Genomic DNA, 144,179 nt, shown 5'->3' with positions numbered 1-144,179 from the left:
ATTGTTTATGAATGAGGACGACTTCCGCTCTCACTGCGCGTGGAAACGAACGCGGCCCGGGATCACGAGGGCGGTCGCGGCGGGGGGGGGGGGCACGGGAGGGAGGGGGGAGTCCGGGCTGAGAGACAGAGCACCCTCGGCTACAAGACATGGGGCCCCTTCGCTACTCCACACGGGACCCCCTTGGCTACTCCACTTGGGGGGAGGGGTCGATGTGGGGGTGTGGGGAGGGGGGGTGTCCTTTGACGAGTCTCGGTCCCTGAGGGCCTTCTCTCGAGCCCCCTAGCAGACCGTTCGGTCTCTCGCGAGGGTCCTTCCCTGTCACCCCCCCCCCCTCTCCATCCTGTCACCCCCCCCCCCCCCCTTCTCCATCCTGGCGCTCACCTTCGCTCGGCTTGCTCATGAGACTCGGAGCTTCGCTCGGGCCTTCCTAACGGGGCAGCCCTCAAGTGATCACGTGACGTGAAAACTCACAACAATGCTCATGATAATTTATTAAACGTCTTTTGTCAACCCACCGCTGGATGAAGGCTTCCCCACGACGTTTCGGTCATGCGAGTTGCTTGACCGTCCTTGAGCACGCTGGTCGCTGCGCGTTGGTCAAGGTGGAATGGGGCGGTTGAGGCAATGCTGCTTCAGACGTCACTCGCCGCTGATGTTATCCATGACCTGGAATCGAGCTTAGGTAACCTGGGTTCATGGCGCAATGCGCTAACCGCTAAGCCACCGCTCCCACCCCTTAAGTAACGTGTGAGTTCGTGAAAGTATGTGTGTGTGCTTGTGTATATGTACCGCGCTGGCCTTCATAGGGGCTCGCTAACAGCACTTGCCCCAACAGTATGTTAAGGCTATAGGGGCATCTTTATCTGTGTGTGTGTGCGTGTGCCTGGGTGTACGTTGTCTGTCTGCATGTTTGTGTGGATGGGTGAATGTATATACGAAGCAGTTAGCACGCTGCACCACAAACCCTGCCACCCGAGTTCGATTCCTGCTCACGGCCAACACCAGTGACGATTACACTATGTAACACAATTTTTGATCCTTGGTAGTAAGTGTTATTTCATAATTACTTGTGCCAAAAAAGTATAGAAATTGGCTATTATTTCGCACAAACTTTTGTGACCAGGACAGTGATATTTGGAAATGTACCTATTTTCAATGAGAAAACGGGCAAATCTGTGTCTTTTCGTTCCCATAAAGTCAGAAAAAACAACATATTAATCAAAGTTAACATGTTTTTATACTAAAATAATACGAAAATTACTACAACAGATTTAGAAGTGAGTAGTTTTTCGAGATTTACGATTATACTGTAAATCACTTTCACGAATCAGCCCCCAAATGTAGTCTCACATCATGTTCTCGTTATACTGTCCTTGGTAGTGGCATTCAAAGTCTAGTATATCCTGGTGGAAGCGCACGCCTTGCTCCTCCGAGTACGCTCCCATGTTCGCCTTGAATTTATCAAGATGAGCACAAGGATGGGATACATCCTACAGCCCATTGTGCCGTAGTTCTTCACCAGTCTCAACCAGCTCCACATAGTTTTCGACATTGTGATTGTCCAGGAAGCCACGAACCACGGCGACAAAGCTGTTCCAAGCCGCTTTCTCCTTACTAGTGAGCTTCTTGGGGAATTCATTGCACACCAGGATCTCTTTATCTGTGGTACGACGAAGACACCGGCTTTGACCTTTACCTCAGACAGCTTAGGGAAGAAGTCCTGAAGGTACTTGAAGGCTGCCGACTCCTTATCTACAGCTCTGACAAATTGTTTCATAAGGCCCAATTTGATGTGCAGTGGTGGCATCAGCACCTTCCGGGGGTCCACCAGTGGCTCCCACTTGACGTTGTTCCTCCCCACAGAGAACTCGGTCCGCTGCGGCCAGTCCCGTCTGTGGTAGTGCGCCTTGGTGTCTAAATCTTTTGTAGTAATTTTTTTATTACTTTAGTATAAATACATGTTAATTTTGATTCATATGTTTTTTCTGACTTTATGTGAACGAACAGACACAAATTTATTGAAAATAGGTACATTTCTAAATATCACTGTCCTGGTCACAAAAGCAAAGTTTGTGGGTAATAATAGCATATTTCTGTACTTTTGAGACATAAGCAATGAGAAAATAACACTTACTACCAAGGAACAAAAAACATGTGTTACACAGTGTTATCTGAAGCGGTCCTGGGCCTCCCCGACGTCGACTTAGCCTCAAAAAGTATCTGTTGCGATGTGTAAGAATCGCCACTGGGGAGACAAAGTCGGACGGGCGTGGTGTTGCTGGCCACCCACCCCCTCGTGTGCCACAGTGCCGAACTTCATAGGTGCTTGCTCACTGCACTTGCCCCAAGAGTCTGTCAAAGGCTATACAGGAGGGGGGGGATCTTTGTCTTTGTCTTCCATCCGAATGCATTTAAAATTCACAACTGTCACTGAAGCAGGAATTCCCTACGTTCCGTTGCGGGGACAATATCAAAGGCTGATGATGATCTCTTAGAACTCGGAAGAATGAGACGTCTGGATGACAGCGACCCAAGTTATCAACTTCAAAGCCCTTTGCGACCCCTAGCGGCTGAACGTTCACTCGGTCGCGGGCTAAACATCGCATCTTCGTCATCGGCCCCTTCCAACGGCCACCACGCGTCACGCACGCAAACAAATTACATTCGGAGCCATTTCGCAGTCGTTTATTTTACATTCATTTAAGCAAAGATGTGGCCATTTACGCAGACCCTAATCTGGTTTGCGGGACCGTTCTGGGACAAGACTGTGGTCAGACATCCTTCGAATAACCGGGTTAGTGTGTAATTAGAAACATCACGGATGTGCCCATTTCCTCCAGCGATTGTGTAATTACAGATAATCGACCAGAGCAACACAAAGACAAGGATACTCCGTATTGCCTTTAACAGACTGTTGGGGCAAGTGATGTTAGCTAGCACCTATGAAGGCTGGCACGACACATGAGGTGGCTGGCCAGCATCACGCCCGGCCGCCTTTGTCTCCCACGTGGCGATGTTCAAACCACCGCACCAGGTGCTCATTTGAGGCTGAGTCGAGCCTAGGGGAGACCCAGACCGATTTGAGATAATCGTCACTGATGTTGGCCGTGAGCCAGAAGATAACTCGGGTCGCCGGGTTCGTAGCGCAGCGCGCTAACCGCTACACAACCGCTCCACACTAGGGCGCGCGCACACTCACAGAACACGCGCGCACACTCACAGGACACGCGCACACACTCACAGAACACGCGCGCACACTCACAGAACACGCGCGCACACTCGCAGAACACGCGCGCACACTCACAGAACACGCGCGCACACTCACAGAACACGCGCGCACACTCACAGAACACGCGCGCACACTCACAGAACACGCGCGCACACTCACAGAACACGCGCACACACTCACAGGACACGCGCGCACACTCACAGAACACGCGCCCACACTCACAGGACACGCGCAAACACTCACAGAACACGCGCGCACACTCACAGAACACGCGCACACACTCACAGAACACGCACACATACTCACAGAACACGCGCGCACACTCACAGAACACGCGCACACACTCACAGAACACGCACACACACTCACAGAACACGCGCGCACACTCACAGAACACGCGCACACACTCACAGCACACGCGCACACACTCACAGAACACGCACACACTCGCAGCACACGCGCGCACACTCACAGAACACGCGCACACACTCACAGCACACGCGCACACACTCACAGAACACGCGCGCACACTCACAGAACACGCGCACACACTCACAGGACACGCACACACACTCACAGAACACGCGCGCACACTCACAGAACACGCGCGCACACTCGCAGAACACGCGCGCACACTCGCAGAACGCAAACGCCTGCGGCCACGTGGTTATCGGCACTGTCCCTAGCCCGGGGGAAGTGACACAGCTCCACACAGGTGGATTTAAGAATCCATGTTGCCATATCCGGACCACGCCGCAGCCCAAGTCCACCACAACTCCTGGCGCTCCCATCAAAAGCAGTCCCCCGTGCCAGTACGAACCAGGCTCGCTCGACCCCCTGCCCTGCTTATCTTCCTGAGGTCGGCCGCGTTCGTGTGGATCGACGTGGACCGGCCGTCCGATTCGCGTGTTCGGCGGACGCGGCTGTTTCGCCCCCTTCACTTCTCGACGGGAATCCGACTCCCCGCCACGGCGCGCGGGTCTCCCACGCGGCCCCACGTGGCACGGAGCTCGTCCCACGCGCCCGGAGCAGGCGGCGCGCCCTTGGGATAACTCTCTCCGCATGCCATGGCAATAACAACAACAACAACAACCCCACGAAAGTATTTGTTTCACACAAATCCGTCGGTCCCTCAAGCTGCTCGGGAGTGAATCATTTTAGCAGCGTTTGCAGTTCAGTTACAAGCATGCAGTGGTCTCATCCGCAGAGTTGGGGGGGGGGGGGTGGGGGGGTTGTATCAATCAATGTTGGTGGACTGCCGGGTGTTTCCTAGGCAAGAACATTTAAGATGTGGGTCTTAGTGCGACGCGAAGTTAAGTAAAACGTAACACAAACCAATCACGAGCGTCGTCGCGGAGGAAACGATGGACACGTTCAGCGACATTTACCAAGCGGGGAGGGAGAGGGGGCGGGGGGTAGAGAGAGGCGGCGGAGGGGAGGGAGGGTGATGAGGAGGGCATCGAACTCCCTCGGCTCGGCTCTCTATGTAACGCTCCGCGTTTGATTTCGTCTTGGTTGTGGTTCCGCTTTCGCGTAAATGCGAATTGAGCTGGCACACGAAAGCGCTGCTCTGCCGAGTTGGTGGCGGGGACGGCTGATGGGGGGCTGGGGGGGTGTAGGAATGGTGAGAGTTGGAGTATCGGATGGGTGGGGGTGATAGGGGAGGTGGTGATGCTGCTTGGGTTGGGGTGAGTGGTTTGGCGCGGCTGGTGAGGGTGTTGGTGGCGTACATGTGTTTAGAGTTAAGGGTGGTGAGGATGGTGGTGAGTGTGTGCAGGTATTGGCGGGGTAGACACGTGGTGAGGATGATGGTGAGAGTGTGGATATTGCTGGGATGTGGCGTGGAGGAGACGTTGAGGGAGTTGTATGGATGACGGGGGGAGGGGATGGGGGTGGTGTCTACACTTCCCCGTGATGTTGCGACTCGACGTGGCAACTCTCTCCCTCCTCGCTCCCTCCACGCTGTCTCCCCCACGCTGTCTCCCTCCAGGCTTTCCCCCTCCCGCACTCTCTCCCCCACGCTCTCTCCTCTACGCTCTTCCATCCACTATCGCTCTCTCCCTACACGCGCTCTCTGCTTCCTTCACGCGAAGCCCCGCGCCAGCCCCCCCTCCCCCCCATGCCTCTCATGCCCCCCCCCCCTGGGGGCCGCATGGCACCGTGTTTAACGCAATGCGGCAGGACCCCCCCCTCCCCCCCCCTCTCCCCCTCCCTCATCCCCCCCCTCCTTTCGCCCCGGGGGTTCACGACTGGGCGCGCGTGGAGAGAGCCCGCAAACTGCGCGGCTAAACGACATCATCCACATTGTTGTTGTTCTCGTTAACATCGTCACGATCGTCGTCGTCATCATCATCGTTATCAAAATAATCGTCAACATCATCACGATCATTATCAACGTCCTTATCATAGCCATAACTGTCATCGGTATCTTTTTAGTTCATATCATCATCGTCATCACTGCCGTGTTGGACATAATCGTTGCCGTCATCATCACCATCGCCACCACCTGTAGTGGGTGATTCCGGACACGTGCTGTGGACGAGTGGAACACTCGGCAAGAGACGACGGTCCGGGCTCACACCCCGCACAGATGACGATCACTGCCGCACTCCTTCCCCCGCGTGCGGTGGCGGCGAGCTGCAATGAGCGCACAGCGACATCCACCCACACCTCCACCCACACCTCCACCCACTCCTCCTCCCACACATCCACCCACACCTCCACCCACACCTCCACCCACTCCTCCACCCATGCATCAACCCACACCTCCACCAACACCTCCACCCACACCTTCACCCACGCATCCACCAACACCTCCACCCTCACCTCCACCCACACCTCAACCCACACCTCCACCCACTCCTCTACCCACTCCTCCACCCACACATCCACCCACTCCTCTACCCACTCCTCCACCAACACCTCCACCCACTCCTCCACCAACACCTCCACCCACACATCCACCCACACCTCCACCCACACCTCCACCCACTCCTCCACCAACACCTCCACCCACACCTCCACCCACACCTCCACCCACACATCCACCTACAACTCCACCCACACCTCCACCCACACCTCCACCCACACCTCCACCCACTCCTCCACCAACACCTCCACCCACTCATCCACCAACACCTCCACCCACACCTCCACCCACACATCCACCAACACCTCCACCCACACTTCCACCCACACATCCACCCACACCTCCACCCACACCTCCACCCACTCCTCCACCAACACCTCCACCCACTCCTCCACCAATACCTCCACCCACACATCCACCCACACCTCCACCCACACCTCCACCCACTCCTCCACCAACACCTCCACCCACACCTCCACCCACACCTCCACCCACACATCCACCTACAACTCCACCCACACCTCCACCCACACCTCCACCCACACCTCCACCCACACCTCCACCCACACCTCCACCAATACCTCCACCTACACATCCACCCACACCTCCACCCACACCTCCACCAATACCTCCACCTACACATCCACCCACACCTCCACCCACACCTCCACCAATACCTCCACCCACTCCTCCACCCATGCATCAACCCACACCTCCACCAACACCTCCACCCACACCTTCACCCACGCATCCACCAACACCTCCACCCTCACCTCCACCCACACCTCAACCCACACCTCCACCCACTCCTCTACCCACTCCTCCACCCACACATCCACCCACTCCTCTACCCACTCCTCCACCAACACCTCCACCCACTCCTCCACCAACACCTCCACCCACACATCCACCCACACCTCCACCCACACCTCCACCCACTCCTCCACCAACACCTCCACCCACACCTCCACCCACACCTCCACCCACACATCCACCTACAACTCCACCCACACCTCCACCCACACCTCCACCCACACCTCCACCCACTCCTCCACCAACACCTCCACCCACTCATCCACCAACACCTCCACCCACACCTCCACCCACACATCCACCAACACCTCCACCCACACTTCCACCCACACATCCACCCACACCTCCACCCACACCTCCACCCACTCCTCCACCAACACCTCCACCCACTCCTCCACCAATACCTCCACCCACACATCCACCCACACCTCCACCCACACCTCCACCCACTCCTCCACCAACACCTCCACCCACACCTCCACCCACACCTCCACCCACACATCCACCTACAACTCCACCCACACCTCCACCCACACCTCCACCCACACCTCCACCCACACCTCCACCCACACCTCCACCAATACCTCCACCTACACATCCACCCACACCTCCACCCACACCTCCACCAATACCTCCACCTACACATCCACCCACACCTCCACCCACACCTCCACCAATACCTCCACCTACATATCCACCCACACATCCACCCACACATCCACCCACACATCCACCCACACATCCACCCACACATCCACCCACACCTCCACCCACACCTCCACCCACACATCCACCCACACATCCACCCACACATCCACCCACACCTCCACCCACACCTCCACCCACACATCCACCCACACCTCCACCCACACCTCCACCCACACATCCACCCACACCTCCACCCACACCTCCACCCACACCTCCACCCACACATCCACCCACACATCCACCCACACCTCCACCCACACCTCCACCCACACATCCACCCACACATCCACCCACACATCCACCCACACATCCACCCACACCTCCACCCACACCTCCACCCACACATCCACCCACACCTCCACCCACACCTCCACCCACACATCCACCCACACCTCCACCCACACCTCCACCCACACCTCCACCAATACCTCCACCCACACATCCACCCACACCTCCACCCACACCTCCAACCACACCTCCACCCACACATCCACCCACACATCCACCCACACATCCACCCACACATCCACTCACACCTCCACCCACACATCCACCCACACCTCCACCCACACATCCACCCACACATCCACCCACACATCCACCCACACCTCCACCCACACATCCACCCACACCTCCACCCACACCTCCACCCACACACCACCCACACCTCCACCCACACCTCCACCCACACCTCCACCAATACCTCCACCCACACATCCACCCACACCTCCACCCACACCTCCACCCACACCTCCACCCATACATCCACCCACACATCCACCCACACATCCACCCACACCTCCACCCACACCTCCACCCACACCTCCACCCACACCTCCACCCACACATCCACCCACACCTCCACCCACACCTCCACCAATACCTCCACCCACACATCCACCCACACCTCCACCCACACCTCCACCCACACCTCCACCCACACATCCACCCACACATCCACCCACACATCCACCCACACATCCACCCACACATCCACCCACACCTCCACCAATACCTCCACCTACACATCCACCCACACATCCACCCACACATCCACCCACACCTCCACCCACACCTCCACCAATACCTCCACATACACATCCACCCACACATCCACCCACACATCCACCCACACATCCACCCACACATCCACCTACAAGTCCACCCACACCTCCACCCACACCTCCACCCACACCTCCACCCACACATCCACCCACACATTAACCTACACATCCACCCACACCTCCACCCACACCTCCACCCACACATCCACCCACACCTCCACCCACACATCCACCCACACATCCACCCACACATCCACCCACACATCCACCCACACCTCCACCCACACATCCACCCACACATCCACCCACACCTCCACCCACACATCCACCCACACCTCCACCCACACATCCACCCACACATCCACCCACACCTCCACCCACACATCCACCCACACCTCCACCCACACATCCACCCACACATCCACCCACACCTCCACCCACACCTCCACCCACACCTCCACCCACACCTCCACCCACACATCCACCCACACCTCCACCCACACCTCCACCAATACCTCCACCCACACATCCACCCACACCTCCACCCACACCTCCACCCACACCTCCACCCACACATCCACCCACACATCCACCCACACATCCACCCACACATCCACCCACACATCCACCCACACCTCCACCAATACCTCCACCTACACATCCACCCACACATCCACCCACACATCCACCCACACCTCCACCCACACCTCCACCAATACCTCCACATACACATCCACCCACACATCCACCCACACATCCACCCACACATCCACCCACACATCCACCTACAACTCCACCCACACCTCCACCCACACCTCCACCCACACCTCCACCCACACATCCACCCACACATTAACCTACACATCCACCCACACCTCCACCCACACCTCCACCCACACATCCACCCACACCTCCACCCACACATCCACCCACACATCCACCCACACATCCACCCACACATCCACCCACACCTCCACCCACACATCCACCCACACATCCACCCACACCTCCACCCACACATCCACCCACACCTCCACCCACACATCCACCCACACATCCACCCACACCTCCACCCACACATCCACCCACACATCCACCCACACATCCACCCACACCACATCCACCCACACATCCACCCACACCTCCACCCACACATCCACCCACACATCCACCCACACATCCACCCACACATCCACCCACACATCCACACATCCACCCACACATCCACCCACACCTCCACCCACACATCCACCCACACATCCACCCACACCTCCACCCACACATCTACCCACACCTCCACCCACACCTCCACCCACACATCTACCCACACCTCCACCCACACCTCCACCCACACCTCCACCAATACCTCCACCCACACATCCACCCACACCTCCACCCACACCTCCACCCACACCTCCACCCACACATCCACCCACACATCCACCCACACATCCACCCACACATCCACCCACACCTCCACCCACACCTCCACCCACACCTCCACCCACACCTCCACCCACACCTCCACCCACACATCCACCCACACCTCCACCAATACCTCCACCTACACATCCACCCACACATCCACCCACACCTCCACCCACACCTCCACCAATACCTCCACCCACACATCCACCCACACATCCACCCACACATCCACCCACACATCCACCTACAACTCCACCCACACCTCCACCCACACCTCCACCCACACCTCCACCCACACATCCACCCACACATCCACCCACACATCCACCCACACCTCCACCACACCTCCACCCACACCTCCACCCACACATCCACCCACATATCCACCCACACATCCACCCACACATCCACCCACACATCCACCCACACATCCACCCACACATCCACGCTGCATTACCCCTCTTCCTCTTCAGCCGGATTCTCCTCCTCCGCAACCTCCTCTTCCTCCGCTGCCTACTCAACCTCCGTTGCCTACTCAACCTCCGCTGTCTCCTCTCTAACCCTCTTTCTCATCCCTCTCTTAAACTCCTTCCTCGTCATCCTTTTAAATCTCTTCATCCTGCTGCTTCTCTCTCCTGGATCTGCTCTTTATCATCATTCTCCACTTCTTCATTCTCGTGCTTCTCCTGAACCTACTCCTCGTGCCCCCCCCCCCCCCCGCTGTGCTAAGAGGCTCCTTTATTGGATTGGGTTAGCGCAGCGCTTCACATGAACGTGCTAATGGGGGGGGGGGGTGTGTAATGCAATTTGACGCATTGCTCGCACCGCCCACCATACATCACTGGCGATTTAAACAGGGCAAGGAGAAGCAGAGAGGATGTAGCAGGCAGTAGTGAGGTGTGGAGACGTCAAGCCCCCTGCTGACATGGCGTTTGTTTGTGTGCAAATGGGGCATTAGTGGGGGCCGTAGACTTCATGAATCCCCCGTGAACACTCAAGAAAGTCACGGTCTCGGAGCCTTAAACAAATGCTGCCGGGGGAGATCGGCTGATGCAGCTAAATGCAAGTTTTCTGCCTATTCACCTGTCTGTGTGCAAGTCGGTGTGTGCTCGCTAATAGCACTTGCCCAACCAATCTCGTAAGGCTCTTCCGGGGGGCATCGTAGTCTTGGCTGTGTGCGCGCGTGCGTGTCTGTTCATCTGCATGGATTCACGTGTCTTGTATGTTCCGGTCCGCGTGTGTTCACGTGCACGTGTTCATGTGAATTTACGTGGCAACCTGCGGCTACGGAGCCGCGTGCGGCTCTTCAAGGACTCTTTCGTGACGCTATAGGGAGCACCCTCTCGTATTCACGTGCGCCTCTCGAATTCGGCGAAAATGGCTCTTCTTATTATTTTTGTTGCCGACCATTTGTGTACACTGATCAGATGGATTTGACACGTGCTTACGGAAGTCTCGTGTTTACGAAGTCTCGTGTTCACGCAAATCTCGTGCTCACGCAAGTCTCGTGTTTACGCAAGTCTCGTGTTTACGCAAGTCTCGTGCTTACGCAAGTCTCGTGTTCACGCAAGTCTCGTGCTCACGCAAGTCTCGTGTTCACGCACGTCTCGTGTTTACGCAAGTCTCGTGTTCACGCAAGTCTCGTGTTCACGCAAGTCTCGTGTTTACGCAAGTCTCGTGTTCACGCAAATCTCGTGTTCACGCAAGTCTCGTGTTCACGCAAGTTTCGTGTTCATGCAAGTCTCGTGCTTACGCAAATCTAGTGTTTACGCAAGTTTCGTGTTTACGCAAATCTCGTGTTTACGCAAGTTTCGTGTTTACGCAAGTTTCGTGTTTACGCAAGTCTTGTAGTCAGTCGGGGCATTCCAACGGTAACATTTGAGAAATTGGAGCCGTAAACATAAACGGCCTTCAAGTCACAGGACCGGCTCGGCCCAGCGTTCTCCAAGTCTCACTCTGGACTCTCACGAACGCACGAGTTCCTGGCGTCGGTGAACAGAGTCATTTGCTCCCACCCCCCCTCCGTGGAGTGTGACGCCAAAGTCACTGTCACGAGTAGCTATTGTGGATTCCCATTGTTGAGAGTTCTGATTGATTGTTAGTCGTGTATTATACACCTTCCCTGCCATTGTTGTATGCAGCCCCAGTCAGCCCTCTCTTCCCACGTGACTTTCTCGCCGCGTTGGCCGCTTCACCATGGGAGGAAGAAAATGAAACCGATCTGCTTCGGTCGATGGGCCTCAACCCCAGAGGCACCGACTGCCCAGTCCTGCAACACCCTCACACGTGCATTCCACCCGTGTGCAACACGTGTACCCGCGCCCACGTGTTCCTTGTTCCCCGACAAAATCTATCCATGTGTTCGGTCCAAACTACCCCCCCCCCCCCGTCCCGTAAACAAGATTCAGTCAATTAGTGGCCCAGGACTCAAGGGGGGAGGAGGCAGAATAACAACAGCGGCAACAGCGCTGCTGATAATTATCAAGCGGCGGTTACCCCCCCCCCCCCCCGACTCTTTAGAAGAGCATCGCGACGTCTCGCCACGTCGGCGCTGCCACGCGTTTGTTTGTTGTGGAAATCGCCGCGGCTGGGGCGAAGGAGGCGACGGAGGCTGTGGCCTGGAGTCGCCGCGCGCGCGGCTCTCAGTGAGGAGGGCGCTGAAGGATGCGCGGTTTCATTCTGCAGACTCGCACCCCACACGTCACACTCACACAGACGTCTCACACACGTCACACATGTCACACTCACACACGTCACACACACGTGACACTCACACACGTCACACTCACACACGTCACACTCACACACCGTCACACTCACACGTCACACTCACACACGTGACACACACACACGTGACACGCACACACGTCACACTCACACACCGTCACACTCACACATCACACGCACACACGTCACACTCACACACGTCACACTCACACACGTGACACTTACACACGTGACACTAACACACGTCACACTTACACCGTCACTCATCACTCACACTCACAATGTCACTCACACACATCACACTCACACCATCACTCACACTCACACGTCACTCGTACATCACACAACACTCATCACGGGGCACATCACCTTGTCCACCACCTCATTCTTCATGCTGGGGTGTAGACTCTGGTGGGGGTCCAGTGTTTGTCACGTGTTGGGGTCTTCACTGTGCTGGGGTCAGGATACCCTGGAGTCTGGTGTTGGTGTCCGGTGTTGGGGTATAGGGTTGGGGTCTCGTGTTAAGGGTCTGGTGCTGGGGTTTGAACTGTGATAGGATCATCTGATTGAGTTTTAGTGTTTGGGGTCTAAATGTTGATACCCGAGTTTCGTGGTATTACGTCAAGGTTCTTCGTTATGATCACCTGGTGTCGAACTTGTATCATCGTGATATCTCGGCGGGTTCGGGTTCGGGTCTAATGTCGGCGTTGCGTCTTTGTGTCTGGCCGTCGTGCCACGGTCAGCTGCTGGGGCCTGGCTCTGGCTCCCCGCGCTCTCGGCGTGGCGAGCGGCCGATACGCGCGGCCAGAGTTCTTGCTGTCGACGCCACAGATTGGCCATCATCAAGTCGGTGTCCGCGCCACCTCCTGTTACCAGCTCCGGATCTGGAGACTAAATCCCTTGCATCGAAGCTGTGTGCCTCCTGATGCCACCCCGTGGCGCATCTACCCCCCCCCCCCCTCCCGGCTAGGGTTTAGCGGCACTGCTCCGTGGTGGGGAGACACGGGGATAAAGAACCACGTCGAAATAAGCCCCCTTTTAGATTTTCAGAAATCCCCCAAACGCATCTCAAATTTGCGCGTCAATTAGGAGCATTCGAAAGAAAAGGCGCGTTATTGAGCGGCGGGATTTTGAGTCATCTCAATTGAAATTACTCCCGCGTGGAGATCTGCACGCTGCGCTACTCGCCCCGATCACTATTCAAACCACGGACGTTACACAAATAATATTGGGCCCAACAAAAAAAAGCCAATCTCTTCCTGATTTGGTTGCGTCCGGCGCGGCTCGGGGTGTGAATGGAATTTTGCACCATTTCGTGGCACAGCAGTGCAACGGCGGCGATCGGCGTTCGCGTCTCGCCGCGATGCCGTTCCGCGAGAGTGCGCGCGGATAGCCCCGGTGCACGCCGCTGCCGCTTCTCGCCACGTGCCCCTCACAGCAGCGGTGGTGTCCTTGGTTGCAAGGCCCGCGGGCCACTGACGGCCCCTGGTGGCCTTGAGTGCAACCCCTGACGTGCGCCTGCCCCCCCCCCCCCACCGACAATCCACAAATCACAAATAGTGAAACCACCCCCATCATCATCGTGCTGCTGTCAATACCCAACAATGGTTTCAAATGTGTGGCAGCACTCACGCCGATGATGTCTTATCGGCGAAAGTGCCCCCATCCCCTCCCCTCTAAACATTTGTGACGAACGCTGCCTTACAGCGAGGGCCACGGTGGTAGTGGGGGAGGGGGCGGTGGGCCTCACTAGCTGAGGCTGTGGTGGAGCCAGGGCAGGCGCTCCAACTTTCACTCTGCTTAGTTTTATTTTGCCAGGTAAGGCCCATTGAGCTGTACGGCTCTTTTAGCAGAAGCGACCTCGCCACAATTGATAGCTCAACGAAGTGGCGTATCATGTGGAAATGCATAGCAGCCTATGGTGCCCCCCCCCCCACACAACAATCCTACTGCCCCCCCCCCCCCTTCACCATCCGAGAGAAGCTGGAGCCAGGCTTGGCCGTGGGTGAATGTGGATTTGACTAAAGCGGTGGAGGTGGATTTGACTAAAGCGTTGAGCGGAGTAGAAATCCGCTCGTGAGTGCGAGCGCTGGGTGGATCGTTACATCACAGGATCGCGAGAGACGATGGCGTACTGGGGAGACCTTAGCCCAGCAGTGGATTGACCAAGGCCGATGATGACGAGAGGAGATACTCCTAACGAGACTAGTCCTCACACACGGTCCCATCCCAGTATTGGATCCCCGCTCACACAAACACACACGCGCGCGCGCGCGTGCAATTACACACGAGTCCGGATACTGCTGTTGTGACCCCCCTTCTCCAGAATCCTTGTAAAACTTAATTACCAGAGCGAAGTACATTAATTTATATAAAATAGAAATTCATCTTGTGATTCCCTTTGTTGCTGCATTAATTGTGTTGGCTATCAAATCGTCCCGAAACAAAGTTTGTTTTATAAAATCATCAGCGGCCAAATCCAATCTCGGAAAAAGTCACCTTGGCTGCCCCAGGCCCCTGAGCCTCTCCGTGTTATTCTGCCTTGTACACGAACGTGTGTGTGTGTACTCGAACGTGTGTGTGTGTGTACACGAGCGTGTGTGTGTGTGTACTCGCTCTCGTGTGTGTGTGTGTGTACACGCTCTCGTGTGTGTGTGTACTCGAACGTGTGTGTACACGCTCTCGTGTGTGTGTGTACTCGAACGTGTGTACTCGCTCTCGTGTGTGTGTGTACACGAGCGTGTGTGTACACGCTCTCGTGTGTGTGTGTACACGAGCGTGTGTGTACACGCTCTCGTGTGTGTGTGTACACGCTCGTGTGTACTCGCTCTCGTGTGTGTGTGTACACGAGCGTGTGTGTGTGTACACGAGCGTGTGTGTGTATACACACACACGAGCGTGTGTGTGTATACACACACACGAGCGTGTGTGTGTACACACACACGCTCGTGTGTGTACACACACACGAGCGTGTGTGTGTACACACACACGCTCGTGTGTGTACACACACACGAGCGTGCGCATCTCCGCCCTTTGTGTGTACCTGTATAAGACGCCCGAGAATGCACGTGGCGATATTTCTCCTCGTATTGTGTTCAGGGTTTCACTTCAGTGGTTCCTCATTCCGCGTGGACGTTTTTATTCGAATAATAATTCAATGGCGCTGTCATGGTTTATTTTTATTTTTTTACGACTCTGTGTTCCTTGGTTCACGCTCGACTTGGAATCCGGTCCCACAAGGGATGGAGCTTTTGGCTTCCACCCCGCCCCCACTCCTCACCCCCCCCCCCCCACTTTCCCACCCCCACCGGGACTGCATCCTCAGTGGCCCGCAATGATGAGACGCGTTTTTTCTCGCACACTCAGGGATCGCCCATTTACCCTCGTATGCCGGAGGACCTGTCAGCGAGAACCTTTAATGGGAACTCAAAAGTCAAAGTGATTTCCTGGCTCAACTGAGCATTGAGGCATCGGTGCTCATTTCCCGTTTGCAGCCCTGCACAGTCAGTGGCGGAAATTCCATTTTTCGAATGGCAGGGGTGAGCATCCATCGGACAACCACCGTTGACTTATCCACAACGTGGAACTCGTTTTATCGACCCCGGAAGGATGATGGGCTGAGTCAACCCCAATCCAGTGTTTGGACTCGTAACCTTTTCGATTGCGATTATTGCACCAATAAATAAACACATTTAACTATTTGTTTACCTTGGAAAGCCTCGTTATGTTTCAAGACGTGTTTGGCCAATTCCTATAAAGTAAAGTTTGGCTTCTAAGATCAGAGAGTCACATGATTTGGGGCCAGACTCAAATTAAATAATGTATTATTATTAGTTTCACTTTTATCGTCTCCTTTTGCATTATTTCTTAATTTCATATCATATTAGTGCGAGCTTTGTTTGCTCCGTTAGTTCACACACAACGTCAGCGTGCTATTAGCATATCATTCGCATGTCTCGTGAATCGTCAATCGTCACGCGGCACGATTGACTGCGTGCATCGAGAGCGTGGGAATCGATCGTCGCGTGACTAACGACCGACGCCTACACACCACGCCGTGTATTAATTTAAGGCTGAGTTGACCTACGCGCGGCTGGGTGATGTAAGAAAGGTGGGGGGGGGGGGATCCGAGGGCAGTTTTCCACCAACACAAGCCCGAGCACACACACAGAGACAAATGTCTCCCGTGTAGCCTTCACCTACTGTTGGGGAAAGTCCTGTTGTAGTAAGTGCTGCTTGATATTAAGAAGCCACGGGAGCGATTTTAGGAAGCTGCTGGAGCTATCCACTTTTAAGTTCTAGATTGAAAACTAATTTCTCTTTAGAATTGCTCTGTGTGTGTGTTAGTTTGTTGTCCTCCGATTCGCACGGTTGGCTACGCACGGTGCGAATGAAGTTCAACGCACCTTAGCAAACGTCTATGAAGGTCGGCACGGTGCCCTTGTGTGGTGGGTGGGGGGGCATCACCACATCAGGCCGCCGTTGTGTGCCTCGTGTCTCTGTTAAGACACCGCACCAGGTACTCATTTATATTGAGGTCCAGAATCGGTTCAGATTATGACCACCGATGCTGCCCTGGCCGGGGATCGAACTCGACAGGTCACCGAGTTCGCAGAGCAGTATGATGATGATCATCATCATCATCGTCATCATAATCACCGCTCTCGCGTATGATTGACAGAAACGCGTTCAGGCGCTAAATGCCAAAGTCGAGGTGGGCTGGACGCGACGAGCGGGGCTTCAGGAGAGAGAGAGCTCGCACGGCGAACACAGCAGGCACACATACAAACATCACCCGTATAGCCTTAGCAGACTGCAGGAGCAAGCGCTGTTAGCTGAGATGCCACTCGTCAACAGTGCTGCGTGGCCTGGGAATCCAACTCCTGTGAACGGGATCGTAGCGCAGTGCGCCAACCCCCCAACACAGACACGCACAACAAAGATGCCCGGTTTAGTCTGAGCGGACTGTTGGGGCAAGCACGGCAGACGAGGGTGTGAGTGGCCGGCACCACGCCCGGCCAGCCGCCTTTGTCTCCCCAGTGGCGATGTTTCACACATCGCACCGGGTGCTCGTTTTGAGGCTGAGTCGACAACAGACGGCACGCGCATCGGCACGTGAGTGCCTCCGAGCATTGCACTCTTAAACAAAACACAGGGGGGGGAAGGGTTTAGTTGCCTCCCCGTCCTCCCCCAACTCCCGCCTACTAATTGTGCGGACGAACTTCCGAGAAAAAATAAAGGCGCGCAAGCGGCGCTTGCGTGGGAACAAATTGGAAACTCGGGGAGCGGGGTAGAGTCGGGATAGAGACGCCCGGGCGCCGCGTCTGGAATGCGTCCGGCTCGATTAGGGCCGAGCGCCTCGGGGCCGATGGCGCGGTGCCTCGGTCAGCGCCGGCGGCACTCCGCGATCGAAAGCATCGATTCGTTTTTCTTGGTAAGAAAATTGCTCCGTGCTGGAAGGCGACGGGACGACAATCCGCCGCTCGCGTGCGCACCCCCCCTCCACACACCTCCCGCACCCCACACCCCCCTCCACACACCTCCCGCACCCCACAACCCCCCCCCACGCCATCCCTCACACCTATCCCTGAGCCCCCCCCCCATCCCGCCCCCCCCCCATCCCGCCCCCCCCCCCTACGAACATTCTCCCCACCCCTCCAATCTCTTGCCAAAATTCACATCTAAGCTCGGAAATTCTTGCGGGGCATCAGAAAGTGTGAGGTTCCATTATCACGCGAAATGCCGGAATTGAGGGGCAGGGACAGGGCTCTGGGTGTCTGGATTGGTGTCCTGACATCACTTTAGGGCCCCCCATTCCATGTATCACACCAATCTCACCCTGTCCCGTCTCTCATTTTGTTTCCTTGTTTCATTGAATCACTGTCGGCCTGTCCCCTTGTGCGTGTCTCTCTGCTTCTCCCATCTATCGCCAAGTCTGCTCTCCCTGTATCCATCGGTCCTTATCTCTGTCTCCCTGCTTCCGTCTCTCTAACGTCTCTGTCACTCCGTCTCGCTGTCTCCTGGCGTCTGTCGTTTTACCACCCGTCCATCTGTCCCGCTGTCCTGCTAACCCACCAACCCGCACCCCGTCTCCCCCATCTCTCTGTGCCTCGTTCTGCCTGTCTCACGCATACCGCTCCATGTCCCCCCCCCCACCCCCCGCGCCACCCCCGCAGGAGCGACGAAGGACATGGGGAAGATGATGGGCGGCAACGAGGAGAAGGACCCGGACGCCGAGAAGAAGCAGGAGGAGCAACAGGAGGCCCTGCGGCAACAGGAGGAGGAGCGCAAGTCCAAGTACGCCAAGATGGAGGCCGAGCGAGAGAACATGCGGCAGGGGATTCGAGACAAGGTAGCGACCGCAGCATCGCCGCCCCTACCACCGCCTCTGTCCACCGCGCTCGATAAAAAAAAATATATGTTTTTTTATTTTACCAGGTAAGGGACCACTGAGATATGTGGATCTTTTTTCACAAGCGACCAGGTCACGAATGATAGCTCAACAAAGTGGCTCATGTGGAAATGTACAACAGCCAAATAAGCACGTTGATTCTAAATGTGGAGGGGAATACAGGAGGATCAGGAGAACAAGTCCATGCCACCACGGGAAGAACACGCAAACTCCAAATATACAGCAGGCGTCAGCGTCGGGATCGGGATCGAACCCACGACCTCCTGTACACCAGGCGGGGCAGTAAACATCTCACCACCGCAGTGCACGCTTCTACACTTCACACACTCGCGGCACGCTCGCGGACGCGCACATCACACGCCGGGCGCGCTGTCTGCACCCCGCCGGCATTGCCGTCGGAACTCTCTCCGAGAGACAATCGTGCGAAGTCTCCCGAGTGTGGGAGGACGTCTGCAGGAGGAGGGTGTGATGGGAGGGGAAAGGACATACGCAGATTCCGCGGGCAGGCGGAGAGAGGGGAAGAGAGAGGGAGGGAGTCTTTGATTGTGCAGGGTAGTGGGAGGGCAGGATGGGGGCGGTGTGGGAGCCGAGTTGGAAAGAATTCAGAATTCACCGAACGTGGGCACAGTGGGCATGACGACGATGATGAAATATGCGCGGCTGAGAGCGCTGGGTGGGGTGTGAGGAAGCGACGGGGTGCAGCCAGCCCGACGGGACCGCGCGAGCTCTGCGGGGGATACCTCCAAACACCCCCCACACCCCCCCAACACCCCCCCCCCAACACCCCCCCCCCGAACACCCTCCCCCCAACACCCCCCCACCCAACCCCCACCACGACGTGAGTCACCGCGCGTGGGCAGACCTGACCCCCCACCCCCGCACTACTCTGAAATGTTCCATAATGAATTAGTTGACGTTGTTTGCCTGGGGTTTTATTGTAAGTTGACTACACGGAAACGGATGCGGCTGCGCCTTTTGCGAGAGATCGAACGTCGTCGTGGCGTCCGGAATGACGCTTGGCGGCGTTTGCTCTCGGGGCACCCCTCGAGATCGGTCGAGAGTCTCGACGTAGTGGCAGCCAAGGGAATGGGTCAAGGGAATGGGTTAAGTAGTAGGGCGAGGGGCTAATCCACAGAGGAGATGAAGTGATGAAATCAGCTCTTGTGCAGGTGCTTGTTATGCCGCAGGATCCTGAAAGAGCGTGCCAGTCGCCTTCATCCAGCAGTGGATTGACCTTGGCTCTGATCATGATGATTATGATAGTCATACTTAACTCTTTGGTTCTTTCGGTAAAGTCACGTATGTATAAAATAAAATTAATTTAATCACGACGTTTCGGGCGCAACACAAGCGTCCGTCATCAGGTGGGAGAACCACAGCAGGAAACAATTGCTGAAGTGGGCGCTTCAAATCTAGATAGTCATACTTACATTTTATATTGCGTCATTTATGCTAATAGCATCGCATGGATGGTGGTGGGAATCAGGTTTGGGAATCAGGTTTTAGGTAGGCGTCAGTATGGGTTACTTTCCTGTAGACAGAGTGGCTCATTGAGCCATCTGGTCTCTTTGTGATCAAGACATCCAAGAAGGGTAGCAAGCCATCCTTTTCCACCTCCATGGTGAATTTTATTGCTGGGTGTATGGAATTGATGTGGTTGAGGAATTGTTCCAGAGCCGGTCGGCCATGTGGCCAGATGACGAACGTGACATCCACGTATCTCTTCCACAAGGACGGGCATAGAGTGGATGCCTGGATGGCGTCCGTCTCAAAATTTTCCATGAAAATGTTGGCCACAACCGGAGATAAGGGAGAACCCATTGGGGTGCCTTCAATTAGTTTGTAGAATGTTCCATTCCAAGTGAAGTATGCGTTGGTGAGGCAGTGTCTCACCAGGGCCGGTACATTAGCATTCAATCCTTGTTGAACCAACTCTTCAATTATTGCAATGGTATTGGGCACAGAAACTTTGGTGAACAAAGAAACTACATCGAAACTAACGAGCAAATCACCTGGGGACAGTGATATGTCTTTAATTGGCGATACCAGGGGAGCTGAGTTAAGAACAGAAGAGGTGGTCTCATCAGTGAATGGCTGCGAGGTCTCAGACAGATATTGGGCCACTTTGTAGGTGGGTGAGCCAGTGGTGGAGACGATGGGGGACAAAGGGGGGCACCTTCTTTATGGATTTTCGGTAAGCCATACAATCTGGGTGGTCTAGCAGCAGAAGGTTTTAAGGAAAACCGTTTGGTCTGTTCACTTAATGAAGCTGAATCAGTGATGAAGGGGTTCGGGGGTCGACAGTTTTCGGAAAACTTTTAGATCAACTATTTACCCCCCACTTTCTATAACTTTTTGGACTTCTGCAAGCCTCTTGTAATTTTGTTGACGGACAAATGGACAGACAAATGGCACTGCGGGCTTTCACAATAGCTCAGTATATGTATATGTTATGTTTTTAAGAGAAGGTATTAAAATATATTTTCCCCCCGGGCAACGCCAGGTGCTTCCCGCTAATATTAATAATAAATAAATAAATTGCACCAAAACTAAAAAAGGACAAACAACGAAAACGCGATCATAACAGAGAAATTAGTCCACGAGGTCTAACTTCACATCGCAGACCCACAGTCTCAACTACCCAACCAAGCCAAGGCAACCTTCGCAGGAGGGGCGCTGGTAGAGTGGCACAAACAAGTTACGACCTCATTTACAATTTAGATTTGAAGTTTTCGTGACTGCAGGCACGGAGAGATTGCCCACTTCAGCAATTGTTTTTTGCTGTGGTTGTCCCACCTGATGACGGACGCTCGTGTTGCGTCCGAAACGTCGTGATTTAATGTATTTTCTACCTACGTGACTTTACCGAAAGAACCAAAGAGTATGGACCTCATTTACACCAATCGGTCCAAAGTCCAAAAAGTGAGTACGGCTCCGTTCTGCCTCTCGCTCGGCGCCAGACACCTGCCGTGGTGCCGAGTTTGAGATGCGAGGCGGAGGTTGGTCAGTCAGCCTCGACTCTCCCACAAACGATTCCGTTCCCAATCCTCCACCGTCCCTGGCCAGCGGTCGACGCTTTTCAAATCACCAAAGATCAATCTTGAAAGTGTCGCGAAGGTGAGTTTTAAAAGCCCATAGTAGCGACTACGTTGAAAGCCAATGTCGAGGTCCATCTAAAAGGTTTTTGTTGTGAAGGTTCATATTGAATACTGAGTGATGGTCTGTATTGAAGGCGTCGTGACATTCAAGTAGCAACATCGCCCCCTACCGGCAGACTATACCCATCTGTGATACACAGCGCCTACATCATGATATCCACGTGATAACAATGGCGTGGTTATCATACACACACACTCAATTATGTTAGCGTATTCATATTACTATTTCATCTGGATTATAAGATGCTCCGGAAAGTAAGACACTCCCCAAGCCTTGTGTCCGATGTCAATAAAGTTATGCACATCTCAACACACGCACGCCCACACGCAGCTACCGGATTATCAGACGCACCCCCAACTTGTATAGGTGGGGGGGGGGGGATGTTAAAGTTCCGTCTTTTAAATCAGAGAATGCGGTGATAGTTGGTGCAGCAGCAGTCGACGGAACGCTGCTGGGCCCCAGTCCAATCTCAGCCTCGCCTCCCCCTGGGAATCCCCTCCTCCCCCTCGTGGCGCCTGAGCCAATCACAAGCGTCCCCCGCGAGCAGCGCGTGCTATGCAAGGCGCCTTAATCACGTGACAGCGCCGAGCAATTACCATACATGTGGGGTGAGCGCCCCCTGGGGCGTACCCGAGCCGACCAATGAGCGCGAGCGGCGGCGTGGTTCAATCTTCGCATTGACGCGTGAGCGGCTTCGCTAATTCCGAACGGCGGTGGAGCAACTGGCCCGGTGAGGTCACCAGACTCCGAACGCGTCTCTCACTCGGGGCTCCACGGCCGAATCACCTTGCCGCAGGCCACCACAGCCACTGGCAGTCGACCCCGCATCTCCCTGACGTCTCCCCACGTCTCGTCTGGCCCTCCCTGAGATGTCCTCCCGTCTCCAGGAATCCCGCCGCGTCTCAGAGAATCTCGTCACGTGTCTATGCGTCTCACTCTCATCTCCCCGCATCTTTCCGCGTTTTTCACATATCCTCACATCCTCTCGCATCTCCTGGTATCTCCTCACATCTCCTCTCACTTATTCCCATCGGCTCGCTTCTCCTCACTGCTCCTGAAAACGTCTCACACCTCATCGCAATGCCCGACCTCTCTTCCCACCTCATAACATCTCGTCGCATCGCCCCACATCTTCTTAGACCCCCTCCGCCACCCACCGCTTCTTACTTTTTGCCAGCAATGTTCATCTCCATGCAGACAGAGTTACGGCTGCGTGGGACGGAGGCGAGTGGGATGATTGGAAAGTGGCCAAAGTCGCCGTTCTAATCGTTTGAACGCAGCAGGGAGCGATGGCCGGGGGAGGTGATTTAGGTGCAGAAAGAAAAATACCTACAGACTGCTGTTAGCGAGCAGCACTTATGAAGGCTGGCAAGGCACACGAGGGAGGGGGTGGGTGGCCAACACCACGCCCGTCCGCCTTTGTCTCCCCAGTGGCAATGTTTCCACATCGCACCAGGTACTCATTTGAGACTGAGTCGACCTAGAGGAGGCCCAGGACCGGTTCAGATAATCGTCACTAGTGTTGGCCTTGAGCGGGAATCGAACTCGGGTTGTCGAGTTTGTAGCGCAGCGTAGCGCTAACCGCTACACCACCTCTCCCCACCCCTTACACAACAAAGACAAAGATCCCCCGTATAGCCTTTAACAGACTGTTGGGGCCAATGCTATTAGCGAGCACCTATGAAGACAGCAACGGCACACGAGGGGGTGGGTGGCCAACACCACGCCCGGCCGCCTTTGTCTCCCCAGTGGCGATGTTTACTACACACCGCACCAGGTGCTCATTTGAGGCTGAGTCCACCTAAGGGAGGCACCGGTGTTGACCGTGAGCAGCAGCGCTAACCATTACCCTACCTCTCCCCCCCTCCCCCCTTGCACGCGGTTGCGCAGTATGGCATCAAGAAGAAGGAGGAGCGGGAGGCGGAGGCGAACGCGGCCATGGAGATGCCGTGCGAGGGCAGCCTGACGCGACCCAAGAAGGCGGTGCCGGCCGGCTGCGGCGAGGAGGAGGAAGAGGAGGAGAACATCCTCGACTCGGTGATCAAGTTCCTGCCCGGGCCGCTGCAAGACATGTTCAAGAAATAGAGGAGCCGGGACAGGGGAGAGGCGCTCAGCTCGCTCAGCGCGCACTCGACGCACAGATAATCAGATCAGATGAATCAGCCAACCCAGGTCAGGCCTGCAGTTCGTTCATTGTTGTTGTTAATTACGACGACGATAATAATTGCCGTAGCAATGGTGATGATTGATGGTGGTGATGATATTTTTTTTCAAACTGGTCTTTTCAAAATGCATTTAAAAATAATGTCATGTAAACATTCTAATTATTGAGAAGCCCCGAGTGAGACGGAAACAAACAACCGCAAAAACATTTTTTGAAAAAAAAATATTCACGATATTTGAATGATGTAAGACGGGCTTGTCTTTTCAGTTGCAAAGAAAAAAAAACACGTTTACGAGAACGTGTTTTTTTTTTCGGTCCTAAATTCACGAAGGAGAGTTTTATTATGCAGACGCGGCGTGGATGTTGTTACTGGGTGTTAGGGCAAGCCGCACGGCGCCCTCTCGGGGGTTGCAACAAAAGGGGAAAGTTGCCGAGACGTTGGTCCTCGCCCTGGGCTTAATTTCTCGCTTCACGACTCTCCGGCGAGGCTGCTTGGGGCTGGCTTGGCTCTGCGATTACCTGCACAATGCATTCCCACGCGAGTACAAGGTGGAGCCTTATCCATGAAATAATGCTATATTATTGTATCTACATTCCTACAATCCTACGAACAGTTTTTAGGACACAATTTGGCGTGAGATGGATGATGCGGTTGGGTGCCAAAAGATTAATTCCCCAGAACGGCCGTTTTTCCGGAATGTTCTGGCGAAGCTTAAGCGGCAGCCGGTCTCTTTCGCTAAATATCGGATTCACGACTTCACGGAACTCTGGGCACCGAAATCGTCGTCGTTAATGACGGCGAATAATGATAAATCGGCGCTTTATTTTGAGGGGGTGTTGGCAGGAGGGGGGGCGGCGCGGATTTCCCAGTGAGACTTTTAAAAGTTGCGTCGAGATGAGAATCCAGCCCAGAGCGGTGTCTCTCCACGTGGGCCCCGGTGGCTCCCTCCATCGTCACATCACCGCGGGGCCACCGGCGGGGACCGGGAAGACTCCGGGACCCTTTGTTGGGCGAAACCAATAACGGTTGTCAAATTTGCTGGGCGAAACCAATGACGGTGACCAAATTTGCTGGGCGAAACCAATGACGGTGGCCAAATTTTTTTGGGCGAAACCAATGACGGTGGCCAAATTTGTTGGGCGAAACCAATAACGGTTGTCAAATTTGCTGGGCGAAACCAATGAAGGTGGCCAAATTTGTTGAGCGAAACCAATAACGGTTGTCAAATTTGCTGGGCGAAACCAATGACGGTGGCCAAATTTGTTGAGCGAAACCAATGACGGTGTCCAAATTTGCTGGGCGAAACCAATGACGGTGGCCAAATTTGTTGAGCGAAACCAATGACGGTGGCCAAATTTGTTGAGCGAAACTAATGACGGTGACCAAATTTGCTGGGCGAAACCAATGACGGTGGCCAAATTTTTTGGGCGAAACCAATGACGGTGGCCAAATTTTTTGGGCGAAACCAATAACGGTTGTCAAATTTGCTGGGCGAAACCAATGACGGTGGCCAAATTTGTTGAGCGAAACCAATGACGGTGGCCAAATTTGTTGAGCGAAACCAATAACGGTTGTCAAATTTGCTGGGCGAAACCAATGACGGTGGCCAAATTTGTTGAGCGAAACCAATGACGGTGGCCACATTTGCTGGGCGAAACCAATAACGGTTGTCAAATTTGCTGGGCGAAACCAATGACGGTGGCCAAATTTGCTGAGCGAAACCAATGACGGTGGCCAAATTTGTTGGGCGAAACCAATGACGGTTGTCAAATTTGCTGAGCGAAACCAATGACGGTGGCCAAATTTGTTGGGCGAAACCAATGACGGTTGTCAAATTTGTTGGGCGAAACCAATGACGGTGGCCAAATTTGTTGGGCGAAACCAATGACGGTGGCCAAATTTGTTGGGCGAAACCAATGACGGTGGCCAAATTTGTTGGGCGAAACCAATGACGGTTGTCAAATTTGTTGAGCGAAACCAATGACGGTGGCCAAATTTGCTGGGCGAAACCAATAACGGTTGTCAAATTTGCTGGGCGAAACCAATGACGGTGGACAAATTTGCTGAGCGAAACCAATGACGGTTGTCAAATTTGTTGGGCGAAACCAATGACGGTGGCCAAATTTGTTGGGCGAAACCAATGACGGTGGCCAAATTTGTTGGGCGAAACCAATGACGGTGGCCAAATTTGTTGGGCGAAACCAATGACGGTTGTCAAATTTGTTGGGCGAAACCAATGACGGTGGCCAAATTTGTTGGGCGAAACCAATGACGGTGGCCAAATTTGTTGGGCGAAACCAATGACGGTGGCCAAATTTGTTGGGCGAAACCAATGACGGTTGTCAAATTTGTTGAGCGAAACCAATGACGTTGGCCAAATTTGTTGGGCGAAACCAATGACGGTTGTCAAATTTGCTGAGCGAAACCAATGACGGTGGCCAAATTTGTTGGGCGAAACCAATGACGGTTGTCAAATTTGTTGGGCGAAACCAATGACGGTGGCCAAATTTGTTGGGCGAAACCAATGACGGTGGCCAAATTTGTTGGGCGAAACCAATGACGGTGGCCACATTTGTTGGGCGAAACCAATGACGGTTGTCAAATTTGCTGGGCGAAACCAATGACGGTGGCCAAATTTGTTGGGCGAAATCAATGACGGTGGCCAAATTTGTTGGGCGAAACCAATGACGGTGGCCAAATTTGCTGGGCGAAACCAATGACGGTGGCCAAATTTAATGGGCGAAACCAATGACGGTGGCCAAATTTTCTAGGCGAAACCAATGACGGTGCCCAAATTTTCTAGGCGAAACCAATGACGGTGGCCTAATATGCTGGGCGAAACCAATGACGGTGGCCAAATTGACCAGGGATACAATTTTTGTTCTCGCCACGGGGGGCCAAAGCACACCGCCACTCTGCAACAAACGCAGCATCCGCACGCTTCTTTAATAAAAATAATAAACGATGATGCCGATGATTGGGTTTGAGTCGCCCAACCCACTCGGAGCCACGCCTGAGTTGTGGCCGCAACAAAAAAAAAGTCATAAGAGTGTTGAATTGTAGTAATAATAGTGTTGGTGATTTTATGCCGAGTGTAAAAAAGTTTCTTCTTGGAGAGAGTTTGACTCAGAGAGGGCTTTTTTTAATCCCATTCGTCACAAGAAGCAGCCTCCATTAAACAGCTGCGGTAACATTTCAAAATCTGGCTGGGATTCAGGCACGTACAGCTGCTCAACTCTTGCAAAAAATATATAAATATAATTATTTCAGTGTCGTGGAATTATAGAAAATGAGCGATCGCGGAGCGCGATTGGTTATGAATAATTATCTCATTGCTCATGACCAGTGGCTGAAATTGGATTTCAACGGGAAAATCCTGGTTCCAGCCGCCAGCCATGAAGGCTGGGGATCCGTGTGAATGAATTGGCGACGTGAATGAATTAATTGAATGAGTGAGCTGTGGCCGTGAGGTTACTTAGCGAGGCCCTCTCGTGCGCTCGGGTTATGGCATGGGTTCTGCGGAGGTGTCACTGGCATCTCACCGTCAGCTCCACTCACCACCTTAGCCACTCACCACCTTAGCCACTCACCACCGTAGCCACTCACCACCTTGCTCGCTCGCTCACTCACCCACTCACCCACACGCCCGCACACTTACTCGCTCACTCACTCGCCAACGCACTCCTGCACACACTCGCTCACCCCCTAGCTCGCTCGATTGATTTCCACCTAACTCCTTTGCCAGCTCACTCTACCGCTCAGGCACCAACTGAAATGCACGCTTACCCAACAGCTCACTCACTCGCACCCCGCTCGGCCACTCCCATCGCCTGCTGGGATGATGACACTGGTGAGGGTGAGCCGCAGACGGTGGTCACTACTCGGGAACCCCACGTCGTGTGCGAGCTTGGGACTCACGCGAGCTGCCCGCGGGAAATTGTGGACAAATAACAAAATACATACATGCGCAGACATATACATAAATACATATGCATGCATGCATAAACACACACATACATGCATTGATACGCATATATGTATACCGTTTGCATTCATACGGCATCTGAATGCAACCGCTTCTTGACAAACACATAAATACATACACAGCCCACAAATGCACACATTGCATACATATATACTTGCACTCTCACACGCATAACGCATAAACACACACGCACTTGTATATATCAACAGACACGCATACATATGCTATATTGAAGTCTATAACGCGTGCGTACGTAAAAAACACAACGGCCGCCATTCGACGTGACGTCTACACAGCGCTTGTGCCAGGCTAGGTACACACACGTCAACACGCACACTGGGGCGCTGTGCACCTTTCCAAAGAGACCTCACTCAATATGCAGCAGCGCGTCACGTGTGCGAGGTGACCCGGCCCCTCCCCCTGCCCAGGTAGCCCCCCCCCCCATCTACACCCCCCCGCCACCTCCTTTCTGACCTCCCTTGGGTGCTGGTGATGCGAGTGACTGATCAGGCTAGGAGTGGGAGGAGGAGGAGGGATGGGGAGTTTGGGGAAGGTGGGGAGAGGAGTTGGGGGTGAGGTGGGGGCTTGTGATGGAAGCCCCGTTCCTCTCACCTGGGCGCAGGTGTAGTCGTCACGTGCTGCTCTCCGCGCGCTTTAGAACTCACGTGACATGCGGACGTGTCCCGCATGTTGTTGCTGCCGTTGCGTCGTGCGTAGGTGTGTGTGTGTTGTCTACTCGTATTACTTTATGTGATTAATTGTTCACAGCTGTGTTGGTCGCGCGCGCGTAGAGACGCCACAGGAACCCACCCGGACACCCCCCCCCCCCACTTTATCCCCTCCCCCTGTTTCCCTCTCCATCTCCCCCAGGTTCACGGTTCAATCCCTGGTATTGGCGCTTTGCAAACGTACAACAACTCACCAACCACGAACACGACTCACCACCTTGATCATTTAACGCCGCCTTATAACATGCATAGATTGTACTAACGTTTCGGGCAATGGCCTTTCGGAGTGTAAAGAGACACAGTGATTGGCCCACGTGATAAGTTAGGCAGCACTGTTTGGTGTGGCCAGCCAACGTTGCACCAACCATCCGTTGTAACAAGGTCACATAACAAGGTCACATATACCACATGTGACCTTTGATTAAGTAACACAAAAAGCTACGACTGATATTGTTCACCATGAGAATTATGCGAGGTTTAAGAAATTACGTTGTTTTTAATCTTCACACCGTTCATAGGATGATGGACAGGTAGCGGCTGTGAATGTGACTTTCAATCAATGAAGCGATCATTATTTTACGTGCCAATAAGAAAGGAGGCATCAGTGCACATTACAGCAGAAGGGGAACGGTACAGAGGGGGGAGGGGGGCACGAAGCAATAGGAATGGAAAAAGAAACCCGTCACGACCTCAGCGGCACAACACCAACTGGGCTAAATAAATTGCTAACTTGAAAGCTGTTCACGCGTCGGCAGGGCGACTACCTCCCAATGTTGTCCAGTGGCCCCACAGAGCAACGCGGGATCACTGAGCAGTCTCTCCGCCCTCTCTGCATCTCTGCCCTGAATAAGAGGGCACTGCCTGAAACGTCAGCCTCATGATTATAAATAGCTCTGCGTTTGAGGGTGTGCGCGTACGTGACCAAGGTTGGCGGGGTTGTTCGAGATGCGCGGATTTGCACAGCGCTGCCAACGCAGCCTCTCAATGTTTAATGCCATGGCTCGTAGGTTTCAACAACAACCACCACCACCGGCTGCATCCCACTCAACCGCGCCCCGCGTGATCCCCCCCCCTCCTCCCCCGTCATGTCTCGTCTCCCGTGGTTGGATTCTCAATTTGATCCCTCGCGACTCACGTGGGCTGGGATTTAAATGCTGTTATGATTTTAGCATTACTCTCAGCGTTATTGAGTCATGTATCATGTGCCACTAATGCTGTCTCTGTACGTGTGTGCACGTGCGTGTGTGATCGTGCGGAGCGGTGGTGGAGCGGTTAGCGCGCTGCGCTCTCAACCCGGCCACCCGAGTTCGATTCCCGCTCACGGCCAACACCAGTGACGATTATCTGAACCGGTCCTGCGCCTGCCCTAGCTGTGTAAAAACATCTCCACTGGGGAGACAAAGTCGGTCGGGCGTGGTGCTGGCCACCCATAGTTGCTCGGTAACAGTACTTGCCCTACCAGTCTGTTGAGGCTATACAGGTGATATTTGTCTTTGTGTCTACAGATCATGATGGAAGGCGGTGATTTACGCGTGTGACTAATGGGAGTTTATCAGGGGCATTTATCGTCATTACTTTCACATGAATGCTCGAGCTGACTCCACGCGTTTCTTGCGAGCAGCAGTGTCCGCGTCGAACGCGATTCTCGGACACCACCTCCGGCAGTAACCCCACGCGGTCCGCGACTGCGTATCACGCGGCCCTCGTTCGGCACAGCAGGCAAAGTTTCAAATTGTATAAAACGAACGCTGTGAGACCGGAAAATATTCAGGGTACCTCTCGCGAGTCAATCACAGATTGTCTAACATCTGATATCAGGCAGGTGGCGCATACTCATTAATAGAGATAACATCAGCAGCAATAAACTCAACATACCGTAGAATTAACTGGATCTGTTGCGAGAATCGAGCTTTAGCGCTTGTGCAGACCGGTCCCCCGTCTGCACGTGTCGTGGCTCTTGCCGCGTGAGAGCTCCGGTTGGGGTGGAGCTCCAACTCCGTCTCCTGCTGCTTCTGGAGCGGCTACGGCTGTGGACAAAGTGCGCATTGTAATGTTCTCTTTCTCTCTCTCCCCCCGTGGTCGCGTGGATTTTTGTCCGGGTCCTCCGGTTTTTCCCCTCCACATTTGTAATCAGCACGCATTGAGGGGTTTTGGCTGCTGCTCTACATTTCCACGCAATAAGCCACTTCATTGGGCTATCATTTTTGGCTATATAGCTCAGTGGGCCTTACCTGGTAAAATAAAATAAAAGTTTCGTTTATCTAATTTTTTATATTTTCGTCCGGGGATTGTAAAAATGTTGTGACAGTCTGAGCACGCAACTTTATCAGTTTGACATGGTCGAGTGACGATTATCATGGCAATTGTGATGATGTTAACTATTTTATCAACATCGTGATTATGATGATACCCATCACGATGTTGATCGTCAGCAACATCGATGATGATCACGCTTGATCATGACGATCAATTGATGATGATGACGGTCACAATTGATCATAATCGTGATCGTACAGACGTGCCCGTCACGTGTTTGTTTCCTTAAACTCGCGACCCAACGTCTAAATGCCCCTCTTGCCCATTGAAGTCTCACGATAGGTCGCAACACCTTTCGTCGCACCGATTCGATTCACACGGCCCAACACGAGTTGATGCATCCGATAACCCCGCTCACATTTCACGTGGCTATCGCGAAATTCACCGCCTTTGCCCGCAGAGAGAAAATAGAACCGTTGACAGTGAAGGCCACCTTGAGGGGGGGGGGTACCGAGACATGGGGGAGGCATCTCTGGGCCGGGTTCTGCTGTCTGTAGTTGGTGACGTTGCGTGGTGCTTGTGGACACAGCAACGCATCCACGCTTGCTCGTTTTTCGCCACACGGGAGTAAAGCGAGCAGCTTTAGTGTGGGATCGGTGTGTTTTTTTGTAATTAACCCTATCACCCCCCCCACTCCCTATAGGTGTGTGTTTGTTGTTGCCGTCATAATTGAATAATTGTCACGGAGTAAATGTTGGGTGGCACGCAGACAAAGCCCCCTCCCAACTCCCCGCCAGCCCCGTGCTGCCCGCTGTGGAGCGGCTCGGAGACTGCGCGGCGCTTCTCGAGGCGCCAGCGGCGGCGATCTCATTCTGAACGCGGCCGATTCACGACCAGAAGTTGATGCCTGGGTCCTAATTCAAAAAATAGTGTTTGAGTTATACAAATACACACACGTACATACGTACATACACGCACACAAGGACAGACACACAACAACAACAATAGCCACCGTTCGCCACAAAGTGGTGGTGACGTGACTACGGCGCTTGTGCCAGGCTAGGTGCACAGAGGCAAAGCGACACTAAAACACGGCTAGCTTTGGTAACGCGTCCCAGAGCCAAGCCCGAGGCCACGGAGTGCAGATAGCGCGTTGTGCTGTTGTCGTATCAACAGCTATCATGAGTGCTATAGGTTTTGTATGAGAGCTATAATGTACGAAAACATTTTAAAAGAATATATTATTACATTAAAGTAGAAGCAATAACAAAAGCAAAGCATTGTGCGTGGAGTCGTCGCCGGCAGTGTTCGCTGCAATTGATTCTCTGTTGCGTCGCTTATGAGTCCTGAGTTCAATTCCACCTCCACTCCCCTCGCTCCATCCACCGTCACCGTCACGCATCTGTCTCGTGACCTTCATAACCACCAACCACAACCATCACCACCACAGCAACTACCGCCACCACCATCACGGTAACTACTATTACAACCACCAAACTACCGCCCCTACCACAACCACAGTCACCATCATAACGACCACCATAGTCATCACCGCAGCCACCCACCATCACGGCCACTACCTCCATAATAACCACTGCCATCACCACCATCACCTCGTCGTACCACGAGTCAGATGGCGAGCACTCTCGCCTCGTGGTCGGCTGGCTCCATGTTCGCGGTTAATCGGTGACTCGGGACCCCCGGGGATGACCCCGTTACCCCGCGCGGGGTCCCGGGGTCATCCCAGGGGGTCAAACCTGGCTCCGTGTGGAGCCCGCGCCCTGCTTTGGTCGATGTTCCGTGTGCGTCGCGTTCGCGTGTGCATGTGCGCGTCCGTGCGTCGCGTGCGTCCGTGATTGCGTTTGTACTCTGGCGCTGCGTTGCGCTGCGAACGCGTGCGCTCGTGTGTGCATGCATGTGTGTGTGTGTGCGTTCGTAACTCTCGGCCCTGCATCTTTGCGTGCGTGTTTCGTACGTCCGTTCTTGCGTGTTTATCGTAATCATGGTTACATCATGTCGCGTTAAACAAAAAAAAACACATCACGTGGTCGCCCACGCCCTTCGTCCAATCAATCGTTCCACCCTCGTGTCGCCCGACTCTCGTGTCGCGTCGTTGACTATTTACGCGTTTCAAAACGACGGCCGTAGCGCATCGCTGTTGTCCCGCGTGTCGCATCACCGCTTGCGTGGCCCCCCCCCACCCCCCAGAGGCAAGCACACGGGTCCCCTGCCTCCGAATGTGCCGCGTGCCACGTCCGCCGGTTGGTTCAGTGCAGGTCTGAGTCCAAATTCACGACCCACTCTCGCAATTCACAATTCATCTCAACTCACACCGCGCGTGTGTGCACGTCCACAAAGTGTATCGTAGTGTCCACGTGGAATGCGTAAATTATCACCGAGCTTGGCTTCTCTTGTCGAACCCTCCCTCCACTCCCTTTATATAAAAACAAGCCTCCAAAGCCATATATATAAATAATATAAATGATCTCTCTTTGTGTCATCAGACAGCAATTACTAAAACCAACACGTTACTTGATGTGCCGAGAATGGTGGTGAATATATAGATGTTATAATAATATATTATTATTACTACGAATAATAAAATGATGTTGATGATGTTGATGATGATGTTCATGATGATATTCTAGTGCAAGAAAAGGGGGATTGCCGCTGCTTCTGTCGGAGGTAACCCCTGATCTGACAGCGGGGTAACTTCAGGGAAAGCGAACACAGTTCATGCGTTAGCCCGCACCGCTGCGTCTCAATGTGTCCTCGAACCCGTCCTCACTCTCTCTCTCTCTCTCCACGTGCTTGTTTGTTCGAACGCCCCCATCCTTACATTTGTCCGTTAATGGCATCAGTTTAAGTGGCCACGTAACAATAATAAATAATGTTGATTGCTGATGATAATGATTAATTTTAGGAGAGAGAAAAAAAATCGGAAAATGACAATAATAATCGTTACACGTTAATCGAATGCTGTGTTGTGTGTACTGTCCGTGGATTGCAAACCTACCCGTGTCTCCGTGTCCCTCTGAAAGCGTCCAGCAGTCTTCCACTGGGGGAAGGGGCGGTAACAGCCACGTGTAACACACCTGGCTGTTACCTGTAGCCCACCTGAGTTGTAATTCCCCTAGTGGTTATCTGTACATCACCTTGAGCTGTTACCCGTAACTCCCCTGAGTATTGACCCACCTGGGCTGTTGCGGTTTATTCACCTTGAGCGGTTACCTGCAATCAATCAACTTTGATTGGTTACATGTAACCCACCTTGAGTGATTACCGATAACACTCACGCTCAGCTGTTACCTGCAACTCACCTGAGGTTGTAACTCTCACCTGGGGCTGTTTCCTGTAACGGCACCTGGGCAGTGCAGCTGCGCAGGCGATGACACCTCTATTCACCGAGGCGGTGAGTGAAGAGGCTCTCCAGAGTTAATCTACCAAGTCAGTCGTGTCCTGTGTTTGCATGTCAATGTCATTGTACGAAAAAATTGCACCTTGTAACATGAAATAAAATGTCAGAATGTCGAAAACGCGCCCGCGTCCCCATCTCTCTGCCTCCGTCTCTCTCGCTTCCGAGTGTTGACTGCTGGAAGTGTTTCTGGGGGGCGGGGGTGGGGGGGGGGCTCGTGCCTCCCCTGCCCCCCATTGTGAGGAGCGGTGGTGCAGCGGTTAGCACGCTGCGCCACGAACCCGGCGACCCAAGATCGATTCCCGCTCACGGCCACCACCACCAGTGACGATTATCTGAGCCGGTCCTGGGCCCTCTCCTATGTCGACTCAGCCTCAAATGAGTACCGGGTGGGGTGTGTGAAAAACATCGTCATTGGGGAAACAAAGGCGGCCGGGCGTGGCGCTGGCCACCCACTCCCTCGTGTGCCGTGCCGGCCTTCATAGGTTCTACTCGCTAACAGCACTTGCCCCAACACTCTGTTAAGGCTACACGGGGGATCTTTGTCTAAGTGCCTCCTATCACTCCATGCCCCCCCCCCCCGCTCCATCGAGAGGGAGTCCCCTCGCTTGCAATAGCTGGGGAGGCAGCAGTCGATTTCAAGTTGAAAGGGCTCATCTCAGTCACTGCCGTCGATGTGAATGGCACCACCACACCGACGCCGTCGCTTCCTTCCTTCTGCCAGATGCCGAGCAGCAGTGGCGGAGTCGACGGGGGCACCTCGTGACCTCGCACGCTCTTCTTGCCCTTGGTCTTAGCCCACACTTGCAGGCTTACACTGAGGCTGCGGGTGATGGGTGATGGGTGCCCCCCCCCACCTTCCCCCTCAATGGCCCCTGTTTACCGAGCCCTGGCATCGACGGCAACGGCAACCTTGCATGAGATGACGTCACGAGTCTTGAACATCCACTTACTGTGAAATTGACCTGGGAACTTAACCAGACAAACGAATCGAAACGGGTCTCTTGCCTGATTCCAGCTCCCGCAGGTGAGTGACCCAGGGACACGACCTTAGTTGGTCGAATAACAGCCCAAATCGCGTCCTTGTATTCCGGTAAACAGCACTCACGATGGGCTAGAGGAGGGCCCTGCTACATTTGGAATGTTTGGCCAATCCAGAATGAGCGTTCCGCTTCGCGCAGGAGGAGACCTGATTTCCGAGATGCAACTCACAGACGCGGCGGAGAAGCTGGGAGGGCTGCCATGCGCTGAGCCGGCGCCAGCAATTGCCGAAGCTCTGCAGTCCGCCATATATATTCCCGGCGTTTTTTTTAAAATCCAAATTAATGAGTTGTTTATGAAACGTGGGGTGTAACCAGTGGCGTAGCTAGGATATTTTGCGCCCGGGGACGAACTATAAAATTGGCGTCCCCCCCCCCCCCCCGTTTAATCACATACCAAAATGTAATTACATGACATGTAGGCTGTGTGTGGCGGGATATATAAACTTTTAGGTTGAGGTGTAGATTTGTGCAGTAGTTTCAGGCTGCCGCGCCCGCCGCAATAAGTTATAATGTAACGTTGTAAGCCTCATTTTGGCGCCCCTTTACCTTGGCTCCCGAAGACATGTGTGGTGGTCAAGGTTGACACCAAGGTTGACACAGGTCACACAGGTCACACAAGCTAGGGCAGAGGTACGTACCGGTCTGGACCGGTCCGGACCGGCGGGGACGAGAGGTGGTTGGAACCGCTCTGAGGGGAGGGGGCTGGCGAGAGCCAGGGCCCCGAGACAGCCCGCCCCTCAGAGAGAGGGGATATATAAGACGGCTCCCGGAGAGCGGAGGGGGTCCATCTCACGAGAAGCTGAAGGAGGTGCGGCCGGAGATCCTGGACCCCCAAGCCTCGAGGATGCCGCCCCGCTGGGACTGAGTGGGCTGAGTAGCTGTAGGCTAGGGAAGGAGAGTAAGTGAGTAGCTGTAGGCTAGGGAAGGAGAGTAAGTGAGTAGCTGTAGGCTAGGGAAGGAGAGTAGCTGAGTAGCTGTAGGCTAGGGAAGGAGAGTAAGTGAGTAGCTGTAGGCTAGGGAAGGAGAGTAAGTGAGTAGCTGTAGGCTAGGGAAGGAGAGTAGCTGAGTAGCTGTAGGCTAGGGAAGGAGAGTAAGTGAGTAGCTGTAGGCTAGGGAAGGAGAGTAAGTGAGTAGCTGTAGGCTAGGGAAGGAGAGTAAGTGAGTAGCTGTAGGCTAGGGAAGGAGAGTAAGTGAGTAGCTGTAGGCTAGGGAAGGAGAGTAAGTGAGAAGCTGTAGGCTAGGGAAGGAGAGTAAGTGAGTAGCTGTAGGCTAGGGAAGGAGAGTAGCTGAGTAGCTGTAGGCTAGGGAAGGAGAGTAATGAGAATAGAGCCGGAGGCTGTACCTCCCTAGGTTGTGTGTTTGGGCTGTTCCAGTGAGTCCGGAGGACTAATGTTATTGGAATAAAAGCGTGTGGCCTCTACGAAGTCTCTGTCTCATTCAAGAATACTACATATGTACCCCCCTGCCCCGTCCCCCCCTAGCTACGCCTCTGGGTGTAACCGAAGCCGCCTGCGGGAGAACCCCCACACGAGCGTGCGAGCGGGCAGCTCTCTGTACCCCAACAGAGGCAGGAACAGACGGTCTTCTTGGTTCTTTCGGTAAAGTCACGTAGAAGGGAAATAATAAAATAATAATTAAAAAAACCATAATAAAATAATATAATAAAATAATTATTTAGTATTATGTTATTATAATTCTTTATTACTTTATTATTATTTCCCTTCTACGTGACTTTACCGAAAGAACCAAGAAGATGAATAATAAAATAATGAAAATAAATGTATATTTTATTATGTTTTATTTTTTATCATTTTATTATTTCCCTTCTACGTGACTTTACCGAAAGAACCAAGAAGATGAATCCCTGCTGCAGTCACGAAAGAAGCTTTACATCGAAAAGGAACAGACGATGTTAAATCTGCGCTCTGCAGACGAGGGTACGGGCACCTCGTCAACAAGCACCAATCAATGCACTTCGATCCTTGGTCGTTTCCCCCAGGGCTCCGCACGGAGTAAGAGGGCGAAGGGGGGGCAGGTCCACGCACAACCCACCACCTTCTCCACCAGGTGTCCGGCAGGCCTGGAGAGCGTTGCCTCATCGCGAGCTGTGGGGAGGGCTTTTTTGTTTCTTCTTCCAGGCGCTCCGATTTCCTCCCGCTTGTATAATAAACACGACTTGTTATTCATCGGTGATAAGCAACTTTAAAATATAAGGTGGGTGGGGTACAACATACATGTCTTGAAAAAAGAGACTTACAAATCAGCGCGACTCTCCCGGATATATAAGTAAATTATTATTATATAATTATTGTCGGCGGCTGTAAAGAAAGGTCTCGGGAGAGGAAATAAAAAGTTTTCGTTAATTCCATGCAGATTCATAACCCCCCCCCCACACCACCCAGGAAGCCCCATTAAAATGTAATGCGCGATGGCAGCGACCGCGTGCCTGGGTGCCGTATCAGTTGCAATTTCCGCATCGATATCGGGACCCTTTATGGGGGGGCGGGGCTACCTGGGGCTTGCGTTGGGTGCGTTAGGCGGGGTGGTGGTAAACATGCCCGCGAGGTGAGCTTAGGGGCCCGAGCCCACGGAGGTCAACACGGGGGGGGGGGGGGGGCATCAGCGGCGACGAGCAGCAGCAGCAGCTGTGGCTGTGACACTTCGCCCTCCGTTATCGCTCCAGAAATTATGATTGTTCAAACACGACCGACCTCGATAAAGAATGCATTCGTCCTTTATAAGGAAATATATTAAATTATGTTGGCTTTATAAATAAATAACTCTATGCACCGTATATGTGTGTGTAATTTATTTCACTCAGCCCGGTCTATATAATTCGCTCGCCCATTCAAGCACTGCAACACCCATCAACCCATCCAACCAAGCAACCACCTACGCACACTTTCACTCACTCACCCACACAACCATCCACCCACCCACGCACCCACTCACGCACCCACTCACGCACCCACTCATCCCCAACCTCTCCATCCCGCAAATCAACTCCCAAAACATCCACACGACCACACATCCGCCCACCAACCCATTCACCAATCCTCCCACCTACACTCCCATCCGCCCACCCACCCATTTAACCAACCACACTCCCACTCAATCACCAAACCATCTATCTATCCACCCAACTACCCACCTATCTTCCCAACCAAACACCAACGCAACCACCCAACAACCAAACCCAACCAACCAAGCCACCTACCTATACATTCACTCATCCACCCAACCCACCGATCCATCCAACCATCTTCCATCCACCCTCTTTTCACCCGACCCAACCACCTCCCCCCCCCCCCAAGTCCCATCACTGCCTCAAACCGCGCACAATTTATCGAGCAATTATTTTTCCACTCGGCTTGGCCTCCCCCCTCTACGCCCCCCGCTCCCCCAACCCTCCCTGCTCCCCGTACCGACCCGGGCCGATTCGACCACGCCGGAGGGGGGTGGGGGGGGGCCAAGGCTCCGCGCCTCGCGTCAAATTGCATTCCGTCTCCACGCCGCGATGTTAGCGCGCTGGGGTCACCGATAAGGAAACTGCGTATTTCATTTATCTCTATTACCGCTCGTAGCATTTGCTGCTGGTGGTGGTGGGGGGGTGGGGGGTATTTAACGAGGGGGGGGGACGCGTGGTTGCTTGTGCTGACATCAGCACTTGTCAGCATGCGGCGTTGTGCTCGCGAAATTAAATCACATTTTTGGTTTGTTTTGGTCTTCCACGCATTGCGCCATGATTAATTCACTGCTGGATGAATGCCTTTGACCCCGAGTCGTCGCCACCAACCCTCGCAACTAGCCACACAATTCGCCTGCACCCGGGCCGATCTTGTCACTTCATCTCTGCGGCGGACGTGCAATTCTTGGTCGCTTGCCCTCCTTCTTCGGCTGCCACTCACATCCGTTCAGTAGTGGAATCAGGGCCTCGTCAAGGGGCAAACACAGTTCCAGTCGGAAGTCTTGCGGTGAACAGTGCCCTAACCCTCCGAGTCACAGAACGTTGTCTGGAAGATGACTCCAGAGAACTACTGCCGACGTCCCTTCCATTGCCTCGTATCCACACTAGGGGGCGGGGTACCTTCTCGCACGCCATGCCACACACCAGTGATTGTCGCGTGACAATAAAAAAACAAACAACGGTTTGATTGCCCGTGGCAGAAATTAGACGAATTAAGTGACACGCCGCATTAAACGCGACGCTATTGTCTGTGCAGCTGTGGTGCCACAGCCGCGGAGCAACTTCGCCAGCGCCGCGACTCTCTCCTGGCCCCACGCTGAGCACACACACCGAGCACCCACATGCAGCGCACACACACACACCGAGCACCCACATGCAGCACACACACACACACACACCGAGCACCCACATGCAGCGCACACACACACACACCGAGCACACACATGCAGCACACACACACCGATCACACACATGCAGCACACACACACACACACCGAGCACCCACACACACCAAGCACACACACACACCGAGCACCCACATGCAGCGCACACACGTCGTGTCCTGCGGGAGATGGCCTGGCGCAACGGGTTTTCATCTCAAGGGTCCCGAGTAGGGAAGTCCCACGGTTTCCCGGTGCCAGGAGATTGGGCGACCATCGCAGGACAGATCGCATCGCGGTGCCCTTGAGTCGGCGTACCATCGTATGGGCGCAAAAAGAAAAGGTTCACTGGGCCAGCCGCAATGAGTTATTCACGACATCGGGAGGGACTGAGGGTGGAATATTAAGCAAGAAGAGCAGACCATGAGTTCAGGAGATTTGCAGCGCCACTGCCCACCCCATCTCGACCCTCATACCGAACACTCGCAGGGCGTGTGATCGCCAGCCGGGCGCCCTTCCAGACAATGAGCAACGAGGGACAATGAGTGGCCGGCGTCGCCACGGTGGCACTCCACGGAGGACACGGAAACAGGGGGCGGTAACCACAGGCAGGCGTACGACTGGCCGCGCGGTACAATGCCACCTCTAGCCTTTGAATATAAGGGAATAAAATAAGTAATATTTTAAACAAACTTTTTTTTAAACACGCTTTTATGAAATGTGCTAGTAATGGCAGAACTCCACGACTCCAGGAGGTGGGCCCGAAGCTTGCCATGACGTCAGGGACCGTGGTCAATTATAGCCAACGTCAGTTGACCGTAGACAATTAGACCCAAGCCAAAACATAACATGTAAAAAAATATTTTTACAAATATTTTTATGATACAATATTGTCATCAGTATTATACAAGTGTACTAAAAGACTCTCTCTCAGATGTCGATCTCCGTTGTCCTTTATTGGGTTCGTAGAATCTCGTTACCATGGCGTCCTCGCTCAGGCCCGCGTCCCTCTCGACGATCTCTCCACAGCCACTCGGCTGCTCCGATATGCAGTCTCCCTGCTGCTCCACCTTGCAGCCACACCGCTGCTCTGCTCTCTAGCTTCACTGCTGCCCCGTTACAGCTAGCCTCCCACAGCCGCTAGCTCTCTGCGTCTGACACCGATGGCTGACGGTGTCGACGTCTCCCACCGCGTGGCGACCGCGCCACTCTCTCCGTCCTGCCCAGCGTGGCCTCCTCCTGTTTCACTCCATCTCCACTCCCCTTTCCCCTTCCGGTTCTCCCCCTAAATCCTCTCTCCCACGTGACCCTAACTCCACCCACTCCCCACGTGACCCAGACTCCGCCCCCCCTCAATCCTTGCTCGCATTACACGACCCCCCCACCTAATGAAAACCCAGCCGTCCCCGGCTGCAATAAATATAATAAAATAATGCGAGCAACATTGTAACCAACTGGCATCACTGGACAACGGAGAAGATAACAAGAACATCAAGAGCGAGAACAATCAATGAAAGGAAAGGGATTTGGAACGCGTGCGGGTCGCCGGCCCATCACGAACGAGCGGCGGTCCCCCCACAGACCGAGAACGCGACGGGGTTTTAAGATCGACGGGAGTAGAACCGCCCGCCGCTGTTGGAGGCCCATCAACGCCAAAGTCCCGTTCCCCAGAGAGACCCAAGTCCGGGGTCTCTGGCAACCGTGTCTGTGGTGGGGTTGGAGGGGCAGCGGGGTCAAGTGGCCCCGTCGCCGTGGTAGGCCCACCCAGAGCAGGATTCGCCACATCCGCCTGCGTCACGGCTGGTTCGTCTGTAGAAGGCACGATAGGCACGCTTGCAGAGTCAACAGGCAAGGGCAGAGGTGCGTCGGGTGCAACAGACACCGGCAAGGCAACATCAGGGGATGACGCATCCGTCCGCGGGGCCACGTAGGGCTTCAACCTAGACGTATGAACGTACCAGCGCCGCAATCCGAACCGAACCCGTGCGGATTGCGGGTTAGGGACTTCAATAAGCTTAACCGGCCCCTGCCATGGTTTGTGAAGCTTAGGGCAGTGCAGCCATGCCATGTCCCCAACTCGCCAGGGGCATGTACCGGTCGAGCGCCGGGCGCAACGCTCGTTTCGCGCCTGAGTCTTGCAAGTAGCCAATCGGGCCCCCTCCCGTGCCTCGGCGACGTGTCGAACATTGTCCTGAATGTATTCGGGGAGAGGTTTAACAGGACCCTTCGCCCCCGTATCCAGCTGTACTTCCACCGGCGGCACATTCTCGCGGCCGTACATTAGAAAAAATGGAGAATACCCTGTGGACGCATGAGGCGTCATCCGATACGCGGAGAGTACCCCAGGTATATGCAAGTCCCAATCAGCTTGTTTCTCGTCAACCGTGTGACATAGCATGGCCGACAGCGTCCTATTAAGCCGTTCCACCATGCCATCCGTCTGCGGGTGGTAAGGAGACGTACGAACCTTCTTGGTTCCCAGAGCAGCGCACACTTCCGCCAACAATTTGGAAGAAAAATTTCGCCCCTGATCCGTGAGTAGCCTCTCCGGCGCCCCTTTGTCCAGCACATATCCAAATAGGAAGGCGTTCGTGATAGACGCCGCCGACTGGTCGGGTAAGGGCCAAGCCATCGGCCAACAGGAAAGATATTCCACCCCGACCAGCAAATATTTATTACCCATAGCGGATGGCGGGAAAGGTCCCAAAATATCCAGCGCCACCAACTCGTTGATTCTAGACACTTGTATAGACTGCACCGGCGGCATGTAAGGGTTTTTAGGCGGCTTCCGCCGGGCACACTCGGGACACGCCCGAATGTGTCCGACGACATCCGTCGTCATGCCGTGCCAGAAGTAGTCTCGCTGCAATGTTAACAAAGTCTTCTGCACCCCGAGATGTAATAAAGTGTCGCCGTGCAGAGTCCGAATCAATTCGTACCGTAACGACGATGGTTCTACCAGACGCCAGCGGTCATGCAATCCCTCCCTCCACATGAGCAAACCATCCCAGAGAGTGGCCCCCGGCGTCCCACCGGACAGCAATTTCCCCGCTCCCTTCGCAGCCCGACTCCGTAAAGCCCCCAACGAGTCGTCAAGCAATTGTTCGCGAATCCATACCGAGCGCGGCAGGTTCAGAACCCCATCGGCCGGTCCTGGGCACACCGGAGCCCCAGGCACCTCGACAGCTGACATGACAGGCCGAGGGAGTAGCTGAACCGGCGTACACCTATTCGTACCCGACGCGCAAGCGCAAGGGGACCCCTGCGGTAATCTGGAGAGTGCGTCCGCATTCGCGTGACGCGACCCCTTCCGATATTGTATGTCGAAGAAAAATTCCTGCAGGGTCTCCAACCATCGTGCCAGTTGGCCAGATGGTTGGTCAACCCTCAGGGCATATTGCAGAGCCGCATGGTCCGTGCGCACAATAAACGACCGGCCGTAAAGATACGGCCGATATTGGCGGAGAAAATAGACAATAGCCAATAGTTCGCGGCGAGTAACGCAGTAGCGGGTTTCTGCCGGGGACAGTACACGGCTACCGTAGGCTACCACGCGTTCCACGCCGCCCTTGGACTGTGACAGAACGGCCCCGATCCCAGTGTCACTAGCGTCCTTATCCAGAATAAAAGGTCGATAAAAATCCGGATAGTCCAATGTCGGCACCGTCGCCAACCGATCACGTAGGCCCTCAAACGCCGCTTCCTCCGGCGGATCCCAACTGAACCTCCGACCCTTACCCGTAAGGAGGTGCAAGGGCCTAGCGATCATAGCAAAGTTCGGAACGAACCTGCGATAATATGAGGCGAACCCCAGAAAGCGACGTACGTCCCCAACCGAGGCTGGGGTTGGCCAGTTGCGGACGCACGCCGTCTTCTCCGGGTCCGTGGCCACCCCGTCCGCACTGACTATGTGTCCCAAGTAACGCACGGATTGTTGCAGTAGGTGACACTTTTTCGGTTTGAATTTTAAATTGGCGGAGCGCATCCTAGCAAAAACCGTCTCCAATCTCTGTAAATGTTCATCAAATGTGCGGCTAAAGACGATGACATCGTCTAAATAAATCAAACATGTCTCCCACTGCAGACCCGTTAACACCAGCTCCATCAACCACTGAAAAGTGGCGGGGGCCGCATTCAAGCCCATCGGAAGGCAATTAAACTGAAACAGTCCCTGCGGCGTACGGAAAGCCGTCTTTTCCCTCGAGGACTCGTCGAGGGGAAGCTGCCAGAATCCCGAAGAGAGATCCAACGTTGAAAAAAACTTCGCCCCAGACAAGGCATCGAGGGAATCATCTATACGCGGCAGGGGGTACGCGTCTGCGACGGACACCTTGTTCCATTTTCGAAAATCGACGCAAAATCGCAGTTTCCCATCCTTCTTCTTCACAAGGACTACCGGCGCGCCCCATGGACTGTTAGACGGGGATATTATGTCAGCGGCCAGCATGCCCTCCACTGCACCGCGAACCTGATTCCGCTCCGTCGGGCTCAACCAATGAGAGTTCAACCGAATCGGAGCAGCATCCCCCGTATCAATGTGGTGGGAAAGCAGGGAGGTGCGTCCCAAGTCAAAATCATCCAAGCTAAACACGTCGGAATAACTTAGCAACAGCGCGCGAAGCGCGGACCGTTGTTCTCCGGTGTTGTATATGTTGGGTTATGAAATTTTGCTAAAAATAATAAAAATTAATAATTTTCCGAAAATGCGCAAATCGCATTAATTATGTTAATGTGTGTATCAATATGCATAAATTATGATAATGTGTGTAATTATATGCATAAATTATGATAATCACGGAGATAATCGTAGTAATTTATGCGGAAGCTTGCGACTATGTTAATGTGTGCAGTTATGATAATTAGGCTTAGTTTCGTTTATCCAGAGTTGTATCAATCAGGGTAACACGATTATCATTGATTAGACGTTTACTGATTATCTTAGTGTGTTTATGTTATTTTAGGTCTCCATTTTCATATCTCGCAGGTAACAGCTCTTATGAATAAGACAGTTTTGCATGGACTTGGAAAGAAGCACTCGAACAGTTGGTGTTAAGCAATTTTAATTCTAAACAAGCACATGACACTCTAGTATGCGAAAGCGAGTATACGTCAATAAATTCATGGGCAAAATTATGCAATTAACGAAATTGAATGACTAAAACATTTCTTATTCATGTAACTCGACGGCAGCAACTGCTTTGCACGATCAGTTGGTAGTGAACGCACCACCTTGAAATGGCAACCCTTTTTGAAACGCAAAGATAAATTTTTTTTTAAGTCTTATTCGTGTGCGTGCTGTGTGTGCGTTGTCCCCTCGTAATATTAATTAAATTTCTTAGAGCCGGGAGTTGTGTCGTTAGCTTGCGTGGTGTGGGAGGATACAACCCGCCGCCAGCGAAGTTCCTCTCTGGGTTGGGCGTGGCCGCTGCGAGCCCCTGCTGCTCCCTCGCTCGGACGTCTCTGCTTGTGCGCTCTCTCTCTTTCCACTGCTGGATGACGAGTTGGCACGACGCTCGGTGACGCCCGGGTCGTGCTGCTGCTGTGGCCCTCTCCTTGATCGTTGCCAACTTCACACGGACACTCGCCCTTGCTTCAGGCTGTGTTGGCTTGTGGCTCTGGACGACGCGGCTGTGCTCACTGGGTGTTGGTGTGCATCAAACACACGGCGCATGCGATGGCGCTGTCCTCCTCCTCACAGCCGCTCAATCAGGCTTTCTCCACTGCTTCGCGCTCTCTGCTTTGCTCGCTTGGCGATCTCCGCCTTTCCTGCGGGTTGATCGCTGGTCGTCACTCTGATGAGGAGCGATGTTTCGTTCGTGGCAGGGTGGACGTTGGCGTCTTTGTTGGCTTCACTCGCAGCTTGGCGACTCAGGGTAGCGATTCTTCTCAGGTGGTGCAGACCTCGGCTTGTTGCTGCACGTCGCTACCCCGCGAACCTCGTCATTCTGGATGACGAAAAACTTATTCGTTGGCGGTGACGAGAGGAGGTGGAGCTGACGCCCCGTGACGATCTGTGGTGGGGCTGAAGCCCCGGAGACGAGATGGTGGGGGCTGAAGCCCCGGAGACGAGATGGGGCCCAGAGCCCCTGACGATCTGCTTTGAATGGATTTTTCCTCGGCTTATATCGGGAAATTCCACTCAATTTCCCGAGTTGTTCAAAGGCTGTCATAAAACCTTCCTGTGGGGGTGAAGTTGTGCGTCCGTGTGTGTCGTGTCCGTCCGTGTGTGTTTGTCCGTGTGTGTTAGTCCGTATGTTTATTAGCTTTGAAGACACAGCTGTGTAATTATTCTTGAAGGAGTGGTGGGGGCCTCGTGACGGCGCCACCTAAGTTATCCATCAACCGGACCGACAATTGCGTTCGCATCGAGTTATATAAAAAAAATATTCTAATCCATGTTTTTGTTTCTGAATAATATTTGTCGTGAAAACCTACGCCTTAAGCGAGCTTAATGATTCCCTCCCTTGCTCGGGAATCATATCTTTTGTCTCGCACAGCTCAAGTTGTTTTGGTTTGGAAGTTGAAATGCGACTTATTTGCTGCTTGGTTCCATTGTGAGTTGATTGCAAGCGACCCAAGTTAATGCGTAACCGTGTTCGCGGTATTTCATCGTGACCCGATCTCCCATGGAAATGTTATTTGCTCGCGTGTGCAAATCCTGCTGTCCGTGCTGCAGTGGGAGCGCCCTGTTCGTGTGTTTATTTATTTATTTCGAAGGCGTGTGTTAATTTCCTTTGAGCCATTGCCCCAACCTTTATTGGTGTCATTTCCTGGCTTTTGGTGTGTGAGTGTGGAGATCCTCTCGGGAAGACAAAGATGGCCGTGAGTTGCTCGCTTCTCATGGGGTGTTGCGTTTGGTTGATTATGAGAGGCTTCTCCGCCCTTAATTCTCCTAGGAGATCCACTTTAATTCCGTACTTATTATTTGACTTCTTGTGATTATTTAATTTGGTATCCCGGCTAGGAATTTTGTTTTGGAGTGACCCTGATGCCATAATTATTCTTTGATGCTTCGGCCCGGCCGCGTAGAAATTATTTAAAGTAAATAATGTCTGTATTTAATTAACAATTGATGAATCGCGACTCTGGTGCAGACTGTAGTCTGGTTTCCAATTGGAGTGAGGATAGATACTGTTTGCTTAATCTTCATGGCTAAGTTGGTAACTTGTTTATCTAACATGGTTCAAAACCCGTCTGTGTTTTTTTGTCGTCAATGTTGTTTCCTTTGTTATGAATATAATTATATATTTCGTGGCCTGGTTTTGTATTTATCAAAGGGTTTTTTTTTGCAATGCTTTTTAACGAAAGGATGTCCTCCTGACCCTCCGCCTGCCATTCCCCCCTCCCTTGTTCCTCTTGTGTGAAATTAGGGGAGTTTTTATGACCCTCTTTCATGCCCTCTAGCCCTTTGAGGTGAGGTATGCGCCCATCTGTGGAAGTGTGGGGGCGTGTTCGTTCCACGTTGCCCCGTGTCTAAAAAATATATAATTATATATGTTGGCAGAATAATTCTTAAAAAAATTAATAATATTTAAAAAAATAAAAAGGGGGTATATAAACAACAATCCGCCCTTTTGAAAATTATCAGGGGTCGATTTGGCCACTGGCGAATTTTCAAACAAAGTAATGCCCCCTTTTTTTTTGTCATGAATCCCATCAGCCGCCCTTACTCTCGGCGGTTATTTCTTATGACGCGCGTGCACGTATTACGATCTTAACCTGGTTACATTTGAAATAAGCAAAGAAAATAACAACACGTTAACATCGATATCACACGTTACATCGGTTCTCATACATCATAACTCCGACGAAAATTCATTTTTGTTTTAGTTGAATCCTGGGAAACGCTAGGTAGCGGTTTCGGACGCATTTCTTACGACGTGCGCGCACGTATTACGATCTTAACATGGTTACATTTGAATTGAGCAAAGAAAATTAAACAAACGTTAAACATCGATATTGCGTTACATCGGTTCTCATCCATCATAACTACGGCGAATATTCATTTTTGTTTTTGTTAAATCCTGGGAAACGCTAGGTAGCGGTTTCGAACGCATTTATGTGTTACCTTTCTCATGTTATCTGGTTTACCACTTATCACTTTGATAATTCGATCACGGTTTTCAGGTTCGTTAACCGTTAACCGGATTTACATTGAACCCTATGGGAAAATGTGCCTTGGTTCACGACCAATTCGGTTCACGACCAGAGTCAGTTCACGAATTAAGCTCGTGAACCGAGGTATCACTGTATACCAAGTTTGCAGTCGATACCACATTGGGAAGTGGGTTAAAATTGAGTTACAAGATTTGAGGATACGACAACAACACAGACAGAGTAAGTTCAAAGAAAGTGTGTAAATAGAATAGCCCGGGGCGATTTTCGCTCTCTTGTCTTCACCGCCTGGGCCGCCAAGATCCACTCCCTGCCTCCTCGAGCCGCTCGCAGCATCCGTGTGACGCCAGCGAGTGCAGCTTCGAGCTACGTGACAGGACGTTTGAGTGACTGGACACTTAGTCAGCGTCAGGCAAGGCTCTTCTCGCGAAATATGCCCTCCAGGTAGTGTGCATTTGCGCCACGAATAAAAGCTAGCACAGAACATCGGTGTGGTGTCTGCGATTTACGTGTGGAGCGACTGCGTGGGGAAACGCGTTGCGAGAAAAGTGAACGCGGAGCCGAAGCGCGTGTGAGCGCGTTAAGAGGAAATTGCTCGCAGGTGAGAATGCGGTGGTACCGCTGTGCGCCGTGAGTGGCGGTGTGCGCGGGAGAGTGAACGCGAAGCCACAGCGCCTGCTCGGAGATAATCGCCCGCAGGCGCGCGTGCGGTCGCGGCTCTGCGTTTGCGTTGGCTGTGGTGTAGACGGGTGATGGTGGGTTCACTCCGTGCAGCGGTGAGCCAGGAGCGGAAGGGGCGGATGTCATGCCCCACCTGCCCAGCGAGTTCAAGTTCAAGTTCAAGTTAATCTATTAGGTATAGCCCTGTGAGCCATTGGGCTCTTGAATCGGGTGCAACCGCAACAAACAAAAAACAAAAACATGAACAAAAAACATCTTAAAGTAAATATGTGACTAAGTGCAAACAGAAAATCCAAGAAAAGACAGCAAAATATTGCAGAAAAAAACACCGTACACCAACGCTGTGTGCAAAAATCCCAGTGGGATGCAAGTCAAACAACAAGAACAACCATAAGACAACTTAGATTAATGCCATCAGTCTAACTCTGTACTACAACAAACAAACATGGCTAAACCAATACACTTTTTGAAATCACCAAAATAAAGCCATGAAAGCAATGAAAAAGCAATCATGATTCGTCCGGGGGCGGTGGGGTGGACATGGGCACCCACGCAGATATTGGTGACCGGCGTAGAGACCATCAACTTACTTTGCTTGAGAAACATAAAAATTAATAAAAGTAAAATAAAATAAAAATCACGACGTTTCGGAGGCAACACAAGCTTCCGTCTTCAGGTGGAACCGTCACAGCCACGACAGCTGTATCAAGTAAATGAGAGATTGCAGGAGCTACCACTCCGTTTATATAATGGTTGGAAAGGAGGGGGGGGACTGGGCAAGTACAGCACACTTTTAATTAATATGGTAAGGTGAGGCTTAAGAGGGTGAGCCTTTGTTATGGAGAGGTACGGTTTGTGACTCAACTGGTGAAAAAAACTGAACATGGTAAACCTGTAATAGTTGTCTGTCAAATAAGATTGGCCAAATAAGTGTAGTTAAATCTTTTTTGCATGGTTAATCACATCTTTCCAATGATTACTCAGTTTGTAACCATCATCACGGTTGAAATTATGTCTGTGTTTGTATATTTGTATGGCTTCGTGTACAAACCTTTGATGGTAGCCAGGATGTTTGCAGAGAACCTTGGTCTCGGAAAAGACAATTTCATGAGAGCCCACCGAGTTGTAGCAATGATCGGCAACGGCTGAAGAATCAGTTCTGCCGTGTCTTCGATCTGACTTGTGCTCGCGGACACGATCAGAAACATGACGTTTCGTTTCTCCAATGTAGCAATCACCACAAATGCAACTCAATGTGTAGACTCCAGGATACTGTAAGTCAGGAACGACATCCTTCACAGATGGAATCAGATCATGGATTTTATGCACTGTACTGAATCGGACTTGGATCTTATGTTTGTTTAGAATTTTGGAGATCTTTTTGGTCACGCCTGCTATGTATGGTAACGTGATAGTTTTGGTCGGAGTTTCATGTGGCTGTTTCTGTGTGGTGGGAGAAACAGCTTGGCGGATAGTGCAGTCAGAGTATGCGTTCATCCTGAGGGCCCGATGTACATGTCTTAATTCACCGGCCAGGTTGTGTTGGTCAGAAATGCCATGGGCTCTGTGGTATAGCGTTTTGATGAGAGAATTCTTTTGAGATAGGTGGTGGTGGGAATCCGGTTTCAAGTAGGAATCTGTGTGGGTGGCTTTCCTGTAGACAGAATGTCCCAAGGATCCGTCAGGCCTCCTCTCAAACAGAATATCCAAGAATGGTAGTTTACCGTCTTTCTCCACTTCCATGGTGAATCTGATGGATGGGTGTCTAGAATTGATGTGGTCCAAGAAGTGGTTCAATGCTGGGAGGCCATGTGGCCAGATGACGAAAGTGTCATCCACATACCTCTTCCACAGGGAAGGACGCAGGGTGGATGTCTGGATGGCGTCTGATTCAAACTTTTCCATGAACATGTTGGCTATAACTGGTGACAAGGGGGAGCCCATAGGGGTACCCTCATTCTGTTTGTAGAAGGTGCCATTCCAGGTAAAATAGGTGTTGGTGAGGCAATGCCTAACCAGCGCAGGTACATCAGAATTCAATCCATGTTGGACTAAGTCCTCAATTATTGTTAGGGTAAACAAAGATACTACATCAAAGCTGACGAGGATGTCATCAGGAGATAGTACCATGTCCTTAACCATAGAGACTAATTGGGTTGAGTTGAGTACTGCCGAAGAGGTCTTGCCTGTGAAGGGGAGCAGAGTATCTGATAGAAAACGGGCTAGTTTGTACGTAGGAGAGTTTATCGTCGACACAATGGGTCGTAGCGGGTGCCTTCTTTATGGATTTTGGGAAGACCATAGAGTCTGGGAGGTCTGGCCGCCGATGGTTTTAGAGAGGGACGTTTGCTTGGTTCGATTAGGGAAGTCGAACTCGTGATGATACTGTTGGTTTTTGTCGTTAGGCTTTTAGTGGGATCGTTTTTAATTTTGGAGTAACTCCCATCATTAAGAAGGTCCAGGATTTTGTTGTTGTATGAATCTTTATCCATGATGACCGTGGCATTGCCCTTGTCTGCCGAGAGGATGACTATATCATCTCTCTTTTTTAGGTGCGCGAGTTCAGAGCGTTCGTTTTTGCTGATGTTACTGGTGGGTTTCTTAGCCTTCTTAAGAATAGTAGCTATTTCAGCTCTTGCTACATCCGCGTGGATGTGTCCTATGCCTCTGAGGGCTACATCAATCTGAGAAATCATATCCTCTACTGGTATATATTTAGGGGTGACGGCGAAATTTAGTCCTTTGGCCTGTACCGTTTTTAGATTGTCAGAAATTGGGATGTTACTCTGATTAATCACGGTCTTGTTAACATCCAGCTTTGCGATGTGTGGCTCTGGTTTCTTCTTAGATAGGAGGTTGAATTTAGAAATCAGGTTAGCTTTGCATTTGGCTGACATTGAGTCAGCAGAAGCAGAAGTCATGTTATCAACGTGGTTCCAATCGGAAGGTGACATTTTTTGTGTTAACATTAAATGTGTTTGTAAGAGAGTCTTGTCTAAATTATCGAGTTCAGATCGGAGTAACCTTATTCTCTCCGAGATTAGTGATAGGCTAGCTTTTAATAAGATCTGTTTAGAGTTCGGTGAGGACACAGCAGCGGATGTGAGTGTGAAAGCGATGGGTATTACCTTGTTATCTCGGCATCTCTTGAGGAAGGCCAGCGTCTTGAGAAGCTGTGACTTCTTGTCTCGTTGTCTGTTAAAAACTCTAACAGATAGGTGGAATTCCTCCCCGTAGAGGGCATTAATTCTAGATTTGAAGCTTTCGTGACTGCAAGGATTCATACTCTTAGGTTGTTTCGGTAAAGTCACGTAGGCAAAACATTAAAATTAATAAAAGTAAAATAAAATAAAAATCACGACGTTTCGGAGGCAACACAAGCTTCCGTCTTCAGGTGGAACCGTCACAGCCACGACAGCTGTATCAAGTAAATGAGAGATTGCAGGAGCTACCACTCCGTTTATATAATGGTTGGAGAGGGGGGGGGGAACTGGGCAAGTACAGCACACTTTTAATTCATATGGTAAGGTGAAGACGGAAGCTTGTGTTGCCTCCGAAACGTCGTGATTTTTATTAAATTTTACTTTTAATAATTTTAATGTTTTACCTACGTGACTTTACCGAAAAACCTAAGTGTATGAATCCTTGCAGTCACGAAAAGCTTCAAATCTAGAATTAATGCCCTCTACGGGGAGGAATTCCACCTATCTGTTAGAGTTTTGAACAGATGTAGGGGTGTCAGGGGAAGGATTCCAACCAATAGGTGGGTTAGTGGGAGGGGTGATTGAGGAGATATAAGGAGAGAACGGGCGGGAAGAGGGGGCCTTTGGCGGGAACGATATTGGGACGGCTGGGGACAGGTGTGAATGGAAGAAAAGGAATAAAGGACGAGACCCCTGCAATCGTGTGTCGGCTCCCCTTTACACAGACAACGAGACAAGAAGTCACAGCTTCTCGAGATGCTGGCCTTCCTCAAGAGATGCCGAGATAACAAGGTAATACCCATCGCTTTCACACTCACATCCGCTGCTGTGTCCTCACCGAACTCTAAACAGATCTTATTTAAAGCTAGCCTATCACTAATCTCGGAGAGAATAAGGTTACTCCGCCCTGAACTCGATAATTTAGACAAGACTCTCTTACAAACACATTTAATGTTAACACAAAAAATGTCACCTTCCGATTGGAACCACGTTGATAACATGACTTCTGCTTCTGCTGACTCAATGTCAGCCAAATGCAAAGCTAACCTGATTTCTAAATTCAACCTTCTATCTAAGAAGAAACCAGAGCCACACATCGCAAAGCTGGATGTTAACAAGACCGTGATTAATCAGAGTAACATCCCAATTTCTGACAATCTAAAAACGGTACTGGCCAAAGGACTAAATTTCGCCGTCACCCCTAAATATATACCAGTAGAGGATATGATTTCTCAGATTGATGTAGCCCTCAGAGGGATAGGACACATCCATGCGGATGTAGCAAGAGCTGAAATAGCTACTATTCTTAGGAAGGCTAAGAAACCCACCAGTAACATCAGCAAAAACGAACGCTCTGAACTCGCGGACCTAAAAAAGAGAGATGATATAGTCATCCTCTCGGCAGACAAGGGCAATGCCACGGTCATCATGGATAAAGATTCATACAACAACAAAATCCTGGACCTTCTTAATGATGGGAGTTACTCCAAAATTAAAAACGATCCCACTAAAAGCCTAACGACAAAAACCAACAGTATCATCACGAGTTAGACTTCCCTAATCGAACCAAGCAAACGTCCCTCTCTAAAACCATCGGCGGCCAGACCTCCCAGACTCTATGGTCTTCCCAAAATCCATAAAGAAGGCACCCCGCTACGACCCATCGTGTCGACGATAAACTCTCCTACGTACAAACTAGCCCGTTTTCTATCAGATACTCTGCTCCCCTTCACAGGCAAGACCTCTTCGGCAGTACTCAACTCAACCCAATTAGTCTCTATGGTTAAGGACATGGTACTATCTCCTGATGACATCCTCGTCAGCTTTGATGTAGTATCTTTGTTTACCAAAGTCCCAGTACCGGACACCCTAACAATAATTGAGGACTTAGTCCAACATGGATTGAATTCTGATGTACCTGCGCTGGTTAGGCATTGCCTCACCAACACCTATTTTACCTGGAATGGCACCTTCTACAAACAGAATGAGGGTACCCCTATGGGCTCCCCCTACCAGTTATAGCCAACATGTTCATGGAAAAGTTTGAATCAGACGCCATCCAGACATCCACCCTGCGTCCTTCCCTGTGGAAGAGGTATGTGGATGACACTTTCGTCATCTGGTCACATGGCCTCCCAGCATTGAACCACTTCTTGGACCACATCAATTCTAGACACCCATCCATCTGATTCACCATGAAAGTGGAGAAAGACGGTAAACTACCATTCTTGGATATTCTGTTTGAGAGGAGGCCTGACGGATCCTTGGGACATTCTGTCTACAGGAAAGCCACCCACACAGATTCCTACTTGAAACCGGATTCCCACCACCACCCATCTCAAAAGAATTCTCTCATCAAAACGCTATACCACAGAGCCCATGGCATTTCTGACCAACACCACTTGGCCGGTGAATTAAGACATGTACATCGGGCCCTCAGGATGAACGGATACTCTGACCGCACTATCCGCCAAGCTGTTTCTCCCACCACACAGAAACAGCCACATGAAACTCCGACCAAAACTATCACGTTACCATACATAGCAGGCGTGACCAAAAGATCTCCAAAATTCTAAACAAATATAAGATCCAAGTCCGATTCAGTACAGTGCATAAAATCCGTGATCTGATTCCATCTGTGAAGGATGTCGTTCCTGACTTACAGTATCCTGGAGTCTACACATTGAGTTGCATTTGTGGTGATTGCTACATTGGAGAAACGAAACGTCATGTTTCTGATCGTGTCCGCGAGCACAAGTCAGATCTAAAACACGGCAGAACTGATTCTTCAGCCGTTGCCGATCATTGCTACAACTCGGTGGGCTCTCATGAAATTGTCTTTTCCGAGACCAAGGTTCTCTGCAAACCTCCTGGCTACCATCAAAGGTTTGTACACGAAGCCATACAAATATACAAACACAGACATAATTTCAACCGTGATGATGGTTACAAACTGAGTAATCATTGGAAAGATGTGATTAACCATGCAAAAAAGATTTAACTACACTTATTTGGCCAATCTTATTTGACAGACAACTATTACAGGTTTACCATGTTCAGTTTTTTTCACCAGTTGAGTCACAAACCGTACCTCTCCATAACAAAGGCTCACCCTCTTAAGCCTCACCTTACCATATGAATTAAAAGTGTGCTGTACTTGCCCAGTCCCCCCCCCTCTCCAACCATTATATAAACGGAGTGGTAGCTCCTGCAATCTCTCATTTACTTGATACAGCTGTCGTGGCTGTGACGGTTCCACCTGAAGACGGAAGCTTGTGTTGCCTCCGAAACGTCGTGATTTTAATTTTATTTTACTTTTATTAATTTTAATGTTTTACCTACGTCACTTTACCGAAAAAACCTAAGAGTATGAATCCTTGCAGTCACGAAAGCTTCAAATCTAGAATTTGCTTGAGAACCCGGACGAATCATGGGTGGCTGGCACCTGGAGCTGAACCCAGTCTCTCAGGGGTGCTGGATCAGTGTCTCTGACACAGAATTAGCCGCCTGCCCCCACCTCGCTTCTACAACATGTCGAAAAAGCGAGGACTGAGAGAGGCCCGGAATGTCCCAAAATGTTCCTTGGTACAAAACTTAGCCACAGAGGTGAGGAGGTTGAATGTCTAACACACACACACACACGAGTGTGTGTGTGTGTGAGTTAGACACGTGTGTGTGTGTTAGACACGTGTGTCTGTGTGAGACACGTGTATGTGTGATTGAGTAACGGGTACAGAGCTTCCACGCCCCCCAGTAACGGCCTTAATTAAGATGAAACCACGAGGCGTAGAGAGGGGGGCCCTGCAATTAGTGAGCAGCAATCAACTGGCTCGTTGCCTGTCACTGAAACTGCTCGCTCGACATTCACAAATGTTATTATTTAAATGAGCCTCGGTTATTTGAATGGTGGCCACCATCCAATCACATTCGGGTGGGCGGGGCAAGGTGAAGCGCGACATCTCTTGGGTGTCCTTTGCAAATGTGCACGTGTCCGCGAGGTCCGTCTTTCATCACGCGTGGCGTCCGTACGGGCGGAGGAATTGCTTCGAGGCGACGCTTCACCGAGACTCCGCGACCCGTGGCTTGACCTTTCAGCACAGTCCTCACGGCGATTGCATCTTCGAGGAGCGGATTAATGAGCCCAGCGAGACGGCGGTGGGCGGGAGTCGGCACCTGTGGCGACTTCGCCCTGACTTCTCATGGCCACGACGTTTTGGGACGAGGAGCCTCGGAATTGAGCTCACGTGGTGCACACCGCGGATGGATGACACCACCAGGGGCTTCTCTCATTCACCGGTGTCTGCTGGTTTTGAGTGCCACGGTCAGACGTTGGTATCTTTGATCCAAGGATAACATAGCAGAATACCACCCCCTCCCCACGACCCCCCCCATTCTCCACTACCCTCCCCTTACACAAACACAACAGCCGCCCATACGTTACCGCAGTTTGTGCCAGGCTAGGTGCAGTTTGAAGCCGTCACGTGAAGTGCGAAGGGCTCGCTGGCAGGTCATGGGACAGACCCAGGTGTTATAAAAAAAAAGCTCCTCACACCATAGGCTAGTTAAAGGCAGGACGGATCGTACTCAGGCCAGCCTGAATGTGTCAAACCAGCGCATGTTCCTTTAAAGGACTCCACTTTTCACAGCATAACCGTGGCCGAGAAGACCCAGAGATTCGTATGGAGCGACAGGCCAGGCAGCTTCCACACAGCATTACGCAGCAGATGAAAGATAACGCTTCTCAACTGATTCGAATGGAGACCTCTGCTGCCAAACCGGAACTGGTCTTGAGCACACTGCCCAGGTATGGAACTCCTTTACTCTCTCCATAACCGCCCCGAGATACGCACACAATACCAAACCCTCATTGCTGTCAGACGGGGAACATTCGGAGGACGTGGAGCATTCAATGAAAACAACCAATAAGACATAAACAGAGGCAATATTGTTTATATTGTTCATGTGAACATGACAAACTGGATAAACAGGCCTACTTTTCTGGCAAAAAAAATTCAATTTTTTTGTCATTTTCTTCCCCGTTGGCCCCTCTAAAATGTTGGGCCCTAGACAAATGTCCCATTCTCCACACGTTCTCCTCGTGCTAAATCCAGCTCTGCTGGATGCCATGGAGGCCCGCGGCTCATAGACAATGAGTTTCGGCTTCATGCTGGGACGATCTGGGGTGGAATTTGTCTTTATCGGGGAGATGGAAAATGTCTCCAGACCTCTTCTGTTGTCTCCCAAAGCCCCCCCCTTCTCCTGCCACATACTCCTCCTAACCCCTTGCACCACACCAACGTTCATGAGAAAGGAAATCCAACCGCGCGATGCTACTGCACACGATTCTGTCGTCGACTGCAACACAGTTAATTGTGAACGTGTCCACGATGGGAGGAAATCTCGCCGGTGAAAAAAATAATTCCACGCAATGTTTTTGCGGAGGTAAAATAGCCACCCACGCGACTGCAGTGTCCGATACTGTTTGTTTAACAAAACGTTGAACTAAGTGTGCTGTGAGTAATCGATATGTGCCTTATTTGAGATTTGTGTTTTTAATTTTACATCGGACCGATCTGAACATTTGTGACTTTGCAGGATTGTGAAATGGCAGCTCCTTGGGGAGGCCTTCATCCGGAGGTGGATTGACTGATTATGATTTGAACATTAGTCTCACAAAATAAAAAAAATAATTTTAACATTTACTTTGCGAATCGTCAAACTGAACGTGGTAATAATTCTCAACAAGCACTACTGCGGTTCGTCCCGCCCACTCAATCGGCATGGTTGGTTGTTCACCATTTGCGACGAATGCAGACGCGTGCCAAACGTGAGGTTGTGAAAACAAAAATATTCCATTCGAAAAATTCGCTCACGCAAAACCCTTTGAAAACAAGTCCCTTATTTTTGTTGTTTATGAAATGTCACTAATTAAACAGGAAATGTATTTGGCCAAAAAAGTCGTACAGGTGTAGTTGAGTAATGCCGCGTGGGGCTTTGCAAGCGGTGTGCACGCACGTGCGAGTGATGGTCAGTGAGGTCGCATCGGGGCGACCAGGTGCGGCGAGAGGGAGCAAAGGAAAGGAGGCGGCTAATTAAGATGCATAACAGAAGATATACGGAGAGGCTAGGAGAGTGAGAGAGAGCAGGCTAGCAGTAGAGAGGCTAGGAGAGTGAGAGAGAACAGGCTAGCAGTGGAGAGGCTGATAGAGAGAGAACAGGCTAGCAGTGGAGAGGCGAGGGGAGAGAGAGAGAGCAGGCTAGCAGCAGAGAGGCTAGGAGAGTGAGAGCAGGCTAGCAGTGGAGAGGCTAGGAGAGTGAGAGAGAGAGCAGGCTAGCAGTGGAGAGGCTAGGAGAGTGAGAGAGAGAGCAGGCTAGCAGTGGAGAGGCTAGGAGAGTGAGAGAGAGAGAACAGGCTAGCAGTGGAGAGGCTAGGAGAAAGAGAGAACAGGCTAGCAGTGGAGAGGCTAGGAGAGTGAGAGAGAACAGGCTAGCAGTGGAGAGGCTAGGAGAGAGAAAGAGAGAACATGCTAGCAGTGGAGAGGCTAGGAGAGAGAAAGAGAGAACATGCTAGCAGTGGAGAGGCTAGGAGAGAGAAAGAGAGAACATGCTAGCAGTGGAGAGGCTAGGAGTGAGTGAGAGAGAACATGCTAGCAGTGGAGAGGCTAGGAGAGTGAGAGAGAGAGCAGGCTAGCAGTGGAAAGGCTAGGAGAGTGAGAGAGAGCAGGCTAGCAGTGGAGAGGCTAGGAGAGTGAGAGAGAGAGCAGGCTAGCAGTGGAGGGGCTAGGAGAGTGAGAGAGAGAGCAGGCTAGCAGTGGAGAGGCTAGGAGAGTGAGAGAGAGAGCAGGCTAGCAGTGGAGAGGCTAGGAGAGTGAGAGAGAGAACATGCTAGCAGTAGAGAGACTAGGAGAGTGAGAGAGAGAACAGGCTAGCAGTGGAGAGGCTAGGAGAGTGAGAGCAGGCTAGCAGTGGAGAGGCTAGGAGAGTGAGAGAGAGAGAGAGCAGGCTAGCAGTGGAGAGGCTAGGAGAGTGAGAGCAGGCTAGCAGTGGAGAGGCTAGGAGAGTGAGAGGGGGAGCGAAGCAGGCGAGCAGCGCAAGCGGGAAGATCACGACGGAGTTACGGGATGTCGAACGCGAGGAGTTATGTTCAATACAAAGTGACGCAGGAGAAAAAGAAGTTGTCCGCGTGAAATAAAAAAACACTGCACCTATAAGAATAGGTTTTACCCTTTCTGGCACTAAAACAGCTGTTAAGATGTTAAAACACCAAACAGAAACCTTTTGCTGGGATTCATGTCTGCATCGATGAAATGACGTGTATCCCGATCTGGTAGAAGAACATCATTTGAATTATGATGCACAACACCAGCGCTTGTGTAATTCGTGGAGCTACGCGAGATCGAGAGTAGCTCGATTAAAATTATCCAGCCTCCCCTTACCAAGAGTCTCTTGGGGTCAGGTGAACCGTACCCAGATAGCCAAGGTCACAGTGCCTCTCTCCCGCATTGCTCTCCCCGTCAACTCCCGTCGCTCCACATGTCCTCCTCCCAGCCTCTCCCTCCCTCACACCGCCAATGCGGGCTTGTGAACGCGAGCCATTACCCGCAGCCGCACCCCTGCAGAATTTTAACTGGGAGTCGAGGCTTGCCAACAAAGATAGGAGGCCCTGCAGCCCCACTCATGCTCGGTGGAAGAGCCACGAGCATTCTGGTCGCTCGCAGGCGGTGCCATTACACCCTCCAAGTCACTTATCACTGCCGCACTGGGGACATTAAAACAAAAATCCCACCCAGCCGAATTAATTCCGTGAACTCTATCCAACCCCCACGGCAGCACGGCAATTGACACGCCACTCACCCACCCCACTCGGCTACCAACCGGCTCGGTTCTCATTTACTCGCACACTCACTAACTCGCACTTTCACTCAAATAATCATCCACCCATCAACCAACCCACCCACTCACCTACGCACTCAAATAATTGCACACCCACCCACTCGCTCGCTCACCCACCTTCGCTTCCCGGCCTCGTCTTTGCGTGCTTGGCGGCGTTTAGGCGGGCGTAGAGAAAGAGACAAAACGCTGCGTCAACTCATAGTTTTATTTTCAAATATACAATAAGATAAGTGAACCGATTCAAGAACAGAAAGGAAAACAGAACAAACAGAAAAACCCATTCGCACACGTCACCCCTTCCGCCTGCAGCCCCGTTTGATCGTTTCACCCACGACTCGCCCACACCGGGGGCACGGCGAGGCGCCCTGTGCCCTGCGCGTACGAGACTCACGTCCAGGGAGGATGGGGGAGGGTGAGGGAGATGCCGTAATCCATGTGTATGGGGGGGGGGGGCAGAGCCTACATTTGTAATGTAAATCCGACCCAATAAAATTAATCCGCGTGCTGCGCCGCCTGCGAGCGAACGTCAAGCACGCGAGGGAGGGTGGTCCCGGGCGTTATTGCTTCGATGGGCGCGCTCCACGCAGTCGGTACAGGCTCCACGCAGTCGGTACAGGCTCAACTCTCGTCTCCCCCACTCGCTGCCTGCGCCCCCTCCTCCCCCAACAGCCAATCGTGAGCCTTCTGCCAGACGAGGCCGCAACGCATCCCCCCCACCCCTCCCCATTCACTCACGAACGTGAAAGCATCCCGAGGTCACGACCCCAGCACCCGCACACTTCATCAATTGGCTCCACAAAATCCCCGCTGGACTCGACCATCAAAAAAAACACAAGGCCCAGGTTCCATTCGTCATTCGACCCAGCTTCCTATTCAGCGTCGATGACGACATGAACCTGCCTTACTGTCGTGACACGAGGCTGGACTCGGCTGGTGTTGTTGGCAATGAGGAGAAGGACCTTCTATCCAGAACGAAAAGAGATTTGAACTTGCAACTCACAGCCGCTGCAGAGTATTCACTCACTCTCCAAGACAGACTCAGAGGTGCGAGGAGGAACCACAGACGAGGAAGAATAGCAAGCAGCAAGGTGGTAAGCCAGAACCAACAAATTAAGTATTTTTTATAGGTTAATAAGTGAGCGTTGGAGCTCGGTTAGGGAGACAGTGCTGGTCGCAGGGAAGTTCAGATATCTCACGGCAATCATTACTTTCTGTTGATGGAGAGAAAGAGTAATAAGGATGTTCTCGAGCAGGTCGAGGAGGAGGGAAAAAAGCCGGACAAGAAAAAAAGATGTGGATGGGCCAATTCTTCTAATCGAGAGCTCCGTGAAGGAAGCTCTTGAAGGACGCAGTGAAAGAGGCCAAGAAAAAGGTGCTGCTCGATGCCTCGAAGGAAACAAATAACTAAGCCCAATATTGAACAGGATGGAAGGTGTTTGAGCCAAATAAATGAGCAGAGGACGGATGATGCTTTACTGTGAATGCACTCGTGCGCTCACCATCCGATTTGCCAAGTCGGTCCTACCGCTTAACCCCAACAAGCCAGCCCAGTTCAGTCATTGTGTGTTGCCGAGCAAAGCCAAAATTAGTTGGGTGCTCGAGTGAATCAGGAGCCACTTTTGCCCAGATCCGCCGGGGAGGATGCGTTTGCTGTGCTCTGACCACAGCGAGAAGCATTCACGCTCGTGTACACAGCCCTAATGGGCCAGCACGCGCTCCTGTCACGGCTGATGCAGTGTCCCAGATCATTGCGTCGTCAGCGCCGCCAATTGTTTTTTAGCCGCGCTGCTCTGCCAGATTCTAAGGTTGCCTATGCAACAAGCTGTGAACCGCCGTGCTTGGGGATGAATTTTATCCCGGAGAGTATTTCGGCACTCCAAAACCAGGATACCTCCTCTCGCTGTGGCCACCAGTCACGTGCCAACTACTCTCCACGCTGCCGGTGAGCCGGAAAATATTCAGAGAAGGAAGTAAACCCCGAGTGCAATGCGTGGGCAGCGCCACTAACATTGTCACAAAAATTGTTACCCCCCACGAACTCGGAGTGTCTCGATGAACAGGGCACATGCTCGCGTGCGACGTTCAGCTGACGTTGAGGTGCAAGCCACGGGCACGCACGCCTCACCTCCCCACAAAAAACGAGGTGCGTGAGTTTTCAGCTCGTTACATTTTTTTTCCCGATATTTGTTTATTCCCAGACCCCCCCCCCCCCCCCCCGTACCGGTATAATCTGCGCGCACACACGAATCGTTAACGGTTGAGCCGTGAGCCAAGCGCACCGCCCCCGCCGCTGGTGACCACGCGCGGCCGAGTGGCCGCGGGGGTTTTAGCGCGGGGAGTCCGTCGCTACGGGCGGGCGGGCGGGCGAGGGGCTCGGGCTGCTGGGCGTCGGGGCTGACCCCTGAGGTAATGCGGTTTGTGAGCGTGCACTCCGGGTGCGTTGCTGCTGCTGCTCCGAGCATCAACACAATTAATGCACTTCATGTCACCACTCGCGCCATCTCACACAGCTGTACAATAGTACATATGACACTCTCCCTCTCTATTTACGCTTTTGTAAAGTTTGTTTTACCTCTCTCGAACGTAACCTAATTGTGATTTCGGTTTTTAGTCCCCCCCCCCCGCCCCTTAGCGTCTCGCTTCTCTAGAACGGTTTGTGCACATTTCGCCAGCGGCACGTCTAAAGCGAGTCTACTCAGAACGAAGGACAAGCCACCAACGCGACCACCGCCTCGACCCCCCAACAGGCAAAAACACCGAACACCGCGAGACTAACCCAGAGCGTCACAAGCATAACTTACGAATATAAATAAATGGCTTGCACAAACAGCACCCGGGCGACACTCACACGACACAGGCACACACGCACACACGCACACACGCACACACGCGCGGTCTTCCACACGCGTGGTCTCCCACGTAGCGTCGCACGCAAGCACACACGCGTGGTCTCCCACGTAGCGTCGCACGCACGTACACACGCGTGATCTCCCACGTAGCGTCGCACGCACGTACACACGCGTGGTCTCCCACGTAGCATCGCACGCACGCACACACGCGTGGTCTCCCACGTAGCGTCGCACGCACGCACACACGCGTGGTCTCCCACGTAGCGTCGCACGCACGCACACACGCGTGGTCTCCCACGTAGCGTCGCACGCACGTACACACGCGTGGTCTCCCACGTAGCGTCGCACGCACGCACACACGCGTGGTCTCCCACGTAGCGTCGCACGCACGTACACACGCGTGGTCTCCCACGTAGTGTCGCACGCACGTACACACGCGTGGTCTCCCACGTAGCATCGCACGCACGCACACATGCGTGGTCTCCCACGTAGCGTCGCACGCACGCACGCACACACGCGTGGTCTCCCACGTAGCGTCGCACGCACGCACACACGCGTGGTCTCCCACGTAGCGTCGCACACACGCACGTGGCCGAGACCCCACTGCAGGATAAGGACGCCAACGCTGCGTAAGGAATTGCCGGCTGGTATAAAAGTTGAGCTCGCAACGGAGCGAGAGAGACTGCAGAGATGGCTTTGGCCATGTAAATTGTTCACGCATCATCTCCCCTCCGCCCGACATGAAACCAAAGAATACAAAAACTTGAGAAAATGATTTCAAAAATGAAACCAGAAATATATTCGTAAAACAGTGTAAAATAGTTATTTATTTTTGTTATTACATAATTCTCATTCCGTTTTTAATTGTAGTCAATGATGCTCCAAGACATTTATACATATTCTTTGCAATTATTTTTTCAGATCGATATCAGAGCAAATAAAAGCACGAGTGTTTTATTTTTATTGATCAGACTTTGTTCCCTGAACACACACAGTTTGCAAGTAGAAAAAGTTGAAGTCGTGAAAAATAACGTGACATCTTCTTGTGTTGCTGTTGGCGGCTGCCAAGAGGAGACCAAGGAGCAAATATCGCGGGAGAAGAAAGAGAGGATTCTGGGAATTTTGGGTCAAGAGGAAGTAGGAGCAGCCTGGTTTCTCATATACGTCACGATGGGTACTCAATTACCCAGCGGCCTTAACGAGGGTTTTCGTTGACAGAGACAGAGTGAGAGAACTCATGCGGTATTTTTTCGTATAAAGGAGCCACCAGAAATGAGATTAACCATCGTTAATGATGCGCTCCCCCTCCAAAATAAAAGCCCAGAGTTACAAAACGGAGGGAGCCTGAATGCAGCACCAAGATGTGTTTTTATTTTATCGCATATACCTCACCGTTATATACCACCACCTTATAAGATCTTTCACAAGTATCTCCTATTTATATTATATTTTTGACTTTAACATAAAAATCATAAGTTTGGGAAATCATTCAATAGTGCAATCTCACTAATATGTATATTACAAAAAAAACTTCTGATTGAGGTATCAGCTACAGACAATTTCAAAATTAAATAACGTACAAATTTACAACACCTGGCATGCACCACCTGCAATCTGACGCGAAGGGGACCTTGATGCTTGCTGCTCCGGGCTCAAGACGCAAGGTGGCGGGGGGGGGGGTGCTGCCGATCGACGTTCAACTCTTGCATACACGCGCCCCGCGGTACAGCGAACCAACACCGAGTGGCGGCGATGCCCTCGCCAAAAGAGGCTCCACACACAGCCCCCCGCACGCGACGCTCTGAAATCAGGCAGCCAACAGCCCCGGCATGTTTAGTCGATGCACAAATAGGATCCCAACAAGGGGTACGAAAGGCATCTCGTGGTTTGCGGTAGCCCAGTGCGAATTCTATTAGGTGGAATGATCGCATCGGCGGGGGAGGCCTGCACCCGGCACCACGGGTGGTGGGGCAGGATGTTTCTCGCTCGTTCGCTCTCTCTCGCTCGGAAATGCGGACGAATAAGCTGCCGCGGCAAACGTCCATGACCAGAACCTCGTAAACCATGCCATGGCGAAAGCACGAAAGTAAAAAAAAAGTAAAAATTATGGGTATGAATTCATGATGTGCTTTTTGCTTTGTTTTGTTGTTCCTTTTTTTTATTTAGGTTTACATTTTTTTGTTTCAATCAAGAGAAATCCGGCTCAAATCGTTAGCTCGCCGGGTTCGATAAAAAGACGTTGGGTGCTGCCCCAAAGATCACGTGTGCGATTGAGGGCGATGAGCAGGGTCCACTCAAGGTCAGGGGTCACTGGAGCCTGGGCAGCCGCCCCGCGCTTGGCTCACGGATCGGTGAGCCGGCGCCCTCTTCGGCAAGACCCCCATGGGGTCAGGGAGATGTAGGGGTTATTTATTTATTTATGAACAGCACAAAAGCGTTTAGGTCGCTCAGATGACACAAGCTGACGGATCAACGAAGCTTCAAATTCACGCCGGACTGCCCGAGATGCACGGTCCAGGTGTGCATCTACGAAAGAAGAGCTGTGAGTACATGTTTTTTGGGCTGCGTCTTCCTTTAAAGTTGGCAGCGGTTACACTGAGGGAGAAGTTGGGGGCACACAATACCTGGACACAAGGCTACGGATGAAGTAGCGACAGGGGAGCCACCGCCTCGTCACACAAGCCCTGGCTAGCACCGAGAGCCCTGACTACCGCGTGCAGCGCGACACCCCCCCGCTCGCTCTCTTCCATGCTGGTTACCCTTCTCCCACGCTCATTCGTCAGCCACGAGCACCAGTGAGCGCAGAGAAAAATCCAATTCTATCGACAGGATCTCGGCCCATCGACGCCGCTTCGTCTCGTCACAAGCCCCGGAGATCAGTGGGCGAAACCGCTGGCTTGCGATCGCCCGTCCTTTTAAATCCGTACCGGCACCAGCGCGATCAAGCCGTGGCGCTGTTCACGCAATTACGGGCAATTATGAGCAAATGATAAAAGCCTGCTGCCCTCTGGGTGCCGTGGAATTGCTGCGGCGGTCAGCTGAATACAATTGACATTATCATTAATCCGTCCACAGTCAATACGCGGGTAAATGGTCACGAATTCCAGTCATCGCATGTTCCATCAAATAAATAGATCGCAAGCGATGGCTGCCTGAAATGTTCATTCCTAGCGTGGCTCTCAAGTTGGTATGAAGCACTTTGTATATAAACTAAAATAAAAAGGTTTCCAAACCTGAATACTCCCATGATACAAATGGCATTTTTGCAGAAAGCCAAAGGTCAGAATATACATATTTATATACTATGTGGGTCTGTACAAAAATCAAACGTTTTCCCCCAATACATTTCCCCCTCTAATTTCACAATGCACCATTAACACCGAGAGAAGACGACACGGCGCAATACTGCGGGGAGCCAGGAGTGGGGCCGAGTTGAACGATAGTGCAAACATCACAGCTGGTTTATATCGGCCCCGAGAGACGGCTCTCCCAGTTATTCGGCTCACGCGAAGCCCTCGCGATTAATCGTGAAGAGGGGGCGATCCCGAGTAAGATGGAGAGACGTCTGGGACTGTTTGGAAACGAGCAGAGTTAGTGCGAACACGAAGTGTCTCTTCCGTTAATGCGAGCGTAAAATAGTGTTATAAACACACAGCCCTGACGGGACCCGTCGAGATGTTTGTATCTCAAGTACGAGCAGACAGTTAATGGGCTGCAGGCATGGGGGAATTGTGACACACTAGGGGGGGGGGGGGGAGAGAAGGCGCTTGAGAACAGATCGAGAAGAGGGAAAGCGGTAATATACACTTTAAGCTGTCGTCAACCTCCACCCTCTGCCATTCCCACTCGTCCACCTAATTATCATCTCCAACCACCGAGGCAGCAACAGCAGTCAGTGCCAATAGAAAAGCTCCTCCATTCCAAGGACAGAGAGCGATGAGACTGGACGGTGAACGTGGCGCATAATTCTGAGATCTGATTTGCGCTGAAATATTTCAGTGAGCAGGACCAACTATCACGCAGTGCTCCCTGCGGGCGCGGGCGGACTCCCCACTAACACAGGTTCTGCGTGACGCCCAAGGGGTTTGCCCACCGTGACCACAGGTGCCGCTCACTTTAAAGGGAACGGACAACGGGCGGAGAGGAGCGCCTTGCCTCGTTCCAACGACGATGCGGTGACCCCCCTTCGCCCGGTGCCGAGCGGCTCCAGTTTCACATTCTCCCGAGACGAGGTGGCTCATTGTGCGTGGCTGCCCAAATAAAATACAGCGGCGAGCAAATTTCACGGTGGGCGAGAGCCATCAGCCAGACTTGGGATGAGAAATCTTTTGCGCGGTGCCTCCCGCAGTACTGCGTTGTGCATTGCGGGCGGCGTAGGCGTTGCCCGAGACGCCCGCGAACGCTAGCCGACAAACTGGTGGCGATGACGCAACAGGGAGAGATGTGCTCTTTGACCGCTAATGCACTCGCGAGTCACCGTGCATCGCGACCGTGCTATCAGCGCGGACGGGGACGAGAGAGCGGTGGGCGGTGACAGTTTCCCTGTCGCATAATGCAATCCCCGCGACAGCCGGACATCTCAACTCCCGCTTCCGCCGTCGAATGTCCCGAGGTCCCGAGATGCAGTCGTGGTGAGACTCTTTACAGTTTCTGAATCGCGGTGTGTACCGTATCTCGCCAGTGAGCAGCGTCTCGGTCTGGATCAGGTGTGTTGCACAGGAACCAATTCAACGGTGATTAAGGACGTTTTCGGCAAGCACGCAACGATGCGTCAAACCGTCAACTGAAATAAGTTATTATGCTCGCGAAACACGCGGCGAATTGTGCATGCAAGAATAATCACTTAATTAAAATTCGTACATACGCTGTATGTCAGATACGGTGTGCATCGCAATATAAAAGAAAAGAGATCGATTCTTGTTTTGAATCACGTTGCCGCACCAGTACTAATTCATCACGTGCCGGGTGGAGGGGGGGGGGAAATCATTACTTGCCTGATTAATTTCCAGGACTGAATTTCCGTACGGCCATCGGTGATCTGGCCTATTTTGAAGATGTGATGGCCGACTGCCGGGCGCGCGGGGCTCAGAGCAAGCAGCTCAGGCCTCGCCGGCCGCGTGTACTCTGATAATCATCAGTAGCGCCGGCCACGACTACCGCCACCACTACTGGGCTACCCCGGGCCACATCAGGGCCGTGCGTTCCACGAGCTTCATCGCCATTGCTTGGGAAGAAGCACGGGTAAGGAGACTCAATCGCGAACTCCGTCCGGCGGGAGTTGCTGCTGCCAGCGCTGTCCCCCTGCACCCGCCCCCCCCACCTTTGTAGCCGTGGCTCAAGGACATTCGTCCCCGCAACTGGGGAAGACGCGCGCCGCTTCGCAAAAACACTGCTTCGTAGTTAGATCCCCCCCTCGCCCCCTCCCCGACCTTTAAATAGAAAAATGTGAACATGAAATATTAGGTAGGGGGGGGGGGGGCTATTTTTGTTATGTAAGTTTTTTTAGAAAATTATTTTCATAGAACCGAACAGTTTTAGGTGTGACAAGAAATTGCCAGTCGCTGTGAGTAATTATCCCTACAGCGTTCTACCCCCCCCCAACGCCTGTCGACGATCGCAGCGTGCCGCCTCATTTGCAAAATAAAAGAACGAGAGATAATAAACATTTCCCCAAAACATTTGTGCTCTTTTTGAGTCGGGGGACACACGGTTCTGCAGCTGAAAGCACCCCGCGCGTGACGAGTCACCGCTGCGCACCCGCCCAGGTTCCGTTGTAGTTGTAGTAGTAGTAAGTAGTGTTGGGGGTTCTGACATCCACATTCAAACAAACCCCGGACTCTCGCGCGTTTTTTTGCGTTTTGTGAATATCACAAGATAACAAACGGCACAGCAACAGCAGCAGCAGCGTATAAACGTACGCACCAAGGGTATCCACCCCCATCCTCCCCCCAGTCACGTACTTGAAAACGCAAACGAATGATCGCGAGGATCAAAATAAAATAAAACGGGACGCCGCGATGGATGCCATGAGAGCGGCCGTGGACGTGTCGGAAAGACGGACGAGAGAGGGGAGGCGAACACAGCGAGCGTCATTTGGTATCTGTGAGCACCGTGGAAGGAGGGCAATGCTGGATTGTTGTTCACGTTCACGCGCAGGCACGCGTGCAAAGAAATATATAACCGGAACGAAAGTACGCGCGCACACACACACGCTCCCCCTCATGCCCAATCATACAAACGCAAACACACGCATACCTATTCACACAGTCACTCCGTACATTGTACATACAAACAAACGACCGGCCAGACGCGAGCTTGCTGCTGCGACGACGACGAGGCATGTCCCTTGCCCTCACAGCAGCTCCATCTTCGGCCGGTAGTGTAACAAGAGAGGAGATTTCTGCGCACGGCCACAACAATGACAAGAACAATTAGCACCGTGAACAAAACCACGCAGACCGAGAGGTGGCCGGGGGGAGGGGTGGGGGGGCTCGCGAGGCTAGAATCGTTGTCAGAGATGCCAGGACCTTGGATTTAAATCCGGGTCTCAATCGCTTGCTGTCCTTGTACAAGTGCTGCTGAGTTCACTGTGCCTCCCTTACCGGCACAGATAAAGTCCGGGTCATCAAGTGCGGTGAGTCTATGGTCTCAGCCCTGGTCACCAATGGCTGCTGCCAAATAAACCAAACATCCTCTCAAATTTGGTTGTTCACTTAATTTGGCAAAACGTAAGCACCGAGCATTACAAATGCTGTCATTGTTTCCACACAACGAATGCCCTTTGCAGGACATACAACGCATATCCCCACTAGTGTGGATAGAGAGAGGCCTATTGAAGGAAATGCAGAAGTAGCTCTATGAAGTCGACTTCCGGGTCTGTGCTCAGACACCGTGTGGTGCGGCGCCCTGGAGCCCGTGAGAGTTGTGGATGTAATGTGTATCCCCTTTTGTGACGTGACTGAAGCCACAGTCGGAATGTATTCGGCAAAAAAACCCCTAGAACATGCAGAATTAAGGAAGAGAGATTAACCCAAACCCGACAATCGAGAAGTTATCTTGCTGCCGGGTCCCTAAGCTCGGTCTCAGGTTGTCCGACACCAAAATCAAACTTCGTTAATAAAAAACATAAAGTACTTTCAATCACAGCCATCAGCAATGCTGTGAGCTCACAGCAAGATATCATCCTATTATTAAACAATTATAATTAAGCCAGCAACTCCAGCTGAGTCAATAAAATGACAAAGACAAAGATGCCCCACATAGCTTTTCACAGACTGTCAGGGGAAGTGCTATTAGCGAGCACATGAAGGCCGACATGACACGTGATGGGGTGGCGTGGCCAGAATCACGCCCGGCCGCCTTTGTCTCCCAAATGCTGATATTTTACACACCACACCAGATACTCAAATAAGGCTGAGTCAACCTAGGGGAGGCCCAGGACTGGTTGAGAAAGTCATCACCTATGCTAACCGTGAATCGAACCCGGGTCACCAGGTTCGTAGCGCAGTGCGCTATCCACTGCAGCGCCGCTTCCCCGAGATAAAACTCCACGCGCACACGAGCGCACGCGTGCGCATTTGTCAGCACAAATATTTTATCAGGCGAGTCCCTCATCCCTGAAGCCCTCCGCAAGTCTGCCGTGGTGGAGAGGGACCTCCCTGGTGCCCGCCGACCTCTGGGCTGTGATCGCTTCACACGCTTCGGTCACGCGCTGCTGAAGTTCACTCAAGAATCGTGAGGCTTTCTTCTTGATGTCTTTCCCGAAACCCCCAACGATGCAACCACATCATTCAAACCACTGTCCGTAATGAGGTTTGTTGAATGGATGAGAGATAACGGGCGAGTGGATGCTGAAGCGATGCAACTGGGGGATTTACAGTCTTTTCTCATTGACAAAGATTCAAACTCGTGTCCAACAGCCCAGGTCACAGAGGTCTAGCGAAGAGCTACCAGATTTAAAAAATCTGCTTGACCGTAAGCCCGCGCACACACACTACAATGTCAAAGACCCCCTTGTAGCCTTTTATACATTGTTGCGGCAAGTGCTGTTCACGACAATTGAACGCGGGTTGCCGAGTTCATAGCGCAGCGTGCTAATCACTCTACTCATGCTCTCCACACACGCCCACATGCACACACAAACACATTTAACATTCTGCACGTAAGCCATTAGGAGATGGAACATTCTGAAGCATGTGCTGCATGTCTTTTGAGGCACATGGACGTTTCCCTTCTTTCTCTTGTTTCGTGAGCTGGTTTTTATACCTCAACGTTTAAGTTTTAATCATGGAACCTCGTTTAGAACCTAGACTCCTGCTCTGCACCTCGTTTAGAACCTAGACTCCTGGTTCTACACCTCGTTTAAAACCTAGACTCCTGGTTCTACACCTCGTTTAGAACCTAGACTCCTGGTTCTACACCTCGTTTAGAACCTAGCCTCCTGGCTCTGCACCTCGTTTAGAACCTAGACTCCTGGTTCTACACCTCGTTTAGAACCTAGACTCCTGGTTCTACACCTCGTTTAGAACCTAGACTCCTGGCTCTGCACCTCATTTAGAACCTAGACTCCTGGTTCTACACCTCGTTTAGAACCTAAACTCCTGCTCTGCACCTCGTTTAGAACCTAGACTCCTGGCTCTGCACCTCGTTTAGAACCTAGACTCCTGGCTCTGCACCTCATTTAGAACCTAGACTCCTGGTTCTGCACCTCGTTTAGAACCTAGACTCCTGGCTCTGCACCTCATTTAGAACCTAGACTCCTGGATCTGCACCTCGTTTAGAACCTAGACTCCTGGTTCTGCACCTCGTTCAGAACCTAGACTCCTGCTCTGCACCTCGTTTAGAACCTAGACTCCTGCTCTGCACCTCGTTCAGAACCTAGACTCCTGGTTCTGCACCTCGTTCAGAACCTAGACTCCTGCTCTGCACCTCGTTTAGAACCTAGACTCCTGGTTCTGCACCTCGTTTAGAACCTAGACTCCTGCTCTGCACCTCGTTCAGAACCTAGACTCCTGCTCTGCACCTCGTTCAGAACCTAGACTCCTGCTCTGCACCTCATTTAGAACCTAGACTCCTGGCTCTGCACCTCGTTCAGAACCTAGACTCCTGGCTCTGCACCTCATTTAGAACCTAGACTCCTGGCTCTGCACCTCGTTCAGAACCTAGACTCCTGGCTCTGCACCTCATTTAGAACCTAGACTCCTGGTTCTGCACCTCGTTCAGAACCTAGACTCCTGGTTCTGCACCTCGTTCAGAACCTAGACTCCTGGCTCTGCACCTCGTTCAGAACCTAGACTCCTGGCTCTGCACCTCATTTAGAACCTAGACTCCTGGCTCTGCACCTCGTTCAGAACCTAGACTCCTGGCTCTGCACCTCATTTAGAACCTAGACTCCTGGTTCTGCACCTCGTTCAGAACCTAGACTCCTGGTTCTGCACCTCGTTCAGAACCTAGACTCCTGGCTCTGCACCTCATTTAGAACCTAGACTCCTGGCTCTGCACCTCATTTAGAACCTAGACTCCTGGCTCTGCACCTCGTTCAGAACCTAGACTCCTGGTTCTGCAGCTCCTTTAGAACTTAGACTCCTGGCTCTGCACCTCGTTTAGAACCTAGACTCCTGGCTCTACACCTCGTTTAGAACCTAGACTCCTGGTTCTGCACCTCGTTTAGAACCTAGACTCCTGGCTCTGCACCTCATTTAGAACCTAGACTCCTGCTCAGCACCTCATTTAGAACCTAAACTCCTGGCTCTGCACCTCGTTTAGAACCTTGACTCCTGGCTCTACACCTCGTTTAGAACCTAGACTCCTGGCTCTACACCTCATTTAGAACCTTGACTCCTGGTTCTGCACCTCGTTTAGAACCTAGACTCCTGCTCTGCACCTCGTTTAGAACCTAGACTCCTGGCTCTGCACCTCGTTTAGAACCTAGACTCCTGGCTCTACACCTCGTTTAGAACCTTGACTCCTGGTTCTGCACCTCGTTTAGAACCTAGACTCCTGCTCTGCACCTCGTTTAGAACCTAGACTCCTGGCTCTGCACCTCGTTTAGAACCTAGACTCCTGGCTCTACACCTCGTTTAGAACCTTGACTCCTGGTTCTGCACCTCGTTTAGAACCTAGACTCCTGGCACTACACCTCGTTTAGAACCTAGACTCCTGCTCTGCACCTCGTTTAGAACCTAGACTCCTGGCTCTACACCTCATTTAGAACCTAGTCTCCTGGTTCTGCACCTCGTTTAGAACCTAGACTCCTGGTTCTGCACCTCATTTAGAACCTAGTCTCCTGGCTCTACACCTCGTTTAGAACCTAGACTCCTGGTTCTGCACCTCGTTTAGAACCTAGACTCCTGGTTCTGCACCTCGTTTAGAACCTAGACTCCTGGCTCTGCACCTCATTTAGAACCTAGACTCCTGGTTCTGCACCTCGTTTAGAACCTAGACTCCTGGCTCTACACCTCATTTAGAACCTAGTCTCCTGGCTCTACACCTCGTTTAGAACCTAGACTCCTGGTTCTGCACCTCGTTTAGAACCTAGACTCCTGGCTCTACACCTCATTTAGAACCTAGACTCCTGGCTCTTCACCTCATTTAGAACCTAGCCTCCTGGCTCTACACCTCATTTAGAACCTAGACTCCTGGCTCTACACCTCGTTTAGAACCTAGACTCCTGCTCTGCACCTCGTTTAGAACCTAGTCTCCTGGCTCTACACCTCGTTTAGAACCTAGACTCCTGGCTCTGAACCTCGTTTAGAACCTAGACTCCTGGCTCTGCAGCTCGTTTAGAACCTAGACTCCAGCCTCTGCACCTCGTTTAGAACCTAGACTCCTGGCTCTGCACCTCATTTAGAACCTTGACTCGCAGCTGCTGCGTTCGTGAATGTGCCGCGCCACTGATTTTGCAGCCCATAGTTTGCACCTTCAGCTTTCCGTGCCATTGATTCTGTGAGGCATCCCAAGGATTCACCCCCAGAACTGTTCAATGAATCGTCACAATTGCAGATCGTTAGGTCGTGATTAAAAAAAACAAATTCCTCATTACAAAATAAATTCCTGTATTCAATAAATGTTTTACTATCTAATTTGCATTGGTTCTCCTTTCATCAATCTCGTCTGGACAGTGTTGTGCGTGGCATTAACCTCAATGTAAAATCAGCGTCTCATTTTCATATAATTTAGCATACCGAAAAAATCTATGCTCTCGCGAACGATTTAATTCACACATCGCGACCGTTGGAACCCATTGGAATCAATGGAACGTTGACACAGCCAACTTCGCTCCTCGGTGCTCTGCAGCCTCTCTGGCAGCAGTTGCCGAGAGTCGTCGGCGGCGGCATGGCCGCCTCACGCGAGCTCACCACAGGGCATGGCGAGAGCCGAGCACCCGGCGCCTTCGACTGGGGGGAACAATAACGCAGGCGGTGGCGCCCCCAGCTGGACAGACTTATGACCACGCCGCCACCACCACCGCCGCCACCATGACCACCAGTCCTCTCTCCGGTCCAGCGGACTCAGGTAAGTGCAGTCGGGCACGTCACAGGATAACACTGGAGCTGAGCTATCCCATTATTTGAGTAATTTATTGCCCGACATGTGGAGCAAAATGTCGGACATTGGTGCCAAATAACACGCGGCACAACCAGAAAACACATCGGAGAAGTGCACAGCAGCGAAAACCTACGCAGCGGTGGTATCACAACTTTCAGATTGCCAGTTTAGTACCCCAATCAGGGTGTCCAACCCAGCCGTGAAAGTTCATTGCCGTTGTCATCATCATTATCATCATCATTATCATCGTCTCTGCCGTGCCAGTTACCTTAAACCTCCAGCGTGTCACGACGACGAATTTAAGTGTGTGGTCCTTGCCCAGGATTTCCTCGTTACACAGGATGTCGAGCTGTGGGGACAGTGGCAAAAGAGGGAGTGGGGGGGGGAGGTGGGGGGAGGGCCAGACACATGCTCTTCTCCTCAAGCCAAAACCGTCGCTCTTCAATTACGACCACATTCAATCGGAACGTGGCTCACGGGCACGCGCAGAGCGGCACGGAGCGGCACAGTGCCAGCGCCATTTCTATCACCGCTCAGCGCGGTGCCTCCTTCTCCACTCCCACGACGAGCTTGTAAGCCATGTGTTTACCCAGCGATATAAACACCTCTGGCCACATCACCCAGAATGCGCCAGGTCGTCGTTTGGCTGGCAGGGCTACGTGTCGGGCAGTAGAGGGCATTGAAGCAGAACCAGAGATTCTTTATATTGGAGGAATCCGATGAGCTATGAAGCTCTTTTTCAAAGATGTCCAGTTGGGGCGCGTCAGTGAGTTACAACAAATAATACAAAAAACCCTAGCAGTGCAAAAGCAAAATCCATTATTGTCCGTATTTATATGCTTCTGAGTCTGTGCTCCCCACCATTACCAACCTGCACTAACCATGTGCTTTTGGAGTTGGTGAGCCAGTCTGGGCCAGGATTGAGCAAGGACACAGCACTCCGGAAGCCAGAGCATATATATTGACTTTTCACGGGAACAATAATTATATATTTAACAATGCACAATGTAAAATAAATAAATAACAATTACACAATAAGGATACAAATTAAAATGTTATTTTTTACTGAAAATCAGTTAAATGATTCTCATAATGCCTGGGACACTAGCGTGAAGTATGGTCACAAACAGCCCTCACGGCCCACAATTGGAGTGGGCAGACCATCATCCAGGAGTGCATTGTACGTGCCATTAACACAAAAAAATGTCACGTTAAATCATACAGAACCACGCGAGCAGGTGCTGTTCGAGATATGGAATTTACTGGGGCGGGTGGTGTGGTCACATCCGACCGCCTTCGTCTTCCCAGCGCTGGCGTTTATACAATGCACCACATATTGACTTGTGTCTGAGTTGGCCTACCGGACATCGAAGTTCAGGTGTCATGTGCTACTGATGCTGCCAGTGGTTGTGAATTAAACCCAGGTAACGAGGATTGTAGCAAAGTGTTAGAACCACTGGGGTATAGGTACACACAGCTATACAGATACACGGACAAAGATCCACCTACAGACATACAGACTCAGTGCACCTATTTAAGCCGGCACGGCAGCCACCTTTTTGCCTCCCCAGTGCCGATATTTACTCACTTAAGGCTGAGTCGACCTCGTAGAGGCCCATGAATGGTTCCAAACATTTGCCACTGTTATTGGTCGTGAGCAGGAATCGAACTCGGGTCGCCGGGTTCATAGTGCAGTGCGCTACCTACTGCACTACCGCTCAAGTATGAAAATCACTAATTGATTCGAGTCAGTCTGGATAATTGTAATGGATGATCGCACAGCACGTTCTAGATTTTTCATGCGTGCACGGATAGGTTTGATTGTTGCTCGTTAATTATAATCGACCAATTGGCCGGAATTGATTGGCATTGCTCTCAATCAATAATTGATTTACCTTCAAGTTGGTCAGATATATATACTATATATACAGGCAAAGGTGGATAAAACAAATTCTGTCTGGGCTTATTGATTAATGTCCTAATAAAGCAATCAATACATTATCGTAGCACGTTAAGGATGGCTGTAAGGCAATTTATAAAAGGAATTCGCAACGAGAGAAACAAGTATATCTTGTCGAGTGGCCACACTGCACGGCCTGCGTCTAGGCCTGTTGAACGTGACTTTAAATCTTCGTTAGGGAGTAACAAAAAAAAGCATTTAAAGTTACGGTCAGAAAATTCCAGGATTGTACTCTGGTGACATAGCTGTACCATCGCTACGTTACACTTCACGACGTCAACACGTCGATGCCACTAAAGCGCTACGGCTGAGCACTTGAGAGAGGGACTTTGAAGTCATTTTTCTCAATGACAATGCTCAAGCACATGTCAAGACAGCCACAAAAACCACAATACAATGGTGGATTGATATACGGCGTCTAAATGCGATGGCATCTCAACATGCCTTACAGAATCAGTGCATATGCTTATTTTATAGAGAGGTAGTCATAGGCAGGGAGAAAAGGAAAGCTTTTGAGCCTGGACTTGAAAAGGTGCAGGGAGACAAAAGCACTGCATGGGTGGCAGAAGGGAAATCTAGGCTGAAGACTATCCGGGGTCGGTAAACCCCAATTCTTTCATCTCGCCACAGTCGTGAGATGTTAACTACCTCACCTGGTATAAAGGAGGTTGTGGGTTCAATCCCAACCCTGACACCTGTATATATAGAGTTTGCATGTTCTCCCCGTAGTCACGTGGATTTTTCTCCAGGTCCTCTGGTTTAGATCGTTTCGCTGCTATACATTTCCAGATAATAAGCCACTTCATTGAGCTATCATTTGTGGCCAGGTTGCTTCTGAAAAAAGTTATATAGCTCAATGGGCCTTACTTGGTAAAAATAAAAATTGTGAAAGTTGAAGTTTTTTTTATAGACTACTGAGGCAGCTGAGGAGAATGAGCGACCTCCCACCAAAGGTTAACTTGGAACTTCGAGAAAAAGCTTTGGTTGCTGGAGCCTTGGAGTTTGTGGAGGAGAGCAGAGTGAGATGAAAGGGGAGCGGTAGGGAGAGTTCAGGAACTGGGGGTAGATAGATGACAAGGGATAAGTGAGTCGGGTCAAGTCCACGGATAATCTTGATGACAGCGAGTGCGATCTGGAAATTTCCCTGGAATTGGGTTGAGAGTCTGTGGAGGGATGAGGCTATTGGTGTGATGTGGTTTCATGGCTACAAGAGAAGAGTCGGTTAATTTTATGGACTGCATCTTCCTGAACTCGCGCTGTGTGACATGCTCCATGTGAGAGTGACGTGCAGACAAAATAAGACTCCAACCAAAAAACTCCGACCACAACTTTGTTCCTGTCATGCCGAGAACGCAACACCTCTTAAGCCACGATGGGATTAGTAAGCAAGCCTTTAAGCTCCGTTGTTCTGTAATTCGTCCCCCTCTCCTGCTTAATTGCTCGGATTTCCCCTGCATGCCTCGGCCCAATTACCGAAACGACCGCCATTGTGTCCGCAACAGGGCAGGTGGCGGTGCCGTAATGAGACCACGAGGCGTGGAGGGAACCGCGGCGCCACGGCCATGTTGGGTTCAGTGACACTCCAGTCAATAACAATCACCACCGGCGTGCCGTTTGCGGGCAATAACGCATCTGCTGGGGAAATGTTGTTCTACACGTTAGCGCCTAAACGCGCCGTCGTGACGTGTTGCCAATGCGGACACCACGCTGCTGGATTTCACTCGAGCATTCCCTCCCAGTAATGGGGGCGAGCATTGGGCACTTAACAGTTTTCCGTTCCCCACCCCGTCTGGGATCACGAAGTGATGCCGCGCAACCCTTACTCACCTCGTTGAAGGAGGGGAGGTTGAGTTTCTTGGCGAGAAACTTCTTGAGATGCAGAACTGTGGCCTGTGACGAACAGCGAATCCATTTGCGCTTGAGGGTTTTCAGCTTGCCGCTGTGACACTCCAGGCACACGCTCACCTGCCGACGGGAGGCGGAATTCGTGGGTCATGTGACCACACAGACCGTGGGGGCACTTATTTGTACACGACATTTGTGACGATGTCAACTAAATTGCTTTTCATCTTGGATGACGATGACTGTGCGTGGATGAATCTCATCAGGCATGAGTGACGATGACCACGATTGCCCAACACAGACCAAAGCGCGACTATGAGGAGAGGGAATTAACGAGACTGAATGAAGACGTATGCTGAAATAATTTAGAAGCGTTATTAGAGACCGCAGTGCACCGAGCGAGACCAAAAATGGTAATTGGCTATACGTGTGTATAATTGGCTAAAATATTTACTGAGTTCACCGATTGGTTTACCTGTTTCATATTGTGGGGATAGAATAGCATGCCTCTCACACCGACTCAATGTGTGATTGTTTTGGTCTACTCGACTAAGAGATTGACTCCATGAAACCCACACACTGAGCCTCGACAAATGCTGGACACATTGTCGTTGACTCAACTAACATTGCGACTAAAGTAAAAACAATGACAAAATGAACACTGACCTGGAAGCTTCTCTCCCTCCTCACTCGCTGCTTAACGCCATGACACACTCGGGCAATTTTAAGGCCAATTACCAAAACAAAATGGACGTAAATAAAGCATCTAAATGTGACAGCATCTTATGTACATAATCAGCTACCAATAATAAATGAAAATAAATAGTTCTCCAAATCACTGGGCTGCTCCTCGTTGTGTTTGCCGCCTGCCACCCTGGTCAGATGTGGCGGTGAGGTCTGAGCCCAATCACTTTTGCCACCCTGGTGCATTGCAGGGGAACAAGCTACCAGATACAAATGCAGCCGTCATGCATCCTGATGTTCTGAGGCTTTTGTGAGAGATGGAGAAACTGAGACAGCGCGGAGAGAACGGCGTGTGGTGGAGGTGCCGGGAAAGCGAGCATCACACCTGCTCGTCCGTGCGGTGGTAGTCTCCGTCATCCTCTTCTCCGTTCTCCTCTGCCTTGGGTTTCCTCTCCGGCGTCTCCTCCCCATTCACCTCGCCTGCTCGCAGCCCGCGGTCAGACACACAACGCCACCGCCGCCAGCGAGACACAAGCACGGGTCCAGTGAGCTCAGTTAAGCAGCAGGGGCGGTGACGTGGTTCAGCTGCAGCTCGTTCATCACTTAAACCTTTTTTGTTATTTTACCAGGTAAGGCCCACTGAGCTGTATAGCTCTTTTTCAGAAGCAACCTGGCTATTACAAATAATAGTTCAACGAAGTGGCTTATCATCACATGCAAATTTATAGTAGCCAAAATACTTTAAGAGCATGTTTATTCTAAATGAAGAAAGGAAAAACCGGAGGACCCGGAGAAAAATCCTCGCGACCTCATGGAGAGAGAGACATGAAAACTTCAAATATACAGGTGCCGTCAGGATAGGGATCGAACCCACGACCTCCTGTAGTTCACACCTCGCCTGGTGCAACATCTCAGCGGCGGCCCTGATTACTACAGCGTGTATATAAACCATGACATACTACGTGCCGTGTGCTTCACAGTGCAAGACGCCATCGTATGCCGGCCGCGTGGTGCAGATTTGTAAAATTAGAACATTTAATCTGAAAAATTACTCAACTTGAATTAACAGAGCAGCTATCATCACCACCTTCTGTGACAACCTAGTAGAATCCTATTGAAAAAAATAATAATAATGAGACTCACTGGGGATTTCCTTCATTCAGAAGGCAAAAAGAACAGGAGCATATTAAATGAAGACATTACCAGCAAATAAAAACTGTCAGATCATAGATGCACCCCTTGGCCATGTGTTCCTTGCTGCCCAACACAGGTCTTACGCTAGATTAATTATTTAAACAAAACAAATCTTTAAAATTGCGGACAGATGCAGGATTATAGTCACTCTCTTGTCAGACAGCCTGAGACAGACAAACGTCTACGAAAATGGTGCTGTTTTATTTTTGAGTTGAGCTTTATATGTAGTAATTTGCAGCACTTTCTTTTGGTAGCGGGGATTTTTTTCTTACCATACTGCACCACGGTGGTCAGTGTGGGTTGGCGTGGGGGGGGGGGCCCAGGACCAGTTTGGACATCACTCGCCGACGACATGAGCCGTGGCTGGGGATCAAACTCGGGTCACCGGGTTCACGATGCATCGCGCCAACCGCTACGATGCACACGTCGTGGGCATGTCCTTTAGCCAGCAGTAGATTTTAGCAAACGGGCTGAACATTATTTACATTCAGTTCGCACTGCCACCCGTACAATGTTGCGTTTGTGTCCGCGGCGCAGATGGCCGACGTGCAGTGTAAACGGCAGCACGCGCCCCCACCCCCGCGCAGGGACCATCGGTCTATTGCGAAGCCTCACAAACCTTCAACCTTAATGCAACCCATTTCATCGGTGCCAGGGCCACGCTGCACCACTGCAGCTTCGAGCACGCTTCAAAACTAAATTGGGAAAATGACCCTCCGGGAGCCGGCGCTGTCCGTGTTGTGCAACCTTGAGTGTTTTTTTTTTTAGAAAGTGTTGGTGCCGAAGTGGCCATCTGGATTGGGGAAGGGGGGGAAGAGGAGTGAGGGGGGAGGGGGTAATACCGTGTCCGAGCACCACTGAAAACGCTGGGTTCGGATCCGGGTTTCATGCGCCTGCGATTAAAACTGGATTTCTCAGGTGTGGCAAGTTGATTACCTCAGCCTTAACAGCCACAAAATAAAAGCTCCTCTCATGTTTTTTCCCCAACGATTATGGATATGTGCGCCACTGGTTTTATGTATAATTTATTTCGCAACGTACGTATCCAACTGCACCAATCGGTTCCTGCATGCCCCAGGTGCTGATTCTACCTGGGTGACTCTGCCCATTGGCTGCTGAGCACAGTCCAATTGGACTGTCTCCTTTGACCACAGCAGCAGGTGTAATACCTCCTTTGACAGCCCATGCCTTAAGATCGTCTCTGTAAAATCCCTCTGGCAGGTCATTTCCTTGCAAAAAAACTGGAATTCTCCCGATGCAGGGGCTGTCAAAATGCATGGGTGAGCAGACCCCAGAAGGAAAAATAAACCATGCAAAAACTCTGCTTGGCCAGAAGTGATGCAGGAGCCCCAGGAACCACGTGTGTCGTTGTGTGTTGCAGAGATTTCTGGTGTTGTGTAAGGGATGGACAAGCGCTCAGAAGTCGAGGAGAGTGTCGACAGGCGCCGAGAAATGAGATGCATTCGGCAAGCATTCCCAACAGAAATGTCTTTGTCTCAATGCTGACAGCACAATTGGAATGGGATAAGAAAACGATTCCTCACTGGTTACAAAAAAAAAAACAAATAAGCCAGCTTCCCTTTGCACAGATAGGGTGAGAAAATTATCTTCCTCCGATCAGGCAAAGTTAAACCTGAAAAAGAACAGTTGAATGTGCTTACTTAGTTGATGTCTGCTTAGCCCCAGAGGTGGCTTCATCCTTTAAAAAATCCACTCATTTAGTCTATCAACATAAATCTGCCGTGGGAACCGCTCAGTACGCCGCGCGCAATAACGCCGCTGCCGCTGCTACCACCACCTTCACCGTGACAATGATGAGAGCGAGAGATGGCGCGCCCTCAGAATTTGTTGGTGTGGACAGATATACTAATAATTTAACTACAATGCCTCCCATCCGTGCCAATTAGCAATATAGTTAACCAGCATCAACATAATATAACACGAGCCCAACCAGCACGCCACGGCGCCGACGTCGCGCCGCAAATCGTCTAAAGCCTCTGCCAGATCGCGCAATGGCACGTCGGTTTGCATGCGCACCGCGCAAGTGCAGCGCGGGCATCTCCCGCGCTGCACCGCCGCTGGGATTTACCCGTCGCACCGACAATATATATGAAAAAAGGTAACTTGGGTGTCCAGAAGCCTCCACAAAACAAGGGCAGTAATTCGTGTCAAACAACAGCTATATATGCAGAGACGTCAGAAATGCCTTGGGCCAAGAGTGTGCGCAAATGCTGCTGGTGCTGTCAACACGGTGGTAGCACTGGGGGAAATTTTTGGGTATGTCAATGGACATCACTGATGGGGCTTTTAGATAGGGCAGACTTCATGCACCATGTGCAACACGTGTACATACACAGGGATTCCACGTGTTTTGAGGCTCCCAAAGATGCATCTCTCACCCTCTGAACATCTGTGTCTGTCTGTGCGCATCTCTACGATGATTTGGTGCAGAAGGAACTGGAGCTACGTCGACTTGCAGACACCTGGCACTAGTGGTTTCTGTCCAAATTGATGGGGGCTCGTGAAGAACACTACTGGGCAGTGGGAAGCACATTTCCTCCAGCACCAAAGTAAGGCAAAGGAGTGACGTCCACATAGCTTAGTGGTGCATGTGCGAGTCAACTCAGTCAATTAACCCATAACACCCTGGTCTGTCCCGTGACCTACGATCGAGTCTTTAGAAACTCCACGTGGCCTCTAAGCACAGCTATCCTGGTAACAACACCTGTGGTGACATCACCACAACTTACTTGCCGTTATCTCTCGTTGCTTGTATGTCTGCATGAACCTCTCTCCATCTGTCTTTCTTTACATCTGTGTCTCGCTCGAGGTCTCTCTGCATAGCTCGTCATTGCCTATCTCTGGCTCCAGCGCCCGTCTGCACATGACCTGATTTAGCGCTGAGAGAGCCCTGTGCTTGAGCACAGAATTTTATACACATATTGCAAAAACAGACAGCACCATCTATGTAATATATACTCTCTGTCATTTGCTGCAGTGTCAGCAACACTTCACAAATTGAAAATCAATACTAATAATGCCCTTTATTTATCTTGAAAGCCTTAACGGGTCTCAAGACATTTTTCAGGACGGTCCAGCTGGGGTGTTTGTCCAATTCCTATTTAATTAATTGACTCTTAGTTAATCCTTGACGGTGAATCATTGAGGGGGCTCTGCTTAGACACGTGGCCATGCACCAATGCAGGATTTGCTGACGGGTCGGTCCGCCACCGTCAACAAAGTGGACCCAGGGTCAATTATAATAACAATTACAGCAGCATTGTTAGCTGAAATTGCAATTACACCACAATTGTAATTCATTATGGGATGACACGCTGACAATCGTTATTGACCAGGGGTCTTGCAGCAGCAAGCTGCCACCGTCAGCGACTGCCGCCGCCACCAGGCACAGTGGCCGCGACGCGCACACCTGTGGCCCAGGGCTTTGCAGGCAACGGTTGGTGGATCATGTAGGGATTTGTGAAACTCCCAAACCTGCTGGGATGCCAGGTGGCCAGGAGAAAGGCAGTCCAGAATTCTGGTTTTTAAATCTATTTATGATATTTATGAAGTGTAAACCTTTGAGTGGAATCCCCATGTATGCGTGTGTTTTCTCCGGATACTCCCAGTTTCCTACCAACATGCAAAACACTGGTTCAATATATAACATATGTTGGACAAACAACTCAAAGGCGTGACCCTCTTTAATAAGTAAAGAGATTCAATTAGGCTATTCCAGTTTTAAAAAATGGCATTACTATTATTATTCAATGGGGCACTGCCTTTGCAAGGCAAGGGCGATTCTGTGCCTGCAGACCTGTGTAGCCGCACTGGATGGAGGCACCCATTCCAATTGATACTCTGCAAGAGGCAAGACAAAATGTGCTCCCGTCACCAACTCGCACCGATCAGCGCAGTGAAGTATGGTGAAACTCAAACCCTCAAACGGCAGACAATTGGCATGGGGAGGCCTTCGTCCAGCAGTGGATACACCGTGACTGAATGATGATGACAATTACGAATAAATTGAGCAGCGACGTGTGGCTTAGTGCGAAGCCACGTGGGGACCCCCGAGGGAATGCTGGGGAGTGTGGGGAGGAAGGTGCTATAAGGGTTTTGGAGAAAGTGGTCTTTGAGCCATTGGCTCAAAAATTTGCCTATTGGTACCAGCCAGGGTGGCATGTGCAAACAATGATCTTATTGAAGTGTTTGATCTGTACATCACAAATATGTATGATAGCAATATCATAGTAGTAGCTTTTTATGGCAACAATGTCATTAAATAGGTACCATAGTATATTCGAGACAATAGTTTTAAATACAAAACGACGCAATGTGAAAAATTATAAGAAATAGGAAGTATGTATGTTGAAATTCTTTTGCACCCTATGTAACCAACCACACTAATCGGAGGTGTGGAGAATTCATAAGGAAGTGCATTTATAAGACAGACGTTATACACACCAAGCTTTCTGCCCATGGTAGATAGTGCCCACATTGGAAACTAACAACATTTGTTATCCCAGGTGGTACCGACCAACCCCACTCGCGGCTCGTAAGCTCAAGGGGGAAACGCGGGTGGGGGAAACGCAATTCTCACCTTTAGCGTCACCTGGCATCTCCAAGCCGCGCGTCCAGTAGAATTCCCGCTGTCGCTTCATCTCCGCTGCACAGAAGGGGATGTGAAGGGAGTTATGGAACAGCAGGCGACAGTGATGGCTGCGTGCTGGGACGCCAGCGTAGGAGGGGCTCAGAGTCAGCGTAGCTGTGCTCAAGGGGTTAAAGGTTAACGAAAAATGTGGCGTGTTTGACGGTCCTGGCACGGTGGAAAGTGATCCGACTCCTTTAGCGACGTCCATTAAAACTAAATTCGTACCCGTCAGGAGTGAGATGTGCAGTGCTTCCAAAGAACACGTGAACAGCATCGTCATCACTACCACTGAACTTCACTGGTTGATTCCTCTACCCATGGTGAGGACTTGGTTGAACAGACTGTCCGATTCATCTCACCGATTCATCTCACCACCACCCTACTACAAGTCAAAAGACATCCTCTTTATGCTTCTAAACTCGCACTGTTCCACTTTGGGATGCCCTTCCATTGTAAATCTCCCATATCTTCAAAGTAACTTTTCTCAATTCAAGAAACGTCTGCCAACTATGTATCTCTTCAAAACTTTTATAAGTGCCGTCTTGTTGAGGGCCGCTTGACGTCTGTGCCTTTGCCAACCGTGTCAATTTGGCATAAGTGGGCATTCCTCATTTCCGTTTGCAGTTCTGAGACAGAGATGTAAAATTCCACATTATCACAGAGAGACCCAGCTAATCTATTGCGCCGCCTCTATTGAGGTGCCATGTATTGAGTTAAATGTGTGTGGGAAAAACATAATGAGGGTCGTGACCTTGCAAGATGGCGCAGGCAGCTAAACTTGTTAGTAGCGATGACAACTTTTTCAATTAAATCGCAGCGTGTAACCATTCAGCTGGGCAAACATTGTGGTTTTTAGGACTGTCATATAATTTAATGCAGCGCTCCGCATCCATTGTACATATCTGATGCATGTTCTGGAACTAACATCATAACCTGGGATACCATCATCGTTAACATTGTTACCAGCGTGGTGGGGCCGCACGCAACGCGTTGTTCACGCGGCGAGTTCGGCGAGAGACTCACCTTCCTGCAGACCCGGCACGAGTTTGTAGACAATGTCCTGCATGGTGCGATCATGCCTGCCAAAACATAAACACGCGTGCACACATAAGGACGCGCGTATGTGTGACTTTTCATCACATTCCATTCAAACGCACACGTACTGCCCCTTTATGTAAATCCACAGCTCAAGGAGGACCTCTCTGTGGCGCGCAGATCGTGAGAGTTATTTGACCGCGATTCATAATTGAGTTTTGGGTTAGGTCACCGAATGATCTCGTCAAATCTGTATCAAGAAGAATCCTCCACCACCCGCCACAGTCAAACAATACAAATTTGTCACTCGTGCAAGCGTTTAAACCACCACCAATTATTATTGTCTCAGCTCACCGGTGAGTTGAGGAATAATTCTCACAACCCAAGTTTCGCAAATAGACACGTGACGGTTGGTTTGAGACTATGTAAAATACCACCGGGAAAAGGTCCACAAAGTCAAGAGTAATGATCTATAATACAGTTTTTTTTGGGTTAGATCGCATAAATATATAAATGTGTCACTAAACCCGCCACCACCCGACACAGCCAATTAGTAAGGGTTGTCACGTAAACAGAACATGCCAATTCGTCACTAGTACAGCACACCGGTGTGTTGGAGAGCCAAGCCACAACATTTACAGAGTACGACGTTTCGCCAGTAATTACAACTAGCTTCATTAGGCGACAGCCAGATTTGTGGAGAAGTCCACCTGTTTCGTTCCTTATATAGAGGCATAGATGTGATCTAGGAAGTAGTAACGATCTGGGAAGTCAGAAATATCCAGGCTCAACCCTGCCTCGACTTCCTGAGATCTGACGGAATTGGGCACATTCGATAAATAAGTGAACAGAAATGCAAATTATTGCTGGTACTTTGCAGGAACCGTGAGAGATGGCAACATCTTAGGAAGGCCTTCATTCAGCAGCGGATTGATCATGGCTGATGATTATGATACTGATTGTTGGTAATGTTTTAAAACTCAAGTTAAAGATGCAATATGCTTAATTCCTCTTGATAGCAAAATTATGACCGCCATGGCTTAGATATGCAGTGGTTGGTTTACAATATTGAAATAAAAAGTGCCTTGGCCACGAAAGATATTTAATTAAATGTTCCAAGAATGAATCTGTGCTCTGAGTGCTACTTTACAATTGTGGCAGCTATGGAATTTAACACCGAAATATGAATTCTCAGCTTTAAAAAACTAAACTATTATTTTAAACAACACGAAGCCATTATAGAATATTAAATATTAAATCAATATAATTAATTATAGGCCATCCATATACAAATATAGACATACACATGTTATATCACGACAATAAAAAGACAAAAATACCCCATATAGCTGAACAGATTGTTGGGGTAAGTGCTGTTAGCGAGTAGTACCTATGAAGGCTGGCACGGCACACGAGGGGGTGAGTGGCCAGCATCATGCCCGGCCACCTTTGTCTCCCCAGTGGCGATGTTTAAACACCGCACCCGGTACTCATTTGCGGCAGAGTCGACCTAGGGGAGGCCCATGACTAGTTCAGATAATAGTCACTGGTGTTAGCCGTGAGCGGGAATCGAACTTGAGTTGCGGGGTTCATAGGGCAGCGCCCTAACCACTACGTGACCGCTCCCCACTATATACACTATAGGCAATATACACACACACACACGTGCGCAGTATTTTTAGGCCCTGTGCAGCATGTTACAGTGAGGTGTAGTATTGTGCAGGACTCAGTATGCCACCACACATCCCCGTGAATTAGGCACAGCGAGGGTTTATGAGCGGCACGAGTGTGCGTTTTATTAACATTTCACCACCACTAATCATATTCCGGGGATAAATGACCCATAGCCTAATTGTTTATGGACACCGGCAATTTTTTTGTGAAACATTATTTTCAGTTGAAAAAAGTTTTTCACACTACCTATGAACATAGTTAATTGCTGGAAACAGCGATTATTAGATAACACATTGATGCAGATTTTCCAGAGTAACATGTTTTCCCTGAGACTTTTATCATCTCTGCTGACGATGACCGAGTGCTCTAATATAAAAATGTTCGCTGGATTGATGCGTCTGCCTTGTGTTTGGGGCGATTTCCCATGATGCACATGTCCTGCATCCATACCGCAGCGCCTTGAGATGCAGCTTGCGGTATCGACGCCAAACAAATCCAAATTTCAATTGTGGTCTGTGCTCATTGTGCAATTGTTAATCGTTAAAAAAATTAACCCGTAAAAACAAAGTTTTTCACTATAAATCCTTTATATGCGTGGCATCGGTTTTATTTTATTATTCATTTCTGTTTTTCTTGAGTAAGAGTTTCATTTTTATCACATTGGTATTTTAAATTAAATATGAATTTTTTTTTTTCCTAAAAAGTGGAAAATTTAGGAAAAAAATTTTCACGAAAATAAATTGTCACGCACAACGAGTCTGTGTGCAAAATGTCAGCTCGATTGGATCACGGGAAGTGGGTTAAAAAACGACCGAAAGATTTGCACGGTCGTAAGCGTGCAAGCAAGCAAGCAAGTCAACTTAATATAAAGGATTTAAAAACAGCATGGGCTCTGCGCGTCGCGGTCTTTAGGCAGGACGATTCGTTAAGTTCGTGCCACTCTCATCCTAACTGTGAACGTCAGTTTGAAGATCAAGAGGTCACCACAAATAACAAGGTCACAATTAATGCAGTTATTCACCCCCCCCCACACACCCCCAACCCGGTAATTTGATTAATTAGTTGAGATTCAGAATCTATTATTTTCTCAACATTGCGATGAATAGTAGCACCTACGGCAGCTGTAGTGTAGTCATGTTAAACAATTACATACAACACAAACGATTCGCAAGACCGAATGCGTGTATCATGAGCTTATGAATAGATGTTAATTGATTAATTGATGCATCATATCAACTCCAATCGCCAATGACTCCCTCTAAAATTTAACCCACCACCACCACCGCCCGGATTAGGTTTTTCCCCTGGCCTTTTGATTCTAGGTAGCACTCCACTTTTCAACTTCTAAGTTGTTATTGTTTAAACCAGGTGAGAACTCGAAAGACCAAGAATAAAGTCGAATTTGCAACAATAACCTGGGTCACAAAAATTACAAAGGCAAAACAAATTTAATTCAGACCAAAAAACGACTCGGAAAAAAAACAACTTAATGCATTGAAAACATTGCAAATGTAATTCCCTGCAGAGCAAATCGGCTTGGGCAGATTACCTCCAGACTGAACACTACACATAAAAACAAACTATGCACCAGAAACTTGAACATGAAACAGATGTCGGGTGAAATTAGTAAGAATATGTAACCAAACGAGAATATGGGTCAAATGCAAATTAGGTTATCGTAAAGAATCAACAGCTCAGCATCACAGTGTTAATCCGATGGCAGAGGAAGCAAGGGCACTGGTGGAATGGTGGAACTCCACGTGTTTGAGGTATTAACAGATACACATTCCCAGTGTCTTCACTGAGTCAATGGGCTGCTGTGTGAGTCTATGACCTCTGTGTATGCCTATGGGTCTCTGTGTGAGTCTATGGGTCTCTGTGTGAGTCCATGGGTCTTTTTGTGAGTCTATGGGTCTCTGTGTGAGTATATGGGTCTGTGTGAGTCTTTGAGTGTCTGTATGAGTATGGGTCTATGTGTGAGTCTATGGGCCTGTGTGTAAGTCTATGGGTCTCTGTGTGAGTCTATTGGTCTCTGTGTGAGTCTAGTTAAAACAGTGAAATTCCACGAATGGGACATTCACAGAGACCGACTGAACTACATGGGTTTTGTGTTCTCCATACAATGCGTTTTAGTGCCACAGAACGTCTAAGGTTGAGGATTTTGCAATGACAAGAGCACCAGGTCAGCCGGGCTATCTACATGAAACGTCTCTAACAAAATTCCCACGTTGAGGCGTATTGTGTATGTTCTTTCACACCATACATAGTCAACCGTTATAATTAGAGGGGCGGAAGAAGCACAACAAACTAAACACCAAACGCAGTTCTAAAGAAGTGAGTTTTCAATCTAGATTTAAAAGTGCATAGCTCCAGTGGCTTTCTAATATCAGAAGGAAGAGTGTTTCAGATGGCCGCAGAAGCGCACCTGAAAGCGTGCGATGCAGTGACCGTCTTTGTTCGATGGTTAGCCAAAAGCCACTGCGAGGATGAGTGGAGTTTGCTTGATGGTGTATGGTCCTTGATGAGATTACCAAGGTATTGTGTACGACACAGGGTTCCGCGGGATCAGCTTTCACGATGTGGTGATTACCGCAAAGACCGTTCCCCTAACTTTGTAAATGTAAACTTTGTAATTGTATTTAAGCAAATCATTTAGTGCTGCTGCTGCTGTGTTGGCAGTGGTGCACATCAGAATGAACAAAAACACAGAACTCAAAACATTCGTCAATAACACAGTGGTCTTAAAATAGTTGTTTATATATATGTCACGTTTCAGGAAATGGCCCTTGTGGTGCTATGAAGAAGGGCTATTGCCTGAAACGTCGGTGATTATACGTATTATTTTTTCTTTGAAGAAAGTGTGGTAAAAGCTCACTGAAAATGTGTTCAACTGAAGTTGACTCAACATATTCTTATCCCAAGTCTTCTAATAATGGCGAATTCAAAAATGCGTAATACTTATAATGCACATCCTGTAAGTTACAATAACAATATGAGATGAACTACGAAAATTATGACATCGAGCACCCATACACACCGCGGCTCAAGAGATGCCAGTCAATCAGCGAGCACCAACAAGTCGGGCAGTAGCATCGTGCCCATTGGCACAAACCTCCGGGCAGCGTCAATGAACTGGGGTAATTCGGGAAAGTTAATTAATCTCTGTCGCGGTAGGGACCCTCGCTATATTCATCCCCCCTTTACTACCATCAACATAGCGGCAAACGACTCAATGGTGATAATAACTGGGGAGTGAATCATAATAATGATATATTGTCTATAAAAGCCTCACTGAGTCTTGACACGCTTCTGTAAAGCCCAACATTGAGATACTTGGTCAATTCCATTCAAGAGTGTTAGGTTTAATGTCAGAGGAAACGGGACCGGCAGGAGAAAACCCACTCACTAATTAGGATAATGCTCAAAGGGCCTCACAAATGGATACAAAAAATTACTATCTCCTGTCGTTTCCTGGCCACCTCGCATCTTCAGTGGGTTTGGGAATTTATAATATCTGTAGGCGTTCCACCAAGCATTGGATTAAAAGCGTGCGCTAGCAGGCGTATGGCGAGTTAGCACTTAAAAATATCCACAACAACCATGTGCGCTACTACCACCTAACAGCCAAAACTTATAACACCTGGCAGATTGATTCCCATCCCAAGTACTAGCCAGGCTGAGTCAGAGTTTTCTTTACTTGACCAGGAGATTAAATAAACCCAATGGGTCACGTAAAAAAACGTTTCCTCTCTAGCAAGGTCTCAGCTCTGCATGGTTAGTACATATGTACACAGCACATGCCATTTCGCATGGCCTGCAGCACGTTGCCACCTTCTCCCTGCCGCCTCACTCAATCTCAATGATTGGCCTGCCCCTCTCTATAATTCCTCCAGCCATGATGGAACCAGGAGCAGGACCCTGCCCGGTCCTGCCCCATACCAAATGCACAGGTCTGTGCCATCACACCTGCTTCAAGATGATTCCGCATGGCCCCAGAGGTGCGCAACATTTATCTGTGCAACATCCATCCCCAGTAGCCGGCTAGACACGAGATTCACTAAGAATTACCGTCAGCACCAGCTGCGGCTGCCCAAGTGAGTTGCTGCCTTGCATTCTGTCCGCTCACCGCCAAAACTCGGGTGGCAATGGAGTTTGGGCGATCACTTATTCATAGGAATATATCCTGAGTGTAAAAAAATACGTAAAAAAATAAATGTGAACGTAGTGGTATCTAACGGGATGTGTGACATCAAACCCAGTTGACACCGGCGCCGTGTTGATGCAAACCGCTGTATGATGACGCAGCGACGCTGGCACGCAACTCATTCAAACCACAGCCACTCGTCGGCCGGGTCGACCACTCCACGCGATGTGGGCGATCGACAGCTACGCGTGTAACGGCGCGTCGATTCGTCGATTGAGATGGATACTCACGCTCATGATTCGTGCATCAGTTATGTGCAAGTATAAATTGTTTCTGAATCGTATGACCACGGTAGCAACCCCTAAACATTCTCGGCTGAAATTTTGCAGCTATGCATAATTCAGCAGCAACAAGAAACAATCCCAATCACAATAAGGGTGGTCCTTAGTTAAATGATTCATATACACTGCTATACACGATGGAATAAGTGCAAATAACATGAATGAACCGAGGCCAGCTCTTGGAACAAAAAAAAACATTTAACATATTTATTAATTATTTAAATTCTTAAATGGGGGTGACAAACCCTGGTCACAAAATTATACCTAATAACCATTGTATTATTAAAAATAAAACTAATTATTTAGTGATGCTGCATTTTGCTCACAAATCACGCTCGATGATGTGGACCATGCCTACCCTGCTAGTGTCAATGGATCACGACACCTGGAGGATTAGCGACTTCTACCATTGGCAGTGGTGCCACAGCAGAGCTCAGAGCATGAGTGTCAAGCAGAGCAGGGGAGAACGTGTAACTCACCCGATGTACTGCGTCGGATGGCTCTGGTGGATGACAATCTTGCACGTGGGACAGGTGTTGTGGTCCTCCAGGTATCTCACCAGACAGCTCTTGCAGACTGTGGCACCGTCATGCGGGGCCGGCCACAGCACGCACAACCACACCGCACCACACACAGCCACACAGCGCACAAGCACACCGCACGCAGCCATAGTACGCATGACCACACCGCACCACACACAGCACGCATAACCGCACCACACACAGCCACAGCACACACAACCACACCGCACAGCGCACAACCACACCACACACAGCCACGGCACGCACAACCACAGTGCATCACAGCCAGAGCACGCACAACCACACCGCACCACACAGCCACGGCACACACAGCCACAGTGCAGACAGCCAGAGCACGCACAACCATACCGCACCACACACAGCCACGGCACGCACAACCACAGTGCATCACAGCACATACCGCATAGCACCACACACAGCCAAACCGCACCACACACAGCCAGACCACACCAAGCACATGTATTAATACCTATTCATTACTCACAGCAAAGCCATCATCACTTTAGAGAAAAGCACTCATCGCTTATTGCACGAGTAAACAGCTGGCATATTAGGGACATGAAAAACTAAATTTTAGGCAGAGACCAACGAAGAGTCTTACTTTAGCAGTGAAGCTCGTTTATCCTCTAATGCAGCCACTTGGGCTGATACTGGACAAATGTGTGAGTGTAGTGGGACTGCTAAAGATGATACCAGGAACAGATCACATGGTGGTTAAAGATGCCACATTTCTACAGACGGCAGAAAGTGTGACGAGTCTGTTCTGGTATCTGAAAACCACGTTCTTGCAAGGTGGAACTGTCAAGCATGCAGGCGGTGCAACTGCACTAGGACCCACGTGGCTATAGGAGCCTAGGTATTGGTCCACGAATAGAGGGGAGGGAGGCAGACATGGGACCCCATTGTATTCCTTGTAACAGGTGCCATGCCAGCCACGCGACGGACAACGCTGATGACGCAGCCCAGCATAGCCTGAACCGAGTTCTGGCCCGCGGCCCCATTGCTTGATGGTGCTACTCGCTTAGAGCCGGGATAGTCCCAAAGGAGTCAGTAGCGGAGATACGGGGTCAACGCGGAAGCGAGGTGCATGCTCCGTGATATCGCACGCTTGGTTAAAAACGAAAATATTCTCGGCAGTGTTCGTGTATAAATATACCATTAAAAATTACAGATATTGCAGATTTGTCACCATATAAATTAGATTAACCTGACCACTGACTAAAGTACAAAAAATACTTTAAAGATTGCTTCCAAATCCCCACCCCTGCTGACACAGAGGGGGGGGGGGCAGACTGACGAATCCTTTATTTTAAACTTTATTTAAAACAGGCAAGAGCCTGCTGATGTCGTTCTAACAACCAGTGGAGATAACCTACACGAAGTGACCGAAGGATTTGAGAAAGAACGCTCAAAATAAATATCATGTACAACAAATTTACTAAACAATTGAAGATATTTGTTGGAGGAACACAACTGCAAAGCACATAGGAGCACATGTACCTAAGACGGTTATTAAAGGTAGACCGGGAATTAAATCATCAACTAATGAGATGGACACGAGGCAGCTTGGAGCGCTGGTGGAAAATTTGACTTGACCATGAAAGCAATGTAGTGATGTGCCTGAAGAAGAATGTGATTAATCATGGTAAATTCCCATGCCATGCCACATTGATCAGAGAACACATGCAAGTCAGAGACATCACATCGACTATTAAGAAAAGTAAGTGGGTTTGGGCAGGATGCGTCACTCGGAGGGATGACGGCCAATGAGCGAGACTAACGACAGAGTGGCAGCCACAGGAGGAAACCCGACAGACAGGATGTCCACCGAAGAGATGGAGTGATGGAGGAATTAGATGGATTGTTGCATCCCAGGACCGCGAGTTGGCTACGAATGGTGAGAAACAAGTTCAACATACGTACATACATGAGATATTGATGGCTTGGAGGGGCAGCACCTATCTCTGTCTTGACAGTGGAACGTAGCCAGTGTTGTTATGAAGGGGGTGGGGAATACCGAGTTGGAGAGGGATGAGCCCATGGAGCCTCATGGCTCATGTGGAGCGAGGATGTCAACCGCCTGGGTGCTGTTGTTGATCCGAGGCCAGTGATGAGCTCTCATCAATTGTGGAAATGAGGCGTAAGGATCACAGTATTGCAAATGGCTCATCAGTGTGTGCCAGAACTACCCGGTTACAGTATTGCATTAAGTGATTCCGGTGTGGGAAGAAGCATAATCAGAACCGTTCCCGTGATGACAACAATGGCAATGATGAAGAGCAGCTTCCACGAGTCTCACTAAGGGTTAACCCCGAACCCTAATCTCTCTTCGACCATGCCGTAGCTGTGCAAGTGCTCACTGAGATAGGAACTCAAGAGTGCAGTCGCTAAGAACTTTAACACAAACTTAACAATATAACGACACGCTAGAAAAGTTAAGCAAATTTTTTCTTCTCTTCTTAAATCGTAAAAACTGCCCAAAAAAAGCAGCAACAGATTTTGAGCAACGGCGAGCAGCTCAGTGACTGTGTGACCTTGTCAAGCAGCTGAACGAGCGAGGGAGCGGGCCATTGACCGCGAACTGGCGAGCCGGTGGGCACTCACAGGTGTGTAGACACTCGGTGACCGTGGTGGCATCGATGAGGTAACCCCGACAGAGCGGGCAGGTGATGTGGGCGTTGAGCTCGCGCAGCTTGAGCTTGCGGGTGTACATCCTCCCTCCTCCTCCTCCGCCCCACGCGGCCCTAACCCCATCGGCACCGGCAGAAAAAAAAAAACACACGTACACAATCATTAAGACGGACAATTAGACAAACCGTATATGGGAACGGGCACTGATGCTCATTAAACACAAACAGCAAGTGGCTAGGTTGTGTGGGATGTCACTCAGCACAAGGGGCATATTGGTAAAGTAGGAAAAAGCAGCACTGCATATCTACCCCCAATTGGTCTTTTCCACCATCTCCAGTCCCTAATTTCCCCCTCCGCATCAAAAAATAGATCCCACCTTTTCCCCACAATCGCATTATGCACGTCTTCCTGCCTTTATCATGTCTCGAGACTTAATATGCTTTGTTAAGGGCAGAATGCACTCTATTTGTAAGGCGCGTGTTTCAAGCAGCCTAGGCATCACTGATGAGTAAGGCACTGGGAGAGATTATATTTGTGATATTCATTTATTTCTCTATGAATGTAGTACTTCAAGTTACATGGTGCTGCCATGGTGTCATGGTTAGCATACTGGAATTGCGGTCCAACAGTCACCAGTTTGATTCCATCTCCCGACGCGACAGTCAAAATAATGGTGCAAGTATCTCCAATCCTCCCCCACCTCCTCTGTCCACCGAGTAATGAAAGTGAGTTCGCCACAATTGGTCTACCGGCAGGTCGCGTGTGATGGGGTCAAAAGTGTGGGGACGCCCACCTCTTCCAACACATCTGGCCAACATGGAGTAAACCAAATATCCTCCAGAGTTGGCTCTAATAGAGGCCCTTCTGCCTGAAGTGGCATAAGCAAGCACTTGCAGGGATGTACCTTTACCTTTCTTTGTCTCATCTAAAGTGAGACTGGCACTGGAGTATGACAGAAAGGAAAGGTATCCTCTCTACCAGCTGATTAAAAATGACAGAGGTTGATATTAGAGTAGAATAGGACTAAAAGCTATGATTACAAACCTCAGTGGTCTGCTAGGTTGTGGAGATTGTATAAACGCGTGTGCTCACTGGACGACGCGTGGCTAATTGTGTGGCGGTGACCCTCGTTTTAATAGTCGCCATTTATAAAGAAACAATCTTTCAGAGTGCACCTACGGGCAAATTTACAGAAGTGGTGTACATTTTTTAAATGTTAAAGAAAGCAAGCTCTCGCAATAAGTCGTGGGCTGCACGGGAAGAATGCTTTTAAAGAGAGAAGCATTGTGATAAAGTAACGACAGAGGAAATGTTTATATATCTCGCTGTCTGTGCAACACAAGTGTGTCTGTGTGACCATGCTAAAAGCCCCACAAAGTGTCCCGAGTGAAATACCAAATTCATCAGTCAATACTCCCAATATAGTACAGTGGCACACTGCATATTCGTCCGTCGCATATCCGCCCAGACCAATAAACCACCAGCACCCAGTGTACCATTTGCGAGTGGTGTAACTGTCATTCGACTATATATGGCTCACATATCCGACAATCTTCACACATTCGCTTATACCACAGTCCGCGGTGAGACGCATGTGCGGTGAATTGCATGTGCGGTGAATGCGGCAACGTCGTCCAAAACATCAAATCAGCAGAAAGTACAGCGGTTCGTGAACACACCGCGGCTTGTATTAATATTATGAGCGAGAGAAAATTAATTTTCCAAAACGGGCATGAAATTAAATTTGTACTCAACAAGAGGCAGTGATGTGTCCCGATAAAGGCAGGCACACAGCTGTCCATGGACGCATTGAGAATGGTAACAGCAGATTTTTACTGCGGCTGCCTCAAATGAGAAATTCTACCATCAAAAATGGTACTTCACACAAACACACACGTAAAATAATAGAGCAAGAATTAGCTTACAGCATCTGTAGAGGTAGTGTGGTATATAATTCCAGGGCCCGTAGTTATCAGGTATGTAACGACGCATCGATTCATGGATTATAGATTTTTTTTTTACACTCACAACATGTATGGAATCATGCGTGTAAGAATCAGTTATTTACAGGTTATGCTAATTGCGTGCAAATGATATGCAAATGCTACATTTAAGCTAATGGAGTGAAAAAAGCCATACAAATGAGATAAAAGGAAATTCTCCTGCGTAGGGTTTTGCGGTTGTGTCGTGCAGCTCTCCGATGCGCTTGCGTTTTGTCGTTCAGCGTGATGTCTGACGTTTCGCTCCAAGTACCGGGAATTTAATTCCTGGGGAAGGTCCCAGCATGGTGGAGTGAGACATCGGACATCACGTCGAACATGCAGTACAACCCAGAAACAGATCGGTGAAGAAACAATACGAACGAGATGGTACAAACCGAACAAATCCGAATCAAACCTTGAGTCAGATCGGGACTCCCGACACTGTGAAAATTCGTTGAATCGTGGGATTGGTGGCGGTGCATCATTACACGCCTATTCCGTTGCAAATGGTGCATTAGATTGATATTGTTGCTGTTTAATATGAGGGCTTCTATTTTCTCCAATAGACACACGCATACAAAATCAGAAAGACCAAAGCAACGTGCAGGACAAGCAAGGGTGCTGCGGATATACGATTTAAGGTGCAAATAATAACAATGCACCGCACACATCTCCCTCCCTATTGCTGCACGTAGTCACACCCCTGTCTCCTACTGCAGAGGGCAATTGTCTTTTCCGCGAGTACGAACTGCAGACTGCTGATAAAATGTTCCTATTTGGAGCAACGTTGCCGTCGGATCCCACTGCAACACAGCCTTCCGAAGGGCATTTTGCAAACAGTCGATAGCGTACCGTGTGCTTTCATGTGGTTGCGCAGTTCAGCTCTCCATGTGTTTTCGTGTCTATAACCACGTTGTGCTGTTCGGCACGATGTCCGAAGTTTCGCTGCACATGCTGGGAGCTTCCTCCTCTTCAAGAAATCGAATAGAATCGCAGGCTGGGTGCTTCTTCTCAATCAAATTCAGTTCCTGATTGTTGCTCCCGGCGAGTGCAGCGAAACGTTGGGGGGGTAAAGTCAAATGATGTGCAGTACAACACGAATACAGACTGGAGAGCTGGCAGTGTGAAACAAATTCTCGGGAACCTCTCCTTCGGTTCGGGAGAGAAGTGTAATGGGTGATGGCTTGAAGGTGGTCAGGAATGGCAAATTCTCTTATACCTGTTAGCTTCTCTAAGCTGGAAGCAGCCGCCTTCACAGTGTACCCATCTCAGAAGTTCAAGACGTGCAAACTGTTACAGACGTTATACCAGCATATATACATGGATCAAAAATATGAACAATGATAGACAGTGATGCATTGAGAGATACATGCTTGGAAATACATTGAGACAGAAATAGGAACAATGATTTCGAGAACATATGCAAATCAGCAACTTCGTTTTCACAAATGTAGGGCTGTTACAGAGAGCCCGTTATGCATGGCAGCCTATGGTAAACAAGCACAGTGGGCGGGGCTACGTCAGTGCACGGGCAGGTGCCCTCTACGACGTCCGCGCTTCGGACGTTACGATCCCCCGGGGCCCCACCCCTCAGGGAGGGGGGTGTATAAAAGGGGAATGTATCGGGAGGCTCGGGAGTGATGTTTAGCTAAAGAAGAGGAGGAGGGAGGCACACGTGAGGGGGTGAAGGCACCTTTATTGTCAAATTTTTGTATGTTGGCAGCCGGGACGGCTGCATGCTATGTGGGGGGGAGTGATGTAGGGCTGTTACAGAGAGCCCGTTATGCATGGCAGCCTATGGTAAACAAGCACAGTGGGCGGGGCTACGTCAGTGCACGGGCAGGTGCCCTCTACGACGTCCGCGCTTCGGACGTTACGATCCCCCGGGGCCCCACCCCTCAGGGAGGGGGGTGTATAAAAGGGGAATGTATCGGGAGGCTCGGGAGTGATGTTTAGCTAAAGAAGAGGAGGAGGAAGACGTCTGAGATAGAGCCCTGGACTCCCCCTGGTACGCCGTCCTTATCAGGACCGCGCAGGCTCGAGCCAGTGGCGTGGTACCAGAGCCAGAGCCAGTGCTGGTCTGGACTCTGGGTACCGGGCCCGACTGACCAGTGTCGGGCCAAGATAGCCTCCCCTAGCCCATTAGTGGAGGACTCAGAGGCAGGCTAAGGTTAGCCTAGAGGTGTGTCCTCAGATAGACGGGTGAGGGGGCCGATACCCCCTCAATTGTGTATGTCACAAAGTTGGTATTCAAATAAACAAGTGTGCCTCCAACTCCGGTGTCAACGAGTCGTAAGCGTTACTACACAAATAAGAGAAGGTGAGCTTTGGTAGGACAAATATAAGGCAGAAGGCCATTGCTCAAGACTAATGTCAGACTGGCAGCAGAGGAGCAGAACACTCCCAGGAAAGACATCCACCATGCAGACAGAGCAATGAAATCAGCTCGTATGCAGGCACGAGGTCGATTAGTATGTAACAGCACCATAAGCAATGCCAACGGCTTGGGGAGGCCTCCATCCAGCAGTGGATTGATCGTGGCTGAGGGTGATGATAGTTACATAGAGCCTCTGCTTCAACTGATGCTTGTGCTATGATGATCACTGCCCTGATTTTTGGGAATGTTTCGAGTGTGTACTGAAGCGGTCAGACGAAAACGCTTCGTCAAACACGTGCAGTTTGTCCTCCCTCCCCATTCCGAGAAAACTGGAAATGTGTCTCACCACCCCGACTCTGCAAGCCATGCTCTGAATCAAACAACACCACTCAGAGGAATCTGCAAAGCCCACATGGTAACCATCGACCGGCTAAGCTCTAGCTGATTAACTCGCAGCTGAGGCTGCGAATAAAGCAGCCAACTTTAGTTGCCATCTCGGACACAACAAAGTTAACTGCTGCCTTCTTGGCTTCCGAGTACAGATTACCCATGATGCAGTGGATATGCATCTGCTGAAGGTGGCCATGCTCTCCGATACTTTTTGGTTTGTACAGCGTGTTGTTCGGCCCCGATGTCTGACGTTTCGCTCCATGGGCTGGGAGCTTCTCCAGGTACTGACTGGTAGTGAAATGTCAGACATTATGCAGAACACGCGGTGAAAACTGAAAACACATCAGGAACAGCCGTACAGTACAACCGCGAAAACATACGCAGCGGCATAACGCAATATGCACTCCACATCACACGTCCAAGTAAATTACTGCACCTCTGGAATAGATATTTGTTCATGATAGATTACATTGGGACACTTTGCTGCATACCACATTTGGATTGTATTTGAAAATACCCCTTTTTTATGCCGTTCACAGGAACATCGTGATCTTGCCAATGAGTACATATCCAAAGGTTCTACAGTTTTTTTCTCACCAACACCTGGCCACATTAACGGGAAATTATCAAACAGAGTCATTAAGTGGACAGCAAAGACCTTTCTACATCATTTACCACAGCAGGCTGTAGTGTGCCTATATCATTAGCCCAAATCTTAAACATTTACCGAGAAGATATTACCAACCACGGTTACCCAGTTATCATTTGCGAAAACAGATGACGAATCGCCAAGTGTCCCTGACATGGTAAAGAGATGGTGAATTGTGCTCTCCAACAGTTGGATAAATTCTGCTGCTTTCACACAGTCATAATCAATGCAATATGTTGGCTCGTTTGTGAGGTTACCACTCAGAACACGAGTTACAAAATGAACTCTGCCATTTATTTCGCTTTACGAGTCCTGATAAAAATTATTGGACTCTTTTTGTTTCCCTCTACACTTACAAACTGAACACCACCACACCACAACTCCCAAACGTGATGAACACGCAATACCAATCACAGAACTTAATACAATTCGTCGATTAAAGGTATCGGTTTGGAACAGGAAGCATTATAATAACCTAAATCAAAATTATACCCACATGATGAACATCTAAACTGTTCAAAGCCTATCCCAGGCATGCTTCACAGTCAAGGACTGGTAATAGCAGCTCCCCTGCCCCCTTTCCTCACTTATCAGTCACAAGCTCTCACCACCGCAGTCAATTAGCGAACTTTACCTAACTTATGAAAACTTTAACAGTAACCGCCGACAAAAAACCTTACCAATTAATGGGAACCTTTAGCAATTTGCAAGGAACCTTCATCACATTTGTGATGTACTGGTACTTTATAATGAGCCCGCCGTTTTGGCCACGATTTGTCTTCAACTAAGGTGATTTATATGGTTGTGGTGGAGGATATCCAAGCCACCACCAACCCTAACCTCCTCTCTCATGAGCCTGAGAGGCACCGGTCAAGGCCAAGTGTGACATTGTGAGGTTAGATAAGGGAGCGGATTGAAAGATTAACCGTTGCCAAGCCGAGTTATGATTAAATAACGACTAAAAAGGTGGATGCGAAGCCTAACGCGCTACAATATTGTCCCACACGCTTAATGGAATTGTCACCCGTGTGACACAGCTTACCCAGTGACTCGGGTCAGGAGGTCACAAAGTGTCCAGATAACTACTGACAACTCACACACCGTGGAACGTGACGACACATCATCACCACCACCACCAATGTTACCACAGTCAACACCACCACAATTATCGGCACAACTACCACGCTGTTACCACCGTCACCATTGATATCACCACAATCAACAACCATCAATTGCAAATTTTTCAATATCACCACCACATACAGTAATATCACTATCAACACCACTGCCACAAAGGTTACCTCTGCCATCAATGAGACCACTATCAAAACCACCACCAGTAGTACATGCTCGAACAAACGACCCCCATCACCATCACTAGTAGCCACCACGATCATACCCAACACTTCCTCTAACTACCACACAATCTTCTCGATCACAAATCTCATAACCATCATCACTAGCGTGCCCATTAACCATGAACACCACACACACCACACAAAAACGCAACTGTGTTCAGAGACTAGATGTGACTGCATCTCGAGAAGCTTAACAACGAGTGTGTGGCTATGAGGCATGTGCACACATCTCGGTAACAAGGAAATGAGCCAAGGGTGTTCATACATTTCAGGAGTGGGGAAGAAGACGAGGAGGAGGATACACACAACAGTAAGGAGTAAGAAGGCGCTTAACAACCAGTAGGCACTTCATAAGTGTGAATCACGACCAACACGCCACTATCGACCATAATAAACACCACATCACCACCACCAACACCACAACAACACCACAACAGCACCACAACCACCAGGATATCGCCACACAGCCAACGCGTGTGGCTTTGAAGCCAACTTACGGGTGACCAGTCCGAGTGAACATTAAATACCATCGGCAAAGCATGAAGCATAGGCGACTGTGTGGACGGAATAGATTGGAAGGAGACGGGGTAAGGTTTAGTGGTGGTTGTTGTTGTGGTTGTTGTGGTGGTGTGTGGTTAGAAGAAGAGGTGACGAGGCGAGGTGGTGGTTCGTCGCTGGTGTTGGTTGTGGTGGTGGTTAGTAGTGTCGGTGGTGGTGGTTGTTATAATGGTTAATGTTTGACAAGCTTTAAAGCTGAGCAAGGAGCGGTGGTTTAAGGAGAGGAGGATGAGGGCTACTGTTGCTCGTGTCAGTGTTGGTAGTGGTCGCGATGATGATGGTGGTGGTGGAGGTGGTAGCATCAGTGATGGTTGTAATCGTGATGATTCTGAGCGGAGGATGGTAAAGCAACAACAGCAGCAACAGCAACACCATCAGCAGCAACAACATCAGCAGCAGGAGCCGGAGGAGGAGGAGGCAGTGTGACCATGAGCACAGCAACAGCAGAAGAAGAAGATGTAGACGTAGGGGGGGCCCCCCTTCCCCCGCCTCAACTACCGAAACCACCTCGTGCAGCCCCCCAAAACACCGCCAACCATCCCCTCGAAAGAGCCGTACCCGGTCAGCTCGCCACCTCGTCAGCCGTCCCCCCTCTCTCTCTCACCTCCTCCTCCTCACCACCACCAACACCACCAGCCGTCTCTAAAGAAGCAGCCTTCGTCCCAAAATGTGTCGGCGACGACAAAAGGAGGGCCGAGAAAGAGGGCGGCCGTCCCGAGTGGTGAGAAGCGGCGGCGGCGGCGGGCGGGCGGCCGTGTGTGGGGGGGGGGCCCGTGAGCGATGTTTGTTGTTGTTTGTGAGGAGGGGATGACGAGGAGGAGGAGGGGGGTTGCCTCGTCAATTAATGGATGATGAGAGAAGAAATCCCCTCGTACCTGCTCTATCGAAATGTCCACTCTGTGTGCGTGCCCCTTCCTCTCAGCGCGAACAATGGAAACAGCCGACGGACACGGCGCGATTGCGTCATCGCGCACGCGGAGCCGCGTGTGCGGCGGCGGCGGCAGCAGCAGCAGGGCCCGCCCCGTCCCTCACCACCACCACCACCCTCCTCCTGCTCCACGTCTCTCACCATCACTACCACTCTTCTTCTTCCTCCTCCTCCATGTCCCTCAACACCATCACCACCATCCTCCTGCTCCACGTCTCTCACCATCACTACCACTCTTCTTCTTCCTCCTCCTGCTCCACGTCTCTCACCATCACTACCACTCTTCTTCTTCCTCCTCCTCCATGTCCCTCAACACCATCACCACCATCCTCCTCCTCGTCTCACCATCACCACATCCTTCTTCTTCCTCCTCCTCCACGTGCTTCGCCACCACCATCACCACCATCCTCCTTCCTCCCCGTCTCCTCTCTCACCACCACCACATCCTCCTTCTTCTTCCCAGTCCCTCACCACCACCATCCTCCACATCTCCTCTCTCACCATCACCATCCTCCTTCTTCATCCACGTCCCTCACCATCACCATCCTCCTCGTCTCGTCTCTCACCACCACCACATCCTTCGTCTTCTTCCTCCACGTCCCTCACGATCACCACCATCATCCTCCTCATCCCTCACCGTCACTACCACCACCATCATCCTCCCCGTCTCCTCTCTCACCATCACGACCACCACCACATCCTTCTTCTTCCTCCTCCCCGTCCCTCACCATCACGACCACCACCATCCTCCGTGTCCCTCACCACCACAATTCTCCCTCACCATCACTACCACAATCACCATCTTCATCCCTCACTACCACCACCATCTTCCTCCCCGTCTCTCACCACCACCATCTTCCTCCCCATCTCTCACCACCACCACCGTACCCCTCCCTATATCATATCTCACCATCCTCTCCACCATCCTTTCCATCTCTCACCACCATCATGGTCGTCCTCCCCGTCTTTAAACCATCACCACCATCAACCTATTCAGTCGACTGCCCCTTGTACTCTTCAACTCTTCATTCTCCTAATTTTCAGTCATCCCCATTCTATTAATTATCCTCTTCATCATAATCCACTTCATTCTTCTCTCATCATACTCTTTGGTTATATCACCTGAAGACGGTCGCTTGTTGTTGCGATCAAAACGTCGTGATCTGTTATTTTTTTCTACCTACGTGACTTTACCGAAAGAACCAAAGAGTTTGGATTCCTGCAGTCACGAAAGCTTCAAATCAAGACCCTCTCATCATCCTACACCTCTTCATCTTTCATCCTCCGTTCTCTTCGTCTAAAAACTAATCATTCCCTCTCCCCGTTTACATCATACTCCCATCATCTTGTTAAACTTCTTCATGTGTACATAATTTATATCATTATCAGCAAAAACATCAGAAGCGGCATAAAAATTAGCAGAAGCGTATTCAATAGCATCACCGCTGATCATATTCAACACCACCATCAACATGAGCATTCGGATTACCATCGCTAACTCGTCAACATCACTGTCATCATCAGCAACAACAGCTACAGTAGCAGTATCAGCAACTTCATCATCATCAGCGGGGCATCAGGAGCAGCAGCGTTGTCTTCAGCAGCAAGCATAAACATCATCAGCAGAAGCTGCAACGGCGTCATCTTCATTTGTATCACCGCCATCGTACAATAACACGATTATCAGCAGCAACTCATCATCATCATCATCCATTATCAATCATCATACTCAGCACTAGCAATCGAAGCATCATCATCAACAGCAGCAAGAGCAGTTACAATTCTATTTAAGTGAGGCCTCTACCAAAAACAATTAGAGCCAAATAAATGCAGACAAACACAAACCGAGCAAATACAATGTGACACTGGCAGACAACATGAGAATATATAAAGTGCAGTCATTAAAATGCAAATGAGATATCGTTCAAATTATTCAAAAAAAAAATTCAAAAGTGTACGCGTTCAAAGGCAAAACAAAATGCAAAGACACACAAGCCTGGGACCAAATCACCAGGAATGGGCCCTGTCACCTCGAATCTACCCCGGTCAACACTATGGTGGGAAAGAGCAGCACCAAAGAGCTTGCCAGATGTTGTAGGCATGGGGTTGCAAGGTGTGGCCAGCAGATGGCAGTACAGCAAAGAGTATATCGCCCTCTCGTATGGTGGGTGTTGCTGATGGTTTTCCGGTTACCTTCCACACAAAGCCAAACATTCATGGGATTGGTCTCGTCCCCCACGTAGCAGGACCCTCCTGCAAACGAGTCCCCGAGACTTTGTGAGGCTTTCCAGAGTAAATAAAGGAAGTTGTAATAACATCCACAATATCCAAATAAGGAATCGTGTAGCTTGTTTAAAACCGTAATTACATTTAAGTGTAGTTCAGATGCCTCTAAACAATCACCCCGACTTTTCTCCATCTCGACAGCTAAGCAGCCTTGAGGCTGGGTAGTGCTTAAATGTGTAACAATCATGCAGCATACTACAGGGGCTAATGAAATGGCGAGCAGAGGGCATTGCAGCAAAATCGTCTTCATCATCCCGCACAAAACCAGAGTGATGATGATGTAGGACACAATAACCCGCTCACGACCACAGCAGCGTGGTCGAGGCCCTCATCCAGCAGTGGATTGCCAAGAAGGTCTGCTGTGCACGTGTAGTGTGGATGAAATATCGTTCCATGTGTGAGAAGCATTGTGCACGAAACTTGTCGTGAGATTCGGAACGCGGCCAAAACCGAGTCTCATGTTCCGCGGGCTGGCCTTCGGAGTTTACATATACAGTGCACTCATGCCTTTTGAAAATTAGTAATTAAGTCACTACTCTCGTATTTGAACCAATGCTGAAGACGTACATGATACATTTCAGCCCTTTGTCAGTCCATTTGCTGGATGAAGGCCCCTTGTCTCTTCATGCCATACCGATCACTGGGTTCTTTGACCATACTTCACACAACGCTGGTTAGTGTGAAGTGGGGGGGGGGGGCAAGGGGAAGGTCGTCGTGGGACCGGGTGAGATGCCACTGGCCACTGATCTCAGCAGGGACCCGGGTTGGTTCGGGTTGACAGTGCAGTGGGATAACCCACCGCGCCACCTCTTCCACAAACTTTGAAAACCGGACTGCAATGCACAATTAAATTACTGGCATCGAAAGGTCTTGTTGTAAATGCGTTCTTCTTGTTGTTGGTACTAGTCAATACAGCGAGAGTTGAACGCTTGTTGTTGGTTCTTTCGGTAAAGTCACGTAGAAGGGAAATAATAAAATAATAATAATAAAACATAATAAAAATTATCACCACGTTTCGGCCACAACGCAAGCAGCCGTCCTCAGGTGAAGAACATAACTGTGAATTTACCGAAAGAACCAAGAATATGAATCCTTGCAGTCACGAAAGCTTTAAATCGAAAGTTGAACGCTTGTTGACGTACGGTAGTTGATCATTGATAGCTGATGATCGGCAGCAGTGGCGGTCATCATTAATCAGAAAGAGTATAATCAGCAACCATGATCATATTCATCACCGCCCACATCATCGCAATCATCATCGCGGTCGCCTTTGTTATCACCGCCAGCAGCAATTATCATCATCATCAGAATCAACACGATCATTAAAATATTATATCACGATCGTTAAAATAAACATATAAATCAACACCATTGCCCTCATTAACATAATATGAACAAAGGCGATATATATTAGCATATAACTGTGAATTATAATCAACATTATCACCATCATGTCATCTTCACTTTGAACACCATCGCCAACATCACCATCATCAAAATCATTAGCAGCGCTATCACCGAATTAATCACCACCAGGTACCATCATTATTTTGTTATATGACCATGACAATCGTAATAAAATTATTCATGTTCAGTTGATTATATTCACAGCCTTAAGTAACATTTATTCTTTCTAGATTTGAAGTTTTCGTGACTGCAAGGATCCATACTCTTTGGTTTTTTCGGTAAAGTCACGTAGGTAAAAATAAATTAAAATGAAAACTAAATTCAAACATTTATTCTGTGGTTGTCGAAAGTTAGACTTACCCCCGCCATGGGAATGTGGAATTCCACCACTGACCCAGAAGCGCAGATGAAGATGCATACATACGTCGGATCTCGTCTGATGTCGCAAGGTAAGCAGGGTACAACTATGGGTGGACCGAGCTTGGATAGGCGACCACCACGCACGGCAGGTTGTTACAGGCTGCAGATCTACGTTATGAGCAGCAGAGGGCAGCGCAGCAAAATTGTACGGTACGCACGCTTCCACATCTATGCTCCCCCCCCCCTTCAACAACCATCAGTGTCCAACGTGGTAAATACGGCCAAAAAGCCCCCCACTACCCGCACGGCATGATGAGGCCCTCGTCCAGAAGCCGGTTAACACAAGGGCTGTGTGCACGTGCATGAATAAAGCACGTGTCCACTTCTGACTTTGCTGCGTGATATTTGGTTTTATGCAAATGCAGATCTCAAGTGCTTGGCTATGGTGACTGCCAAATAATGTGTAGAGATCAGGCTGCGAGGGGGCAGTACAGGAATGGATTATTGAATCTGTCTGTGCGGAGGTTTGAGTGTTTCCCCCTCGTATGCATGGTTGGGTTTTTTTTCCAGGTACTCGACTTCTTCCCACATTCCAAACTCATTAATTGAATTGGTCACGCATTCCTTACTAATATCCATTATTAATCCCAGGCTATCCTTGAATGAGACTGCTGTTCTCAATGGGTTCTTATATAAACGTACTGCGGTGTCTAACGCACAAACCAGCCATCTATATATATCATGCACGTCCTTTTGTTTACGTTACCGGAGTGGATTGTAGAGTATGAACTTCTTTAGCACCGTACGGTTGCCAACCGTACGAATCGGAGGTGCGGGTTTGTAAAAGCCGCCCGCGTCCAAGGTTACGGAAAAATACAGTACTGTATACATATTCAGAGCGTGGGCTGGTTGGAAACCTTTATGTTCTCGACGCCTGGCCAACCTGCTACAGCTTGACAAGATATCCATCCAGATTAGCAGGTGTTTTTGGAATGTTGGTAAACACGAAGCGACGGCCCGTGGGTCAAAGTCAAGTGCAGAGTCTAAGCTCGACCGAAATCAGACATCACAGGCGTAGGCAAGAGGTTTTGATGTTATATTTGTTGTGAAACGTGTAATGTGTCGGGAACGTCAGCAGTCGATTAAACGTCACCGAAACCGACGAACTTCTAACCGTGCGGGCAACGAGCACTTGAGATTAAAATCGCTTTAAAGAGAGGCGACGTGCTTTTGTCAGGAAGCAAATACGCCACGTGAAGAGCTTCAGCTGGAGAAGTGTTTATTGAAAGTTTAATGGCTATGCATACGTTGGTTTTCGCATTCAAACGTCGTTTTATAACAGTACATACAAAACACATGTCGGGGCCTTTAGCATCGCATGGCACGCTCTCCCGAACATGGCATTGACTTCATCGCCCTTTCAAAGCCCCTTCCAAAGCCATCAGCAGTTCCACACACACAGCAACACGACCATCCCCTACCCCTTGAATGATGCACAGTAAAATATAACTGGTAAGTAATCGTCCAAACCAATAAGTAATAAAAACTAAACTCACTGTCGATTTAAACGAGTGAAACCCATGTGCAAATCTATTTTCAAAACTTGCAATGGTGTGTAAACAAAACGTTTAACTTCTAATGTTTAAGCACACATTTATTTGTACAATAATTAGTCAACATCGGAATATTATAACTCTTTACAAAAAGTAAATGTCTTTTTCTTTAAATGCTCGTTACTAGGTTTTACATTAGTATACATGTAGCCAGTAAAGTATACATCAATGAGGAGAAAGATCAATATACTTCAGAACGCAAGTGTAGGCTGTAAGCACCAGTCAAGAGCCATTTACAATGTACAAGTGGTTAGGGTATATATACCACGCCTTCAATTGTGTACATTCGAGTTTATGCAGTGTGATATGCTTTTGAAGCATCGCAACACAAAGCTTGCAATTTCAAAATGACACAATACACAATTTATTTCTGTACTTTATAGGCATGAAAACAGCATTTAAATCTATTATGTCCAACTGTTTGAAGAGCCCATTAAAACACTTGTTTAAAAAATCGTAATAGCTACGCTGGCGAATTCAAATTAATGCACGATACCAATCGCATGTTTGTGGTAACTGGCCGTTTCGGTGCAAAAAACAGAAACTGACTAAAACGTAATTCCAGTATTTAACTTATAAAAACAGATAATGGTATTTTGTGTTTCGCCACATTGGTGCAGAATGCCATGTTAATATCCCTGTCGGAGAGAAGTGCTTTGCCAATCCAGGATGTCGGTTACATTAAGCAGCACGGATGTCATTCACAAACTATTCGACCAATGGAAGGGATAATTTAATTAAATAAATGTAACCATGTTCACGTAAAGAAACGACAAGACATTACAATGGGAGTTTGGCAGCACCCTTAACAGATGCAATGATAGTTGCACGCCACTCCCTGAACAAATGGGATGTTGCCATGTACTTAACACCCCTGACCTTAGACCGATCACAAAGCCAGACCGTATAACGTCAGCCATACCCAGTGATTTAATTTTAAAAAATGTGACGATATGGTATGATGGTGACGAGAGGCCATGCACATCAAGAATGAAGCTTTCGGGAACAGGCGTAGAAAAACCAAACGCAGTTTCAACTGCTCCAAATGAAGTGAAAACGTGTCTGAATAAAAAAAAAATTACATTATACAACTCAAATAACAAGCTCGTGTAATGCAATTAGCAACTTTAGAATTAAGTTTATTTCATTATTTTTTAACACACGGAAAGAGGGTGCTCTTATCTACATTCCAAGCATCCTTCACAGCCGGGACACCTGCACCGCCGAGGCACTGAGGCATTGCGCCAGGCAGCAGGATCTCCAGCACTGGACAGGACAAGTCTGAGCAGGTTGTGTGGAGCTGGGCCAGTGGGGGGGGGGGGCCCGCAGGAGAGAGCAACTCAAAAGGGGAGGCAGAGGTTTGGAGGGCCGTGCCATGCCGCCACTGACACATGCAGGTTTAACGTTTTGTGCGCTCAGTTTGCGTTCTTGCTCAGCAGCTCAGTAGCCTGCTGTGAACAGAGAAGAGAGCGTTAGCCACCCCAATGACTGAAAATGGCCAAAGGGGGAAAGCGTGCAGCATGCTTCGACACCGCACTTATTTGGTTTTTCTCCTGCAGGAAAAGAGCAAGCACTGGTATTTAAATAGATGCAGGGCAATGCATTAAAATGGCAAACTAAGCATATTACACTTATTCATACTTCATCACTCAAAGGGATGCTGGACTCTTAAAAATGGTATCCCTATGAGGTGTATTTGCTTTTTCATTCTTGATGAATACATTTACTGAACTTACACAAATGTAAAAGAACAGTAAACAGATTATTTTAAGTGCCAGGTCCATCAGTTGCCAGCAGCATTGTTCAAAGGCAACAAAAACAGTATCAAGCTCAAAATTGAGCAGGATTAAACTATGCAGTTGTCATCACGTCAAGTCACTTAAAATAAAGTGTTTTCTATACACAGACCTCTTTGGTACCCTTGGTACTTTGTTCAACTTGGTGTAATTAACATTCATGGATTACATAAATACCAAGCAAAGCGCGGCCATTACTGGCACAGACATCCGCATCATGCTATGGATGGAAGAGCATGGCACAAGCTGAGTAAAGCAGATATCCACGTAGGGAAAGCAAGAGACTGACAGAAAGAGTAGGACCAAGACAGGGACCGTGGACAGAGCTCAGCCGATGGTCTCAGCGAGCAGTAGTTCTAGGTGAAGTGCCTGAGGCCTCATGTCCCACGTGAGTGAAACAGACTCAGCAGCGATTTCAAGCAAGATCTGTCCACATCTGTGCAATCAAGGAGAAACGGAGAGGCCCTTTAGCCTGCAACAAAAGAATTGAGGGATAGGGCACCACTATTATCATTGTATACCCAATTGTGTTAATAGGCAGGTGCAGTGTACTGTGGACACAACTGTTTAAGTTCACCTTGCTTAGTCACCATGGATGACTTACATTTGTGAATCCATGCAACTAAGCAAGTTATAACTGCAGGAAGGTAACAAGAGTTTAGTAAAAATAGGGAGCGCACAATGGTAAAACAGACTGAAAGAGGTCCGAGAAGCAAAGTTTAATGAAAACAATTAGAAACCAAGGAAACATCAAACCCAACAAAATGCGCCGACAGTGCTATAACATTGGACAACTATCAATCGTTAAACTGCAAAGAAAAACAAACTTATAAATATACAAAATAAAGAATATATCACACAGCTAAGAAGATCTCCCGACCCCCTTTCCTCAAGGCGCGCTGTTGGTCACATGGCTAACCTTTGCTTTTTGATTTTTCAGCTGGCTTGCCGGAGGGGGTCGCTGCTGGAGGGACAGGTGGGTTTGATGCTGCAGCAGCAGCAGCCGCAGCCTTCTGTTTGAGCATTGTCCAGTCAAACGTGTAGTCGTACTGGTGGTTCAGAGTCCTGCGTTCGTTTACGACACACAAGCACGCGCGCGCGCACACACAGGGTGGTGGTTTTAGTAGAGCAATGACGTGGATGCCAGCTCGATGAATCATTGGTGATCATCAACTCCTCGAAGTGTCGGAGGCCAGGTAAAATGCAAGTACGCACCCGCGAGCTAAAGCAGCTGCCATGAATTATTAGGCAAGTGACTCACGCTATAATCCCTCAGGGATAAATATCATTCACTGCACATTCACAAAAGGTGTGTCAGAGTGCCACTAAAAAGAGAGACTTGTGAGAAGCAAAGAAAAAGCGCAGGGGAGGGGCGACAACAGCCACTTGTGTGACAGTATTGCACACCTGAAGAGGATGCGAAAAAGCTGCCTCAGATACATGTAGTCTGGAGCCTCCTCAAACCGCAGACCACGGCAGTAGTTGAGGTACATGGCAAATTCTGCTGGAAAACCCTGCACACCACAACGAACCAATTAGCACGGTCCACAATACTGATCGCCAAAGGATCACAGTTATTGGCGCATGACAAATGTAAGTTGTATTTATTTTATCATTTTGCTATAATAAAACGAATCCACATCTGTATGCCACTGACCTTGCACAGGACCTCTACGGGCGTAGACATCTTCTTCTCACTAATTTTCTCGTACTTTTGTTTCTTGGTGGCAGCCTGAAAGCAAAGGGAGGTGTAACAAAGTTCTTCAAAGTCAAGTAAAACCAGAATTCAGGCAATGAATTAGTAAGTGGCGTCTGCATTCCATAAGTTTATTTTTTTCTTGTACATTTGATCTGCCACCGGTTGAATTTCGTCTGGTAAAATTATCTGAAAAGTTAATTCCAAATGAAATACACAACTGGGAATGTAAAGGCCAATTATAATTGATCAACGTCAATCAGATGGCAGCAGTTAAACACTTAAGCCAACAGGGTAGCACAAATTTTGGAAGGCAGGTTTAGGCATTTAATGCATGACCATTATATACTTATCCTACAATTACATTCTTACTGAATATAATGAATGAAAATAACACGAATTAATAACATTGAAACCTACTTATGTGTTGTTATACATTTACTTATACACTGTTGAGTACAGCAAGCACAGTTGAATCATTAATCCAATGTTATGGTCAATCTGAACAAAAAGATGAATCCCAGTGTGTGCACCTAACTTAATCCAGCCCTTATGCGTTGGACACAAGCAAACTTTTGTTATTTATCCATGAATCAGTGCTGAAATTATGGCTACCACCAGATAAGGCAAAACCCTATCAGTACAAATTGATGTATGCAGCAAATAGAAGCAAATTGCTATTTGATATCCTAAGCTTTCACACCTATTGAAAAACACCAAAATTGTTTCACCTAAGGCAGTAACAATGACAATTGAAACACCTGCACTCTGGGCCAGTGGACTTGATCATTACAGAGTTCGTGTGAAACAAGCATATTTTGGGGGAACTTGGGAAGAGATTCACCTTGAGGCCCTGCCAAGGGAGGCTTGTCCTGTTGAAGTACATTAAAACGTATCCCAGGGACTCCATGTCATCACGGCGACTGGTGGGGGAAGAAAGGCAACAGCAAATATTTTACGAAGGGGAAAAACAATATCAATTTAAATAAATGGTATGTAAACATAGGAAGCGTGAGAACTACATTTTTTAAAATTTTATTTTACTAGGCAAGGCCTGCTGAGCTGTATTGCTCTTTTTCAGAAGCAACCTGGCCATAAATGATAGCTCATCCACCAAGTGGCTTATCATGTGGAAATGTATATCCGCCAAATACTCTAAATGCACGTTTCGAAAATGTGGAGGGAAATAACGGAGGAATTCCACACGACCACGGGGAGAACATGCAAACTCCAAATATACAGGCGTCATGGGTCTGGATCCAACCCATGTCCCTCCTGTATATCAGGCGAAGTAGTTAACATCTCACCACTGTGGCAAGATTTTAACCAAGCAATAAAAAAATATTCAGAAATGTCAAGTTTTCGCATACAACACCCTGCACACACAGGATGGCATGGATATCTTGTATATCCCAATTGAGTAAGTAATTGTGATACTATAATTAGGATATGCCCACTACTTACCCCACACAAACCCTGGGGGGCCTGACACTGCACGGGGGGGGCTCACTTAAATGTCTTTATAAAGGCACAACGAGCATCTTGCAAGGCACCAGTGGGCAATGAACTCCAACTTGGCACTCAGCAACCTACATGAGGCATGTACAAATGTAGCTAATCGATTAGCATCGATCATCACGCTCACAATACGTGCAGCAGTGAATTGAAGAACTCGTGACAAACACCTTGATCTTTTTCACATATAACCTTGCAGCCACGACTGATTGTATATGCAAAACATTTGATATAACAGAAAAGCGACCTTAAATGAAAACAATTGAATCACAAGATGAGAAAATTGTTACATGCCTAGTACTATACAATGACAAAGGGAATAAGTGATAATTGTGAAGATTGTAATGCTGTAATTATTGTGTACGATGATACCGAGGGTAAAAGCTAGATGGTGACGTCATCACTGACATTAAGGCATGAAAGCTGATTATTTTTTGGTAATTTTAAAGACATGAATATTAGGTGCACAAAGGCTAAATAAATATTAAACCATGCGCTCCAGGCATTATCCACTATGCAAGCAGACTGGCAAACATGTTGGCTGTGATAGCAGTGTGACAGGAAACAGAAGCAGCTTTGTGTTAAGAACACAGGCAACAAGCAGCAGCTCTTAAGCATCCGCAATACTCAAAATACCCTTCTGCAGCTGGTATAGCATGCATATGACATAACCCGACCATTCCGTGAATTTAAGTAATGCATATCAATATTCTATTTTAGGAACATTATAAATGGGACAAACTGTAATACAGCGTGGCAGCATTTGAGAGCTTTAGGTTGCATTCAAACTGCAGTAAAATCACTTGTCAACAACTTATCCAACTGATAATTAAAATTAAGATGCCAATTCAGTCCAATAAGAGAGCCTCCATTTTGTAAGCCAACTCAGCTGTACAAAGAATCGTGGGCCAGGAAAGACACAAATGTACAAACAGCCGTTTGTTAGGTGTGCGCATACACCCAAGAGCACTAACAGACACTTAAATCCACACGGATGCATTCTAATGCAGGGATGATAATCGACAGTGCGCAGCGTTACAATCAGTTTATGAATGAAAAATAATTTCATCTAAATATTTGATAGCCAGTCTTGTCCAAAATATTAAACTATAGGCATATGCATTAAACCTACTTGCTAAATTTCACGGCGATTGCTTTAGGGGTTTTGTATTTAGTGGAAAAAATATTTTCATTGCTTGCGTATGGACATACTTTTCTAAATTATTGACTGAAGAAGTGGGTTTTGGGCAGAACACATTTGCTTCTAGCGATAATGGCCAGTGTTCGACAAAGTTAGAGAGGCAGTCAACGGAGGGTGGAAAAGCACCCAAAAGGATATCCGCACTGGAGATGGAGAAATGAAATCCGGTCTTGTGCAGGTGTTAAGATGTTATTGCTAGATATGGCAGTGAGAGATGGCTATTGTTTGGGGAGCTCTTCATCCAGCAGTGGTTCTCATGGCTGATGATCATGATGATGAAATGGGACCATAACAAGCATACGGGGCTCCATTAAAAAGACAACCCAGCCTCGAGTGGCCCTACCTTTGCTCAATTCCCAGATGGGCATTGATACTGGCGTAACGTGCTGTGCCCGTCAGGTTCTTGTCCTCCCGGTATGGGATGTGCTGACGGGTTCTGTTGTCGCGGTACTTCTTTGCCAACCCAAAGTCAATCAAAAACAGCTGAAGAGGGAATGGCAACACTCGATCAAGATCATAATGTGCACCATTGTTCCCACACCAAACATCTTTTCTCAGTTTATTTTGCTGTAAATCAGGAGTTTCAACCGTCCATAATGCAGGCAGGGAAACGATGCCACACGTGGGGGCAGGTTTACTTAAAATAAAAACCCAATCTAAAAACGTTGCTGCTAAAATTACGTTAATACTTTACATGCTAATATACCCACGCATTCAATATGGGTGCATGAAGGCCACCAACTTCATTCCTGAAAACAAATCGAGTCTTATGTATAAACGCTGCTCGTCCACACTAACTTACTATTTACATTAAAAAAATCAGAAAGCAGACAAAAGCTCCAAACCATAATTAAAAGTGTTTTTTTTGTTAATGCAGATGCTTTGGCAATTTTGTACCTGCATAAACACGGACTCTCCACTCACCAATTTGAAAGATATTTTTAAAAGAAAACTAAGATTAACATCCAAACCTCACAACTAAATGAGGGGGAATGGTCTGCACACACCACCATTGAGATAAAGATTTTATTTGCCAGAAAGGTACTTTCAATGCTTCTGGTCCTGTGCACCAAAGCTTACTTCACTATGACTCAAAATATTAAGTGAAATTCTGCTGCACATACAAAATGACTGACTACTGCAGTGCATTGGCCTTAGACCGATCTTTCAACTGTCTTTGAACAGCAAAATACATTTGAGTTTATAATACATTTATGCAAAGGCACACTCTAAAAATACTTGTAAAAAGTTCCGTGATCTGTATTATTGTAAAATAATTTCAATGTTTAAGAAAATGCTTAATATGTTACTTAAAAACTACAATGTGTATCCGATGCAAACACAGTTGTACATAAAATGCATAACCTGGTGATACCAACATTAAAACCAGAACCCTTAAAGACGCATATACGAACCTTTGAAACCATCAAGGACAGCCAACACCACAAAATCATTCACATTACTTAAAACGCACGCCCTCGCCACAACAAACAACTGCCATTCCCTCTCAACCATGAAAATGTCAACACATTAACACTGCAGTCTGCAGGTGGGGTTTTCACGTGAAAATGAATCCAATTTTCTTTTCTGAAAATAAATGTTTTAATTTAATTCAAATGCCTGTTCGAGTGATGTATGAAACATTTTATATTTTATAGACTTCACAATTGTGCAAAGTCGTGTCTAATTTCATGTAAATCGCACATCCAATTGAATTCCAACCTCACATTGACATTTTTCTGGCTTAATATTACATGCCCCGTGCTAAAAGTATAAATTCAACATCCCTAAAACTCGCAAACCTCGGGTGCAGCATTTAACACCCCAATTCGCAATCCGGCTTCTGGAATAAACCTCGGTTATCACCAACAACATTTTTTCATTTCCGTGATTACGATTTTTAAAAAAGCGAAACGGGGCAGACCTGTTGCAGTCCCGAGAATGACGTCTGGTCGAGACACTGGCTAACACACTGGGTGCTCCTTTTCCTCTTCCCAGCCGTTGTTTCCGTGCACTGGGCAATCAAAGATCGTGGCAATTTGTCAACATAGCCGAGCACGCGCGCACCTCTAGGGCGGCGCGGGGGGCCTTTGTTACAAAAATGTCGCTCGTCACACACCGGCAAGGGCATGCAGGTGTGAGGAAACACATTGGCATTACAGGTATAATAACATTAAATGGCACTTTCAGTCTCATCATGGGCTGATACAACGTTATAAGCCATCTTACCTTGGTTGAAGTTACTTAGATTTAACACAACATATGAAAAATATTCAGTATAAAAAAATTGTATATTTTAAATCATTTGCCAAGAATGCATCAATTTCAATTTGATATCCCAGCACCAGTTATGACAGCAAAATGACACATTTAATGAGCTGATCAAGTTTGTTTAACAAACAAAATATTAAAATGAAAAAAACTAACAAAAGTAATAAAAATAAAATAAAAACACATGTATAGAAACATCACTGCCATCACTGCTGCTGGTATGATATTGTCAAAATGGACACAGGTTGAAAGGTTGTAAGAAAGGTTACAGTACTCAAGTTACAAAGCACTTCAACCATGGAAGATGTGGCCTATTTTTGGCATCAGCCTCGGGAAGACTTTGGCAGGGAAGAGGAAAATGTAAAGCAATTATTCTTCAAATGCAGATATTTCGCTCAACGCGGGGGGGTAGATTTGACACGTTAAAACATAACATGACTGTATTTCTTGAAAAAAAAACAATCCGTCACTTTCGCCTGACAAGGCTTATCTTGTAAATAACTCTAAGATACCTCAAAGGAAATGTCCTGCAAAAATGTCGTTTGATAAATAGCATCTCATAAAATTGAATGCACTTCTCTAAAATGGCACACGAGACACAGACGTGATGGGACCACGGAATAAAATCACTAAAGGAAACTGTGGTCACAGCGTACACCAAGCACTGGCACTCAAACCTTTCTTACAACCACCTACAACCCAGTCATCATGGCAAGCACTAAGCTTGCTTTCATGCAAAACTGCATCCTAAGTGTAACATGCATATACGCATATTAAAGCTGATCTCTACCAAGATTTTTTTTACCTAAAAAATTGGAAAAACATTGTTGTTCATAAGTACATGCTCATGCCACTATATATGCAGGACATCTGAATTAGATACCTAAAACTATCTTTAAAACATAAATATATATATCAATTGCCTGTTGGTACGCAAACACAAGTTATTATTTAGCCAACAAATATTTTAGCATCACAAACTGGCCACGTGTTAGGCGAGAGCGGGCCACGGAGATGAGCTCATCCGGTTACCTTGTTACAGTGGCGTCCAATCCCCATGAGAAAATTGTCGGGTTTAATGTCCCTGTGAATGAAGTTTTTGTTGTGGACATACTCAATCCTGCTGATCATCTGTAGCGAGAGTAAACACCACAAACGATTATGTTGCCTTTAAGTGATGCATTGCAGTAACGTTGTAACGATTATTTAAAATGTAAAGATTAAAAAAAAATCACAATTATACATTTAGTAGGTTTAAACATTAACTTATGACGTAATGTCAAGAGGCTAACTTAAAGTACGGCAAGCCACCAAATTACACAAAAATTGTGTGCAGTAATTATAGACTTACACCAGTGAGACAGGCACTAAACGATTATAAGTACCTGGTCGGCAAGCATGAGGACAGTTTTCATGGTGAAGCGACGTGAGCAAAAGTTGAAGAGATCCTCAAGACTGGGCCCCAGGAGGTCCATCACGAGGACATTGTAGTCCTTTTCCTGACCGTACCACCTGCCACACATTCACACAAGAGTGGGCCAGATGGTTCAGTACTTACCAAAAGGTCTAAAAAAAACAAATGGCCTAGCATGGGAATGGCAAAGCGTGTGCATTTTGTGCATGCAATTAAAACAACTACATGGAAAGCCTATAATATACCAACACAACAATTATCCACCATTAGGTATTTGGCCAACACAATTATCCATCATTGGGTGGTTAAAGGGTTTATTGGACCTTTGTAATTGTACAGTGCCATACTATATCACATTTTGTCCATGTGCAAAAGTTGAATCTGGTTGTTATTTAAAAAAAAAATCACTTGGAAATTAACAGACGAAGCAACGCAGCTGCTCTCAAGTTACTTTAAATAAACATGTAAAGAAATCAGCCACTTGTGGTCTCCGACGCCGGGCCCCTCCCCCTTGCCACACAATATGGAGAGCTCTGCACAACAGCTGAGACGAGGCAGCTACACCCACAAGCGACCCGAACAAGGAAGCCATATATGGAAATCTCAACCCCCTTCCTCCAATCCCCTTGGCTGGTATAGTCAGCATTGCTGACTCACGTCCGTGACTCCCCTCTCGCCTATTTTTTTGTGCAATGCCGAGCAGCAATCGCAAGCATGGCGCTGCATCGAATCACCGTGAGGAAGCCAGATCTAGGCCAAGCTCAACCAACAGCCATTTGGGCTTTGTGCGTGCCACCACGAGTCACGTTCCAAAGCAAGGTCGGTAAATATTCGAGCCTTCCCCTTCGGAGGTAACACTAAACAGAAACCCCCAACGACAAAACATAATTGCATTTAATTCTAAGTTCAAATTACTGGCAAAATTTTAATTTAAAAAACATCCAATGTTAATATAATCCATGGAGCATGACGGTCATTCCATACAAATGAAATCGCTACATAAACAAAATGGGCGAGTCTCAGTTCCGCATTCTGGTAAATGCTTTTGAAATGTATTGTTTGCCGACAAACTATGAGGAAATTGTCTGAAATGCTTCAACATAGTATAAAGGCTATTATATACTGTACGTAGTAAATCTGGTACAGTATATGCATTTCGCATTACAGTACTCCGTTCACATTTTGCCTTTAACAATCATGCCTGGAATCAATTCCAATTCATGGATTCAAAGTGCAATACAAGAAGCCAATAAACCACAGCATAATTATTAACTAGACACCATTAGGAAGAACTTCAATAGGACATCTAGGGCATATTCAAAGGCAGAAAGGAAAATGTACTTGGCAGCTGTAAGCCAATTTTAAGTATTCCATTAACTGCAGAGCTACTCACATTAAATGCATAGCTTTTCCTTTTTCAACCAGCCCCACAAGGAACGATCACAATGCTCAAGCACAAACTGTACTATAATACGTGCAATAATGCATTGCACATTTAAAGGGGGCACAGGCAAATATGACAATGCAATGTAACGTAAAGAGCTTTACCGAATCAGGCTAGCCATCTGTGTTCATAAATGTGCTGTATTTAACAACTTAATGCACAAAATAGGTTGATCTCATGCAGTCAGAATATACTCGAATCAATTTTAGTGAACCACCAAAGTAATGTGGCGACAGCTTTCTTATGCAATTATAAGACAAGCCACCGTGGACCCTCAAGCCGATGATTGTGTGCGATGGCAACAAGTTGAACCAGTGCTTTCGCCTTCTAAGATTTATAAAAAAAAATCCATCAACACCTATAGCTTCTGTAAACACACCGCAACTCATGGGAGCTCACGTTAACATCCCCCACCACCCCCTGGTTGTGGCGATACGGCTTCTTCATGTTACACTGCAGGTGAGACAGGAAGTGGGGCAATGGTGGTGGATGGGCAAGGCCAGCGTTACAGCTTTAATGTGACCGACGGTCTGGTTACCCTTTCCTCTGGTTACGCTCAACTGAGTATTGTGCCCTTCATTACATATGTACATTGTCGTCCCTGTGTAGCTAGTTAGACATGTCTTGAAAGAGATAATGGCCACCTCAACGGGATCTCATTGCGCATCGAGGACAATCGTATTTTTGTTGGGTGCGCTGGTTTTGTTCTTCAAGTGGGTTGCCACATCATTGTTGTTGTTCTGGTCATGGTTATACCCCTGGCTGCAAATGGTACGAACATTGCAATTTTCACAACAGCTGATCCGCAGCCAACCTATTACATTGATGGTCAAAAACCCAGTCGGACCTTTTCCCTATTTTATTCTCAAACCCAAGGTTATTACCCATTCGCACCTTAGCTCCGACTTGTACACGTATTTATGAAAACGTTGAGTGTTTGCTCAACTGCTCAACTTAAAAAATGTGGCCAACCAAATAATGACTGCTGCCGTATTTGACAGCACAGAAATGTCATTCACGACCACACTGCAGGCAGCAGACACGAGTATTTTTACCTTTGTCAGTGCAGACGAAAACATTAAATAAAAAAAGTGGGACCCCCCCCCCTCCCATGAGGCTTGGGTTGGCCATTGTCTCGTACCGAATGTGTGGGATGCCCACGCCGCCCTGCAGTATTTTGTAGAGTTTGCTCTCGTAAAGAAGCTGCGGGTGTCTCGCCTTCTGCGACTCCAGTTTCACGGCCACCTCCTGTGGAAACGAACGTAAGAAAGCACACGAGCGATTAAACATAACTGTGCGTGTACACGAGCCAAAAAAAACCGACGGGAGGACAAAAGCCACCATGAAACAAACCGGGAACGCATCACGCAGCTTGCTTGCCGCCTTCGCTGTCGATTGAGAGAGTGGTCGAGCGAGGAGGCTTCTACTGACGAGAATGACGACCCAACCCAGTGGGGCTCGTATTTGCAACGTTACTTAAAACATTCGGTGCCAATACTACTCGATAACACTTAATATCAGGTAATGATTCTCATACGTGGAGTTTTCTCCGAAAGGGCAAAGGATTTAGGCATCGCGATGGAAGTCGGGGGTGGGTTTCTTTGTGTGCGGATTTGACGGGGCGAGGCGCTTTTGATGGCTATCGTCACAGCACCTACCACGAAAATCCATTACCTCTCATCGTTGCTACCATCGCCACCATTTACAACCACCATATTCAACACTTGGGAACAACGCGAAACAACAGCTCCTCCGCCCATTGCGACAGCATTCATACAACACTTCTCAAAATACCTCATCGACAACCAACATCGCTGGCAATCGGGCCCCATTACCAATACACCGCCCTCGTGAACAATGTAACGCCGATAAGATCCCCGACGGCAAATAAAAAATAACCCTGACAACTGCAGTCTCCCGCCCGCCCGCCAGAGAAAAGCCGTCGTGTTACCTCGCCGTTGGTGATGTTGATGGCGAGGTAAATGTCTCCGAACGACCCGCTGCCGATCTTCCGCACGAGTCTGTACTTGCCGCCCACGATGAACTCGGACTTGGAGGCGCCGGCGCTCGCCATTTTCACAGCGCAAACTTTGCAGCCTCCGCAACAAAAAACGACGACGGTGACAACGACGACAGCGTCACACGGCAGAGGGTGGGGGACGAGCGGGGCGGGCGAACGACGGCGCTGGTGGTGGTTGGGGTTGTGGGGGGGGGGGTGCGCGATTATTGTTTAAAAACACAAAAAACTAGCGACGACGTCGACGCCGCCCCGTAAATTGTCAACGGAAGTTTAAAAAAAATAAAAGACGGGTCGCCGTTGCGCGGTGAGCGAATGGGTTGGTGGGGGTGGGGGCGCGGAGGGTCGCGGTGTTCGAGCGCACTGCGCGTCGACGTGGCCGAGTCGGTGGTGGTGGTGGTCAGGCGGCCGCCTGTGCGAAGGGGAGCGTCAGCGCGCGGCCGCCATTGCGCGCCGCCTCTCTCCTCGCCTTTCTTCTCGTGGGGGGGGGCGCGCGCGCAGCACCCTGGGAGTCTGCGACGTCACTTCCGCTCTCCACCCCCCCTCGCTCGAGCCGTGGGGATGAGGAGGCGAGCTCCTCCCCCTTTTCCCCACCTCCTCACGGCCATCTTGCTATGACCGCCCGCCCGCGACCAATCGCGAGCCCGCGCCGCAGTCACGTGCGCGCGCCGCGACCAATGGGGCGCGCGGCGGGAGTAATGACATGGCGGGTTGAGGCCAGTCGGAGGAGGAGGAGGCAGGGCAAGGAGGCATCCCACCCCGGTCGCGGTGAGATAATGCCGGCTCGTCCGCCCACTCGCTGCCCGTGTTGCCACAACACGGCGGCAACAACAATAACCTTCCATTCGCCACGAAGTAGCGGTGGCGTTGTCGCGGCGCTTGTGCCATGTTATGTGCACGTTTAGGCACACACACACAGCTTGCCTCACCAACAATTGGCGTTTAACACGACCACAATATCCATAATACAGCTTTTTTTGGGTTAGATCGCTTAAATGTGTCGTTAAACCCGCCACCACCCGACACAGCCAATTCGTAAGGGTTGTCACGTAAACAAAACATGCCAATTCGTTACTAGTACAGCACACCGATGCGTTGGAGAGCCAAGAGTACGATTGTTGTATTACTGGCGAAACGTACTCGCATTGTAAATGTTGTGGCTTGGCTCTGCAACACCGGTATTGGCGGGTTTACGCAATCGAACAACTGGCCTGTCTGATGTTATTTAAATATAAATGTTTTCTCACACGCCAGAGGTGCTCTCGCAATTTCCCTCCCTTTGGTCACCAGCAATGTTGTGAGCGTGCACAAAGTTAAATCATGTACAGTGCAAACGTACAGAAGTTATCATACACAAGGGCAAAGGGCCTCTATTCCGTGTGGCAGCAATACGTTCAGGAGCTAAATGCCAATTCTAGATGTGAAGCTTCCGTGACTGCAAGGATTCGTACTCTTAGGTTTTTCGGTAAAGTCACGTAGGTAAAAAATTATTCATAATAAATAATAGAAATAATAATTATTTTCTTTCTATTATTATTTCTTATTTTTACCTACGTCACTTTACCTAAATGCCAATGTTGAGCTCTGCTAGCCACGGCGAGAGGGCTTCAGCAGAGAGTTGCTGGTGGTCTGCTGTTCCTCGGTTGAAGGAACGTGGATGATAGTGGTTGACAATGCGGTCCTTACTTCTGCTGTTGTGGAGTGACTCATGCAGCCAGCTATGGCTACAGGGTTTGGTGGTACATGTTGTTTATGTCGTTTATTGTGAAATTTCGGTCACAGTTCATATGATCACTGTTACATTGCTTTTATGGCTTTATTTTGGTGATTTCGAAAAGTGTTTTAGTTTGGCCATGTTTGTGTTGTAGTACGGAGTTAGACTGATGGCTTTAATAGAAGTTGTTTTGTGGTTGTTGTTGTTTGACCTGCATCCCACTGGAATTTTTGCACAGTGTTGGTGTACGGTGCTTTTTCTGAAAGATTTTGCAGTTTTTTCCTGGATTTTTCTGTTTGCGCATAGTCACATTAAGATGTTTTCTTGTTCATGTTTTTTGTTTGTTGCGGTAGCACCCGATTTAAGAGCCGAATGGCTCACAGGGCGATACCAAATAAATGAAAACTGAACTGAACTACTTGGGGAGTTTCATGGCCATAAACATGCCTGCTGTGGTTTGTTGTGCATGAAATGTATCCCGTATGGCTTTACGAAATGGTGCATAGTTTGAGTTGCATGGCCACACAACCGTGGCTTGTCTTTCATTTTACGTTCACGAAGATGTGCGCATCGGCCTATTGATGTTCTCACGGGAAGCAAGAGGACCATGTCAAGAAGCACTGCTTGACCGATTTCCCCTCTTACAACATTTGATGGAGCTCTACAGAGCGTAAGAATATCTTTTAGCTTTTCAACTCTGATATTGGACACATTTACCTGGTTCGCAGGTAATCAATTCTGATATTGGACACATTTACCTGGTTCGCAGGTAAAGCGGCGGTCGTGTCGAAACGCTATGCAAGTGCATTGCAATTACTGTAATGGCATCGCGAAATGGCTGAATAGTTTACCAGTTATGTGAAGTATCTAAATTGATTCAGACTGACAAAAACAAGCCGCGAGAACCGAAGGATACGGTGATTAATTACTCATCTCCCCTGGCATCATTATTTACTGTACGTCTTTGATGGCGACATGTCACATCACGAAAAAAAACCTCAACGCATTATTCATAGCACACGTGCCATGAAGGACAACGTACCGAAACGTTGCGTGTAATTTTTATTTTACGGGCCACCGTGTTATTAACTAATTTGTTGAGTTTTTTTTATATTTGTTGTGTTTGTGCACCACTGCCAACGCAGCAGCAGTCACCAGATTTTAGTTGTACTGCATGTTTGAGCACAGGAATTTCTTCGAGTACAGTATTTCATTTTATTCCAGTTCTAGCGTTGGATTGTTTGGAAGACGATAAATAATAGGTCCAAATGACAACCTAAATAAACGTTAAATGTCTGCAGGCGTTCCCGCGGATATTAATTTCAATAAAAAAAAAGTCCAATCCCCACGTAGCTCAAGCTTTCACAGACACAAGCTCACACATTTTTCAAGACTTTTAAATGAATGTCTGCAAGGTAGTTTTAATTAGCATCTAGAAGCAACGTTATATCACGGGTTTGTACAATTAGTAAAAAGCTAAATAAATCTATAGAAAAACAATTCATAGCAAATGTTTGGTGAATTGAGCAGCAGCCTGATTGATATTCCGAGCATAAAGCCGAGGTGGCCAGATGGCAGTACAGCATGGATTCTTGAATCTATCCGTATGGAGTTATGAGTGTTACTCCCTTGTACAGATATGTATGTAGATTAACTAGGTCCCCATGTATATTTTAAATACAGTACAATAGAAACGTGGTAATGTATTTATAGGCCACACAAAAGTCTGAACAAAATGCGTTTCATATTGCCTTACAATTTCTGCAAGGTGTGTCCATCAAATAAAGGTGAAAGAAAGCATTCATAACAGACGAGTTAGTCAGAATGCTAACATTAATAGCAGCTCGTTGCCAATACAGTCGCGTCTCCAATCCAGCATGTCAGGATTATTAACGTCTGCAATGCATTAGCAGCCGGGGCGAATTCCAGGGTGTTGTACATGGGACAGAAGGGCAGAATGCATTACATAAATGGTATAACGAAGTAAATGAAGTCACCCAGGGCTTCAAATTCCATTTTGGTCAAGTGTTTATTCCAGTTTTATTTCTACACAAAAAACAGCGAACAGAAGTAATGGAGCAAAATCTGTCCTTGGGATACAACTTGGATACAACTTGATGCGTAATGACGAGCCTGTGTTTGAAGCTTCGTATAACAAACAGACCGAGTCAAAACATGTGCGTTGCTCACGTTGCCTTCGGTACGCTAGGCGTATTAATGTTTGTATTATAGCAGGGATACCCTAGCGCTAAGCTGATTATCATAATCTGTAACTCACAGGGGTGAACCCGCATAATGTACACGGCATGGACGAGAGCTTTCACCCTGCCATTGCCACACCAGTGGGCTCAGGAAACCCACCATCACCCAACTGCATTCAGAAAACATGCAAATCACCTTTAACACAGCCGGCACCACAAAGCAAACAGTGCTGACACCACTGTTTAACTTCAGGGTAATCGAGATTAGCTCATTAACTCGTTCACGAGGATACGTTTCAATTGCCGCAAATCCACAACTCGGCACGCTAGCAAAACTCGACCTTGGCAATCTGACCGTTGCCTTAGAGGTCCTGCCGTCACTTGCTTGCCGCTATTGATCACTGTCCTTGCAGATCATGTTCTGTCTCTGCACAAGACAAACCCTGGATTCAATGTCTACTCCACCACTATTGCCCCAGCCTCAAGTTGACATCAGCATTTCTCATACCAGGCGGCCATTTCACAAGGGCTTCCATTCACAATCCACTGCCTTTGCAAGGTGACTGAAAACCGTCATTGGTTTATGGTTTTTGTGCTCCCAACAAACACTCGTGATTCGTAGTGTTCATTGATTACTGTATTTATAATGACCAAACTGGGCATATGTATGGCAACTTAATTAGTCCTCGTCCTGTGGATTCATCGTAGGGCAAGATCCGAAAGAAAGCTAGAAAACAAGGATGAATTGATACCAGGCGGATTAAACACCACCACTATTGTGAAATCAGTTATCACAGTGATCAGACTGCCCAGCCTCTCAACCTTTTGCATTATGAGGGCATTACACATTCTAGGGTAGGCAGGACAAAAAGTAGTGCAACACCTACAGTATTTACATAATACACCGCCATTTACAAAACAACACTGTCACCATATCATTTACACAACAGGAATTTACGTAAAAACACATTCCAAAATGTTTTCCAAAAAATATTTTCTTTCATCAAACTAAACATACTGCATAGAGTCATGGTTGATATATATTTTAAATGAAGCAGATTTTTAATATCATTGGTCTTTACAAATATAAAGTGTCTGGCATCAGCTTAGAGGGCTGTAAACTAACAAAAATGAGGCATCTTTCTGTGTGGCCAATGAAAATAAAGTTCTGCTTGCGCCGTCGAGGGTGATGTGACAAGGCATCGGAAGCAAAGCCCAAAACTTGCAGCGAGAGTACAAAATAGTTGGTTGAAAGAAAGCATGGGTTTGCCTTTCCATGGCCACTGTCAGGGACGATGTTTGTTCTGGGGCTTGGAATGCAACTGATTTAGCAGCCACCAATTCCAGGCATCGTGCCAAGAATCTCCACTCTGCTGGGCAGCCCCACGCATTGTAAACATGTATTTACAAATGAAAATAATTACAGTGAACTCCCATCTCGAAAAGATGAGGCATCACACTACGGCATCCATACGCTAATTATTATCTTGTGGTAGCTTGGCCCAGGAGGGGGTTTGACACAGCTCAGTACAGGAGCAACCAAGCCCAACAGCAGCAAACATCGTGGTATTAAAGTTCATGTCCCTCTGCTTACAAAATCTGACATCAATCCACTCACTGAACCATCACATACCCTGCGAATTAAAATACGATAAAACATTGCTGCTTCAGTAACTACGTGCAGCCTAATAATAGAAAAAACATTACCAAGAGAATCGTTTACTAAGAGTACCATTAGTTTTTTCCAGGTGTAAAGTATGAAATATACGATTCGTGTGTAAATTATAAACTTACTATGTGATGTAACAGATTAAAATTACTATGGTAATCCTAAGAAATTTTCTTTAAAAATGTGTATTTGAAGAACTTTTTCCCCCAAATGAGGTAGTGGACTGAGCATCATGCAAAAATCAGCTCATTCTCTGTCTGGGTTAATCGAGGGATCCCTATACAGTAAAACCTTGGATTGCGAGCATAATTCGTTCAGGAAAAGTGTTTGTAATCCAAAGCACTCGTATATCAAAGCGAATTTCCCCATGAGAAATAATGGAAACTCAGATGATTCGTTCCACAACCCAAAAATACTGTATTAATATAAAAATGATTAATACAAAATACCTTTTTATTTTTTTATTATTTAAATTTTATATAAAGTAATCAAATTTATTAATGAAATTTAATCGTGGCTGGTGTGAGGGAGACGAGAGGAGGGTTATTGTGAAGGACGACTTTCACTTGCAGTACAGTTACTAAAGAACAGTCACTACACTTGGACACAATAAAAAAATGCTTTCGCACACACTCGTGGTCACAACACTATAGTAAACAGTCTACGCTCGCACGAATGTTGACTATACGAGTGAGGCACGCCGACTGAGACCGAGCATGGGAGACGATTACCCACAATCCCGCAGCGAGAGAGAGAACCATCGGCTCAGTTGTGATCACGTGACGCTCGGCAGACAAAGCGTATACTGTACAACTACAGTACTCGTATTGCAAGACCTCGCTCGTTTATCAAATAAAAATGTATTTAAAATTTTTGCTGGTCTTGCAAAACACTCGCAGACCAAGTTACTCGCAATCCAAGGTTTTACTGTATGTGGATGATTTATATGAATCTATACGTGCGAGACGCAACGATGAGATCCGTTGACAGGCAGGAGTGGGAAGAACCGTGGCTTTCGTCCATCTTTGAACAGAACGCGGGTGAGGAATTCAACCCTCTTTGGCTCACACAAGGAGCGGCTCACTCTCCGACGACTCCACAGCCTCCGCTTTTCGTCTCCGGTACTCGGTCCGGAATGCCACCACCATGCAGCACGCGCCAAGCATGGCAATCCCGGCAAACAGCAATACGGAGACTGTGAAGAGAAGCCGGCACAACAAGTCAGCGTTGGGCAGTCACACACAAAAACAAAGATCCCCCGTATAGCCTTTAACAGACTGTTGGGGCAAATGCTGTCAGTAAGCACTTATGCAGAAGGCCGGAATGGTACACGAGGGGGTTATTGGCTGCACCGGACCCGGCCGCATTTGTCTCCCTAGTGGCAATGTTTTTATACATAACACTAGATACTCAATTGAGGCTGAGTTGACCTAGTGGAGGCCCAGGGCTGGTTCAGATAATCGTCACTGGTGTTGGCCGTGAGCCAGAATCGAACCCGTGTCGCCAGATTCATAGGCCAGTGCATTAACCGCTACACTACCGCTCCCACACACACACACACACCATCACGGGTTACCGCACACACGTGCTCTCGTCTCACGCGGTCCAAAACAACAAGTTTGCTATCCAAGTTAGTTTAGTGAGAACACATTCTGTGGCAGTGTGCCAATTATTAGTGCCTCACCACAAGTGTCTTGATATTCGCAGCAAACAGGGCAAACTAACTCAAGAACACCATATATGCGAACGCGTCAACAAATTCCACCACCGCCACCGCTAGCTTATGCACGCTGTGTAAATCTACCCGTGTGTTACTGCAAGGAGATTTGCGAGCATGGTCACCGACGTTACTATCCACCTGATTTTTCACTTGTTTAATATATTTTCCCTTGACTTGTACATCAAATTAAGTGTAAACAGGTGCATGTAAATGAGGACTCACGGAGAACCTAATACGAAGTTAATGGAACATCCTTGACGATTCAAATAGCATTAGCCACCATTAAAATTGTTACACAAGGTGGAATGATGCCTCAATTAATTGATATGGATTTATAATCTCATGACATATGAATGGACGTGTACATTTAGCGTTTTTTAATTAGTATTTGCTGTATGTAATGGGCTCATGTCACCGCTGCTAAAAATATAAACAAACCACTTTCTAATAAAATCGAACAAATTCATTAAGTCACCAGGGTTCATCGCCAGATGCCTTTTGGTCAACAGATGCCAAAATACAAATCACCGCAATGTAGTGTGCCACAGGTGTTTAAATGAAGGTAAAAGCCTCCATTGATCATGCCACTTAAAATGTGTGGACGATGACTGACCTGGAAAACATTCACGTACGCTATTTAGAGGCTCAGACAACACACTCACAGACAAGAAACAATACTATTGTACACGTTGGCAGGAAGCATGTTACTGTCCATTACATAAACCAACTGAAAGATGATCAAATTTAATTAAAAGAAAACGGATAATCTGACGGTTTATTTACACATTACCGCAAACAAAGCGCGCAGCCACAAATTAAAACATCGTCAACAAGAGCCACATGGTTTGGAAAAAACAAGTGACATGATCTTGCTGCAAGGGCACACACGCTGTACAACCCAGACAGCTTTGTTGTTTTGTCTCTGTAGGTTTACAGGGCCTGTCACACTGTTACAAACATGACCTTATTTAGAGAGGGGAGATGTCCCAGTGGTATATTCATGGATAAAGACACTGGGGATGGTGCTTAATACAAGGGGATAATAGAAATGATAGGAGATGCTGGGGAGGCAAAGGGGCATCAATTTTAACCAGGCATATTTGAGAAAGCTTGAAATTCTCCTCTGCAGCTCCTCACCACCACCATCACCCATCCCCGACATCCTTCCCCAGAGTAAACACAGCAGGAAAAAAATCAGACCCAATTACCGGTCCAGTCCTGCGGCGTCACGCCATTGCCATGGCACACGGCGGCGGGGACGGCTGTGGTCGGTAGCGGTCGCGCGACCGCCTGCATCAGCACGATGTACAGCACGCCCTGCAGCTGCCTGCGCGCCACACACCGCACAGAGCACGGGGGTCGAACGCAGGCCTGTCAAGGCGGGTGGATCATTTGCTTGAGTTGATTACGAGGTGGGGGGGGGGCACTAGAAAAGTTATGTACACACGTAAAGCAGGAGTGGAGAAGGCAACGTGGACAAGTTGTAACATGTTGTCACGTGTCTGTTGGTCTTTCCCAGAAACGACAAGGGTATGCCACCACACTGCAGAAAGATATGCTATGGGGAGGGGGGGGGATGTTGACTCGTGGTTTGTTTCTCCTTCATGAAATTGATCCAGTTCACAAGCTCCGATGTGTCTATGCTGCTTGGAGAGTTGAACCATAAACACTGCACAGCCCAGACCTGGCCCCCAACAAGCAATATCTCTGCCAATTTCCATTCAGAAATCTGAAGAGACACATGCACGGTCATATTTTTTTTAATTCATGCTGTAGAAGCCAAAGTGGCTGTGTCTGGCTGTAATGAAGACCAAGGAGTGGACTTATTTTCTGCTGGAATATCCTCACCACAAAAATGAAGGTGGAGCAAGTGTATAGAGTCAAGGAGGCAACTGTATTGGAAAACAGTGAGAGTTAATACGGGGGGGGGGGGGGTGGTGTGGGCTGTACAAACATTCAGCCCTTCTCACCCTGAGATGAAGAGGATGCCCGAACTGGTGGCCTCCCCGACCGGGTAGGTGCACTCGACACCCAGCTCCATGCACACGGGATAAATGGAGAAGCCGAACATCCCGAAGACGCAGCACGCCACGGCAATCACATACTGCTGGTCGCGCATGCCACACACCTGCAGCAGGAAGGGGGTAACTTTAGAAAATCACAAAATCAGTCAATCAGTTTATTTCGGCTAAGGCCCACAGCTACAAACCTCTTTTTCAATGGCAACCCAGCCAAAGCAGCACATTACAAGGAAAGGATTTACAGGGGCTGCATAAAATAGCTGATACGACAGTAGCCAGCACGTCACATGGGAAGGGAGGGTTTTCAGGGGCTACATGTAAAAGAAAACTGATAATATATACAATTATTCACAATCAGAATTATGTCCAGTGGACATCGAGTAAACAATCCAAAATAGCATTACACAAGACGGAGAAACTCAAATAATTTAAAATGGCATTTATATGAGCAAGGATTACAAATATATTGCCTATTTTGAACGAAGTCTTTCCAAAAATGGCATTTTCACGTTCCAGTCAGTTGGCTTTACGAGCACGGTTGGCTATGTGCAACATACATACATTTACAAGTGTTGCAGAAGTTGTGAATCAACGATCAGAAACAATAATGAGAACGCGCGCAAATTCCATTTTAGTTTCTACCCGCTGGGCAACTTTAGGCAGCATATGATCTCAGACATGCCAATTATAAAAAGGCATGCCATTGCTCGTTTATATTTGGCAAACATGCAAGGAGTGAAGGAATGGCAACGGTGAAAAAAAATACTTGAGTCTTGAGCTCAGAGCTGTCATGACGCCACTGTCATCATTGTGCATCCCTCGTCAGATGTCTACAGCCTCACTCGAGATATACATCCGAGATGAATGCTGCTCGTAAAATACTGCACAAGCATTTAATTCATACCACGAATCAGTAGACATTATTATTTCATTGAGAAGGAAATTCGAAAGTATCTTTCCATTAATGTATGTACATATATAACTGAATAATTACGAATGCTCTCTTGTTATTAAAAATGTATGCGTCTTTCTCGCTCTCTTTCTCCCCCAGATAAGTATATGCCACCCTGACAGAGGTGTAAAACGCAGCAGAACACCGACCCAATGCAGGGTTGTGCAAACCAGCGACTCGCTCACCATCGCAAACACGCAGGCCGCCAACGCTGCCAGGCAGAAGTTGATCTTGGTTACTTCCACAAATTTCTTGGAGCGGTCGACGTAGAGGCCTACCAGCCCAGCACCGATGATTCCGAACCCGATCGTCAGCGCTCCACACAGCCCTGAGAAGCTCTGCAGCGGAAACATCAAAGCAGACCACAGGGGCCACAGAAGCCTGCTGATAAAAACATGGATCGCTAATGTATTTTTCGCTTCACATATCCACCAACATTGCGGAGGTTTTTAATAAAAATGTCACAATAAAGCAGGGTTTTTCAAACTCCACTTCTCCCCATTATCTTTTCATTGTTTAACAATCTCCATTCAAATAAAAATGTGGTAATTGCACGTTGCACGTGACCGACGATTGGTAGACAACATCCCACGTGGCGTAGGTGGCAACAGTCGTGCCTAGGTCGCGTGGGAACAGGTGTACTCATACATGATCTTGTATTTTAAATTTAATCAGCTCTCTTCACGTCACATGGGGCGTGTTTATTGAGTGATTCAGACAGTGTATTTTTGGTAAGGCCCACTGAGCCAAGAAGCATTTTTTTCAATGGCAACCCGGCCAAAACGGCAAGTTAAATGGGAAGGGAGGGTTCACAGCTATTGGAGAGAACAAAAGCAGGGAAAGTTTAGAGAAAATGACGAATGAATAATAGTAAAACAATAAACAACTATGCACAACAGAAATCTAGTGTGCAATCCAAAATAACATTCCGTATGAAACTCGTGAAAGGAACTCATATGTAGAGTTAAAATGGCATTTATAAGACAAAGGATTACAATTGCATTTATTATCAAGTTTACAAGTAATGAGCTATTTCGCATTTGAATGGAGGTTGGTAAACGTGCAAAGTGTGGGACATGAATGATGTGGAAACCCTGTATTAAAGACACGGGGTGTTGCGATTCAGCACACTGCAAGCTGCAGGCTATTTGAGGCAAGATCGCTCATTACAAATAATGCTGCCCTAAATTGTCTACACTTACCAGTCTATTCCCTTAGATGCTAGTCATATGAACTTAAACATTTCCTCCGGGAAAGCTGTAGATCTTGGAGAGGAGCCAAATTAAACATGCTTTGCGTAAAAAGAACATCTGGCCATATCCGGCATTAATTATCGTAGCTATTCAGCCCGTTTAAATTTGGCAAGTCTCTAAAAAACAAAAGAATACATCGTTTGAATAAACGGGAGGGTGAGTGACAGATGGGAAGGAGAGGTGGGAGAGCCCCGTACGTCCGAGTATCCCCGCGAGCACAGGATCTGCTCCAGCAACGTTGTGAAGGCGGTGAACAGAGCCACGCCGGCACCAAAACAGAAGAACAGCACGAGGTACGGCTTGTTGGTCATCACCTGCACGGCACAGACAACACACAGGCGCACGGCAAATGTCGGCACTGAAGCCAGGCCACAACAAAAAGGGAAAGCGGTTCTCTTGAGCACGTGGCCAAAGAGGGAAGAAAACAAGAGCCTGGGGTACGATTAAACGTGCCCAAAAAGCAAAGCGTCTGCTCCTACTTCCCCTCTTGGACATGTCCCGTGTGCACAGCCATTTTGTCAGTCCACTGCTGTATGATGGTGTCGCCATTCAGTGTTGGTTACTTCACCAATACTTCAACAAGTTGGCCAGTGTGGGCTGATGAAGGTCGTGACGAGTGGGCTGCGCAGTCGGGGAAAAACAAGTGCAGTGCAACAATGGCATTTTCTGCACTGCCGTATGCTACCCAAAAATAGCCCCACAGCAGCCTACAACACCCGTTTATGGATCGAGGTCTCCCATCCAGGAACTACTTGGACTGAACCCGCTTGGCTTCCGACACACGAGATAGGGCACACTCCAGGCGATTTGGTCAAATGCTACTTAGCCTTACACTCTTAGAAATATGCCCAACGTGTCGTGGTACAGAAGCGCAGGCGCAGCACAGTGTACGTCCTCGACAGGCTTTCACCCACAGGATTTACCGCTTTGACGCTGCGCCAGAATGGCTCGCCGGTGGGGTGGGTGGCTCCGAGGGAGGGGGGTGTGGGAGGCGAGCCGCTGCACACCCCACACGTGGCCAGGGCGCAGGCCAGCACGGCCGGCAGGCAGTACAGGTACAGCTGCGGAGGCAGAAGAGGCCATTAGTGAGGCATGCGGCGTTGTGGCATGGCTAAAGTGTGCAGGCGATGCAGCTGTACCGGGGCCCCCCTTGGGCCGGAGCCGCCCAGGCACCGGGCTAGGAAGAGGTGAAGTACATTGGGCAGGTGACCCAATTTCATGGCGTGCACCAGGGTCCTTGCACCCCCACACAATCACGCTATGCCACGGCACCCGCTTACGAGCAGGTGTGTACACCACACATGTAGACAACCTGCACAGGTTGAACCTCCACTGGGTAACGGCGTGTTACAGCAGATACTCAAATCCACAATAATGAATGTACAGCCTTTTTGTCAATCCAAAGCTGGACGAAGGCCTCCCCATGCCATGCAGGTGGTGGAGGTTATTTGGGTATACTTCGCCATGCTGGTCAGTGCAAATTGAATGTGGACATCATAGACGTTGAGAGCAGAGCAGTAAGATACTGGATCTTGCTGCACTCCACTGCACTCTAATAACCACACTGCAGTTGTGCAGCACCTGTTTAACGTGTGGTGGTCACAAATACAAGCACTATCCACTCAACCCTGCTTAGCCTCCGAAATCGGATGAGATTGGCCACATTCTAGGTGACTTTGTTAAAGGCAATCGTTAATGTATCGCGACAAAACATAAAATGACTGTTATAATGTCGTGCGCATACACTGCAAATACACTTTAATTACCGGCGGTTGTTGCAATGGGATGGTTTGGTCCTAGAAGCCAAAATAAATTGTACACCAGGCCTTGGTAAACCAATTACTTTTGTTGCTGAAATCTATATCAATAAAAGTAGGCGCATAGTGCTGTATTCTATATGGTTCTGTCAAATAATATTTCCATTGAAGATAAAGGAATTTAATTTTAATCAATGGGCATATACTTTGACTGGGCAATATGTCACAATAAGTTAAACATTTAAACTGGTGACCCCTTTTGAATCTGTACTGAACACAGCATTCCTAGTAAACGTTAGTGAAGGCAGATTGTGCGCCGAGTTGGACCCCGGTGGTGGCAAATGCATCGAACGCTGCGTTAGCATTACCATCATAGGTATCTGATCTGCTTCATAGACGATGATAGGGGACAGCACATTGGCCAGCAGAATTCCCAGGGGGTTGGCTGTGGAGAGGCACAAGAAAATCACATTGTTTAACGAAGCAAGCCAGCGTTCCTTAATTACACATTACAGTAATTTTATCTGTGAGCTGCATCAAATTCAGGCTTTGGCGTTCTCCCTTAAGTTCATGCACATTTATAATTACCATAATTTAAAATGTTAATTTTATTCAAGTTATTGTTGTTTTCTGTTATAATACCACGACTGTTTTGTGTGTCTGCGAATACCAGCATCCATCACTGCACAGAGAACTGGCAGTACTTTATTGATGAGGGCATTAAAATATTGTCAACACGGCCAAATATGTCAAGGCATACCAATGGTAAATATCAGTTGACATACCACACCAACACTTCTAAGTGTGGTGGGCTAGGGGTAAAAGAGGCGAGTTTTTACTCTTTGGTAATACACTGGAGGAAGTTCTTGTTGGTCAAGGGGGTTATGTGACCATATTTCACCACGCTTGTCAGTTGGTTTGGGAGGGGTGACCCAAACCGATTCGGCTATCACTCACGACTGAAGATATCTGTGGCCGCGAATTGAACTCAGAATTCAGGGTTCATAGCACAGTACGATAAACGCATCACCGTTCCACACAACAATTAGTGAATCGCACATGAAATGCAAGTGGCGCAACATAGAGAAAGGCAAGTGGATTCCCTCACACATAGAGGCCAGGGTGTTGGCCGTTGCTCGTTGGCTGTCGGGAAACCAAACAGCAGCCAACTTGGTGGGGGCGAAGAGCAGGAAGGGCTGCGCCAGCGCTCCCAGGGTCTGTCCCGTCATTAGCAGCGGGAAGCCCTTCAGGGCCGTGGGCATGAGCGGGTGATCGGACAGCGCTCGCAGCACGCTCCCCAGCGCGTTCAGCCACGAGCCCAGCACCAGCTGCAGGAGGAGCAGACAGCCGTCCATTAGCAGGCAACGTTACATGCAGACGTGAACATTTGCCCCAACCGTCGCGAAAATAATTCGTGCAAGTCAACTGCCTCGTCCCGGTTTCACTTTGTGCAGGAGTTCCCTGACCTTGTTTATGGGCAATAAACATCACATGAAGGGGGTAAAATACATGCGGACAGTCACGGTACAGCGAGGTGCCATTCTGGTGGGGGGGGGGTTGGAGGTTAAAGGACGAGTCTTCATAAAAGGCAATGGAGACAATAACACCAGGGTCCGTGGCTCAGTGCCCATTTTAAAGCAGCTGGCTGCTGTGGTCTGGCCTTATTTCACCCTTTCCCATCTGCAATGGTTCATGGCACATGACCCCTGTTCCATCACCAGGACCACACTGTAAACGACAGACTCCCTGCTTATGTTGTGCCATGACACTGGAAAATAAACATAAACACCAAAGCAGAAATACATGGACAAATGCAATCACATACATACAGAGATCAACACAGACAAAAGCACGAAAACAATTTTGGAAAAAAATTACACTGGAACTCCCGGATTAAAATATCAGCTGCAGACGTGCAATGCCTGTCAATGATGAAATTTAACGTGTTGTGCTCTCGCCAAGAGATGGAGAAACAAAGGCTGCAAAAGGCCGTACCGTTACACGCAAGCCAATGCTGTCCATGGACCATGAGGCCACTATGCCACATGGGATGCAGGCAACCAGAAAGACGACCGCCAGCCAGTTAACTTGCGCCAGTGAGATGCCAAAGAACGTGGCAGCTTTGTCTGCTATGGGCGCAAAGCTCAGCCAAATCTGTATAGGACAAAACAGAGGCATCACAATTAACATTCTTTATTCAGCAGTGAATATACAAATGTCTCTACATGCACATGCAACATCTGTAATCCTCTGGGGCATTCACAACAGCCTTATTACATACTTTTCAGGACCAACATTATTTCGACAGTTTCCATGAATGTAAACAGTTCGTAATTTTCCTGACTCGAGCGCTCGTAAATTTTAGGCTACAAGAACTTGTTCACATTTACATGCTCATTAAAATTGTGATGTGATCATGATCTGACTAAGGTACTGTTGTATACATAACAGTACGTTTGCTTTCAGACTAAAAAAACACTTAACCTCTGCGCACATTGGTCCTGTTGAGCAATACTCTTTCCTCCACCTGAACTTCTGGAAATGAGGTCACATGGGCTTCAACCTAACCACACACATTTCTGGTACCTTCTCTTCGAAAAAAAACCCCCAAACTGTACCACTTTGAAAAAGGCCTTACCCTGCCAATAAATACGTGTAACAAAAGACAATCAGGAAAACTGTGAGGGTGATGGACGCACCAGGGCATTGGATAGGTTGAGCAGGCACAAGACCGCCAGCACGAACCAGCGGCGTGCATACACATGGTAAACATGGGCCCCGGAATCCACGGACCCCAAGGAGTCATCAGGGTGCTCGGTCATGCCAAGCAGCCTTTCCCCATCCTCCCCCGGCTCAGTCAGATCCCAGGACCTAATTGCCTGGTTCCCAAGATCGCGAGGCCTGGTCAGGCCCCTGGGCTCCCCTTGTTCAATGGGTTGATCCATGGGTTCATCTTGATCCAAGGCCACGTCAATGAGGTCCCCTGGCTCTCCCTGAACCTTGGGGGGTTCCTTTGGCCGGGCTCCAAGCATGGGCTCCCGACGCCAATTTCCATGTTCCCCCCTACTCCCAGTCTGGACACTTTCTGGCTTGGCCATATCCCCGAACTCTATCGGTTCCACTAATTCATCCCCGGCCTCCTCCGGCTTTCCAGCTAAATCTTCTGCCTCCCGTGGCCAAACCAAGTCGCCACGCTCCTTGAGTTTTACCAAGTTGCTCGGTACGGTCAGGGCCCCATAGTGTCCCTGCCGGGCCAGTGCCTCTGGCTCTGCTATCCGATTCCCATAATCTATGGTAGGCTCGCGGAGTTGCTCAGGAGAGACTTCCTCAGGCTCCAATATCCTATCCTCTGGCTCTTCTTGCTTTGCTTGGTCTCCCGACACTGTGTTCTGATTTTCTGGTTCCTCAGCCCCAGTCAAGTTCTCAGGCTCCACGGTTCGATCATCCTCCTTCTCAGACTCAACATGGGTTTCAGGATCTACGGTCCGATCTTCTGAATCCCCTGTCACAGTCTGATCTTCAAGGTCTCCCGACTGCATGTTTTGATCAATTGATCTTCCAAACCCATGGTCCTCAGTGTTAATGTCCTGATCCCTTGGCTCCTCAGAACACCCAGACTGGTCTTCAAGTTTCACCGGCTCTACGGTGCAGTTTTCTACATCTTCTGGCCTAATTTGGTCCTCAGAGTCCATCATCCGTTCCTCTGGCTCCTCTGGTTCTGCCTGGTCTTCAATTTCTCCTTTATGTTCTGTGACTTCATTGTCTGTTTGTTCTGGCCCAGCCTGGTCTTCAGGGTCCTGTTCAGGCATCATGGCCCGATCCTCTGTCGCTCCCAGCCCAGCCTGGTCCTCAGGGTCCTGTTCAGGCGTCATGGCCCGATCCTCTGTCGCTCCCAGCCCAGCCTGGTCCTCAGGGTCCTGTTCAGGCGTCATGGCACGATATTCTGGTGCTCCCAGCCCAGCCTGGTCCTCAGGGTCCTGTTCAGGAGTCATGGCACGATCTTCTGGTGCTCCCAGCCCAGCCTGGTCCTCAGGGTCCTGTTCAGGCGTCATGGCACGATCCTCTGTCGCTCCCAGCCCAGCCTGGTCCTCAGGGTCCTGTTCAGGCGTCATGGCCCGATCCTCTAGCGCTCCCAGCCCAGCCTGGTCCTCAGGGTCCTGTTCAGGCGTCATGGCCTGATCCTCTGTCGCTCCCAGCCCAACTTGATCCTTGGGGTCCTGTTCAGGCGTCATGACCTGATCCTCTGTCGCTCCCAGCCCAGCCTGGTCCTCAGGGTTCTGTTCAGGCGTCATGGCCCGATCCTCTGTCGCTCCCAGCCCAGCCTGGTCCTCAGGGTCCTGTTCAGGCGTCATGGCCCGATCCTCTGGCGCTCCCAGCCCAACTTGATCCTTGGGATCCACGTCCCAATGCGCGGGCTCCTCGGATCCAGGCTGCTCCTCAGGGGCCTCCGACTCCATCGTCTGATCCCGGGGCTCTTGAGCCTCAGTAAAGTTCTCAGGTTCTAATGTCCGATCCTCTGGCGCCGGAGACCCAGCACGGTCCTCAGTGGGTCCATCTACGAGCTGTTTCAGCTCGTCCTGGTCCTCAGGGTACGTTTCACAATCCACGGCCTGGTCCCCCATCTGATCTCGAGGCTCTCCGTCCTGATCCCCCGTGTCCTCACACCCGCGTTGGTCCTCAAGTCGCTCTGTCTCCATGCTCCCACGTCCTGCCTCTCCTGGCCCAGCAGGCTCCTCAGAGTTCGCGGACCGCATCTCGGGCCCACGCGGCCCGGCCTCGCCTTCATGTTCCCCCTGAGGCTCTCCGACACGGGCTCCTGCCCGATCCCCTGGTCCCTCGGGCCCGGCCTGGTCCCCAGGCTCCACGTTCAGATCCTTGGTCTGGCCGCCGTCTCCAGCCGCGTCCGGGACCGACGCAGCCCCGCCGATCCCCGCGCCTGCGACCGCTCCAGCCTCGCCCTCCGCCGACATCCCCCAGTCGAGTTCTCCGCCTTTCGTCCCCGTGTTACTTGCACTCGTGCGATGATGTCACGGCGCGTTGCCGCTGTTGTTGTGCTTCTGTAAGAGTCTCCGGGCGGTCATGTGCTGCTGCTGCTGTTACGCAATCTCTTCCGCACAGAGTTCGTGACTGGGGGCCCCTCCCCCGCTCATGAGCCACCACCACCACCGTCTGAAGGTGTCCGGAAGGGGCGCTGCGACGCAGGACATCACCAAGGCCCGGCATGTCGGGGCGATTGCTGGTGTCGTTTGGTACTGAGGACAATGGGGTGGGTGGCCATTTCACGAGTGTGGTGGGTGGTGGTGAGTGGTGGTGGGTGGTGGTGGTGATGGGTGGTGGGTGGTTGTGAGTGGTCGGTGGTGGGTGGTAGGTGGAGGTGGGTGGTAGGTGGTGGTGGGTGGTAGGTGATGGTGGTGTGTGGTGGTGGGTGGTGTGTGGTGGTGGGGGGTGGTGGTGATGGTCGTGGGTGGTGGGTGCTGGTGGGTGCTGGTGGTGGGTGGTGGTGGTGGGTGGTAGGTGGTGGGTGGTAGGTGGTGGGTGGTGGTGGTGGTGGTGGGTGGTGTGTGGTGGTGGGTGGTGGTGGTGTGTGGTGGTGGTGTGTGGTGAGTGGTGGTGGTGGGTGGTGTGTGGTGGTGGTGGGTGGTGGTGTGTGGTGGTGGTGGGTGGGTGGTGGTGGGTGCAGGCTCTGACGACAAGCGGGAGGAAGGGGGTGACAACTTATTGTGGACCCACGTTCAGAGCCCACCCCAATTTTTTTGTTGAAATAAAAGTTTCTTTACATTATGGAGGGGGGTGGGGGGGGGCAGCCAATAGGTCATATATGTCAACCTCTTATCAGTGCCTTACCTTGTTACAAACCAATTCAGACCTTATTGGTCACCACGTGCCCTTATAAATATTAACGTTCATCCCACAAAGTGCCATCACAATGGAGAAACACACAAATAGGGGCAAAAAACACGTTTTTTTGTTGTTGCTCTTATTGAAACGGCTATACGCCGTATGGACCTGGCAATGTCCCTGTACAAGAATAAGGGGTCAGCCGTATGGGTTGACAGCGATGATATGTTCATGGCACCCCACATTTATTCTCGACGCGTCTCGGTGGTGGTGACGGTGGCCCATTTCAATAACCCAATGCACACACGATCCTGCTCGGCTATCTACATCCACTGTGTCTTTGTAATATATGGTATATGCACGCGCGGAAGCATCTGTTGATTTATTAAAGTCGACTTGTTGCGTTCTCAGTAGCCGAGTGTGTTGAGAATTCATTTGGATTGGATTCGTGAAATTGGTTCACTCGGCGACTCGCTGAAGCCACCGGAGGCGCCAATTTCACTACAGATTATATCGAGATGATGGGTTCATTGCGGCTTTCATAAAATGTTTATCAATAGTGTAGAGCTGATTCTTGAACGTAATGTTGATAAACAAGCTAGGGTGCAGTGGGGTTTGTTGAATCATTATTACATGGTTCTTTGGAGGTTCAGCATGTCTGGCTATTCGCAATGTCTACCATGTCCAGTCAGTGGTTTAGGGCCCATTTAGGCTCTTAGAGATTTTTAAACAACGTATAGAGTACTGGATTGTCATTTGGCAAACTTTATTTGCCCATTTTATTATAAATAATAAATATATGATCATTATTGATTATTACGTCATCAGCGAGCGTGATGAGTTTAGTCACAAGCATTGACAAGGGAAGTTTTCTCTATTGCGAGATTGGTCATGGGTTTTGATATTGGCCAAGTCTTGAGATATTGCAAAACAATTAAGCACGAGTGGATATAACCAGGACACCGAGGTACAGCAAATATCGGCAAATCCTTTCCTGTTGTTACCTCTGAAGACTTCCATTCATAACTGTGCCAATGCACGCGACTAAACCACAAGCAGTGTGTACAGTGTGTTGAACTTCTTGCGCACCGTACATAGGCAACCGTGCTAATCTTTATTTCATCATTTTGATTCCAGTCCGCCTTTAACAATTGCCTTAGTTTCACATACTTTACCCAGTTGTGTTTTCCAGTTGTCTATAATCTTCATTACATACCTGCCGTGTAGATTTGTTTACGTGTCTGGCTATTTCAATGTCTAGAACCTTAGTTCAGTGGCTTAGGCTGCAATTGGCCACTCAGTAAATTTAATGAACGCAATCACATTGGTTTTTATGCATCTTCATAATGCTTGCTGTGAAAACAAGAGCTGGGATGGAGTGCTTTTGGTGAATTAACTTTGATTGCGAAAAGCAGCAATGTTCATGGAGAACGTTTTAAATCATTGCAAATTACCTGCCATGGCGCATAATTTAGAAACATGGACTGTGACAGTGAACATGGAGCAGGGCTGAAAAGTCAACAAAGAAGCGTGGAGAGATCGATTCTGGGAATTACACCGACACACGAACAGGAACACACGGATCACGGAACTCATGCAAATCGCAGACAATTTTGACGGAAGACAAGTCGTGGGCTTGGACAGAACACATCAATCAAGAGGGATGATGGCCAATGAATGAGACTGGTAACAATATCGGTTCAAACCAGGAACATGCCCAAGATGACGACCGCAGAGATGACAAGATGAGAGCAGATCTTGTTCAGGAGTGCGATGGATGGCGATGTTGTGTGGAGAAGGTATCCTTCAGTGGACAGCACGTGGCTGATTGTGGTGCTGAATGGCACTGTGATACAAATTCAAATGTTACATAAGTCCGGCAGTGAATTGGCTTGTCAGCTGGTGACACGGATGCCTGCTTGTAAGACTGTAACGATGCATCGATTGCTGAAAACAGATTTTTACGCTTACAATGGATGCAATGAACCGAGTGTGAAAATCAACGATTTAAGCAAATTATATTAAAATACTGAAATGTTACATTTAGATTAATGGAGCAAACATCTGTAAATAGATTATGCAAATAGAAAAACTGTACAAATGAGATGGTACGAATGAGACAACAAGTTAATACGGACCCGGAATTATGACAATTCAGCAAATGGATGTGGGTGGTGCGGGCGAGGTAGTGGTGAATCTTTACATGCATGCTGGCATGCATTTCCTCTTCTAGAATATTAACCATGGATGCCCGTGCGATGCAGAATAAATCGCAAGGTTCCCTCTTAATCTGTTACTATTTGGCTTTGACCTTATCTTTCAGAACTGGATGTTCCCTATGTACCTTTCGGAACCCACATTCGAGACCACAAAGGACTCTTTTTTGGATCCAAACTATAGAACACACTTCATTTGATCAGGGAGTGAATCCAAAAATGTTTAACAATCACCTTCA

At 49.2% G+C, this 144,179-nt stretch overlaps 4 protein-coding genes across 8 annotated transcripts in view; 1 reads left to right on the top strand and 3 right to left on the bottom strand.

The window, feature by feature from the left end:
- The window catches only part of LOC144935031 (complexin-1), a 204,438-nt gene extending 169,356 nt beyond the window's left edge, over positions 1-35,082 (top strand). The window contains exons 3-4 of the mRNA XM_078861341.1: positions 19,018-19,193; positions 24,303-35,082. Of these exons, the coding sequence (XP_078717467.1) occupies positions 19,018-19,193; positions 24,303-24,497 (371 nt within the window). The 3' untranslated portion in view covers positions 24,498-35,082. The remainder of the gene's footprint in view (positions 1-19,017; positions 19,194-24,302) is intronic.
- Positions 35,083-64,113: 29,031 nt separating this feature from the next.
- Positions 64,114-103,614, bottom strand: PCGF3 (polycomb group ring finger 3). 2 transcript variants are annotated; one of them, XM_078861339.1, is made up of 9 exons: positions 103,527-103,614; positions 95,311-95,450; positions 92,644-92,740; positions 85,994-86,049; positions 84,920-84,985; positions 79,511-79,605; positions 78,427-78,564; positions 74,908-74,988; positions 64,114-69,492 (listed from the first exon to the last, which is right to left on the bottom strand). In XM_078861339.1, exons 2-9 carry the CDS (start codon positions 95,417-95,419, stop codon positions 69,445-69,447), a joined length of 690 nt encoding a protein of 229 aa, XP_078717465.1. In that variant the 5' UTR covers positions 95,420-95,450; positions 103,527-103,614; the 3' UTR covers positions 64,114-69,444. The 2 variants fall into 2 exon arrangements, with proteins under 2 accessions (XP_078717465.1, XP_078717466.1); XM_078861340.1 differs by having other exon boundaries at positions 103,256-103,572.
- A 5,272-nt stretch (positions 103,615-108,886) lies between these two features.
- Positions 108,887-123,097, bottom strand: LOC144935029 (casein kinase I). 3 transcript variants are annotated; one of them, XM_078861336.1, is made up of 11 exons: positions 122,534-123,097; positions 121,724-121,830; positions 119,110-119,236; positions 118,757-118,855; positions 117,378-117,467; positions 115,797-115,936; positions 113,582-113,660; positions 112,699-112,773; positions 112,449-112,555; positions 111,961-112,106; positions 108,887-111,513 (listed from the first exon to the last, which is right to left on the bottom strand). In XM_078861336.1, the coding sequence occupies exons 1-11, from the start codon at positions 122,654-122,656 to the stop codon at positions 111,509-111,511; spliced, it is 1,098 nt and encodes a 365-aa protein (XP_078717462.1). In that variant the 5' UTR covers positions 122,657-123,097; the 3' UTR covers positions 108,887-111,508. The 3 variants fall into 3 exon arrangements, with proteins under 3 accessions (XP_078717462.1, XP_078717461.1, XP_078717463.1); XM_078861335.1 differs by having other exon boundaries at positions 108,887-110,696; XM_078861337.1 differs by lacking the exon at positions 117,378-117,467 and having other exon boundaries at positions 108,887-110,696.
- Positions 123,098-126,323: 3,226 nt separating this feature from the next.
- SLC49A3 (solute carrier family 49 member 3) lies at positions 126,324-140,992 on the bottom strand. Of its 2 annotated transcripts, none has more exons than XM_078861326.1 (10): positions 138,586-140,992; positions 137,882-138,040; positions 136,995-137,214; positions 136,255-136,331; positions 135,053-135,190; positions 134,327-134,443; positions 133,062-133,257; positions 131,874-132,031; positions 131,112-131,230; positions 126,324-129,378 (listed from the first exon to the last, which is right to left on the bottom strand). In XM_078861326.1, the coding sequence occupies exons 1-10, from the start codon at positions 140,854-140,856 to the stop codon at positions 129,264-129,266; spliced, it is 3,570 nt and encodes a 1,189-aa protein (XP_078717452.1). In that variant the 5' UTR covers positions 140,857-140,992; the 3' UTR covers positions 126,324-129,263. The 2 variants fall into 2 exon arrangements, with proteins under 2 accessions (XP_078717452.1, XP_078717453.1); XM_078861327.1 differs by having other exon boundaries at positions 133,062-133,214.
- Positions 140,993-144,179: the final 3,187 nt, after the last annotated feature.

Source organism: Lampetra fluviatilis, chromosome 12 (assembly GCF_964198595.1).
Source record: "Lampetra fluviatilis chromosome 12, kcLamFluv1.1, whole genome shotgun sequence".
Taxonomy (NCBI): Eukaryota; Metazoa; Chordata; class Hyperoartia; order Petromyzontiformes; family Petromyzontidae; genus Lampetra; species Lampetra fluviatilis.
This window is presented reverse-complemented; position numbering and strand designations above follow the sequence as displayed.

Coding starts and splice junctions, on each gene's coding strand:
- PCGF3 (XM_078861339.1), bottom strand. CDS start 95,419: ATGTACACCCGCAAGCTCAAGCTGCGCGAGCTCAACGCCCACATCACC. Junction 92,741..95,310: donor CACCGAGTGTCTACACACCT/GTGAGTGCCCAC, acceptor ACGGTGCCACAG/TCTGCAAGAGCTGTCTGGTG. Junction 86,050..92,643: donor CATCCGACGCAGTACATCGG/GTGAGTTACACG, acceptor ATGTTTTGGCAG/GCATGATCGCACCATGCAGG.
- LOC144935029 (XM_078861335.1), bottom strand. CDS start 122,656: ATGGCGAGCGCCGGCGCCTCCAAGTCCGAGTTCATCGTGGGCGGCAAG. Junction 121,831..122,533: donor TCAACATCACCAACGGCGAG/GTAACACGACGG, acceptor TCGTTTCCACAG/GAGGTGGCCGTGAAACTGGA. Junction 115,937..117,377: donor CATTCTCGGGACTGCAACAG/GTCTGCCCCGTT, acceptor TTCCCTCTTCAG/CTGTTTTTGATTGACTTTGG.
- SLC49A3 (XM_078861326.1), bottom strand. CDS start 140,856: ATGTCGGCGGAGGGCGAGGCTGGAGCGGTCGCAGGCGCGGGGATCGGC. Junction 136,332..136,994: donor CAACACCCTGGCCTCTATGT/GTGAGGGAATCC, acceptor GCCTCTCCACAG/CCAACCCCCTGGGAATTCTG. Junction 131,231..131,873: donor GGCATCCTCTTCATCTCAGG/GTGAGAAGGGCT, acceptor TGTGGCGCGCAG/GCAGCTGCAGGGCGTGCTGT.